The sequence below is a fragment of the Ptychodera flava genome, chromosome 2, assembly GCF_041260155.1.
Source record: "Ptychodera flava strain L36383 chromosome 2, AS_Pfla_20210202, whole genome shotgun sequence".
Lineage (NCBI taxonomy): Eukaryota > Metazoa > Hemichordata > Enteropneusta > Ptychoderidae > Ptychodera > Ptychodera flava.
In genome coordinates, this window is record NC_091929.1 from 11,213,990 (window position 1) to 11,358,168 (window position 144,179).

The 144,179-nt window shown below is 37.6% G+C and overlaps 10 protein-coding genes across 19 annotated transcripts in view; all 10 read left to right on the forward strand.

The window, feature by feature from the left end:
• Positions 1-6,715, forward strand: part of LOC139114383 (uncharacterized) — a 19,967-nt gene extending 13,252 nt beyond the window's left edge. The window contains exons 3-6 of one of the 3 annotated variants that reach the window (XM_070676097.1): positions 3,059-3,208; positions 3,812-3,964; positions 4,468-5,192; positions 5,490-6,715. In XM_070676097.1, the coding sequence (XP_070532198.1) occupies positions 3,059-3,208; positions 3,812-3,964; positions 4,468-5,192; positions 5,490-5,864 (1,403 nt within the window). In that variant the 3' untranslated portion in view covers positions 5,865-6,715. The remainder of the gene's footprint in view (positions 1-3,058; positions 3,209-3,811; positions 3,965-4,467; positions 5,193-5,489) is intronic. The other 2 variants (XM_070676105.1, XM_070676112.1) reach the window with 2 other exon arrangements.
• A 111-nt stretch (positions 6,716-6,826) lies between these two features.
• On the forward strand, positions 6,827-10,669 carry LOC139148958 (uncharacterized). The gene is made up of 4 exons (XM_070720435.1): positions 6,827-7,707; positions 8,774-8,966; positions 9,677-9,823; positions 10,545-10,669. The coding sequence occupies exons 1-4, from the start codon at positions 7,690-7,692 to the stop codon at positions 10,667-10,669; spliced, it is 483 nt and encodes a 160-aa protein (XP_070576536.1). The 5' UTR covers positions 6,827-7,689.
• A 4,885-nt stretch (positions 10,670-15,554) lies between these two features.
• On the forward strand, positions 15,555-67,260 carry LOC139114443 (uncharacterized). Of its 2 annotated transcripts, none has more exons than XM_070676188.1 (4): positions 15,555-16,046; positions 20,331-20,461; positions 63,743-64,467; positions 64,796-67,260. In XM_070676188.1, the coding sequence occupies exons 2-4, from the start codon at positions 20,344-20,346 to the stop codon at positions 65,105-65,107; spliced, it is 1,155 nt and encodes a 384-aa protein (XP_070532289.1). In that variant the 5' UTR covers positions 15,555-16,046; positions 20,331-20,343; the 3' UTR covers positions 65,108-67,260. The 2 variants fall into 2 exon arrangements, with proteins under 2 accessions (XP_070532289.1, XP_070532298.1); XM_070676197.1 differs by lacking the exons at positions 15,555-16,046; positions 20,331-20,461 and adding exons at positions 59,532-59,801; positions 60,969-61,099.
• LOC139114379 (uncharacterized) lies at positions 46,801-57,080 on the forward strand. Of its 2 annotated transcripts, none has more exons than XM_070676086.1 (6): positions 46,801-46,968; positions 47,814-47,944; positions 53,409-53,558; positions 54,162-54,318; positions 54,831-55,555; positions 55,853-57,080. In XM_070676086.1, exons 4-6 carry the CDS (start codon positions 54,303-54,305, stop codon positions 56,225-56,227), a joined length of 1,116 nt encoding a protein of 371 aa, XP_070532187.1. In that variant the 5' UTR covers positions 46,801-46,968; positions 47,814-47,944; positions 53,409-53,558; positions 54,162-54,302; the 3' UTR covers positions 56,228-57,080. The 2 variants fall into 2 exon arrangements, with proteins under 2 accessions (XP_070532187.1, XP_070532176.1); XM_070676075.1 differs by having other exon boundaries at positions 54,165-54,318.
• A 2,734-nt stretch (positions 67,261-69,994) lies between the features above and the next one.
• Positions 69,995-78,200, forward strand: LOC139114402 (uncharacterized). Of its 4 annotated transcripts, none has more exons than XM_070676124.1 (6): positions 69,996-70,235; positions 71,240-71,370; positions 73,582-73,737; positions 74,363-74,515; positions 75,052-75,776; positions 76,071-78,200. In XM_070676124.1, the coding sequence occupies exons 2-6, from the start codon at positions 71,253-71,255 to the stop codon at positions 76,443-76,445; spliced, it is 1,527 nt and encodes a 508-aa protein (XP_070532225.1). In that variant the 5' UTR covers positions 69,996-70,235; positions 71,240-71,252; the 3' UTR covers positions 76,446-78,200. The 4 variants fall into 4 exon arrangements, with proteins under 4 accessions (XP_070532240.1, XP_070532248.1, XP_070532225.1 ...); XM_070676132.1 differs by having other exon boundaries at positions 69,997-70,235; positions 74,366-74,515; XM_070676139.1 differs by lacking the exon at positions 73,582-73,737 and having other exon boundaries at positions 69,995-70,235.
• A 1,214-nt stretch (positions 78,201-79,414) lies between these two features.
• Positions 79,415-90,467, forward strand: LOC139114427 (uncharacterized). Of its 2 annotated transcripts, XR_011547872.1 has the most exons (5): positions 79,415-79,982; positions 84,955-85,085; positions 87,818-88,542; positions 88,852-89,553; positions 89,593-90,467. XR_011547872.1 is itself a non-coding variant. In XM_070676159.1 (4 exons), exons 2-4 carry the CDS (start codon positions 84,968-84,970, stop codon positions 89,194-89,196), a joined length of 1,188 nt encoding a protein of 395 aa, XP_070532260.1. In that variant the 5' UTR covers positions 79,415-79,982; positions 84,955-84,967; the 3' UTR covers positions 89,197-90,467. The 2 variants fall into 2 exon arrangements, 1 of the variants encoding a protein (XP_070532260.1); XM_070676159.1 differs by having other exon boundaries at positions 88,852-90,467.
• Positions 90,468-93,741: 3,274 nt separating this feature from the next.
• On the forward strand, positions 93,742-104,583 carry LOC139114433 (uncharacterized). Its single transcript, XM_070676177.1, has 4 exons — positions 93,742-93,935; positions 98,737-98,848; positions 102,521-103,239; positions 103,507-104,583. The coding sequence occupies exons 1-4, from the start codon at positions 93,900-93,902 to the stop codon at positions 103,813-103,815; spliced, it is 1,176 nt and encodes a 391-aa protein (XP_070532278.1). The 5' UTR covers positions 93,742-93,899; the 3' UTR covers positions 103,816-104,583.
• A 5,684-nt stretch (positions 104,584-110,267) lies between these two features.
• Positions 110,268-115,266, forward strand: LOC139114456 (uncharacterized). The gene is made up of 4 exons (XM_070676209.1): positions 110,268-110,499; positions 111,980-112,091; positions 113,213-113,914; positions 114,184-115,266. Exons 3-4 carry the CDS (start codon positions 113,348-113,350, stop codon positions 114,499-114,501), a joined length of 885 nt encoding a protein of 294 aa, XP_070532310.1. The 5' UTR covers positions 110,268-110,499; positions 111,980-112,091; positions 113,213-113,347; the 3' UTR covers positions 114,502-115,266.
• Positions 115,267-120,945: 5,679 nt separating this feature from the next.
• The window catches only part of LOC139114471 (uncharacterized), a 27,221-nt gene continuing 3,987 nt past the window's right edge, over positions 120,946-144,179 (forward strand). Inside the window, exons 1-4 of one of the 2 annotated variants that reach the window (XM_070676232.1) lie at positions 120,946-121,151; positions 122,469-122,580; positions 123,683-124,401; positions 124,739-125,183. In XM_070676232.1, coding sequence (XP_070532333.1) covers positions 121,116-121,151; positions 122,469-122,580; positions 123,683-124,401; positions 124,739-124,933 — 1,062 coding nt within the window. In that variant the 5' untranslated portion in view covers positions 120,946-121,115 and the 3' untranslated portion in view covers positions 124,934-125,183. Of the gene's footprint in view, positions 121,152-122,468; positions 122,581-123,682; positions 124,402-124,738; positions 125,184-144,179 lie in introns of those variants that run through there. The other variant, XM_070676241.1, reaches the window with a different exon arrangement.
• On the forward strand, positions 132,602-137,127 carry LOC139114464 (uncharacterized). The gene is made up of 4 exons (XM_070676219.1): positions 132,602-132,814; positions 134,318-134,429; positions 135,220-135,937; positions 136,206-137,127. The coding sequence occupies exons 3-4, from the start codon at positions 135,437-135,439 to the stop codon at positions 136,521-136,523; spliced, it is 819 nt and encodes a 272-aa protein (XP_070532320.1). The 5' UTR covers positions 132,602-132,814; positions 134,318-134,429; positions 135,220-135,436; the 3' UTR covers positions 136,524-137,127.

Sequence of the window (144,179 nt, forward strand, 5' to 3'; positions counted from 1 at the left end):
GTGTGCAAATGTTGCGTAACATCTCCTTGCTCGTTGTTTGTCAGTCACTTTAATGTAAGACAGGTCAAAGGCACAATTGTTTTACACAACTTCATAACAGTCAAAAAGTGTGCAGTTATTCATGTCATACTGTATTATTTCATGCGTCCAGTAGTGTCTGATAAATGTCACTATATGTCGATTCATCAGCAGTCAATTTCAATGCTTGATAACTAAGTTTGTAATTTTGTCAAACTCAAAGTCATTTCGTCCATTTAGGGGTCACATTAGTAGGTCAAGTTCATTTGCTGAGTACTTTTTAGTCTGTTTACTGGATATCCAACATTGTGTGAAGCAAACTACTATTAATGAACCTGTTGTAAAACACGTGAGCACCTTCAATTCATATCTGGTTCCAATGGCTTTGAAATTCTGTATGCATGTTTTTTTTGTTATTCTCTGACAGATCCATTAGAATTGTGGTGAAATTTTCATATTTGTATTTGTATGGCTATTTTCCCCAGTCTTTGTCAAAAAATCACCTTCTCTGTGAGCGCATGTCTTACTGCTTTGAAATTTGAAGTGCATATTTCTTGCAATGCATATTTCTTGGGACGACCATAGTTTAGTGTCTTCAACTTGTCGTGAAATTTTCGTACATGTATTTTTGGGAATTTTTTTCCCCCTTTTTATCTTCTCTGAGTGCTCTTCAGATTGCTTCGAAACGTGGTGTGTATGACCTTACTGGTTATAGCAGTCAAATGTTGTAAAATTGTGGTTAAATTTTTATATTTGTGCAGTGTTTTCTCGGCTGCGCAATAGCGCAAATTGCGCATTTCGCACGATTGTCTGCCATAAAAAGGTCACTGTCAGCATAGAAAAAGCGCACGAAACAAAGCAAGCAAAGACGTCCATATATACCGGTATGAGCGAGGGTGACTCAGTACCTAAGCGTATACCGTCGTGACCTGTGAATTTGCTGTTGTTTCTACCCATAATATTCCAATGGAAAAGACAAAATATCGCCTGTCATTTAACTTTTGTGACGTGCATGACGTGGAGTATATCCATGAAAGAACAGCCAATTAAGTAGTTGCGGTTCAATCTCCATGAATACTTGTATAATTTTATGTTCATGGAGAAATCCAACTTTGGTAGTAGTACCAATTCGTGTCCAAGGGAACAAATACGTCATATTCTGAGCTGGGGAAACTTGTGGGTGACAAACGACAGCAGATGGAGAGCAGCCGAGCACATCAAAAGCTGACAAACATCATGATGTCGATGATAGCATGGACACTGCATGCGACATAGACCAACGTAACTGAACCGGATGACGATCGAAATAATATCGGGGAAGCGCTTCCTAGGAAGGCAAAATCAACATCAACACTGCCCCGTAAATATAAAGTCTGACCCCTAGTTTTGATGAATATTGCGCTAAATGGCCCTTTGAATGAATAAGTGGAAAAAAATGCTGCTTGGATTTTAGGGGCAGTTTTTTAAAATTTTGGTCAAATTCTGCTTTGAAATCGCCTAGTCTGGTTGATTTCAAGAATATATATATATATATATATATATATATATATATATATATATATATATATATATATATATATATATATATATATATATATATATATATATATATATATAATATATATATATATGTCCTTGCGGGTTGAATTAGTTTAAATTGTTCAAATTGCGGTGAGCTTTGCGTTACTTTATTTTGGGGTGATTTTTCCTTTTTGGTCATAAAACCTCTGAAATTACTGGTCAGATTGCTTTGAAATTTGATGTGAAGGTTTTAAGGGATGAGGTATATCAGTTTTGTTTCAAGTTGTGACAAAAAAGGCAATATTATAGTTTTGGGACAATTTTTATTGTTGATGGTCCAAAAACATGTCAAACATCTCATTCTTCAATTCCCTGGTCGACTTGCAAAAACTCGACAATAACTATACAATTCAGCTGTGCATAAGATGGGACGATGCATGCTCAACTGGGAATTTGTTTGAATGAAGTTATCGTTTACTGGAAGTATGCTTATGAGCACCAAAAGTGTAAACTTGGTGAAAATTTCAATAACTGTAACTCAGAGCTTTATCGGTTGGTGACTCACCAAATGTGAGTAAAGTGTCCTTGACACTATTTTTCTTTTTCAAATAACAATATATGTATATCCAAAGTGTTATCACAAACGCCATATGCAATTCGAATATCGATTAATTTAGTTTATCTATTTCTGCAATATCAAAATTTGCAGGATCAGGACGGATATCAGTTTTTGATCATTATTTACAGGGATTGCTATTAACCTGCCCTGAGGAAATTGTGAGCGAAGATCAAAACTTAAGTTTGGAGGCATACGCTGCCTTAACATCATAGGCTATATGAGAATTATGGAGCTTTTCTTGTTGTACATTTATTCATAGACCCTCGAGAAAAACTTTCTCGAGGGTCTATGATTTATTACATGTAAAACTGTAAAATCAATAAGTATCAACAGCTGGAAAATGTGAATATTTGATGTAACTTTCTCAAGATAAGCCCACATCTCGTCTCTTTCTTGGCGTTTCTGTTGCGATAAATGCATATAAAGATCAATGTCACTTTCTTTGCCCCAGAGTCTGATTCAAATCGCCACCGATCAGTTGAAGTAGAACGTGGAGACTAACTGTCATTGCCCAAATGACAAATCTGCGAAATTGTGAGGGAAGATCAAAACTTAAGTTTGGAGGCATACGCTGCCTTAACATCATAGGCTATGTGAGAATTATTGAGCTTTTCTTGTTGTACATTTATTACATGTAAAACTGTAATATCCAATTAGTATCAACAGGTGAACAATTTGAATGTTTGATGTAACTTTCTCATAAAGTTTTTGTACGATAAGCTGAAGCCCAAATCTCGTCTCTTTCTTGGCGTTTCTTTAGGATAAATGCGTATAAAGATCAATGTCACTTTCTTTGCCCGATATGTGATTCAAATCTCCATCGTTCAGCTGAACTTGAACCAGGATATTAACTGAAATTACCCAAATGACAAATCTGCGAACAATCTTCTCTGTTAACAGCCTGCAAGTACGAAACTCATGAAATAAGTCAGTGTGACGAATCGACGGGCAGAAGAACTGCTCAGCTACGACTTAAGAAAGGTGATCCCGAAACCTGTGCCCCAGAAAAAACGATGACAAAGAAATGTAAAGGAATGAAAGGCAAAAAAGGTGAGAGTCGTCTGCTACTCTTGCGTACAAAATCTTGTGAATCAATTTAACAGATTGATCGCGCTTATAATTTTACAAGCATAAAGATCATAAGAAAACGCGTGTTTGTAATGTCGTTTGTTCTTGTTGCCAGTAAGAGGATACACAGGCCGTGTTTGAGTGAAAGACTATTAATTTAGTTTTGTTAGAAAACTGCTCCAGTCTCAGAAGAGTGTCTTTGTTGCTCGAAGTCATTTTGAAAATCATTGATACGAAAGTGACTCCATAGTACAATCTGTAGACCAAGCTGATAGTGGTGACGATTGAATACGTGATATGTTGAGCGAAAGGCATGTATGTACCTTTAAAACTGTAAAATTCAATTTATGTATGGATAATTTGAATATTTGATGTAACTTTCTCTTTGCGTATTTTGTAAGATAAGCTGTAAGCTGTGTCCAGTCTCTTTCTTGGCGTTTCTGTCGCGATAAATGCACATAAAGATCAATATCATTTTCTTTGCCCCAGAGTCTGATTGAAATTTCCACCGATCAGTTGAACTAGAACATGGAGATTAACTGTCATTGCCCAAATGACAAATCTGCGAACAATCTTTTCTGTTAGCAGCCTGCAAGTACGAAACTCATGAAGTAAGTCAGTGTGACGAATCAACGGGTACAAGGACTGCTCAGCTACGACTTAAGAAAGGTGATCCCGAAACGTGTGCCCCAGAAAAAACTGTGACAAGGATATGTAAAGGAATGGAAGGCAAGAAAGGTGAGAATTATCTGCTACGCATGCATACCGAATGTTGAGAATCAATTCAAAAAGAATGATACCGCTAAATTTACAGCTACTGTGTCTTTAACCAAGTGATAGTACGTGTCCATTTGACCTTGAAATTCAGACTTTCTTCCGGTCGGACTGTACTTATTTCTATCTTATGTACATCAAAATCAAAAGTCGCTCAAAATTGAAATTCAAATTAAAATAACATACTTTCCAATACGAATTTTCTGCCATTTGTTGACAATCTTATATTGATAATGCTTGATTAACCTTCAGGTAATTTACATCAAAGTTAAAAAATCAGCTTCCAGTTGTATACATTCAGTTATTGAGGCAATACTTATGTTTTGTCCACAAGCAAAAATGTTTCCGATGCAAGACAACTGCATGATATCAACAACATCAAACAGAAACACTCTTTGCAATTAGCTTAATGTTCAGTTGGCTACCAGACAACTTACAGTATATCAAATCATTTATTTCTGCTGTAGTGACCGCGGTGACCTTTGACGTAGCTGAAGTTCCTCCAGCTACTAAACCATTAAGAGCCACTTCAAGTAGGGAAAATCTAACAGTTCGCATCAAACAGAAGATTGAAAGCAGTTATCAAACCAATGCTAACATAGTCAGCTCTGGTGGTTTACACGGTCTAGTGCAGGCGGTACACATGGCCTATGGCAATCACTACCCATTGGTGTTGAGTCCAGACATGATATGGTTGTGTATCACCCAGGGTTTAGCAATCCACATTAACGAGAATTCAGAGCAGCTGAGAGAGAAGTTTGTCTCACACTCTGGGAAGAAGGAAATAAAAGTAAGAAGAGATGAGTTTGTGAAAGGCTTGGCAACCAATCCATGGCCAGAGGTTTTCGGCGAATTTTCAGAGAAAATCAAAAATGAAATAGGAGTAACAAATTATGATCTCATTACTCCTAATTTCACCACAACCGGTCCCATGGAAAAGGCAGTGGGTGATATCGCCTTAATGGACACGATGCAGTCTTACTTTACATATACGTTTATAACCCTTTGTGGAATTCCATCCATTACTCTCGAAGGCACTAAGGAAGACTGGGTAGCAGTCCGGGATAAAGCTGAACAACTGGAGCAGTATGATCTCAAACGTTGGACTAAGCAACTTCTACCTGTCTTGGATCAATTTGTTAACGCATCAAGTGGGAACATAGACAAGGAGTTCTGGTGCAATATTTACAAAGTAAGAATAACTGAATATTAATATAAATTCTGAAGCAGCTATCTATTTGTTTTTTAATGTTTTGTTCTCAAACCTGGGTTACAGTTCTGCGACGTCTTTATGCTTGTATTGATGTACCAATATTTCAGCAAGCTAAAATTACTTTTGATGCAGATTGTGTTTTCCCTTGAATAGCGATAGATTGCTCGCCACGAAACTGTAATTTGTCGCAGCATTGCAAATGCGTCTGTTGTTAAAATTGTCGTCTTCTGACATGACTCGTAAATATTGATATGCAACTCTGTTTCTGTGTTCCAGGTAGCTCGTGGTTCTGGCGGGCCATACATAACAGGCTGGATCATAACCCTCTTTCCGTATCTTCAGAATTATGGAAGCTTTGCACACAATCAATACCTCAACAAGTGGTCAGAGGGAGAGAGGTTTTTCTTTGGCGCAACAACTAAGGACTTTCCATCTGGCCTGTCTAAAGTACCATTTCAATGGCTTTATCATTTTCAGCAATTCGAGATGCAGTTCATCGGGGGATTCATGGCGGTGTCCCAAGATCATGAGACTTTGGCACTGAGACCTGAGCTGGGCTGGGCCGTTGTAGAAGATGGCGTCACATCTGAGGAGAGTGAATATGATCCTCGTTTCAGTGCCTTGTTGGAGCGGTTAGGTATAAAGCAGTAGGTCCTCAGAACATTTGTATTGTAGTTCTCACAACTGTGGAAATGTTACATTTACTCTTTGTATTCCATAATATCTGTCCAGTCAAACAACAAATGTATTGTACACATGATTATCACTACTTGGAAGTTAGACGTCAACCATGAGATCTCCAAAATGAAAGGGTGTTTACAAGTACGTATGGCTACAAGAAATTCGATTTTTGAATTTCACCGAAATGTTCATTCACTATACATTGTAACCTATAAAGAAACTGTGAACAATATTTTTTCCAATATAAAACTAGCTAAATTTGTGTATTTTAGACACTTGATAATTGATGTTAATTCCTTTGATTAGACTAGGGTGATTACATGTGCATGTGTGTGCAAGCACTTTGATTTTTGAATTTGACCAAAATGTACATTCTTTCTACAATGTAGTCGTTGAGGAAACTATTATATGAATATATCTTTACAACACGTGACCCCCAAAGTTAGAGCAAAACTTTGAAGTCCCCCTCGATTACCATCAGAGTTTTCGTATCCCCCTGAATTCCCCAAGCCCCCTCAATATTTGTTTGTGAATGCAGTTTTATGAAAAATGGTAGATGCATAGTCGAGTTCAAAGCCGGGGAGACGTCAGTGGTTTAACATCCTGCATCAACACCGATTGTAACATTTCCTATACAGGCTTTGTTAATAATTTTTTTGAAGAATTTGTCTGTGTTGTAAGGTAAATTTAACAGACAGACAGACAGGCACACATACAGAGAGTCAGTGCTTAGCTATAGTGAAGAAGAAATGTGTCCTTGCAATTATTTGCATTGCGTGATAAGGTCTAATATTCAATAAATATAGTACGTGTAATATGCATATTTCATCGTTTGTTATTATGAAGGAAAGCCTCAAAAGATTGACAAACGGTATACGTCAGGTGTGTTTAACCTATAATGCGAGGTCACAGAAGTAGTTAGAGATCATAAATATTGACAACGGTGATTTATTTGATCTCAACGAATGGAGATTGAAAGATCGAATAACCGTGCGAAGAAAAGGAACATGTGTTATCATGATTTTTGATTAGTACTTGGGACTGCCGGGGTTCACTGTTTCCTCATCTTTTCACAGTTCGTTTAAGCGTACTTCCGCTGAAATGGCATACGTCATTTTATCATTCGTTATGACCTATATAACCCTGTGCCGTCAGAAAGAAGGGTATCTTGGTTAGAACCTTTTAGGCTGACATATCTATCCACCATGTTTGCGTCGACCAGCTTGGCTAGACACCGCTTTGACCGTACGACAAATTTCAATAACAGTGATTGGTACTTTCATGACAAATGCAAATAGCGGTCAAATGGTTGTACAGAGAACACATTTTGAAACGGATACGTTTTCCGACAAAAAAATGATCTTCTTTTTTCAGTTTATTTTTGACTCAAGTTTAGTCGTTTTATATTTACAGACATCATATGTGAAATTCAGTGAAAATGAACGCCAGAAACATGACCAGATTGTAGGGTTATGGGACCAAACATGGCACGTTCGATCATTTTACATTTAACACGATTGGAACTCATTTGGAATAATTGGAGCTTCATATTTCTCAAATTTCTCAAAAGTGTTAGGCTAGGTGCCCAAAAGCAGAATGTTGCAATAAACACAATTGGAACTATTTTGTGATTATAAGATGAACAGTGCTCTTTGAAAAGTATAAAGGTGAAAATGTGTCAGCTAAATTTTCAAGAGATGGGATCCATGGCCATGCCATCCACACAGATACACTCAATATAACTTGCAACAAAATCAAGGAACACTGCCCTGGATTTTCTGGTGTGGACTTGACAATGGTGGATATGTCTGATGTAAGTACACTGTTCAGAGTTTGAAAATTTTAATTTTTTCTAAGTTGTCCTTGTAGCTGAAGACTATACTTTTTTATTGGTCCAAAGGTTAATTCACCGGTCAATATGAATGTAAATAAAACTGATAAAAGGGACAGAACCTGTAACTTCTGGTGTTTTTCTTCAAGATTTTGCTGTCTGTTTTATTTCATATTGATCAACTCAAATGTGCATTTTGAAATGCCCAGTGTACAGCTTGTAAATACAATGTCTTTGCGTGTAAGGGACATTGTTACTTTTTCCATTGGAATTCAAGTGTGTACTTGTTAACTTGTCATTGGCAACTGTAGGTAGCATAGTTCATTTTATTAAAAGACAAGCTTTGTTGATAAACACAGATCAAGAACACTTACAAAATCATCAAAGTTACAGCCTCTGTGCTTTTCAACCTTAGTCTAAAATAGCCGTTTTCAGTCTGTTATATACTTATTTTATATAATCAGACAAACATACTCAAGGTTTCTTATACTGTAGAAGAGTGTTTGTCAACATACAAATATTTTGACCCTACGGCATCTTATATTTATGCATGTGGTATTTCCCAGGTCTGGTGACCAGACGTATGCCTAGAAAGCAATGAAAAAATTACTGGGCCTTGACCTTACCTTACCATGCATATCAGGCCCAGATATTTCTACCAATCAGTGCATTATGGAAAGGAATAACGAAAAAAGAAAATAACTTTCTCCGACATTCTATAGCTCTAAAACCAGGTTTTAGACACAAGACATGAAACCATCGCGAAAATGAATTCATGGTCATGACCATTTATTCATTCTCGCGTTGGTTTCATGTCTTGTGTCTAAAATCAGAATCTAATATATGCATGGTCACCTATTTATTCAGTATCTTTCAACATGTCAAACAATATAAAAAGTATCTCATATCAAACAAAATTCATTAAAAAGGGTGACTCTGTCCCTTTAAGTTTTGTTAAAAAGAAACTCAGAACAAGTTATTTATGAATTTGTTTGAATTTAAAGTTGTTTCATTAATTAATTTTTCTATATAATCTGTTACACTACAGGAATGGTCTGCAGAGGAAATATCACGGCTTCTTGTTGCAGTCAAGGCAATTAATCATGATTGCCAAAAGAAAAACCACAATGTTGCTATCATCTGTACTGCATGGAACATGGGTGAAATTATGAAATGTATGAGGAAGGACAGGAACTGCTATGTACAGCCAGCTTTCTGCCACATAGAGAATAGCAGTAGGGGTAAGCATAGTCTTTTTTATCAATAAATGGAAACAAAACATATTTCATAACAAGGAATAAATGCCATACATTGCTACATACATACATGATTTGTAAGTCATAAAGCAACTTCTCCCAATTGTAGATTTCAATCACCATAATCTTCATTATCCAAGCATATGTAGGATTTCCATTCTACTTAATGGAAATTTAACATTCTATGTAAATTATGTTGTGATCTTGTAGAGTGTCAGCAGCATACTAGTGGTCTCTTTAATTTATAAATATTTAGAATACTGGTAATCAATAGTTATATGTCAATTAGCTGTAACTTTTAACTTTTTTCAGTATTTTTGTTCTGTGTTTCAACTACAGTTTCTGGTGAGAATCCTGAACCAAAATGAATACCAAATATATATTTGTCAATGCAACCTTTTTGTGTACAATCATGCATTGTTACTGTTGAAAATTGTCAACAATAACAATGGTCATGTCACACATACAGAGTATGTTGACAAGCAGAATACAGGACAGTTCAACATGACAGGGGAAAAAGGATTAGAAACTGCAGTAGATTTCTAGAACCAGAATGCTGAAAAAATAGCCAAAATTACAGCTACTGTCCCTTCAAACATATTTACATGCAATTTATCGCAAGTATTTATGTAGCTGTTCCATGTTTTATAGCGTCTTCAAGTATTAATTATCAATATTAATTTATTTACCAACAGGTAAAAGAGTTGGAATGGTTGATTCCGTGAAGTGTATAGCAGTAGGTTATTTTGGAGAGGAGAGGCACTTTTCTTTTAACCATGACAGATCAACGAAAAACATGTGGATGGTGAAAGCCGACTCTGATAACCAGGACAATCCTATTGGTCTGTATACCAGACTAGTAGAATGTTAAGTCACCCTGGAGAGTGGGTCTTGCATGGATCAGAAAATGAGAACGGTGAGAATGGTGTTTATTTTCTGACAATGTTTTTATTTTGCATTTTTTACAACTTGTGCCATCTTTCATTGTGCAGGTTTAATTTTTGTCAGCACTGTATATTGTTACAATTTATGTTGGTGCACAGCTTGTACAATCTAAATGAATAATGTAGCAATAAGAAAATGTACTTATTCATCAAGATTGTTTGATGCATCAGTGGCTTTGTTCAAAATATGTGAAAAATAATTTTTACAAAATGTTTTTCTCCACTTTCCTAAAATACCACTATCAAATACAAAATCCAGACTTAAATTTCCTATTCCATTTTAAAATCTTTTATTATCTTGCTACAGAAGTGAGATGAAACATATATATATGACTTCTATGTATTATTGCCTATTCCATGTTATATTTGTACAGAACTCATTCCTGGATTTGGTATTTAAATTTCAGTGGTTGTGTGGTGCCTTAGAGTGTCCAAAGGCTTAAGTAATATTCATGGCATCAGGTTTCTTCAGCCAAGGCAACAGATCTTGTTTTGTGTAATTATTTTTCTATAGCTCAAAATTTTTTTTACATCAATAAACAAGTGACAATCATCCGAACTTGTGTAATATAATACTTGGATTTGGACACTAACGCAAATCCTCATATTTACATGACAGGAACTGGAATTTTGGCTGCGGTAAATGTTGGCAGACACTGCGTCTACACTGACAGGAGTCTCCCGAGATTACACATTGTGTGCGACATTTTAAGTGCCGTAATGGACATCGACGCCGATGAATGAAGACCATCTTGTACAGCAATGACTATCCACTGGTCGGCCATTATATTATCCAATATGGCCATTTTGTCATGGTTTTTTCATGTTGAGAGCCATAACTCTGGCAAGTCTCAACCAATTTTATTCAAAGCTGGTACATGGACATTGACTTATGTTATACGTATGCATGTGGATTTTTTAGACAGTAAGATTGAATATGGCTGTTTTGCAGCCATTTTGTCACGATTTTTTCATTTACAGAGCCATAACTCTAACATATTTCCACCAGTATCATTCAAAGTTAGTACGAGGACATTGACCTATTCCATACATATGCTCATCAATTTCTTTCACGTCATGTAGCAGTATCATGTCAATTACTTAAGTTTCGTAATTAGGCTGATATGTCAAGAAATACTGCATCAAATTTCATGAAACTTGGTACAGATGCTGAGCTCACATTGCTTTAACAGTGAAAAAGATATTTATCAGTGTCATGTTAATTAATTTGTAATTGCTTATGTAATTAACTTTCCTAATTAGAGTGATATATCCACAAATACTGCATCAAATTTGATGAAAGTTGGTACAGATGTTGATCTCATAGTGTTGTAAATACTGCATCAAACTTTATGAATATGGTACCAACGATAATCTGTCAGTGTTATGATAGTATGCAAAAATGTTTGGCAGCACCCTGTCGATTAAGTACTAATTGATTCATTTTAATGACCTTTTGTAATAAGTGTGGCGGCTTACATTGGTTTTATTTTTTCACCACCATGGAACTCATTCTCCGCCATTGAGCGCCATCTGTATTGCAGTATTTTTATCAAAAACCTAAGTAATGAAGAGGACTCTATCCTGTCTGCGGACTTGTAATTAAAGTAGTTAGTACCCATTATCAATGATAACTTGTTTAGAATCATTTTAAATGTAGAAGGACAAACTGGAAATTCTTTGATATGGTTTGTTCAAAGTTTTTTTTGTTGGAATATTAATATCTCAGGAAATAAAGCTATCCATAGGATACCATTTACATGACCTTTTTGACTCTAATATTTCTCTGATGTCATATATATAAGTACACCCTGTTTGTTTTAAGGTCATTTCTTAATGGTTCTCGATGGCGAGTGTAACAACTGCATGTTCCTTACCGTTTCAAAGTCCGTCACACATTGATCCCTGAGAAAATCAAAATTTTACCTCAAAAGCCCTTGAAAGGTTCAAGGACTCAGCTGGGTGGTCACATCAGAATAGTCCTTTAAAGATTCAGGGTCATATCAAGGTGGTCCCTGAAAGTTTCAAGGACTCATCTGGGTGGTCCCTGAAAGTTTCAAGGACCCATCTGGGTGGTCCCTGAAAGTTTCGAGGACTCATCTCAGTGGTCCCTGAAAGTTTCAAGGACTCATCTGGGTGGTCCCTGAAAGTTTCAAGGACTCATCTGGGTGGTCTTTGGAAGTTTCAAGGGCACATCAGGATAGTCCTTGAAAGATTCAGGGGCACATCTGAGTGGTTCCTGAAAGTTTCAAGGACTCATCTGGGTGGTCCCTGAAAGTTTCAAGGACCCATCTGGGTGGTCCCTGAAAGTTTCAAGGACTCATCTCAGTGGTCCCTGAAAGTTTCAAGGACCCATCTGGGTGGTCCCTGAAAGTTTCAAGGACCCATCTGGGTGGTCTCTGAAAGTTTCAAGGTCACATCGGATAGTCCTTAAAAGATTCAGGGGCACATCTGAGTGGTCCCTGAAAGTTTCAAGGACTCATCTGGGTGGTCCCCGAAAGTTTCAAGGACCCATCTGGGTGGTCCCTGAAAGTTTCAAGGTCACATCGGGATAGTCCTTGAAAGATTCATGGGCATATCTGAGTGGTCCCTGAAAGTTTCAAGGACCCATCTGGGTGGTCCCCGAAAGTTTCAAGGACCCATCTGGGTGGTCCCTGAAAGTTTTGAGGTCACATCGGGATAATCCTTGAAAGATTCAGGGGCACATCTGAGTGGTCCCTGAATGTTTCAAGGACCCATCTGGGTGGCCCCTGAAAGTTTCCAGGTCTCATCGGGATAGTCCTTGAAAGATTCATTGGCATATCTGAGTGGTCCCTGAAAGTTTCAAGGACCCATCTTGGTGGTTCCCGAAAGTTTCAAGGACCCATCTGGGTGGTCCCTGAAAGTTTTGAGGTCACATCGGGATAGTCCTTGAAAGATTCAGGGGCACATCTGAGTGGTCCCTGAAAGTTTCAAGGACCCATCTGGGTGGTCCCCGAAAGTTTCAAGGACCCATCTGGGTGGTCTCTGAAAGTTTCAAGGTCACATCAGTGTGGTCTCTAAAAGATTTAGGGTCTCCCAGAGTGGTCCCTGAAAGCTTCAAAGACATCTCTGACCATCTCTAAAAATTCCAGACAACAACTGTTTGTTCCTAGCGTTAATATTTTAAGGTTTCAACAGATAGATGATATTGATTTAATTTCTTTGCATCTACCAACAAAAGTTAATTTTAAAAGAAGGACTGAAATATTTCAGTGATTTTTCAAAATTTTCCAGCATTAATTAGCACACTCACAAGATAAGGGTAATTTCATCAAATTTACCAGGTCTCATTTCCTTGTATATGCAATGAATACATGTACAAGACATTTTCTTAACATCTACCAAATCATTTGAAAGATAAATCACCAAAAAACCCAAACACCACTGCAGAACTGACACGGGTAAAGGTAGAAGGCCATTTTCCCATCAAAAATTTACAATTTTATCATACATCATTTGGTGAGAATAGCAAATGCCTACAAATCAACCTTGGAAAGGGAATTTGTATTTTCACTTAAACCTGAACAAAATTGACAAATCAGTTACATTTAATGGGTTCTCCTTTCCTGAGAGTGCGAGAAGCTAGACAAAATTGTAAAATGTGTAGGAGATGTATTTGATGATTGTGCAATGATCAATTATTTACGAAATTGGACCGCATCTTCACACAAAAGCACTGTTAGATTGATGATTTTTAAATAGATTATAACAAAATGCGCAAGATCTTATAATCACAAAATAGTTCCAATTGTGTTTATATTACAAATTACTCATAAAACAAGTGTGTGACTTAAAAAAGAAAAGCAGATGGGAGTGTTTTAACATTTGCAGATTAAAGAGACATTACTTCACCATCCAATTATCCTAAATTAGTTCCAATCGTGTTATTTGCATATATAGATTTAGATTATATCGGCCTTTTAGGGGAATTTCTAAGTATCAACTTCGCTGACTGTAATAAAGCAATATACTTCGGTACATTAAAAAAACTCATGAGTATTTACGCCTCTGGTGACGTTTTCCCCAAAACGGTGAATTATATAAATTATGTAAATCTGCCCAGTTGATACTTATCACCTAAATCTGAGGAGCGTGCCTGTATATATGGCTAGTGGAGATTCATAATCATCATAGAGAGAGACACATGAAACAGCTTTTGTGCAGTAGATCGAGTTGTCTGAACACGCACCTACATAGTACCTATCTCCCTATCTCTTCAAAGTATATTTTCTCCATCCGACATTGAATATGTTTAGGCTGTGGCAAGAAGACAGTGAACAAGAGGAAAGTTAAACACTTTGACATATTAGTTGAACATCAGGAGGGATTCTCAGTGTTGCTTGATTGCTTCATACAAGTGCTGACATTCCCAATACAGTACTTACACCTATTAACCAATTCGACAAACATTGATTGTGCATTATCTGACGCCAAGCAGTTATGCATTTATAAACAACTTGCAAAAAGACACCCAGTATACAAGTTTATTACTTACACCTATTAACCAATTCGACAAACATAGTGCATTATCTGACGCAAAGCAGTTATGCATTTATAAACAACTCGCAAAACAAACCCAAGTATACAAGTATACATCCCTGCATGCTGAGGTTTTCGCTTGTATATTCTACTACCTAATTTACAACATATATCTTATGCAGAAGTTTAAATATCAAACAATCTATGAATGCCCGGTAGTAATTAACCACTGCAGGCGGCAGCTCCAGGGATTACTGAAGACACAATATGTTATCTTTGGGTATATGGCAACAAATCACTTTTTACAACAATTTTCCGTGCCTACTGGGCAGACAACCTATTTACTTACAATGGCCAAGAAGATTTTTTTTCAAATTCTCAAGCCCCCCCCCCCATGAAATCAAATGCTCCACCCCTCCGTGGGACAAGTCGCTCTTACGTTCTGTAAAACGCCCGCTTGTAGACATACAAGTATTTTCTTCATGCAATCATGAACATGATGAAAGTTCGTACTGCAATCTAGTACTTCGACTTCTCAGATCATGGCGTCTAATACTTCCTTATTTTCGTATTAGATTAAACGCGGAGAAAAACAGAAGAACGTGTATGACTTTTGACAAAAGAGAGACAGTGGCGTAAACAATTAGAACGACCTTTGACCTGATAAATGCTGACACAGGAAGACGAAGGTTAGCGGGGCGACTTCTTTTCGCTATATTGTCATCCAGTATATTTTCAAAAAGGTGCGCTATGTTAAACGTTCGTCATGATGACGATTAAGAAAGTATCTGACTTCAGATTTATTGCGACACATGGATCTGCCCTAGATTAGGCCTAAGGCATTATGATTATGATACGCCGGCCGCTGACCTGGAGTTTGCCCTTCAAACCAGGAAGTCCGGGTGGCAAATGCAATCAGAGCCGAAATACTATTTGATTTGAAAGGTAAGAGGGCAGTTGTGCAATGCTTCATGTGTAACACTATGAATAAAATTTTATGTCTGAAAGTTGATCCACACATGTGGTCGGTCTATTCCGCTCGGCGTCTATGCCCCAATAGACGTGTGTACATATGCCTGAGAGTACTTCTCGGGCATATGTACACACGTCTATGGGGGCATAGACGCCGAGCGGAGTAGACCGACCACAGGTGACCGTGGTTGATCTTGATTGAAAGCACTAAAACTGTTTTTCCGTGAACATGATTCTCCTGTTGCAGACATCAGCCGGTTCAAACTGTTCAAAAGTGGACACCGCTCAAGTAATTACGCACATGCGCGGTGCGTTGTGAAACGTTGTCATCGCAGTATGGGGAATCCCCACTGCCATACGACCTATGTAAATCACTTTGACAGTTTGACATTGGTTAAACAGTTTCAGCCTGGTCAGCAGCATGCAGCAGTGCTTTTTTCCCGAAGACGTAGCTAGTGGCAAGTGAAGTCCCCGTACACCCTTTGTGAGAGACATTTAAATGACTGTAAGCAGATCGCGTATGCTGTGAAGTTAGGGGAAGGAGACGAGTTAGAGACTTCGAGATTACGAGCCTGGGCTTACAAGTCGTAATCTCAGATCGGTTGTTGAATTCTGGCCGCCATATTTTACAGGAACTACATCTATAAAGGTAAGTGGAAGTTCGAATCCTAAATACATCACAGACCAAATCTTCTGAACAGTCTCACATAGTGGTGTCACAGCCTGGTACGACACGTTGTTTCTCAGGTGATACCTTGCGAAGTTTCAACGAGACAACGTGCTCAGGAGGTAATAGACAGGTTTAGTTACACGTCATTCTAACGTGAACGCTGGGACTAGTATACCTAAGAGGTATACTAGTTCCAGGTAAACGTGATAGCGTAGAATCCGCCTAATCCACGTTGGCGTACACGTTCACGTGCTATACCCCGCTTGGCTACGCATTACGTCACCCTTCGTGTGGCAGACGCTAACAATATGATTCCGCTAGGCTCGTGTCTCCGTAGTCTGTTTCCGGTGATAGCTCAATGGTTACCCGGTATGCCGCTAATCGACGAAGAAATTTCACAGAACAATAACGAAAATACATAAATATCTTTGAGTATGTCACTATCACATATCCAGCTAACAACGTGAATGAATGATTCACAGTTTATATCATGTTCTGATGTTTTGATACCTAAAGATGAGAATAAATTTACACGTTTACAAATTACGTGAAAACAGGCTTAGGTGTGTCCACTTAAGGTAGCTTTCCGCCTTTGCGACGACCTATTTTCAAACGTGAATTTTGCCATCAAGATGTGTACTTTTACCCAAGTATTATATATCATCTGAAAGCTATTTCTATGAATTTTTTTGTTTTATCAAGAAAATTAGTGTGCGATGAATTTTTTTGAAGATCTTAGTGAAAGTGTAAAGAAAATGGGTGGTCTCACGTAAAAAAGTTTAAGTCTGAGCGGAGAGGGGCTATTGTTTAGGTGTTAACGGGCAATTGGTCTTCAGAATACTGGCTACAAAACCGTGTCTCAGATTTTTGAAAAAGGCCTTAGTTTTTTCACATCGTCGAGTCAAAGTTTATCCATCGATTAGTCTTACAATGCCGCCTAATTAAGCAGCAATAACTCGACTTTAAAAATCTTCATAAAAAAACTGAGACACGGTTTTGGAGACAACCTACTTGACAAACGTCTGTGAAAATCTGGTGAACTTCCGTTCACGCGTTCTCGAGTTAAACTCTTTTGAACGTGCTGCAATGTGACAAAATGCCGAACTGAGATAAAGGCGATTTAGTAAATTGGTTCGGGTTTTTCCTTTTGAATGGCAATAAACAATGTACTCAACCGACAAAACACTAAAACCAGATAGTGAAATCAAAGTGTTCAACTTCAACAGTATATTCACTCATTGAAATCAGTGTCAACGGTCGAAATGAGGCTAAAATGGGTGAATTTTGGGAGCGTTGTACTCTTTTTAGAGCGCAATCTACACAGTAGCTGATGAGTAAATAAACTTGGGGAGTGCCAGGGAAGGGATTATGCATAATCTGTTGACTGATTAGTTATAAGGTTTAAATAGAGTATTAACTGTTCGACCTAACTGTCGGAACTGCTACGGCACCTCGATGCCGTCTACACGAGCGTTTGGACTTATTACCTCCATGACAAGCGTACACTGTAGTGTAAGTTTATGACAGCATTCGATTCGACCTCGGAAACGACTCACGGCTGCGGAATGAAAGCGAGCCCGATGAGTGATATAGAGAAAACAATATTGGCTGACAACAAAAATATCTGCGTTTGTATGTGGATGTACATTTGCGGTGTCTGTGATCATGGAGATAAAAAAAGAAAGAACAGCTTCATGCTGTGATCCATTACGGTTAGAGTAACCGAGGATTATAGTGAGCAGCCATTTTTTAGATCTTCACGCGCCTTGAAAACCGATTAACACTAATCAAACTACGAGAATTTCTGAGACAATAGTTCGTCCTCACTCTGTACAGCATTTCTGTGGGTGAAGACCGTTTCTGGAGTAATTTATGCTAAAATGAGCCAATCGCCTGTCGCCGGCATAAAAGTCAAAGGAGAGAAGTTGAGAAAACATGAACATAGAGAAAAGTACGTCATGTCATCAAGCGCAAGTTGCATGCGATAGACCGCTCGTCAAGCGTCATACGTCACAGATAGATAACTCTCTGCTGTCGTTCGTATCCAACATGAGTACCATCGATTCCAGGCGAATATGATATCAGACCCGTCTTCATTACATGTAAATTTCAGGATTAGGATGGTGTTTTGCACTGTATTCAAGTAGTTAGCCCGTAAGCGTCTCATTCAATGGTTTACCGACCAATGATGACATGTTGATGAAAACTCAGGGCGATTACGTTTACGTTGTGACGGTCAAATTCATATTGAAATTTGTCTTCGGTCCTGCAGCATTTTGGCTACTGCCATGATAACTGATAACAATGTTGTCGTGTCCATTCCCATAAAATCATTTGATTCACATTCGTCCGGTGTACGATGAACATTTGTTAGTCGACGTATGTTTTTACCTTGTCAAGGTCGGTAACGAAATGGGACAAGGAAAAACGGGACCGCGGGATTGAAACGACTTCGACATTTCAGTTCACTGTCATTGTGCCAAAACGTCTGCAAACCAAAGCAGCTATTGTTTTGTGGCGCGTGATTTCTGCATTGCTACGTATTTTGCCTTGGGAAAATTTCCTGTCGATGTCTTGAAGCCAATGCAATTTGTTTCCACCTTGTATTTTCTAATCCTAAGTAGTTCAAGTGCCGCGGTTTCTGATATTTCATTTTATTCATAAATTGTTCAACTCACTCAATATTCTCATCGAACGGACAATGTCGGGTTCTAGACCTTTTGGCGCAAAGTCGTTTCGGCCGCACAATTTCCGACGCCAAGACGTTTAGGCAACGCGACCAAAGACGTTTCGGCACTACCTGGTTGGGGGAACTCGTGCCAAATGTTACAAATCAAAACACTGAGAAGTATAGTGTCAGCATTCACATGCTTTAAAGTTTGTGAGAACATGGTGAAAAACCGTGAGAAAAGAGTTTAATATCATTTTCAATAGCAATAGCCGCCGACACTGTCAAAGTTTGAAAAGCGGCGCCTAAACGGCACTGTAAAAGTCATACTGGTCAGAACGCAAAGGTCACTCTTATGAATATGACTGGTCTGTCAGTTACTTATAAGTTTGAAGGAAAAAAATAAATCGTAACGGGGGTGTCGAAATGTCTTGGGGCCAAAAGAAGCCGAAACTTCGGCCGAAAGAGGCCGAATGTTGCTTGAATGTTGAAGATGTGAAGGGTGTCTGTTGCGGTATTCAAGTGTTCCCGCTGTCACTGAGGCCGCCAGTGGAACGTACCATTTATGTATACGGGACAGCCTCTTCAAAGATGTTTAACATTACGAAACTTATCCACCACTCCTGGTGCTTTTACAAAAGCACAAAAATGTCCCAGATAAAACATTAGTGTGTGGGCCATTTTTGTAATCTGAAATTGTACCGTCAACAATGTCATAAGTCTGACCTTGTCCGATTGTGTCAATAAATTATGATCTTTTGGGAGCGGCCACCCCTATGAGAAAAACGGTAAGACCCACCTTTCGCCAGGTACACTCTATGGTCTTGACCCACGCAGTGAACGGTAGGTGTTAATGGGATTTTCACAGCGGATGTTGTCTAAGTGCATGTGAATACTGTGACGCTGCTTGCTTAGTGTAATCCCTTGTCAATCAAGACTTAACGGTAGTCTCAAACGCCAAACTGTACACCTGTGCCTCTCGTACATTTTTATTCCAAAATTTCACCCAAAAACAGGAACTTCACGACCAAGATATTCTACACACAAGGAAGATCAATTTATAGGAAAACTTTTCAGGGATAAAAGAAAAATCGTGTTTTTATCTCAAAATACCAAACAAAGGCAGAAAGCTACCTTAAATAAGCTCCGACTCTTACGATGTATATATATATATATATATATATATATATATATATATATATATATATATATATATATTATAATATATATATATATATATAGGGTCATCTTTCCCCGCTAATTCTGTATATATATATATATATATATATATATATATATATATATATCCACTGATCTCACAAGCTTCTTCTGTGACGGTGTGTGTCTGTCTGTCTGTCTGTCTGTCTCTATGTGTATTACCCTTTGCAGCTCAAAAGGGAGTGCAGTGTGCAGTTATAGTGGCTATTGTACCGCCTAATACGGACCAGTAATCACAAACGATCTGAAGAATGACATTTGGAGTATCATAGACAGTGGAGGGGAAATTACTTCGATGTTAAAATGCTTGACCGTTTCTAAAAAAATCGCACAGTTCGATTGTCATTCTTTGAACAGGGATCTGATCTTGATTGCAGGCACAACAGCAAGATGAGAATAACTGTTTTCCTGCACGGGGTCCTTGTCGTCTTCGCTGCTTTCACCGAAGCTGGCGAGAAAGACAAAATAAAGAGCGGAAAACATGGAGAAGGGAATTCAAATAAGAAAGGTAAGTAGAAACAGGTTATTGATTAACTTGTTATATTCATGATTGCTAACTGTCATCTCTGTTACCTTTTTAACACCAGTGTCCGTCGAGGGCGCTTTGTCGCCACGTCGGGAGGACATGCTGCAAGTACTACGAAAGTGATCAGGGCAAACAGAACTGTATCAATTATAGACAGAAGAGGAAAATCTTACCCCTTTATGGTCTGTTTTACCATAGGTACATGTATACGGCTTTCAAACAAATAATGGTTAACTACCTAGAGAATATCAGCCTCAATATTTGTCACTGAGACACATTGTATCATACAGCAAGAATATCGTCACTTCTAGTATAGACATGACTGCTTTGTTTTAAAAGAAGTATACCGCTGCATTTTCAGAAATAATTTCAGTAGGTGGCTATCAGACCTACTCTCATTCATGTTGACAGCCAACACGTAAGGGATGAACCATTGATCTTTGCAGGGGTGGTTAACATAACATTACCAAATTCCCGTTTTGCATCCCAAGATTTGACATAAAAATTAGCACTTCTATCTGCACAGACCATTGAATGGGCAGACTATACTTCATACCCTCGACCCCTTCTCGCACTTTACATTATGATTTTTACAAGCTAAGGCTGCCAGTAGCTATTTAATTATGTATGTACACTCACTTAGGTCTACCACATCTAACCAAATGTGAATAAAGTAGTATGACGCTATTTTTCTTTTACAAGTAAAATACAACGTTTTACCCAAAGAGTTAACGCAAGCGCCATATGCATTTCGAATATTGGTTAATTAGGTCACTTATTTCTGCAATGTCAAAATTTGCAGGATGACTACGCATATTTATTTTTGATGATGATAAAATTGATTGCTTTTAAGATGCCTTGAGGAAATTAAGCACGCTGATCAAAACTTAAGTTTAGAGGTGTGTGATACCTAAACATCTTAGGCTTTGTAAGTGTTGTCGAGTATTCCTTGTCATACATTTTCTACGCGTACTGTATGTATGTATGTATGTATGTATGTATGTATGTATGCATGCATGCATGTATGTATGTATGTATGTATGTATGTATGTATGTATGTATGTATGTATGTATGTATGTATGTATGTATGTATGTATGTATGTATGTATGTATGTGCGCTTACTGTCTGATTCATTCAATCTCGTCCAAGCAGAAGGTGACAAAACGGGACAGAGATTACACCTTCTTGGTCTGGGGTGATTGTATACCAACAGACGGTAAATGAGGTGTAGGTTGTAAAGATATCTGAAAAACTGAACAATGACAAATACAATGTGACGGCGATAGACGCAGGAAAGGTTAAATAACATGTTTGATATGTCTGACTTCACTTTGCTGCTCATTTTTCTCAAAATAAAGAGTGCAAGTACAAAACTCATGAAATTAGTGACTGAATGACGGGTACACGTAATGCTCAGCTGCAACTTTTGAAAGGTGATCCCAAACTGTGTGCACTAGACAAAATGTGGCAAAGAGATAGAAAGGATTGAAAGGCAAGATAGGTGAGAGTCGACTGATACTAATGCGTACCAACAATTGTAGATCAATTCAACAAAATGGCCGACTTACGAGCCAGTAATTTTACACGCATAACAGAGAACGCTATTTTGTTTATCTTGTTTGTTTATGTTCCCAATGGGAGGACATACAGGTCGCGTTTGACTGATGGTAAATTTTGTGTTGTCAGGAAACTGCTTCAGTCTCGATATATTGTCTTTGTTACTCTAAATTATTTTAAAAAATGATATTGGTATGAATTGACCCTGTCAATACGTGGATCGTCTTTACATACTGACCCTGTGGTGCAATTTGTTAACCAAGCTGATTGGCCAGGATTGAACATGTGACATGGTTAGCGAAAGGCAAAATATGTCATGGTGAGCATGAAACTTTAAACTGTAAAATTCAATAACTTTATAAAAGTATGGACAATTTGAACATTTGATGAAAATGTCTCATTTAGTATTTTGTAGGACAAGGTATTTCTTAATTGTTGAATGCATTAGAATTGGTATCTGAACACTAATATTGGTACACAGTACACAGTGCCGTGTATGTTTATATAATTGGTAAAATGAAGAAAGAGAAGTATTTGTTAAAATACACAGGATGTCTAAAATGTTATGAAAACTTACATCCACTGTCTCGATAGCGGGTGTTGGAACATGTCCATTGACTATTAAATTTTGACTTTCTTCCGGTCTGACTGTACATATTTCTATCGTATCTACATCGTGTGTATAATAATTCAATCAAATTCATTCAAAATTGAAAGAAATCTTATTAAATTAAAGCAAATTAATTCAAAAGTGAAAGAAATCTTATTAAAGCAAATTGATTCAAAATTAAAAGAAACCTTATTAAAGTGGCCAATTTTTATCCATACAAATAAGAGATGATACTTGACAATAACATTTTGTTTTTTTACATCAAAGTTGAATCATCTTCCAGTTGTATGCATCCGGTTATCAAGGCTATACTAATTTCACCATAAGGAATAATGCTGCGAGGGCACGACGGCTAAATGACATCAATGAATATTTCTTGATCAGACGATCAAACAGAAGCACTCTTTGCAATTACTTAAACTTCAGTTTGCTTCGACTACACTGTAAAAATAGCGGACGCCAGACGCGTCTTTACGCGTTCAAAATGTAGATGTCAGTGTTCAAATTGAACAGCTAGTGTTCATATTGTTAACACTAGTGTTCATATTATTAACAGTGATGTTCTTAACCCGAACACTTAGTGTTAATAACCATCTCCTTCAAGTGTTCAAAAACTCTGCATGACAGAAATTTTGCAATACTGTAAAACAATTAACAATCTTTAGTGTTTTTTACCTTACTATGGCCATATTAAATTTACTACTGCATCGCTGTTAGGCAAACGTACACGGATTTTGATGTAACGATTTTCCCATTAAGTGAAAAAATATCTCCGGTCTAAAATTACTGAAAGCATGTTCTTTCTAAAAAAGGAAGTATACAAAATAATTTTACACGTTTATTACGGGTTGAAAGTTTGAAATTTGGAAAAGAAAATCAGATAACCACCATGGACGTTTTAATTTAACATCGGCGTGCAAGAGGCGTTCTACTCCTTAACACTTGGTGTTCAAGTTTGGTGCCTCTTCTTATCCCGTCATGCATCAAAACGGAAGTTGCGACATTTTTCTTGTGAACGCACGCTGAAGTCGTGATCGTGCGGAAGAAAGACCAGAAAGGGTAAGTTTTCTCTCCAAAATAGTAAAAGGTGTTGAATTTTGAAGCATCTGTATTATTATCCTTTGAAATTATTTGTATAGTACTTTGGAATAGCTAAAATACGTGAGAAACCTTTTTTTACTTTCAGTGGCTTGTATACCATACACTAGCTGTAAATACGCAGCGGTGTTTTGGGCCATGGCGTATCGATCGATCGATCGGGTCAAGGGTCATCACCGCAAAACTGTGGCGATGACTCTTGACCCGAGCGTGATCGATATGCCACACACCGCTGCGTAATCACAGCTAACACGTCTTAGTTATCACGATCGCATATAAAACATTAGTTAAACATCGCAGAGTGTACACTCTATTGTTTCAGCATATGAGAGTTGGCCTTTCTTTTACTTTTCATCAGTTGATGACAAGAAGAAGCCAATATTTTGTAACAGTATCGCAAAGAGGCACTGTATACCAAAGTCACCCCTTAACTTAATAAGGCCACCTGTCTTTCATTTAAAGTCTCATGTCGCCATAATACCTATTGTTGCATTATTTTCAGGATGTGAAAAGTTGGATTTACCTGGTAATCGAAGAGTTATTACAGAAGCTGATGGTGCAGAAATTGAAGAAGATGAGTGTAGAGGTAGCTTTCTGGAAACAAGCTTGAGAACCTCAGTTCATCTCTAATGTAGATTTAAACTTCCGAGGGTCAGTAACTGAATTTTGATAAGTTTCTGTACTTTTGTTCTGAATTTATCTAAGCTTTGGTAGAACGCTATAATCAACTACATGTTACTGGAGAATAAGTTTTCAAATACGTGTAGTCTCCCTTATCAGATGCAAGGGTGGAATGAACAATTAAAGCAGAATGCGACAGAAAATTCAGAGTGAAAAATGTACACTCTGAATTTCTGAATTTTCTGAAATTTTCACTCTGAATTTTCTGTTGCTTTCTGCTTCAATTCTTCATTGCACCCTTGCATCTGATGAAGAAGACGTCACGTCTTTGAAGGCTTAAGCTCCAGTAACATTTAATTGATCATAGCTTGCAACCAAATCTTAGATTATTTTGTATTGTAGTTCAACACGTCTTTTGTTCTCGATTTGTTACTGTTTTTTAGCTTTGCTTTTAGCGACGCAGAGCTTATCTAATAGGTGAATGTGAGGCATCGTCCTCAAATTTTTACATCCCAAGCTTTTTCTTCAAAACGGCCAGTACGATTCCTTTAATATTTTGAGTACAGGTTCCCAGAGATTACCCTAATGATATGTTCAAGTTATGGTGAAATACGCAAATTTGTATTTTTGAGGCGAATTTTGCTATTTTTTGGCAAAAATCTTCTTCTCTCTTACTGGTGGTTCGACGTCTTCAATATTTAGTAAACATCTCCCTAAGAATGACATTCGTAAAATTTGTGCTAGTTGTGATGAAATGTTCAAATCTAATTTTTTCATGGCAATTTTTTTCGTTTTTGGTCAAAAATCTTTAAAATCTTCTTCAAAACTACTTAATGAACAGCTTTGATATTTTTGACATGAGTCTCTGCGGATAGTTTTTTCAGATTGTTCAAATTTATGCAGAAATATGCAAATTTTTATTTTTGAGAAATAAAAGACATTTCAGACATTTTTAAGACATAGGGAATTATCAGAATGTGATATATTCAAGTTATGATGAAATCTGCAAGTTTTTATTTGGGGTCAATTTTTACCATTTTTGGTCAAAAAATTTGTATCTTAAAAATTACCTGTCTGATAGCTTTGATATTTGCTACACATGTTTTTTGGGATGATCTCAATTTGATATGTCCAAATCATGGTGAAATCTTCAATTGTGTATTTTTTGCAGCTTTTTTCCCATTTTTGGTGAGGCCATCCCGAAGTGAGCTGTCAGAGATTCTTTACATAACACTGCGAGCTCTTTCGACGTCTAAGTCGCTTGTTGTATTGCTATATTGGTGTTGAAATGGCTAACATTCAGGTTCTTGCCATTGGTTTTAGACTGCAGTTTCCTTTTACAAGTGAACTTTAGTAAGGACTGAAATTTCCAGGTTCAACAGCACATGCTTATTGACATACAGAAAAAACTTATGAAACGAAGTCAAAATTAGTTGATGTGTTTTTAATTTCTGAGAAGTAGAGTTTGAAATGTCACTGATTTATTTCAGAGTTTATTTAAAGGTATTACAAACCAACAAATCTTTCGTTCATGAAGGACTTTGTTGGACAAGGAAATGGGTTTTACACCTCCAAGGACCCCTTTACCCACTTTCTGCATGTTATGTGTTACTGTGAAACTTTGTGACAACTTGACATGCTGTGCATTATGTTGTGTTTACTTTAGTGTGGACAACTATGTACCATGTGCATCAGAGAAGCCGTGACTAACCTTTTTCCAAGTTTGCAATTGTCTATACAAGAGGAAATGTCTCAAGCTATCTTACAAAACGGAGTAAACATTTCATACGAACACTGTTTTCAACACAATAAGTAAGACAAATTTTGAGCTTTTTCAAAACAGATATTTTTGTACGTTTTCACAAGTATGAACATATAACATAATCCACAATATTGAAGTTAAACCTGTTTTGTCATTACTTTGTTCATATATTTTGAAAACGATCGACAGTGTTTATAAAGATTTTCTTTTGTTGATGTTTTGATAGGAAGGTGTTTACATCGTTGGTGTTTTCCTCTGACAAACTTTACAAAGTGGCCATGTTTATTTTTCCATTTTACACTAAATAATTGTATTTTACTCAACTAATTTTTGTGTATTTTTAGAATAAAATAATTTTACTGAATATCAGTGGTCCGTTATGTCATTTCCAGGCTTGAACACCCCCTGAACGCCAAAAGTTCATGTGTTCAACAAGTGCATATTATGTGTTCAATACTTTAACACACTTATCGTTGAACGGCGTCCATGCGTTCAAAAAGTGTTACAGCCCTTTGAACGCGTAAATGCGTTCAAATTTTTGAACACATTTCATGTGCAACGTGTGTTCAGATATGGAACACCATGTGTTCAATATAATGTCTGATGAACACATAGTGTTCAAAATCGGCACACGTGTGTTCAAAAATTGAACGTTGGTTGAACACGTAGCGTTAAATTTCTGAACGTCTAGACGCGTTCAAAAAGTGTTACAAAAAGGCGTTTAATTGGTGTTCTATCCTTGAACACTTAACTTTACAGTGTAGGATCCGACATCTATCAGTGTGTCGAATAATAAAACATTATTTATCAATTTACTTTCTGTTGTAGTTACCGCTATGACATTTGACGTAGACAGAGTTTCACCTGCAACAAAGCCATTACGAGCCACCACACGCAGCGAAAATCTCACACATCGGATCAAACAGAAGATTGAAAGCAGCTATCAAACCAATGCTATCATAGTTAGCTCAAGTAGTTTACACGGTCTAGTGCAGGCGGTACACCTGGCCTATGACAATCACTACCCATTGGTGTTGAGTCCAGACATGATATGGTTGTGTATCACACAGGGTTTAGCAATCCACATTAACAAGAATTTCGAAGAGCTAAGAGAGAAATTTGTCTCACACTCTGGGAAGAAGAAAATAGAAGTGAGAATAGATGACTTTGTGAAAGGCTTGGCAACCAATCCATGGCCAGAGGTTTTCGGTGAATTTTCAGAGAAAATTAAAGATGAAATAGGAGTAACAAATTATGATCTCATTACTCCAAATTTCACCACAACCGGTCCCATTGAAAAGGCAGTGGGCGATATCGCCTTAATGGACACGATGCAGTCTTACTTTACATATTTGGTCATACTCAGTGCGGAATTCCATCCATTACTCTCGAAGGCACCAAGGAAGACTGGATAGCAGTCCGGGATAAAGCTGAACAACTGGAGCAGTATGATCTCAAATGGTGGACTAAGGAACTGCTACCTGTCTTGGATCAGTTTGTTAACGCATCAAGTGGGAACATAGACAAGAAATTCTGGTCCAATATTTACAAAGTGAGAATAACTGAATAACATAAATTCTAAACCAGCTATCTATTTATTATTTAATGCGCATGTTTTTTTCTCAGAACTTGGTTGCAGTACTGCGATATCCTTTTCCTTACATTAATGTATGAAGATTTCAGTGAGCTATTGTATGTACAGTTAATGCAGATAGTGTTTTTATTATGAATAGCGACAGATTATATATATAATCGACACAAATCTATGTTTTGCTGTTGCATTGTAAATATGCCCAGGGTAAAAATTGCTGTCTTTTGAGATGACTCGCAAATATTCATGTGACTAAACAAGTTAATTTGTTTTTGAAATTCTGTTTCTGTGCGACAGATAGCTGGTGGTTCTGGTGGCCCGTATATAACGGGCTGGATCATAAACCTCTTTCCGTATCTTCAGATGTATGGAAGCTTTGCACAGAATGAATTCCTTGACCACTGGTCTGCAGGCGGGATTTTCTATGGTGTAACAACCGACTGCTTTCCATCTGGCTTGTCTAGAGCACCATTTGTATGGGAATATTTTGAACAGGAATTCGACATGCAGTTCATTGGAGGATTCATGGCAGTGTCCCAAGATCATGAGACTTTGGCACTGAGACCGGAGCTGGGCTGGGCTGTTGTAGAGGATGTCACATCTTAGCTAATTGAACATTGTCCTGTAAAAGGTATACAATCACCTGTAATCTAAATATGCCCATATATGGTCAAAGGGGCGTTCCTTGGTATTCAAAATACCCATGCGAGGGCGCTGTTTTTAAAAAGCGGCCATCCGTTAAAAATCTGTGATTGGTTAGATTTTCTCTTTCCCTGGTAACTGTGGCAAAATTGGAACAGGTGACAGTATACCTTTAAAGTGCCTTATTAAAATGGCTAAATACACGAAATAATCTTTAAAAGAAGGACCTCAGAACAGTTCTTTTATTGTAGTTATTGTAGCTCTTCAATGTGTTAGATTAGCTCATTGTATTACATAATTTGTCCAATCAAAAATACGAATGAATTGTATACATGATTATCACCCCTAGGAAGATAGATATTAATCATGAAATCGTCAAAATTTTCATGAATGTTATTCACATTTTTTTTTGCTTTTCAGTAGGCTTCTGTCAGACTCCCCCAAGTAATTCCAGCCATTTTAAGCCCTGTCAGGAAGTGTTGATAACACATCTCATTTGCATTTGCCGATTGCATACATCATTCTGTGGTTATTGACCATTATGTCAATGATGTCTGCATACCTAATGCCAATTGTCAGTAAATTTCTCATCGATATCACGCAAGAGTGACTGCATGAAGGAGCATTAGTTTCTTTCCGGGAAGGGGACTCAGAGAAAACCAGGAGGTTGACGTTTACAAAACTGCATTTCGGGAGGGGGGGGTGTCAAATTTTGTAATAAATGATTGGGGCTGATTTTACGAAAGTTTGTATCGAGTTATGGCAACAACAAAAAAGTTATCAAAAAGTATATAAAACAGAAAACGATCATGGCTTTATTCTGTCTAAACAGGTGATAACAATAAGAAAAGAGCACTTTTGTTCACAAAAATAACAGGACTAGTATACCGGTATACTATACTACGTTTGCAGGAATTTTTCTCGTTAGCCTCTGAAGCTGCTTAAGCTTCATTTTCATGGATAATCTCGCAAACGAGGGAAAAATAATACACTTCCTATCGAGTAATATTTTGGCCTTACTATTCGTTAGTCTCCAACGACAAAATAGTTATGTCAGAGTCCTGTTCCATCTAGAAAGTTTGACCACAGTTTTTTAGCATTAATAAAAATTGTGTAACACAGTGCAGTAAAATATGATAAGAGAATTTAAAAATCAATTTGACTCTCAAAGGATGGACATGTTTTATTTTCAAGATTAGAATGATATCTTAAACAAAAATTCTGAATTATTCGTTTTAAAAGCATTTATTTCCCCGGAATTATTTTATTTTTCGCCGTGTTTTGACAAAATGCAGAATGTGAACGTTGGGAAAAAAAATCAACATTTACAAATGAATACAGGGTTATGTTATGTCGTTTTAAGTAACATTGGTGCAGTGGATTATGTCTTTCCTTTCTAGCAAATGAGTGTCAGACGATGAGGGCGCAATAAGCCATTTCCTTCGTAATGGTCATAAAAGATCTCTGTGTCTCCGTCTCGACTCGTGTCGTCTCGGGTGTTAATGTTTGCCGTGCACAGTCCGTCTCTAGAGTAAAGAGACTTCACAACATTATGACCTTTTAATGCTGTGTTTCGAAAGTTTGCCGGACTTTCGTCATCAGTTGACTAAAACCTCATCTTCTATCAGTGGATAAATTGTGAAGAAGCTAATTATCAAATTGTATGCATAATTATGTTACCCCACTTGAAGTTTGTTTTGAGTTTGGAAGCTACGATATCTAATTTGGTTATACTGTGTTCAAGGTAGTGATCGTATTGTTTTTTACTCAATCGAAATACAGACATAGGTGGTTGTCGACATGTTTTGCGCTTCTGTTGTAAGGTTTTACTTTTCTTTGTTGTTTTGTTATTAGTCGTGTTGTAAACGATGTGTGCTATCACTTTTTGACGGATTATTTTTGACGCTTCCTTATTATGTAATCATGAGAGTATGTAATTGCCGTTACCCTCCATAAGTAGTAGTAGTTGCAATACAACTTGCTGTTTGTCGGATTTATTTCCCTCCATATTTTCAGTTTATTTTTTCATTTCTCTGTTTCGTCATTTTACTGTTTCATCATGTCGCTGATTAACATTAGCCAATGGATGGTCTCCCTCTGCGTTGTGCATTTGGGGCATTTAGAAATTAAACAGCAATCAACGATATGTAAATCTATCAGTGTCAAGTTGTTTGCATACAGCTCACTTTTTTTCGTGATATGTAAAATTAGGTTGAATTTTATCCAGTTTTTGCTTTATTCCTAACAACACCGTAATGAAAATGTTTATTATGAACTGTTAAAAATGACAAATTCTGCAATGCTGCACTGTACAACGCAAAACAATTTCAACAAAGTTGTTGTCAATACAGATATCAATTTGTTTGATTACTTCTTGACTAGATTTAACGAGAGTTTGTCACCATCGCTGGTTACTATACTAGCAATATTTGGACAAGCATAGAGAGATTATGTAAACCATTACCGGCACAGAGCGCATGCGCCCGTCTTCAAGGCCAAGCAAAGCTTGAGGCCACGGTTTACCATTGCAAGCAGTCTTTGCAGGCATAAAGCGAAAGAATAAAACAAAATCAAAATGATGCAGAAAATACGATGGGCAAGAGCTTGAAAGCGACTTTGAAACTTTCCAACGATGATTCATACTATGGTTACGACCAAGAATGTTCTGAGGCCAAGAACATCGTTCAATATCATGAAGCTGTCACGTCGGGATTACATGTAAATTTCGGAAACTACGTAATTTCCTCGTAATTACCTCATGTCAGTCATTTCGTCGGATTGAATCCTATCAATGTTGGGAAGAGAAAAAAAAAACGCTTGTAATAATTTGGACTTTGTCAATGGAAGTAACTAAATTGAAGTTAATATAAAACTACGGAAACTACGTAATTTCTTCGTGATTACGTCATGTCTGTAAATATGATGCACATGAACAAAGAAATGAGAGTACCAGAGACCTGTCTGGTGAATGATGCCCATATTGGATTGGATTGTAAGCAACTAGAAAAGAGTATGAATTTCTTTTGGTTATGTCCTTTTGCAAAGTTGGACAGGATAAGGTGTGTCATGTTCTAGTTTTTAGTTCTTGAAATATCAAAATTCTATTAATCTGCAAGAAACTTTGCGATGGTCCAGGCATGTCTGAGTAGTGGATATTGACGTGAAAACGCCCGATATTAACCGAAAAGCCCCAATGTTCATTCCCTGATTACAGATGAGCCTTGCTAATAATATGAAACATTTAAAATCCATATAGGCCCTAATAATAGACATATTATGATATCAATAATAATAGAAACATCTTTGTTCGCTATTACAGCACTGGGAGATCAACTTCTTTACCATGTTTCATCAAATCTGATGCAGTTTTGAATGTAGCACACTAACTAAAAAGGTCATTAAATATGCAAATTGGCAATGAATTGTCATGATATTGCCACATTTCTTTGTGAATATGGCCCTCCCCAAAGGAATGCGTGGATTTCTTGATCTTTCAAAAAAGCTTGCTCGAAAAATGGCGACCAAGCCCAAAAAACACCGGCCCAACTCCCCTGTAATTTCTGTCCAGTCCCTAATGTCATTTTCCTTCAAAAGGAAGATCTCAAACGGGAAAAGGGGTCGCTGTACAAAGCCCCAAGTGTAATACTATTGATAAAATTTTATGTGTACAAGTTTATTTTGTCTAAGTTCACTGAAGCTGTATTTTCGCGAACATGCTTCTTTTCCTCTTGTAGGCGTAAGCCAGTTGAACAAACGGACAATGCTCAAGTAATCACGCACATGTGCAGTGCGTTTTGAAAGGATGCTACTGCAGCAAGGTGAAGACCAGCTGACCTGTGCCCTATGTAAATCACTTTGTCATCAGCAGTGCTGTTTTTGCTCACGTGTTAACACACGTGAGCATATGTCGCAGCGATGTCTGTCTGTCTGTCTGTCTGTCGTTGGTCCGATATCTCAAAAACGGCTGATCAGATCAGAATCAAATCTGGTACATAGTTAGCAAATGGCAAGAACTGATTAGTTTTTGGTGGCTGTGGCTTGCATACTTTTTGTTCATTTGCATAATTAATGATTTTAGAAAAAACTGATATACATTAAAAACAACTGCATGCAATTTGATGAGATTTGCTACAAATGTTGATCACACCACATCAGCTGTGGGAACCATTAAGGGGTGACATGAAAGATAGTTTTTAATTTGCATATTTAATGAACTTTCCTAATTAGGGATCTGATTTGACTTGATCAAAATTGGTATGTGTATTGAAGACACTATGATTTGACATTATTGAAAGTCATTAAGCATTTTAACTTCACCCTTTCTAATTTGCATATCTAATGAACTTTGCTAATCAGGGATAAATATTTGAATTGACTGGACCAAAGTTGATGAAACTTGCTACATGTATTGAAGCTACTATGATACAACATTCTTGAAAGTCATTAAGCATTTTTACTTCAGCAAATTCCGAATTTGCATATTTAATGAACCCTCGTAATTAGAGATAAATGTCTGAATTGACTTGATTTTAGTTGTTGAAACTTGCTATATACATCAAAGATACTGTGATATAACATTATTGAAAGTCAAAAGACATTTTTACTTCAGCCAATTCATAATTTGCATATTAAATGAATTTTCATAATCAGGGATATATTTGAATTGACTTGATCAAAATTGATGAAACGTACTATGAACATTAAAGACACTATAATACAATATTAGTGAAAGTCATTAAGCATTTTCTCATCAGCCAATTCCTATTTTGCATATTTAATGAATTTTTCTAATTAGGGATATATATCTGACTTGACTTGACCAAGGTTGACAAAACTTGCTATGTATATTGAAGATACTATGATACAACATTATTGAAAACCATTAAGCATTTTTACTTCAGCCAATTCCCAATTTGCATTTTCAATGATACTGGTTTCATTGATTTCAATGATGTATTTAATGAACTTTGCTAATTAGGTATATATATCTGAATTGACTGGACCAAAGTTGATGAAACTTGTTACATACATTAAAGATACTATGATACAACATTATTAAAAGTCATTAAGCATTTTTTCTTCAGGCAATTCCCAATTTGCATTTTCAATGATCTTTTCTAATTAGGGATATATACTGGGATTTACTTAATGATCAAAGTTGGCAAAACATGCTATCAACATTGATGATTATACCAGGTTAAAACAATATCGAAAGTGATTTCACATTTTCATGTCAGGTAATTTATAATTTGCATATCTAATGAGCTTTCACAGCTCGGCATATATGGCTTGAAGGACTTGGCCAAATGTTATTATACTTGCTATATAAATTGGTGATACAATGACAGCAGTCAAAGAACTTTAATATTTTTATTTCAGCTAATTACATATTTGTATACTTCATGCGGTGAACATTGTTCAGTATGTTCATCATAATACTTTCAATGAAGTTGCAAACGTGTGGCAAAGGCTCAATTTTACACATAAGTGTAATATATAATGAAACACGTGAGCATTTTCAGTTCATATCTGGTTCCCGAAGACGTAGCAGGTGGTAAACAAATTCTCAGTATACGAGAGACATTCAAATAGACTGTTAGCAGATTCTGTAAGCTTAGATTGCGTATGCTGTGAAGTTAGGGGGAGGCGACGATTTGGAAATCACGAGATTACGAGTTGGCGATTACCAGTCGTAACCTCAGACCGGTGGTTGAAATCTGGTCGCCAAATATTCACAGGAACGACATCGATAGAGGTAAGTCGTAAAAAGTCCAAATCCTAAATACGCCATAGACCATAGGTGCCACTCAGGCTCACATAGTAATGTCACAGCCAGGTAATTTACAAGTTTCTCAGGGATGCCGCGGGAATTTTCAACATGACAATGTGCCCAGGTGGTAATAACAGTAACTTAACGTCTGCAGAATCAACAAAATAGTAAAAAGTCAGCCATTCTTTGCATGACGAGGTGCGTCATTAGAATACAATGTGTATTACTGTGTATTAGGGAGCATTCGTTTTTACGGAGAGAGGGGGTCGGTGGAATGAACGACAAATGAAATGTAAAAAGCGACCCCCTCCAAATCAAATTTCTAAAATTTGCCCCCCTCCCCCAATTCAGAAATTGTAAAATTTGACCCCCCCCCCCAAAAAAAAATGATATTTTAAACATTAACCCTTCGCACCCTATGGCCCTGGGCTGAAAAATTAGGCCCTTTAAAAGTGTTTGCAAGAAAAGAGTTACCCACCCCAATGTTCATGCACAAAATCAGCGACGCTCCCCCAGATGTCACAGTCCGTATCAATAATATCTTAATTGTCTTATAATTTCCAATTTGACCTTTGAACTTTCAAAGAATCCTTTTTGAACTTTACAAATAATCACTGGGTGAAATTCCAATATCATAGTGGTTTTTCAGATCTGTTCCTTCAAATGTAATATTCTCTTCACGTACATTTATACCAATTATCAAACTTTTTTAAAGCACAGATTTTAATAGCAAGTTCCCTCATAGACAAGATAGTGAATCATCATTTCGGTGAAATTCCGAAATCAAATTTCTTGCCCACACATACACTGGCAACTATCCTAGTCTGATCAAGTACATTAATATAAATACTCAAGAGTCTATAAATATACAGATTTAGCTAGTTTTGTATTTAAAAGAAATTATTCATAGTTTCCTCATAGACTACCCATAGATTATGTATGGAGGATCAAACAACATATTGGTGAAATTCCAAAGTCATTTTTTTTCCATAACTCAATACAAACCTTTTTAAAATTTGACCCTTCCATTCATTGATTGTAAAATGTGACCCTCCCTAAAAACGGTTTCGTAAAAGTCAACCCCCCTGATTTCCACTGACCCCCTGCCTGTAAAAAACGAATGCTCCCTTAGAGCAAAGGTAAGTTGCGTACAAAAGTAAACTTGTGTTGTAATTCAGAGCGAGGAGCGATATCATAGAGTTTGGAGAACGATCACAGTTAACGGCAGGGAGCGGAAGAGAAAATATTTCGTCAATTTTTCAGTAACCCCAACAATAGCCAAAATTTCAGAGCCCTCTGTGGCAAGAACAATTAGGTAGCCCGTACACGCCAAAATGAAAATGTACAGCCGACTGATGCCATTTGCGATGTTTCTCTTTGAAAGTCAGTCACTCAAAATGATCTCGCTTGTGACATGTTCGGGCTGAACTAAAGTGTAATTATCACGAAGAAAACACCAGCCAGAGAACGTGTGCCATATTTGGGCACAATGAAACATCGAAACATCCATTTAATCATAGGCCAATCATGAGAGGATCATTTTGAGTAATTTACTTTCAAAGGAACTCCAATGACGTCATGTTTCTGCTGGAGCCTACTCTCGTTCAAATTGGCGGTTTCACCCATAAGTGTCATTTCACCATATACAGTAGTCTATGGCACACACTATGAGCAATATGTATATGTTTGACAAGTGATCTATATTTAATCCACTGGAACAATGTAACTAGAAGTGCTTATACGTGCAACAAATATAACATTAAAATATTCTTGGTGTCCTTTCTCCTTCCTACCCTTTAACAGTCAGCATAATGGTTTTCAAAAGCACAAATTGTTAAGGATCGTCAGACTTTCAAACACAGCTGTTTCATAGGATAACTGCAGAAAACTGCTTCATGAATAAATGTTTTTTTAAGATTGATTTATCGGTAGGATTTGCATTGAGTGAAAATGTTAGAGTCCCCTCCATTGTAACTTGAAGTTTCAAGGCTCGCCCTTGAGCACACAGGTTTTCTTCATGCCACTCCCCCTATTTCTCTTCCGATCCCCTCAAATAAAAAGTGCTCGCTCAGTAAACATAATAAATTAAATGTAAAAAGGTATGTGGGATGTACAGCTTAAACCATTATCTCAATATGCCAAGCCATGAAACAGGTATAAGCCCCCCCCCCCCCAATGTTCTGGTCCTTGACATTCAGCAAAAGTGATACAGCGACGCGGTTTTCTTTTTTCCATTTTTTTCTTAACAATCCTAGTTTCGCACTATTGATGCGACAGTTATTGTCTTTTATCACTGGCTGCATAATACTTCCGTTTTATGTTTAGCATTTTTGGACATGCAAACAGGGATATCAAAGATAAATGTACTGATTAGTATGTAATCCAAAATAATACCATGACGCACAGGTTCTGAAATGACGTACGCGGTGACAAGAAATGATCTTTTTGGCCTAATGGACAACGACGATACTCAAAAGTTGGTGATCTATTGACAACTTGTTTCATTCTCAGTGTTGTATGAAAATTTGATAGTCGTCAGACAACGACCACGACTCCTCATCGAGTCAAGACTAGACTTAGCAGTGCTAAAAATAGACCATGGGCTTTCTGTAGGGAGGAGGCATATTGCCCGTGATTGATACATTATGATCAAAATGCAATGAAAATGCGTTTTTATTGATCATTACCTCCAGTGCCTGTCATTTAAGTATGTCAGTTCACATATTGGACATTGCACGCCAAGTACTGACTGAATTTTATGTCCCCGTTTTTGGCAGTCCGTGTGGGCTACCTTTCATGGATTTTGGTAGCCCCAGGGAAAAGTTGGTAGTCTGTGGACGCGGGACTACCGCTAGTGTTGAGCACAGGTAAAATAGTTTTCCAGAAATGAAGTGTATTCTACGTTTTTCTGAATTAGGGACTAAAACGAGAGTTCAACGGTCAAAATAAAATAAAACAGCAGAAAAATGTTTTCATTCTGCATTAGTTACTTCCGGTATTATTCTTTGATATGTAGAGGTTCTTACTTTCTTTGGCTAATCAATATTTCAAGAATGTCATTTTAATTTGAAGAGATGACCTTCAATTCTGAACGACTTTTTAACTATGCACATGATGTACATAAGATAGAAATAAGTAGAGTCCGATCGGAAGAAAGTCAGAATTTCAAGGTCAAATGCACACGTACTATCACTCGGTTAAAGAGATATTAGCTGTAAATATTCGCAATCATACCAATCCATAATCCAATAACACTAGGTCAAAATTTGTAAGACAATAGTTGTAAACATAGACACAAAACAGCACAGAACAGACAGCAAACAGACGGCACACAAACAAAGTCACATTCATGAAAGAAAGATATATGGACCTCTGGCCAGAAGACCAAGAAGTGATGTCAGGTGTTTCGAAAATAGTAAGCGCATCCTGCCCCACATGTGGCACCCGCCATATATCAATCTGTAAGTCAGATAGGTAGTGGTCACTAACTAAGGCCCCATGTCACCGATGCCATCAGTGATCATTTGTCGAAGAGAGATATCGTATTTATCAACCAGCTTGCGATACCTGCCAAAAAAGCGTTTGAATGTAGAGACAAGTCTTGCTCTGGTGTAACCTTGATTTAACAGTTTGAAAGAGAGATGGCCATGTCTCTCTACAAAATCACCATATGAACTGCATGCTCTTGCATATCGAATAAGCTGGGAAATGTATACCCCATAAGCAGGTGAGAGTGGAATATTACTGATGAGGTGTGGAAAATTAATTATACTAAAGTTGAAATCATCTCTCTTGTCATATAGCCTAGTAGAAAGGTGACCATTAGAGTCAAATTCAAGTAAAATGTCCAGATATGTAACTTTAGCGGCATCATTCTTTTTGAATTGATTCTCAACATTCGGTGTGCATGCGTAGCAGATAATTCTCACCTTTCTTGCCTTCCATTCCTTTACATATCCTTGTCACAGTTTTTTCTGGGGCACAGGTTTCGGGATCACCTTTCTTAAGTCGTAGCTGAGCACTTGTACCCGTTGATTCGTCACACTGACTTATTTCATGAGTTTCGTACTTGCAGACTGCTAACAGAGAAGATCGTTCGCAGATTTTTCATTTGGGCAATGACAGTTAGTCTCCACGTTCTAGTTCAACTGATCGGTGGAGATTTGAATCAGACTCTGGGGCAAAGAAAGTGACATTGATCTTTATGTGCATTTGTCGCGACAGAAACGCCAAGAAAGAGACGAGACGTGGGCTTATCTTACAAAAACACTTAATGAGAAAGTTACATCAAATATTCACATTTTCCAGCTGTTGATACTAATTGGATTTTACAGTTTTACATGTAATAAATGTACAACAAGAAAAGCTCCATAATTCTAACAAAGCCTATGATGTTAAAGCAGCGCGAGCCTCCAAACTTAAGTTTTGATCTTCGCTCACAATTTCCTCAAGGCAGGTTAATCGCAATTCCTGTAAATAATGATCAAAAAGTGATATCCGTACTCATCCAGCAAATTTTAATATTGCAGAAATATGTAAACTAAATTAACCGATATTCGAAATGCATATGGCGTTTGTGATAACACTTTGGAAATAAATATATTTTTTTTGAAAAAGAAATATAGCGTCAAGGACACTTTACTCACATTTGGTCATTCACGAACAGATAAGTTCTGTTAGTGATTAAAAGTTGAGTTACAGTTATTGAAATTTTCACCAAGTTTACACTGTTGGTGCTCATAAGCATACTTCCAGTAAACGATAACTTCATTCAAACAATTTCCAGTTGAGCATGCATCGTCCCATCTTTTGCAAAGCTGAATTGTGTAGCTATTGTCGAGTTTTTCCAAGTCGACCAGGGAATTCAAGTATGAGATATTTGATATGTTTTTGGACCAAACACAACAAAAGTTGTCCAAACATTTTAATATTGGCTTTTTTGTTGATATATCTGATCTCTGAAACCTTCATATCAAATTTCAAAGCAATTTGACAGGTAATGTCAGAGGTTTTAAGACCAAAGAAGAAAAAAATGACCTGAAGTAAAGTAACGCAAAACTCACCGCAATTTGAATATATATATATATATATTATATATATATATATAATATATATATAATATATATATATAATATAAACCAGACAGGTGACGTCAGAGGAGAATTTGACCAAAATTTTAAAAGATTGACCATAAAATATAAACAGCGTTTTCTCCGCCTATTCATTCAAAGGTCCATTTAGCGTAATATTCATCAAAAGTAGGGAGTTAGACTTGACATTAGGGGGCAGTCACTGTTGACGTTGATTTTGCCTTCCAAGGAAGCGCTTCCCGATATTATTTCGAGCGTCACCCGGTTCAGTTGTGTTGGTCTATGTCGCATGCAGTGCATGCCCTTGCTATCATCGATATCATGATGTTTGTCAGCTTTTGATGTGCTCGGCTGCTTTCTATACCTGCTGTCGTTTGTCACCTATAGGTTTCCCCACCTCAAAATACGACGTATTAGTTCCCTTGGGCAGGAATTGGTACTAAATTTTGGGTTTAAATCCATGAAAATATGCGGTGATCAAACGATTGCGTTTCATTGCGATCAAGATCGTCACTGCAGCGTGCCTACACAAAGCCAAAGTTGGAATTCTCCATGAACATAAAATTACACAAGTATTCATGGAGATTGAACCGCAACTACTTCGTTGGCTGTTCTTTTATGGTTACACTCTACGTCATGCACGTCACCAAAGCTAAATGACAGGCGATATTTTGTTCTTTTCCATTGGAATATTATATATGGGTAGAAACAACAGCATACGCTTAGGTACTGAGTCATCCTCGCTCATATGTATGGACGTCTTCGCTTGATGAGTTTCATGCGCTACTTCCATGCTGACAGTAACCTATTTTATGGCAGACAATCGTGCGAAATGCGCAATTTGCGCTATTGCGCAGCCGAGAAAACACTGCACAGATATAAAAATGTCACCACAATTTTACATTTGACTGCTATAACCAGTAAGGTCATACACACCACGTTTCGAAGCAATCTGAAGAGCACTCAGAGAAGATAAAAAGGAAAAACATTGTCCCAAAAATACATGTACGAAAATTTCACGACAAGTTGAAGACACTAAACTAAGGTCGCCAAGAAATATGCATTGCAAGAAATAAGAAATATGCATTTCAAGTTTCAAAGCAATAAGACATGCGCTCACAGATCGGGAGAAGGTGATTTTTCGACAAAGACTGGGGTAAAATTGCCACACAACTACATATATGAAACTTTCACCACAATGCTAATGGATCTGTCAGAGATTAAACCAAAACACATGCATGCGGATTTAAAAGCAATTGGAAAAAGGGTTTCAGAGTGAAAAAAAATTGACCAGAAGTTGGAAAATTGACCCCGAATCATAAATATGAAATATTACTAGAATTTGAACAAAACTAATTCATGTCGCCTTAAAGAACTTGCATATCACGTTTCAACTTGCAGTTAGAGAACTTAAACGATTTGTATGATTTTGCCTTTTACTGTATGTATGCAAAGTTGACGTCGAAGTGAATGACCTATGAAACAATAATGTATGCTCCTCTAGTCGTACAGAACCCAATCATTTCGATTTGTAAGGCCTCAACCAAAGCACAATGTATTGTATGGGGTTGCAGTGATGGGCCATCGCACTTATTCAGCATCTTGCAAAAAGCAGATGCCGCCAACTGGTAAGTTTCATCAATTTCGCAAAATCATCACAAAACATGTTTTGAAGGCTGATATACTGATTTTAGTTATTTTTGACCTTTACCTAAAATTTAGAGGGAAAAGTAGAGCTGTTCGTAACTGCCCTCCCACTGGCATACACGGAAAATATGCCCTCCTACTGAATTTTATGCCCACTGCCCTTCAGTATCTATGGTCTGCCCGCTCCCCACTTCCCACAACAATTCAATCGCCCCACCGCCCACTCCCCACTACTGAAATTCCCTTTGCCAACTAGATGCAAACAAGGTAACCAAGTTTAACACAAAACCGTGCCAGCAGTTTAAGTGTACCTTCGAACATTGCTCCCTCTAAGTTAGGCGCTTAATCTCCCCTCAAGTTCTATCAACTATGGCTTTCATCTCCCTCTACGTCAACAATTGTCAAAAAGTTTCTCCCCTCCCAATGAAAAACATAGAATTTCTTCCCCGCCCACTGTAAATATTAACATTTTCTTCCCGCCCGCAAATTATTTTCAAATTTGCCCACCCGCTGAAAAAACTGCACACGAACACTTTTTTGCACGAACTGCTTAGTTGGCGGCACCTGAAAAAGGTTTGTCGATAAGATCTACTCTCTCATTAAGAATGTCCTACGGGAAATACATTTATACCAAAGCTATTGAAACACTTAGGAGAAAAATACGCATTCGGCCGATCCCATGACTAATGAAGTGTAAAGGGTGTTACTATAGTTTTTTTCTTTTTCATAGTAGTAACGTTCCGGCCATCCTATTACTAATCGTTCTTTCAAAGGGGAGTTTATGTGTTGAACTCGCCTTGGCTGCCGAGAGGTAACCTGGGGATCTTCAGTGTATTGACTACACGAGACGTTTAGAGTTCGTTGGTACTACATAGACTTTATTTCCCTGTAGACAAGCTTGACAGTTGCCATCGCCCAAGATACGCTTCTCCCATAGTCTAAATGTCTTGGGTCCGCCGTTTTCCTCTCTCAATGTTCCAATCTCCTTTAGCAACCCAGACTGTTCGTTGTATGTTTAAGGATGGGATTTTAAACGTTATCTTTAAGGCGTGGCTTCGATCATACGATAGACATGAATTAAAGATAAAATGATACATCCAATCATAAACATCAGTGTCACAATTAATATTCAAACGTCACTGTGACATATGTTCTTGCTTTCGTCCTGACTTCCGTAAACACCCTCGTAAAACGGAATTAGCGTATTGTGCGTTTGCCTAACATATGGTTTGTATGCATATCGACTTATAATTGAATTCTTGTTGTTTTAATTAACCATTTTACTGGTGTCGATGACCGCTAGGTTCATTAACCTTTGTCTGAGATAAAATATCTCTGTAACACTCTCCGTCTTTCAAGCAATGCGTCCCGCATTGTTATCCATAAACTATTTAAATTTTTAAAGTGTAAAGAAAGCAAACAGTCGTACATTTACAATAATTTGTAAAGTCTTAAGAAACGAAAAATTACATATCTAAGGTAATTCCTTGTTTACATCGAGTTTTAAATGGCATATACTTGGCCATCCTCGCAACTCTGGAGAAAACGTACACATTTGTTTCATTTTCCTTGAACTTCGTCATCATCACATCGTCTTCCAATTATTACAATATCATTGATTCCTTATATTCAACTTTGATATTTTCTTATAAGCTGATTGCGCATATTCGTCATTATTTGAGGTAGAGTGGGATAATCGCCGATTTCTCATATTAGTTTCAGAGATTGACAGCTTAAATATTCCCGTCCTTTTCACCTCGTGTGGCTCCCTTCAGGGGGCATAATAATCATAAATTCCTTTTTGTTGAACTTCTGAAGAAACAAAGAATAGAACAATATCACAAAATAATTTCGCGAGCTTAGTTATACAAAAAGAATAGGCTACTTGAATCACAGCATTGTAATATGCATTCACTTTGTGTATAAATAATGCTCAAATCTAAAAATATCTCTGTTTCGTTATACCGATGCTCCAACGAATGCATCGTCATTATAACTTACATAAAATCATCTCTAAGATATGAAGTTTCCCAATAACTTCATACGTAAAAAGTCACCTTTACTCATCGTGACTATATAAATTCTCGTAAAACTCTTAAAAACTCTTGAAAACTCGTCTTCTACATATACAAAAATAAAACAAGACATTTTTCCTATTTTCAAGTATTGTTTACACAGGCAGTGTATCAATTACCAAAGTGCGATTCAAATCTCAGAATAATTTCACAAACAAATAAGTAGCGTAAATGGTAAATAAAAGAAGTAGTTAACATGAAACGGAGCTTAATTTCTGTTCGTAATATCATATGACACCAGTCGGCTTGTACAAAAATGTATCTATATAATTCAACTGGTAGGATTACATCATACACACTCATTTACACTGGAGGCCTCATTTCATTCATACTCAGAATCAGTCATGTAAATCCATACCGTGATGAATTAGAATATGAATTTCTCAATTGTTTTGTCAGCGATTGTTGCTTATCCGCTAGTTGTATGATCAAAAGGAGTCTGAAGTCAACTCTTTCTTGATTGGATGTAAGATTTTGAGAAATATACCGTAAGAAAGACAATTCTTCATCGAGTTACAATTATCCCATTACAATGAGCTTAACGTCTAAAATAAAAATTCCTATCTTACATATCATTAATCTCTATACCATATTTCACCAAATAAGAACATTGACGTCGACGTCAAAATACAATATCACCGTAAAATAATTAAACAAAACATTTAAACATCGTAATAAGAACCAAATTGAATGTTCATTATTAGATCATATTTTGATTTCATCGAAAGTTCATTGGTAACTAGAGTTCGCAGAGTCCGTGATGCTTCAAACTTCATTACGATACTCACGGCTGCTTCACTATGGAAGTCTGTGATTTTCTAAGCTCGGATCGCTGCATTGTTCTTCGTTGTTCGGTGTATGTTGATTGCTTCAGTTGATTTTCTGCAGTAGATTTCTTCATAGATATTTCGCATTAGTTCATATTACAATGTTACTCAGCCAGTCGAATTCCAAAGATCATTTCGTCGTATTCAGTCTTCTTGTCGTCATCGTTGTTGGTTACCAGTTCTCCGTCTTCGTGTAGTTTGCTCTGTACCCGGATTCTCCACCATGTTACAATCTCTCCGAGCAACTCTCTCTGTATTCAATCTAATCTTACTTGTATTGTTTTAGAATGGGATTTTAAACGTTATCTTTAAGGCGTGGCTTTGATCATACGATAGACATGAATTAAAGATAAAATGATACATCCAATCATAAACGTCACTGTCACAATTAACATATTATACTATTAATATTCAAACATCTCTGTGACATATGTTCTTGCTTTCGTCCTGACTTCCGTAAACACCCTCGTAAAACGGAATTAGCGTATTGTGCGTTTGCCTAACATATGGTTTGTATGCATATCGACTTATAAATAAATTCTTGTTGTTTTAATTAACCATTTTACTGGTGTCGATGACCGCTAGGTTCATTAACCTTGTCTGAGATAAAATATCTCTGTAACAAGGGCTTTATAAGTGCTTTGGTCTAAGATTTCGTTTTTTCTTTTGTAGTGCGTGGTTGGATTCGACAATGTACCAGACTCTATTGTGAGAACCGTCCCCGCTACCGGCAACGTGTAACAGTCACAGCTGAAGGCTTCTCATATGCAAAACTTGTCATGTTTTCTCACCGGACATGCAAACGTCAATAACCTTTATAAAAATGCCAACTCATAAGTGAAAAGTGAGATTTTCAAAAACATCCGCAAGCTAATTCACAACATCTTAGTCTTTCGACCATTGTTTACGTCATTTCTGTATGCTCAGAAGTTTGTATCCATAGACAGTCGATTTATGGGTCAAGGGACTTTGAGAAAATGCTCCCTATTCGACTGGTTTTGTTGTTTGCTTGACCTCACAGTTCACAGCGGTTCTTTGACTTTTGTGTACATCACAGCCATTCCAGCTGTCAGAATCCCATACTTTGCCTTATTTTGTCAGGATGGTACAATCTATCTGACTGAAATGGGTCCAAAGTTTTTAATTTGAATTATCCAAAGCTCTGGTCCTCATAGAATCACAACGCTATTTGTCTGGAATAAGAAATTTTAAATAATCTGGGGAAATACCACAATGAGGTATTCCCGATCGGCATCTCGCGTTTATTCAAAGAACATCGGCACTATAGCGTGCCTAACAACGATGGGTTTAGCCGCCATTCAATGATGTGCCAAAGATGTTCTTTTTCAGGCGAACTGTACTTTCAATGTACTCATTGTTTCTTTGTCTTTCGTGCTTTGCTAATCTTTATTATTAATGCTTAAACATAAATGGCCTCTTTTCTGTAGTTTTGGCAAAGGATTCTTTGGGTAGTTCACCGACGTTATTTGTTCGAATGCAATGGACTTGTAACCATGTTAACATACACTATAAAGAGGGCATTATTTCCCCTACTGTCTATGTTTGTAATAGTGCTATTTCCCCTGATCACTTCGATTGTACGTTTTTTTTTTAAAAAAAGATAAATTTATTGCATCATAAAGGCAAATAAAACATATGTAAAGAAGTGAGAACCCTCGACGAACACAGGTGTTGCAAACAAACATGACAGGTAGCAATATAATAAGTTATAGAGCAACCTTTCTACTTACCTTCTTATTCGAATTCCCTTCTCCATTTTCGCCGCACTCTATTTGTTTTTTCTTGCCAGCTTCGGTGAAAGCAGCGAAGATGACAAGGACCACGAGTAAGAAAATAGTTATTCTCATATTTGTGTTGTGACTGTAGTCAAGAACAGATCCCTGTTAAAGCAATGCTGATCGAACTATGCTATTTGTTTAGGAAATGGTCGATCATTTTGTCATCGAAGTTATTGTATCGGTAGCAAGCTCGATTGTTTGCAATTACTGGATCGTATTAGCAAGTAGAATAGCAACAATAACTACACTGTGAATCCCTCCTTCGGCTGCAAACAGTAATATGCCCTCTTTCCAAGCAGCCAGTCAGAAACGGGATAAAATCCGTCAGAATTCCACACATCTTCAATACATGTAAATTCTGCTTGACGACGTGGCGACACAGAAAACACAACTGAGGCCAATGTCGCTGAAGGACGACTGACGGCGATTGAAAGACTGGTACATTTACGGTGTTAGAGTTTATAGTCATTTGTGGCATTTCAAAGGAAACATGTTTTCGTTAGTTTTTCAAAGCCATTAGCCATTTTGGCGAACAGTCATCAAAATTCAATCAGCCGACCTGAAAACTGATTAAGCATAAGTTTTCCAATGGTTATCAAATGTTTGTTGGTGTAGTACTGAATAAAGACCTCGGTAAAGGTAATGAAAGAAGGCAATAATTTTGGGTTGGTCGGCATCCTTCAGTGACAAAATGAACAGCGCGGTTTTAATGAAAACGTTTTGTAGAGGGGCAGGGAGATGGGCAAGCAGTGACATAAAAATCACCAAATGTCTGTCATTTAAGTCCATGTTTATTTTGTAATACGTTTGGAACCAAGTTGCGAAAATCGGATATTGAAGTTAGGTCGTTTTAATCTGCAAATGTAAACTCATCTGCTTTCTTTTTAATTTAAATACTTATTTTATGAATAATTTGTAATATTGCAACATTCAGCTATTTGGCACGTAACACTTTTCAGAAATTTGAAAAATATCTAGATCCAATTATCCGAAATTAGTTCCAATCATGTTTTTTGTAAAAAATCATACTCAACAATATACAAGTATACTCAACAAGGGACAATGCCCATGTAATCACGCACATGTGCAGTGCGTTTTGAAAGAGTACTATTGCAGCAGGGTGAATACCCGCTGCCCTGTGCCCTATGTAAATCACTTTGACATCAGCAGTGCTTGTTTTTCCCGAAGACATAGTAAGTGGTAAACAAAGTCTCAGTATACGACAGACATTCAAATAGACTGTTAGCAGATTCCGTATGCTTAGATTGCGTATGCTGTGAAGTTAGGGGGAGGCGACGATTTGGAGATCACGAGATTACAAGTTGCAGATTACTAGTAATCTCAGACCGGTGGTTGAAATCTGGTCGCCAAATATTCACAGGAACTACATCGATAGAGGTAAGTCGTAAAAAGTCAAAATCCTAAATACGTCATAGACCAAAGGTTCCACTCAGGCTCACATAGTAATGTCACAGTCAGGTAAAATGCAAGTTTCTCAGGGGATGTCGCCTGAAGTTTCAACGTGACAACGTGCCCAGATGGTAATGACAGTAACTTAACATCTGCAGAATCAACAAAATAGTGAAAAGTCAGCCATTTTGAGCATGACGAAGTGCGTCATTAGAATACAATGTGTATTAGAGCAAAGGTAAATTGCGTACAAAAGTATACTTGAATTGTAATTCAGAGCGAGGAATGATATCATAGAGCTTAGAGAAAGATCACAAAATGCCAGGGGGCGGAAGAGAGAAAACATTTCGACCATGTTTTCATTTGCCTCAACGATGGAGGAACGATATCATAGAGCTTAGAGAACGATCACAGTTAACAGCAGGGAGAGGAAGAGATTTTGTCGATCAGTAGCCCAAACGATAGCCAAAATTTCAAAGCTCTCTATTAGAAAGAACATTTTGGTGGCCCCACTCACACACGCCGAAATGGAAATGTACAGCCGACTGATGCCACATGCGATACGTCCCTTTGAAAGTCAATCACAGGAAATGATTATCCCGTTTCTGACTGGCTGCTGGGAAAGAGGGCATATTACTGTTTGCAGCCGAAGGAGGGATTCACAGTGTAGTTATTGTTGCTATTCTACTGGCTAATACGACTCAGAAATTGCAAATTATAAGAGCTTGCTACCGATACAACAACTTCGATGACAAAAATGCTCGACCATTTCCAGAACAAATGGTATAGTTCGACCAGAATTTCCTTTGACAGGGATCTATTCTTGATTACAGTCACAACACCAATATGAGAATTACTGTTTTCTTACTCGTGGTCCTTGTCATCTTCGCTGCTTTCACCGAAGCTGGCAAGAAAAACAAAATCGAGGGCGGCGAAAATGGAGAAGGGAATTCGAATAAGAAAGGTAAGTAGAAGGTTGCTCTATAACTTACTTTTTGCTACCTGTCATGTTTGTTTGCAACACCTGTGTCCGTCGAGGGTTCTCACTTCTTTACATATGTTTTATTTGCCACTTTGATGCAAGAAATTTATCTTTTCAAAACAAAACAAAAAAAAACCCCAGAACAAACCAAAAACAAACAAAAATCGTAACATCGAAGTGATCAAGGCAAATCGAACTATTACAAACATAGACAGTATGGGCAATATTCTTTAAAGTGAATGTTACCATAGGTACAGGTCCACTGCTTAAGAACAGATAACGTCGGTGAACTACCTGAAGAATCCTGTGCTATAACTACAGAAAAGAGGCCATTTATGTTTAAGCATTAATAATAAATATTAGCAAAGCAAGACTGACAAAGAACAATAAGTACATTGAAAGTACAGTTCGCCTGAAAAAGAACATCTTCGGCTCATCATTGAATGGCGGCCAAACCCATCGTTGTTAGGCACGCTATAGTGCCGATGTTCTTTGAATAAACGCGAGACGCCAATCTGGAATACCTCAATGCGGTATTTCCCAAGACTATCTAAAATTTCTTATTCCGGAATACAAAATAGCGTTGTGATTCAGAGGACCAGAGCTTTGGATAGTTCTAAGGGACTGGACATAAATTACAGGGGGGGGGCGGTGTTTTTCGAAACACCGCTGCGTCAAAAATAATGACCCTTCAAAAGTTCATGCACAAAAATTAGTGACCCTCCCCCTTATCCGTGCATGAAAATAAGTGACCCTCCCCTGTTACTCAATACCCCCCAAAACAAACCCGCAATGTGTTCAAGCCCTCCTTCTGACTTGCTATACTTTTGAAGTCCCCTCCCAAAAGCCTCAGGAAGGCAAAATGCGGCCGATATAACGCTTTGTCCAAAAAATATCAAATCATATGTGTGTGATAATTCATGTAAATGTACTTTGCTTGAAGTGGCAGATAAAAAGTGCATGCATGTACAAACAATGTAATTTTTAGATTTCATCGATAATGTCGATGTATTTTGCATGGCAGCCTATGATGAAACTATGAATATTTTTTTCCCAATACAAAACTAGGTAAATCTGTGCATTTATGTACACCTAATTATTAGTATTAATGTTCATGACTAGACTACAGTGGTTTCAAGTCTATGGTTGTGCAAGAAATTTGTTTTTGGAATTTCACTGAAATGTCCATTCACTATGCATGGCAGCCTATGATGAAACTATGAATATTTTTTTAAATACAAAACTAAGTAAATCTGTGCATTTATGTACACCTAATTATTAGTATTAATGTTCATGATTAGACTAGAGTGGTTTCAAGTCTATGGTTGTGCAAGAAATTTGATTTTGGAATTTCACTGAAATGTCCATTCACTATGCATGGCAGCCTATGATGAAACTATGAATATTTTTTTAAAATACAAAACTAGGTAAATCTGTGCATTTATGTACACCTAATATTAGTATTAATGTTCATGACTAGACTACAGTGGTTCAAGTCTATGGTTGTGCAAGAAATTTGTTTTTTGAATTTCACTGAAATGTCCATTCACTATGCATGGCAGCCTATGATGAAACTATGAATTTTTTTTTTAAATACAAAACTAAGTAAATCTGTGCATTTATGTACACCTAATTATTAGTATTAATGTTCATGATTAGACTAGAGTGGTTTCAAGTCTATGGTTGTGCAAGAAATTTGTTTTTGGAATTTCACTGAAATGTCCATTCACTATGCATGGCAGCCTATGATGAAACTATGAATATTTTTATTCCAATACAAAACTAGTTAAATCTGTGCATTTATGTACACCTAATTATTAGTATTAATGTTCATGATTAGACTAGAGTGGTTTCAAGTCCATGGTTGTGCAAGAAATTTGATTTTGGAATTTCACCGAAATGTTGATTCACTATTGTAGGCTAAGAGGAAACTACAAATAACTCATAGGTTATCTGATCCTAAATTGTTATTCAAAAGTTGTTAGACCTGAAGCTTCCAGTTGTTATTGATGACATTTTGCACTATTCTGAATAGTTTGTATTCTGTCAATGTCCTCAAAAAATAAAAAATGTACATACAGCTTCATGAACATTTGACACCAACCTATACCCAATGTATTGTCAATGGGAGAATGATATCAAATAAGTGATCTCCCAAATTGTTATTTAAAGCGTCATTATAGGGGACAGTTTATATGTACAATAGAGGAGTTGGATAAGTAGAAATCATGACAACTTAAATCAATGTGGCTGCTTGGATCATCAATACATTGCTTATTATACCCTTAAACTTGCGCCCCAAGGGCGCCGAAAATGGAAATGACAGAAAATGAAAGTGCCAGGAGGTATGTTTTCTTTTTTCAGTATTCCATATTCTTTAATACGTGCACATGCAATTTCAGCTTTGATGCATAAAAAAGGTGACCCTCCCCCATAGGCTTGCACAAAATTTTATGACCCTTCAAAAATGTTTGCGCAAAAGATGGCGACCCACCCCCAAAAAACACCGGCCCACCCCCCCTTGTAATTTGTGTCCAGTCCCTAATTGAAAACATTGAACCCGTTTCAGTCAGATAGATTGTACCATCCCGACAAAATAAGGCAAAGTCTGGGATTCTAAGACAGCTGGAATGGCTTGGATGTACACAAAAGGCCAAGAAACGCTGGGAACTGTGAGGTCAAGCAAACAACAAAACCAGTCAAATACGGACCATACATCGACTGACCGGATAAACAGGAAACGCTTTGGGTGGGACGATTCAAATTTTCCAAACTTCTGAGCACATAGAAATGACGTAAACAAGGGTCGAAAGACACTGATGTTGTGAATTAGGTCCCGGATGTTTTCGAAAATCTCACGTTCGACTTACGAGTAGGCGTTTTTATAAAGGTCACGGACGTTTTTTCGGTGAGAAAACGTGACAAGTTTTGCATAAGCCTTCAGCTGTGCGTGTTACACGTTGCCTATAGCGTGGACGGTTCTCACAATGGAGTCCATTGTCGAACCCAACCACGTACTACAAAATGCAAACGACTTCTTACACCAAAGCATTAATAAAGCGCTTTACACTTCATTACTCATGGGATCGGCCGAATGCGTATTTTTCTCCTAAGTGTTTCAATAGCGTTGGTATAAGTGTATTTCCCGTAGGAAATTCTTAATGACAGAGTAGATCTTATCATCATGCTGAATAAGTGCGATGACCCATCACTGCAATCCCATACAATACAGTGTGCTTTGGTGGACTCCGGAGGCCTTACAAAACAAAACGATCCCGTTTGGTAAGACGAGACAAGCATATATTATTGTTTCAGAGGTCATTCACTTCGACGTCAACTTTGCATACATACAGTAAAAGGCAAAATCATACAAATCGTTTAAGTTCTCTAACTGCAAGTTGAAACGTGATATGCAAGTTCTTTAAGGCGACATGAATTAGTTTTGTTCAAATTCTAGTAATATTTTCATATTTGTGATTCGGGGTCAATTTTACAACATTTGGTCAATTTATTTTTCATTCTGAAACCCTTTTTAGCTCACGTGTTTACACGTGGGCTAATGTCATGGCGATGTCTGTCTGTCTGTCCGTGTGTGTGTGTGTGAGTGTGTGTGTGTGTGTGTGTGTGTGTGAGAGTGTGTGGTGTGTGTGTGTGTGTGTGTGTGTGTGTGTGTGTGTGTCTGTCTGTCTGTCTGTCTGTTTACATGATAACTCAAAAACGCCTTAACAGATTCAAGTCAAATTTGGTACACTGGTACCATATCTAATTAGATTTTAAGCACTGTGGCTTGCATATTCATGAAGTTATGTAATATCATTTTTTTCCGTACAATACTACAATTGTTTCCCTATGGAGACGGTAATGACAGTGTAGACATATATCAAGAAATACTGCACAAAATTTCATGAAACTTTTCACAGATGACAATCTCAGAACATTATGATGTTACTGTGAGTGCCATGTCAATTATCTGCTCATTTGCATATTTAATGAACATTTGTTATTAGTGACATAACTCTGAAATTCCTGCACGAAACTTGATGATACGTGCAACAATTATTCATCTGATATATATCTAATTACACTTAGAAGCATTGGGCAGTTTCAAGTTAATAAATAGCTCATTTGCATATTTTATGATTTTTTATAATTTGTCATATAACTCCAATATAACTGAACCAAATTTGATTAATTCTGCTGCAGATACTAATCTGACTGACATCTAACTGTGGTGTAGAGCACTTAGTAGTGTCAAGTTAATAAAGGGTTCATTTGCATATTTAATGAAGTTTGCAATTAAGTATATCAATCTGAAATTACGGCACCCAAGTCAGTGTAATCTGGTATAGATATTTATCTGATAAATATCTAATTGTACTGACAAGCATTTGGCAGTGTCAAGTTACGAAGTAGCTCATTTGCATATTTTATGAAGTTTTATAATTAGTCATACAACTCAACTCTGAAATCAGTGCACCAAATGTGATGAAATCTGCTGAAGATACTGATCCGACAGATATCTAATTGTGATGTAAAGCATTTAGTTTTTGTGGAGTTAATTAAGGGTTCATTTGCATATTTAATGCAATTTGTAATCAGTGATATTACTAAAAAATTACAGCATTACATTTGATGAAACTTGCTACAGATATTGATCTGATAAATATTTAATTGTACTGAGAAGCTTTGGGCGTGTCAAGTTAATAATTAGCTCATTTACATATTAAATATTCAATAAAGTTTCGTACTGTGCGAAAGTTGATGAAACCTGCAACATATAATGTTATAAAAGATATCTGATTGTTCTCACCGCCTAACACGAGTGTATTACATGTAAAACTGTAAATCCAATAAGTATCAACAGCTGGAAATGTGAATATTTGATGTAACTTTCTCATTAAGTGTTTTTGTAAGATAAGCCCACATCTCGTCTCTTTCTTGGCGTTTCTGTCGCGATAAATGCACATAAAGATAAATGTCACTTTCTTTGCCCCAGAGTCTGTTTCAAATCGCCACCGATCAGTTGAAGTAGAACGTGGAGACTAACTGTCATTGCCCAAATGACAAATCTGCGAAATTGTGAGGGAAGATCAAAACTTAAGTTTGGAGGCTTACGCTGCCTTAACATCATAGGCTATGTGAGAATTATTGAGCTTTTCTTGTTGTACATTTATTACATGTAAAACTGTAATATCCAATTAGTATCAACAGGTGAACAATTTGAATGTTTGATGTAACTTTCTCATAAAGTTTTTGTACGATAAGCTGAAGCCCACATCTCGTCTCTTTCTTGGCGTTTCTTTTGGATAAATGCGTATAAAGATCATTGTCACTTTCTTTGCCCCGATATGTGATTCAAATCTCCATCGTTCAGCTGAACTTGAACCAGGATATTAACTGAAATTACCCAAATGACAAATCTGCGAACAATCTTCTCTGTTAACAGCCTGCAAGTACGAAACTCATGAAATAAGTCAGTGTGACGAATCGACGGGCAGAAGAACTGCTCAGCTACGACTTAAGAAAGGTGATCCCGAAACCTGTGCCCCAGAAAAAACGATGACAAAGAAATGTAAAGGAATGAAAGGCAAAAAAGGTGAGAGTCGTCTGCTACTCTTGCGTACAAAATCTTGTGAATCAATTTAACAGATTGATCGCGCTTATAATTTTACAAGCATAAAGATCATAAGAAAACGCGTGTTTGTAATGTCGTTTGTTCTTGTCGCCAGTAAGAGGATACACAGGCCGTGTTTGAGTGAAAGACTATTAATTTTGTTTTGTTAGAACACTGCTCCAGTCTCAGAAGAGTGTCTTTGTTGCTCGAAGTGATTTTAAAAATCATTGATACGAAAGTGACTCCATAGTACAATCTGTAGACCAAGCTGATAGTGGTGACCATTGAATACGTGATATGTTGAGCGAAAGGCATGTATGTACCTTTAAAACTGTAAAATTCAATTTATGTATGGATAATTTGAATATTTGATGTAACTTTCTCTTTGCGTATTTTGTAAGATAAGCTGTAAGCTGTGTCCAGTCTCTTTCTTGGCGTTTCTGTCGCGATAAATGCACATAAAGATCAATATCATTTTCTTTGCCCCAGAGTCTGATTGAAATTTCCACCGATCAGTTGAACTAGAACATGGAGATTAACTGTCATTGCCCAAATGAACAATCTGCGAACAATCTTTTCTGTTAGCAGCCTGCAAGTACGAAACTCATGAAGTAAGTCAAGTCAGTGTGACGAATCAACGGGTACAGAACTGCTCAGCTACGACTTAAGAAAGGTGATCCCGAAACCTGTGCCCCAGAAAAAACTGTGACAAGGATATGTAAAGGAATGGAAGGCAAGAAAGGTGAGAATTATCTGCTACGCATGCATACCGAATGTTGAGAATCAATTCAAAAAGAATGATACCGCTAAATTTACAGCTACTGTGTCTTTAACCAAGTGATAGTACGTGTCCTTTTGACCTTGAAATTCAGACTTTCTTCCGGTCGGACTGTACTTATTTCTATCTTATGTACATCAAAATCAAAAGTCGCTCAAAATTGAAATTCAAATTAAAATAACATACTTTCCAATACGTATTTTCTGCCATTTGTTGACAATCTTATATTGATAATGCTTCATTAACCTTCAGGTAATTTACATTAAAATTAAAAAATCAGCTTCCAGTTGTATACATTCAGTTATTGAGGAATACTTATGTTTTGTCCACAAGCAAAACTGTTTCCGATGCAAGACAACTGCATGATATCAACAACATCAAACAGAAACACTCTTGGCAATTAGCTTAATGTTCAGTTGGCTACCAGTCTAACGTGACAACTTACAGTATATCAAATCATTTATTTTCTGCTGTAGTGACCGCTGTGACCTTTGACGTAGCCGAAGTTCCTCCAGCTACTAAACCATTAAGAGCCACTTCAAGTTGGGAAAATCTAACAGTTCGCATCAAACAGAAGATTGAAAGCAGTTATCAAACCAATGCTAACATAGTCAGCTCTGGTGGTTTACACGGTCTAGTGCAGGCGGTACACATGGCCTATGACAATCACTATCCATTGGTGTTGAGTCCAGACATGATATGGTTGTGTATCACACAGGGTTTAGCAATCCACATCAACGAGAATTCCGAACAGCTGAGAGAGAAGTTTGTCTCACACTCTGAGAAGAAGGAAATAAAAGTAAGAAGAGATGAGTTTGTGAAAGGCTTGGCAACCAATCCATGGCCAGAGGTTTTCGGCGAATTTTCAGAGAAAATCAAAAATGAAATAGGAGTAACAAATTATGATCTCATTACTCCTAATTTCACCACAACCGGTCCCATGGAAAAGGCAGTGGGTGATATCGCCTTAATGGACACGATGCAGTCTTACTTTACATATACATTTATAACCCTTTGTGGAATTCCATCTATTACTCTCGAAGGCACTAAGGAAGACTGGATAGCAGTCCGGCATAAAGCTGAACAACTGGAGCAGTACGATCTCAAACGTTGGACTAAGCAACTTCTACCTGTCTTGGATCAATTTGTTAACGCATCAAGTGGGAACATAGACAAGGAATTCTGGTGCAATATTTACAAAGTAAGAATAACTGAATATTAATATAAATTCTGTAGCAGCTATCTATTTGTTTTTTAATGTTTTGTTCTCAAACCTGGGTTACAGTTCTGCGACGTCTTTATTCTTGTATTGATGTACCAATATTTCAGCAAGCTAAAATTACTTTTGATGCAGATTGTGTTTTCCCTTGAATAGCGATAGATTGCTCGCCACGAAACTGTAATTTGTCGCAGCATTGCAAATGCGTCTGTTGTTAAAATTGTCGTCTTCTGACATGACTCGTAAATATTGATATGCAACTCTGTTTCTGTGTTCCAGGTAGCTCGTGGTTCTGGCGGGCCATACATAACAGGCTGGATCATAACCCTCTTTCCGTATCTTCAGAATTATGGAAGCTTTGCACACAATCAATACCTCAACAAGTGGTCAGAGGGAGAGAGGTTTTTCTTTGGCGCAACAACTAAGGACTTTCCATCTGGCCTGTCTAAAGTACCATTTCAATGGCTTTATCATTTTCAGCGATTCGAGATGCAGTTCATTGGGGGATTCATGGCGGTGTCCCAAGATCATGAGACTTTGGCACTGAGACCTGAGCTGGGCTGGGCCGTTGCAGAAGATGGCGTCACATCTGAGGAGAGTGAACATGATCCTCGTTTCAGTGCCTTGTTGGAGCGGTTAGGTATAAAGCAGTAGGTCCTCAGAACATTTGTACTGTAGTTCTCACAACTGAAGAAATGTTACATTTACTCTTTGTATTCCATAATATCTGTCCAGTCAAACAACAAATGTATTGTACACATGATTATCACTACTTGGAAGTTAGACGTCAACCATGAGATCTCCAAAATGAAAGGGTGTTTACAAGTACGTATGGCTACAAGAAATTCGATTTTTGAATTTCACCGAAATGTTAATTCACTATACATTGTAACTTTTAAGAAACTGTGAACAATATTTTTCCAATATAAAACAAGCTAAATTTGTGTATTTTAGACACTTGATAATTGATGTTAATTCATTTGATTAGACTAGGGTGATTACAAGTGCATGTGTGTGCAAGCACTTTGATTTGTGAATTTGACCAAAATGTACATTCTTTCTGCAATGTAGTCGTTGAGGAAACTATTATATGAATATATCTTTACAACACGTGACCCCAAAAGTTAGAGCAAAACTTTGAAGTCCCCCTCGATCACCCCCAGAGTTTTCGTATCCCCCTGAATTCCCCCAGCGCCCTCAATTTAATATTTGTTTGTGAATGCAGTCTTATGAAAAATGTTAGATGCATAGTCGAGTTCAAAGCCGGAGAGTTCAGTGGTTTAACATCCTGCATCAACACCGATTGTAACATTTCCGATACAGGCTTTGTTAATAATTTTTTTGAAGAATTTGTCTGTGTTGTAAGGTAAATTTAACAGACAGACAAAAAGGCACACATACAGAGGGTCAGTGCTTAGCTATAGTGAAGAAGAAATGTGTCCTTGCAATTATTTGCATTGCGCGATAAGGTCTTATATTCAATAAAGTATAGTACGTGTAATATGCATATTTCATCGTTTGTTATTATGAAGGAAAGCCTCAAAAGATTGACAAACGGTATACGTCAGGTGTGTTTAACCTATAATGCGAGGTCACAGAAGTAGTTAGAGATCATAAATATTGACAACGGTGATTTATTTGATCTCAACGAATGGAGATTGAAAGATCGAATAACCGTGCGAAGAAAAGGAACATGTGTTATCATGATTTTTGATTAGTACTTGGGACTGCCGGGGTTCACTGTTTCCTCATCTTTTCACAGTTCGTTTAAGCGTACTTCCGCTGAAATGGCATACGTCATTTTATCATTCGTTACGACTTAAATAACCCTGTGAAATGAACGCCAGAAACATGACCAGATTGTAGGATTATGGGACCAAACATGGCACGTTCGATCATTTTACGTTTAACACGATTGGAACTCATTTGGAATAATTGGAGCTTCATATCTCAAATTTCTCAAAAGTGTTAGGCTAGGTGCCCAATAGCAGAATGTTGCAATATTACAAATTACTCACAAAACAAGTGTGTGACTTAAAAAAAGAAAAGCAGATGGGAGTGTTTTAACATTTGCAGATTAAAGAGACATTACTTCACCATCCAATTATCCTAAATTAGTTCCCATCGTGTTATTTGCATATATAGATTTAGATTATATCGGCCTTTTAGGGGAATTTCTAAGTATCAACTTCGCTGACTGTAATAAAGCAATATACTTCGGTACATTAAAAAAACTCATGAGTATTTACGCCTCTGGTGACGTTTTCCCCAAAACGGTGAATTATATAAATTATGTAAATCTGCCCAGTTGATACTTATCACCTAAATCTGAGGAGCGTGCCTGTATATATGGCTAGTGGAGATTCATAATCATCATAGAGAGAGACACATGAAACAGCTTTTGTGCAGTAGATCGAGTTGTCTGAACACACATCTACATAGTACCTATCTCCCTATCTCTTCAAAGTATATTTTCTCCATCCGACATTGAATATGTTTAGGCTGTGGCAAGAAGACAGTGAACAAGAGGAAAGTTAAACACTTTGACATATTAGTTGAACATCAGGAGGGATTCTCAGTGTTGCTTGATTGCTTCATACAAGTGCTGGCATTCCCAATACATTACTTACACCTATTAACCAATTCGACAAACATTGATAGTGCATTATCTGACGCAAAGCAGTAATGCATTTAGGAACAACTTGCAAAAAAACCAGTATGCAAGTATACATCCGTGCATGCTGAGGTTTCCGCTCGTATATTTCTACTAATAATTTACAACATATATCTTATGCAGAAGTTTAAATATCAAACAATCTATGAATGCCCGGTAGTAATTAACCACTGCAGGCGGCAGCTCCAGGGATTACTGAAGACACAATTTGTTATCTTTGGGTACATGGCAATTAATCACTTTTTACAACAATTTTCCGTGCCTACTGGGCAGACAACCTATCTACTTACAATGGCCAAGAAGATTTTTTTTCAAAATTCTCAAGCCCCCCCCCCACGAAATCAAATGCTCCACCCGCAGTCGGACAAGTCGCTCTTACGTTCTGTAAAACGCCCTCTTGTAGACATACAAGTATTTTCTTCATGCAATCATGAACATGATGAAGGTTCGTACTGCAATCTTGTACTTCGACTTCTCAGTTCATGGCGTCTAATACTTCCTTATTTTCGTATTAGATTAAATGCGGAGAAAACAGAAGAACGAGTATGACTTTTGACAAAAGAGAGACAGCGGCGTAAACAATAAGAACGACCTTTGACCTGATAAATGCTGACACAGGAACACGAAGGTTAGCGGGCGACTTGTTTTCGCGACATTGTCATCCAGTATATTTTCAAAAAGGTGCGCTATGTTAAACGTTCGTCATGATGACGATTAAGAAAGTATCTGACTTCGATTTATTGCGACACAAGGATCTACGCCGGGATCTGCCCTAGATTAAGGCATTATGACACGCCGGCCGCTGACATGGAGTTTGCCCTTCAAACCAGGAAGTCCGGGTGGCAAACGCAATCAGAGCCGAAATACTATTTGATTTGAAAGGTAAGAGGGCAGTTGTGCAATGCTTCATGTGTAACACTATGAATAAAATTTTATGTCTGAAAGTTGATCCACACCTGTGTCGGTCTATTCCGCTCGGCGTCTATGCCCCATAGACGTGTGAACCATTGCCTTAGAAGTACTTCTCATGCATATGTACACACGTCTGTGGGGGCATAGACGCCGAGCGGAGTAGACCGACCACAGATGACTGTGGTTAATCTTGATTGAAAGCACTAAAACTGTTTTTTCCGTGAACATGATTCTTCTCCTGCCGACAGCCGGTTCAAACTGTTCAAAAGTGCACACCGCTCAAGTAATTACGCACATGCGCGGTGCGTTGTGAAACGTTGTCATCGCAGTATGGGGAATCCCCACTGCCATACGACCTATGTAAATAACTTTAACAGTTTGAAGTTTGACATTGGTTAAACAGTTTCAGCCTGGTCAGCAGCAGTGCATTTTTCCCGAAGTCGTAGCTAGTGGCAAGTGAAGTCCCCGTACACCTGTGTGAGAGACATTTAAATGACTGTAAGCAGATCGCGTATTCTGTGAAGTTAGGGGAAGGAAACGAGTTAGAGACTTCATGATTACGAGCCTGGGATTACAAGTCGTAATCTCAGATCGGTTGTTGAATTCTGGCAGCCATATTTTACAGGAACTACATCTATAAAGGTAAGGGACTGGACATAAATGACAGGGGGGGGGGTGTTTTCGAAACACCGCTGCATCAAAAATAATGACCCTTCAAAAGTTCATGCACAAAAATTAGTGACCCTCCCCTTTATCCGTGCATGAAAATAAGTGACCCTCCCCTGTTACTCAATACCCCCCAAACAAACCCGCAATGCGTTCAAGACCTCCTTCTGACTTGCTATACTTTTGAAGTCCCCTCCCAAAAGGAAGGCAAAATGCGGCCGATATAACGCTTTGTCCAAAAATTATCAAATCATATGTGTGTGATAATTCATGTAAATGTATTTTGCTTGAAGTGGCAGATAAAAAGTGCATGCATTTACAAAAAATGTAATTTTTAGATTTCATCGATAATGTTGATTCACTATGCATGGCAGCCTATGATGAAACTATGAATATTTTTTTCCCAATACAAAACTAGGTAAATCTGTGCATTTATGTACACCTAATTATTAGTATTAATGTTCATGACTAGACTACAGTGGTTTCAAGTCTATGGTTGTGCAAGAAATTTGTTTTTGGAATTTCACTGAAATGTCCATTCACTATGCATTGCAGCCTATGATGAAACTATGAATATTTTTTTTAAATACAAAACTAGGTAAATCTGTGCATTTATGTACACATAATTATTAGTATTAATGTTCATGACTAGACTACAGTGGTTTCAAGTCTATGGTTGTGCAAGAAATTTGTTTTTGGAATTTCACTGAAATGTCCATTCACTATGCATGGCAGCCCGAAGGGCGTGCCGAAAATGGAAATGACAGAAAATGAAAGTGCCAGGAGGTATGTTTTCTTTTTTCAGTATTCCATATTCTTACGTGCACATGCAATTTCAGCTTTGATGCATAAAAAAAGGTGACCCTCCCCCATAGGCTTGCACAAAATCTTATGACCCTTCAAAAATGCTTGCGTGAAAAATGGCGACCCACCCCCAAAAACACCGGCCACCCCCCCTGCAGTTATAGTGGCTATTGTACCGCCTAATACGGACCAGTAATCACAAACGATCTAAAGAATGACATTTGAGTATCATAGACAGTGGAGGGGAAACTACTTCGATGTTAAAAATGCTTGACCGTTTCTAAAACTATCGCATAGTTCGATTGGTATTCTTTGAATAGGGTCTGTTCTTGATTGCAGGCACAACACCAATATGAGAATAACTGTTTTCCTACTCGGGTTTCTTGTCGTCTTCGCTGCTTTCACCGAAGCTGGCGAGAAAGACAAAATAAAGAGCGGAAAAAATGGAGAAGGGAATTCAAATAAGAAAGGTAAGTAGAAACAGGTTATTGATTAACTTGTTATATTCATGATTGCTAACTGTCATCTCTGTTACCTTTTTAACACCAGTGTCCGTCGAGGGCGCTTTGTCGCCACGTCGGAAGGACATGCTGCAAGTACTACGGAAGTGATCAGGGCAAACAGAACTGTATCAATCATAGACAGAAGAGGAAAATCTTACCTCTTTATGGTCTGTTTTACCATAGTACAATATATACGGCTTTCAAACAAATAATGGTTATTTACCTAGAGAATTTCAGCCTCAATATTTGTCACTGAGACACATTCTACCATACACCAAGAATATCGTCACTTCTAATATTGATATGCCTGCTTTGTTTTATACGGAAGTATACCGCTGCATTTTCCGAAATGATTTCAGTAGGTGGCCATCAGACCTACTCTCATTCATGTTGACAGCCAACACGTGAGGGATGAACCATTTGATCTTTGCAGGGGTGGTTAACATAACATCACCAAATTCCCGTTTTGTATCCCAAGATTTGACATAAAAATTAGCACTTCTATCTGCACAGACCATTGAATGGGCAGACTATACTTCATCCCCTCGACTCCTGCTCGCACTTCACATTATGATTATTCGAAGCTAAGGCTGACAGTAAATACTTAATTATATATGTACACTCACTTAGGTCTACCACATCTAACCAAATGTGAATAAAGTAGTATGACGCTATTTTTCTTTTACAAGTAAAATACAACGTTTTACCCAAAGAGTTAACGCAAGCGCCATATGCATTTCGAATATTGGTTAATTAGGTCACTTATTTCTGCAATGTCAAAATTTGCAGGATGGCTACGCATATTTATTTTTGATGATGATAAAATTGATTGCTTTTAAGATGCCTTGAGGAAATTAAGCACGCTGATCAAAACTTAAGTTTAGAGGTGTGTGATACCTAAACATCTTAGGCTTTGTAAGTGTTGTCGAGTATTCCTTGTCATACATTTTCTACGCGTACTGTATGTATGTATGTATGTATGTATGTATGTATGTATGTATGTATGTATGTAGGTAGGTAGGTATGTATGTATGTATGTATGTGCGCGTACTGTCTGATTCATTCAATCCCGTCCAAGCAGAAGGTGACAAAACGGTCAGAGATCACACCTCCTTGGTCTGGGGTGATTGTACACAAACAGACGGTAAATGAGGCATAGGTTGTAAAGATATCTCAAAAACTGAACAATGACAAATACAATGTGACGGCGATAGACGCAGGAAAGGTTAAATAACATGTTTGATATGTCTGACTTCACTTTGCTGCTCATTTTTCTCGAAATAAAGAGTGCAAGTACAAAACTCATAAAATTAGTGACTGAATGACGGGTACACGTAATGCTCAGCTGCAACTTTTGAAAGGTGATCCCAAACTCTGTGCACTAGACAAAATGTTGCAAAGAGATAGAAAGGATTGAAAGGCAAGATAGGTGAGAGTCGACTGATACTAATGTGTACCGACAATTGTAGGTCAATTCAACAAAATGGCCGACTTACGAGCCAGTAATTTTACACGCATAACAGAGAACGCTGTTTTGTCTATCTTGTTTGTTTATGTTCCCAATGGGAGGACATACAGGTCGTGTTTGACTGATGGTAAATTTTGTGTTGTCAGGAAACTGATTCAGTCTCGACATATTGTCTTTGTTACTCAAAATTATTTTAAAAATGATATTGGTACGAATTGACCCTGTCAATACGTGGATCGTGTTTACATACTGACCCTGTGGTACAATTTTTAACCAAGCTGATTGGCCAGGATTGAACATGTGACATGGTTAGCGAAAGGCAAAATATGTCATGGTGAGCATGAAACTTTAAACTGTAAAATTCAATAACTTTATAAAAGTATGGACAATTTGAACATTTGATGAAAATGTTTCATTTAGTGTTTTGTAGGACAAGGTGTTTCTTAATTGTTGCTTGCATTAGAATTGGTTTTTGAACACTAATATTGGTACACAGTACATAGTGCCGTGTATGTTTATATAATCTGGTAAAAAGAAGAAAGAGAAGTATTTGTTAAAATACACTGGATGTCTAAAATGTTATGAAAACTTACATCCACTGTCTCGATAGCCGGGTGTTGGAACGTACCCATTGACTATTAAATTTTGACTTTCTTCCGGTCTGACTGTACATATTTCTATCGTATCTACATCGTATGTATAATAATTCAATCAAATTAATTCAAAATTGAAAGAAATCTTATTAAATTAAAGCAACTTAATTCAAAATTGAAAGAAATCTTATTAAAGCAAATTCATTCAAAAACCTTATTAAAGTGGCCCAATTTTTTCCATACAAATACTTTTCCGTGTGTTTACCCTGTTATAGAGATGATACTTGACAATAACATTTCGTTACTTTACATCAAAGTTGAATCATCTTCCAGTTGTATGCATGCGGTTATCAAGGCTATGCTAATTTGAGGAATAATGCTGCGGAGGCACGACAGCTACATGACATCAATGAATATTTCTTGATCACACAATCAAACGGAAACATTCTTTTCAATTAGCTTAAAATTCAGTTTGCTACGAGTAGGATTCGACATCTATCAGTATGTCGAACAATAAAACATTATTTATCAATTTATTTTCTGTTGTAGTTACCGCTATGACATTTGATGTAGCCAGAGTTTCACCAGCTACGAAACCATTGCGAGCCACTGCACGCATTGAAAATCTCACAGATCGGATCAAACAGAAGATTGAAAGCAGTTATCAAACCGATGCTAACATAGTCAGCAGTGATGGACTACATGGTCTAGTGCAGGCGGTAGACCTGGCCTATGACAATCACTACCCATTGGTGTTGAGTCCAGACATGATATGGTTGTGTATCACACAGGGTTTAGCAATCCACATTAACGAAAATTCCGAAGAGCTGAGAGAGAAGTTTGTCTCACACTCTGGGAAGAAGAAAATAAAAGTAAGAAGAGATGACTTTGCGAAAGGCTTGGCAACCAATCCGTGGCCAGAGGTTTTCGGTGAATTTTCAGAGAAAATTAAAGATGAAATAGGAGTGACAAATTATGATCTCATTACTCCAAATTTCACCACAACCGGTCCCATTGAAAAGGCAGTTGGTGATATCGCCTTAATGGACACGATGCAGTCTTACTTTACATATATGGTTGAGACTATGTGTGGAATTCCATCTATTACTCTCGAAGGCACCGAGGAAGACTGGATAGCAATACGGGATAAAGCTGAACAACTGGAGCAGTATAAACTCAAATGGTGGACCAAGCAACTTCTACCTGTCTTGGATCAGTTTGTGAACGCATCAAGGGGCACAATCAACAGGGAATTCTGGTCCGGTATTTACAAAGTGAGAATAACTGAATAACATAAATTCTAAACCAGCAGTCTATTTATTATTAAATGCGCATGTTTTGTTCGCAGAACTTGGTTGCAGTACTGCGATATCCTTTTCCTTACATTAATGTATGAAGATTTCAGTGAGCTATTGTATGTACAGTTGATGCAGATAGTGTTTTTATTATGAATAGCGACAGATTAATCGACACAAATCTATGTTTTGCTGTTGCATTGTAAATATGCCCAGGGTAAAAATTGCTGTCTTTTGAGATGACTCGCAAATATTAATGTGACTAAACAAGTTAATTTGTTTTTGAAATTCTGTTTCTGTGCGACAGATAGCTGGTGGTTCTGGTGGACCGTATATAACGGGCTGGATCATAACCCTCTTTCCATATCTTCAGAATCATGGAAGCTTTGCACAGAATGAATACCTTGACCACTGGTCTGCAGGAGGGATTTTCTATGCTGTAACAACCGACTGCTTTCCATCTGGCTTGTCTAAAGCACCATTTGTATGGGAATATTTTGCACAGAAATTCGACATGCAGTTCATTGGAGGATTCATGGCAGTGTCCCAAGATAATGAGACTTTGGCACTGAGACCGGAGCTGGGCTGGGCTGTTGTAGAATATGATGTCACATCTTAGCTTATTGAACATTGTCCTGTTAAAGTGTCTTATTGAAGCGGCTAAATACACGACATAACCCTTGAAAGAGGGACCTCAGAACAGTTATTTTATTGTAGTTATTGTAGCTGTTCAAATTGTTAGATTAACTCATTGCATTTCATAATTTATGTCCAATCAAAATACACAAATGCATTGTATACATGATTATCACCCCTTGGAAGTTAGACATCAATCATGAAATCTTTAAAATTTTCATGAATTTTATTCACATTTTTTTGCTTTTCAGGAGACTTGTGTCAGGCTCCTCTCAAGTAATTTCAGCCAATTTCAGCAGTATCCTGAAGTGTTGATAAGACATCTGATTTGCATTTGTCGATTGACTACACCATTCAGCGGTTATTGACCATTATGTCAATGATGTCTGCATACCTAATGAATGCCAATTGTCAGTCCACTCCTCATTGATATCACGCAACAGTGACTGGTTGAAGGAGCATTAATTTTTCTCCGGAGAGGGGGCTCAGTGGAAATCGGGGGGGGGGGGGGTTGACGTTTACAAAACTGCATTTAAGGGGGTCAAATTTTACAAGAAATGATTTGGGGGTCAGATAATACAAAAATTTTAATCGAGTTATGGCATGAAAAACAAAATTTATCAAAAAGTATATAAACTAGAATACTAACATGGCTTTATTCTGTCTGAAGAGGCAATAACAATAAGAAAAGAGCACTTTTATTCACAAAAATAAGGAGACTAGTATGTACCATACTACGTTTGCAGGTATTTTTCTCGGTAGTCTTTGAAGCTGCTTAAGGTTCATTTGCGAGGATAATCTTTCAAAAGAAGGAAAAAATGATACAGTTCATATTGATTAATAATTTGGCCGTACTATACATTAGTCCCCAAAATAATTATGTCAGAGTCCTGTCACATCTAGAAAGTTTGACCACAGTTTTTCATCGTTAATGAAAATTGTTAGCATTGTAGTTAAAAAACGATAAGTGAATTTGAAAATCGTGAAAAGCGTGAAAACTTTGCAGTTCGATTGATTTTGAAAATTACCCTTAGCAACCGTTGTTTAGCAATTTTAATCCTTCAGTATCGCCTCAATGTTTGCCATGCACAGTCTCTACTCTAGAGTTACGAGACTTCACAACATTATGACACTTTAATGCTGTGTTTTGAAAGTTTGCCGGACTTTCCATCAGTTGACACTACAACCTCATCTTCTATCAGTAAATGAATTGTGAAGAATGATTATCAATTGTATGCATAATTATATTACCTCCACTTGAAGTTTGTTTTGAGTTGGGAAGCTACGATATCTAATTTTGTTATACTTACTCGATCGAAATACAAACGTAGGTGGTTGTCGACATTTTTTGCGTTTCTGTTGTAATGTTTTACTTTTCTTTGTTGTTTTGATCTTAGTCGTGTTGTAAACGATGTGTGCTATCACTTGTTGACAGGTTATTTTTGACGCTTCCTTATTATGTAATCATGAGAGTACCGTATATAATTGCCGGTCCCCTCCATAAGTAGTAGTGGTAATACAACTTACTGTTTGTCGGATTTATTTCCCTCTATATTTTCAGTTTATTTTTTCTTTTCTCTATTTCGTCATTTTGCTGTTTCATAATCTTGCTGATTAACATTAGCCCATGGATGGTCTCCCTCTGTTTTGTGCATTTGAGGAATTTAGAAATTAAACTGCAATCAACGATATGTAAATCTATCGGCGTCACGGTTGTTTGCATACAGCTCAGTTTTTCGTGATATATAAAATTAGGTTGAATTATAACCAGTTTTGCTTTAATCCTGACCACACCTCAATCAAAATGCTTATAATGAACTGTCAAAAATGACAAATTCTGCAATGCTGCACTGTACAACGCAAAACAATTTGAACAAAGTTGTTGTCACATACAGATATCAATTTTTTGATTACTTCTTGACTAGATTTAACGAGAGTTTGTCACCATCACTGGTTACTATACCAGCAATATTTGGACAAGCATAGAGACTTATGTAAATCATTCCCGACAAAGAGCGCATGCGCCTGTCTTCAAAACCAAGCAAACCGAGGCCACGCTTTACGATCACCTGTAGTCTTCGAAAGCATAAAGCGAAATAATAAAACAAAGTGAAAATGGTGTAGAAAATACGATGATACAGAGCGTGAGAGTGAGTTTGAAACTTTCCAACGACGATTCATACTATGGTTACGATCAAGAATGTTCTGAGGCCAAAAACATCGTTCAATATCAGGAAGCTGTCACCTCGGGATTAGCTGTAAATTTCGGAATCTACGTAATTTCCTCGTAATTACGTCATGTCTGTCATTTCGTCGGATTCAATCTTATCATTGTTGCGAAGAGAAAAAAAACGCTTGTAATAATTGGGACTTTGTCAATGAAAGTAACTAAATTAAAGTCAATATGATGCACATGAACAAAAAAATGAGAGTACCAGAGACCTGTCTGGTGAATGATGCCCATATTGGATTGGATTGTAAGCAACTAGAAAAGAGTATGCATTTCGTAGGGTTATGTCCTTTAACAACGTTGGACATAATCAGGTGTGTCATGTTCTAGTTCTTAGTGCTTGAAATATCAAAAGTCTATTAACCTCCAAGAAACTGGGCGATGGTCCAGGCATGTCTGAGTAGTAGATATTGACGTGAAAACGCCCGATATTAACCGAAAAGCCCTCATGTTCATTCCCTGATTACAGATGAGCCTTGCTAATAATATGAAACATTTAAATTCCATATAGGCCCTAGTAATAGACATATAATAATATCGATTATTACAGAAACATCTATGTTCGCTAATACAGCACTGGGAGATCAACTTGTGTACCATGTTTCATCAAATCTGATGCAGTTGTGAATGTAGCACACTAATAAAAAAGGCTATTAAATATGCAAATTGGCAGTGAGTTGTCATGATATTGCTACGCTTCTTTGTGAACCATTTCAGCACAACGTGTTCAACAACTGTGCTGAGCTTTATCAAAGTTGATGCAATATTGCTTAAAAAAGCCTCCTGAGTACGAAAATTCATTTAATATACAAATTAACACTCTATTGACAAGAAAGTGCAAGGAAAATGCCTTTTTACACTATTAAAGTATTTTGTGCTCAACATCTGTGCAACGTTTCATCAAATTTGATGCAGTATTACTGGACATATCACCATACTAACTTACGGAGATTCTTCAGACTTCTTATTTCTTACTTCATCACGTCTAAAACTTCCCCTATTTTCGTAGTAGATCACAAGCGAATAAATCATAGATATAGTGTATGACGTACAAAAAATAAGATACTGTCTTAAACGAATATATTACATGTACTTTGACCCGGTAAATGCTGTAACAAGAACACGAGGGTAGGCCGGGTGACTTTTTGTTTACTACATTTTCATCTATTATCAAAGTGTGCACGCGGTAATTAAGGCATTTACAGATTACCCCACGCCGGCCGCTGAGCTGAATTTTGCTCTTCAAACCAGTAAGTGCGCATGCAAAATGCATTGATGAATGGAGAAATACTATCTTAAAGGTGTTCCATTTGACGATAAACTTTTAAACTTCTATGTGGACGTTTTGGTCTGCAAAAGTGTCCTATCCGATATGTGTATGTAGAGGCAGCAAGGGGACGTGTATTGTTGACGTCATTTCCATGTATGCGCACATTTGACTTGAAATTATTTTAATGTACACTCTCAAATGTAGATTTTGTATTTCAATTGAAACTGTAGAAATGTTTGGAACTAACATTGCTACACATCCATCATAAGGGACTAGACAGAAATTCCAGGCGGGAGGGCCGGTGTTTTTCAAAATACTGTTTCGCAAAAATAGCGACCCTTCAGAAGTGTTTGCGAGAAAGAATTTTTTGTACACTCATGTACTTGTGACTACCCTATTCTAATAAAGTTCATTCACATCACTCATCAAACGTCTATGATGCACTGATTTAGCTAGTTTTCTATTGGAAAAAATGCCTATAGTTTTTTTTTCAAATACAACCATTTATAGTTAATCGACATTTGATGAAATCCAAAAATGAAATTCTTTGTACATACATGCACATTTTATCGCCACTTTAAGAAAAACACATTTAAATAAATTATCAAACACTGCATCAAAACACAACAATACAGATAAAGTCACATCATTGAATTGCCTGTATTATAAAATAATACAAGTGAATTCACACGAATCCACATGAATACAGGCTTGCTGAATACAAGCAATGGATTTTTGACTGTATTCATCTGTATATGCACTATTCAGCTACAATAGAGGCAATAATACATGCTACTAGGAGTAATAAAATTAGTATTATTGGGTTTTCATGCCATCAAACATATAAAAACGTAAAGATATACCTTGTTTTGTAGAGGAAAACTGTTAATGTTTACCCAATGCAATCCAATGTATTATGGTTTGATATTTTTGGCTGAAGCACTACGTCTGCAACATCTTAGCTTCGCAAAAATATGACCCTCCAACGGCATGCGCGGAATTTCTTGACCTTTTGCGAGGAAAAGTGGCGATCAACCCCTAAAAACACCGGCCCAACCCCTGTAATTTCTGTCCAGGCCCTAATGTCATTTTTCTTCAAAGGGGAAATCTCAAACGGGAAAAGGGGCCGCTTTACAAAGCCTCAAGTGTAACACTGGTGATAAAATGTTATATGTACAAGTTTATTTAGTCCAAATTCACTGAAACTGTATTTTCGCGAACATGCTTCTATTCCTCTTGTAGGCGTCAGCCAGTTCAACAAGCGGACAATGCTCGAGTAATAATCACGCACATGTGCAGTGCGTTTTGAAAGAGTGCTATTGCGACTAGGTGAAGACCCACTGCCCCTGTGCCCTATGTAAATAACTCTGTCGTCAGCAGTGATGTTTTTCCGGAAGACGCAGCAAGCGGTAAACAAAGTCTCCGTATACGACAGACATTCAATTAGACTGCTAGTAGATTCCGTAAGCTTAGATTACGTATACTGTGAAGTTAGGTGGCGGCGACGATTTGGAGATCACGAAATTACGAGTTTGAGATTACGAGTCGTCATTTCAGATCGGCGGTTCATTGGTTGGACACCATATATTCTTAGGAACTAAATTTATAAAGGTAAGTCGTATAAAGTCCAAATCCTGAATACGTCAAAGACCAAAGTTCCACTCAGCCTCACAAAGTAATGTAACAGCCAGGTACAATGCAAGTTTCTCAGGGGATGCTGCGTGCCCTGGTGGTAATGACAGTAACTTTACGTCTCCACAATCAACAAAATAGTAAAAAGTCAGCCATTCTTTGCATGACGAGTGCATCATTAGAATACTGTGTGTATTAGAACAATGGTAAATTGCAAGTAAACTTGAATTGTAATTCAGAGCGAGGAATGATATCATAGAGCTTAGAGAAAGATCACAATTTACAAAATGGCAGAGGACCGAAGAGAAAACGTTTCGACCATGTTTTCATTAGCCCCAACGATGGAGGAATGATATCGAAGAGCTTAGAGAACGATCACAGTTAACAGCAGAGAGGGGAAGAGAAAACATTTCGTCTATCAGTAGCCCCAACGATAGCCAATATTTCAGAGCCCTCTGTTGGCAAGAACATTTTGGTGGCCCCACTCACACACGCCGAAATGAAAATGTACAACCGATGATGCCACTTGCGATGCGTCCCTTTGAAAGTCAATCCATGAAAATGATCCTCCATTATGGCACGTCCGGGCGGAGCTGCAGTGTGATTACCACTAGCCAGAGAACGTGTGACATAATTGGGCACAAATAAACAACCATTAAATCATAGGCTAACCATGAGAGGATCATTGTTAGTGATTGACTTTCAAAGGAACTCTAATGACGTCATGTTTTCTGGTGGAGCCTATTCGCATTCAAATTGGATTTTATGGCGGAAATTGGGCATATTACCGTTTGCAGCCGAAGGAGGGATTCACACTGCAGTTATAATTGCTATTCTACTGGCTAATACGACCAAGAAACTGCAAACAATCGGAGCTTGCTACCGATGCAATAACTTCGGTGACAAAAATGCTTGACCATTTCCAAAACAAATCGCATAGTTCGATCAGGATTCCTTTAACAGGGATCTGTTCTTGATTACAGTCACAACACCAATATGAGAATAACTGTTTTCTTACTCGTGGTCCTTGTCGTCTTTGCCGCCTTCACCGAAGCTGGCAAGAAAGACAAAATAGAGGGCGGCGAAAATGGAGAAGGGAATTCGAATAAGAAAGGTAAGTAGAAAGGTTGCTCTTAACTTATTATATTGCTACCTGTCATCTTTGTTTGTAACACCTGTGTTCGTCGAGGGTTCTCACTTCTTTACATATGGTTTATTTGCCACTTTGGTGCAATAAAGTTATCTTTAAAAAACAAAAAAACAAAAACAAAAACCTACCATCGAGGCTATCAGGGCAAATCGAACTATAACAAAAATAGAAGGAATATTGTCCTCTTTATAGTGTATGTTACCATAGGTACACGTCCACTGCTTTCGAACAAATAACGTCGGTGAACTACCCAAAGAATCCTCTGCTATAACTACAGAAAAGAGGCCATTTATGTTTAAGCATTAATAAGAAGGATTAGCATAGCAAGACTGACAAAGAAACAATGAGTACATTGAAAGTACAGTTCGCCTGAAAAAGAACATCTTCAGCTTATCATTGAATGGTGGCCAAACCCATCGTTGTTAGGCACGCTATAGTGCCGATGTTCTTTGAATAAACGCGAGATGCCGATCGGGAATACCTCAATGCGGTATTTCCTCAGATTAGTTAATTTTTTTCTTATTCCGGAAAACAAAATAGCGTTGTGGTTCTAAAACGACCAGAGCTATGGATAATTCAAATTAAAAACTTTGAACCCGTTTCAGTCAGATAGATTGTACCATCCTGACAAAATAAGGCAAAGCATGGAATTGCAAGACAGCTGGAATGGCTGGGATGTACACAAAAGGCCAAGAAACGCTGGGAACTGTGAGGTCAAGCAAACAACAAACCAGTCAAATACGGAGCATTTTCTGAAAGTCCCTTGACCCGTAATCGACTGTCTATGGATACAAACTTCTGAGCATACAGAAATGACGTAAACAATGGTCGAAGAATAAAGTTGTGAACAAGGTCTTTGCTGATGTTGTGAATTAGCTCCCGGATGTTTTCGAAAATCTTACGTCCAAAAGCTCATTGCATGTCCGGTGAGAAAACGTGACAGGTTTTGCATATGAGAAGCCTTCGGGTGTGTGTGTCACGTTGCCGGTAGCGTGGACGGTTCTCACAATGATTTTATATGGGAGATGTCTTTAAGAATACAAGCGTAGATGTGACAGCAGCTGACGTAGAAATAAACGGTGGTATATATGTAGACCATGGGGCAATGCTCTGTTTATGTGTCCTAACGACCTCTCGCTGGCTAATTCTCGGTGATTTGAGACGGTAAACTGTAACATCTCAAACGTTTCAATCAAACGCTACACGCTGCTGATGCAGGGGGTATATATATATATATATATATTATATATATATATATATATATATATATATATATATATATATATATATATATATATATATAATACGATATCCATAATTTGTTTTGGCTAGCTTGTTCTCGTTTGAATAGCTATTGAGAAAATGTGCGCCTTGAAATTGAAAAACATAACTTTTGCTCAACTTTCCGTAAGTAAACTTTAAAATAATCAGTCAAGCCTGATATTCAGGGGACGCCTTGTAAACTTTGTTACTAGAAAAATACAAAACCCAATGTTTACATACTCAAGAAATTCAAAATGATCCCCATCCCTGTGTTAACTCCATGGGGGAAATTTTAATTTTTGATTTTCACAGAAATAAACCGGTGAAACTTCAGTAACTCCATGAGCTTCAAAATGAGCCCCAACAAGTGGTAGACCAGAACAATTGTCAGTATGCTTATGAGCACCAAAAGTGTAAACTTGATGGAAATTTCAATGACTGCAGTTCAGAATTTTACCTGTTGGTGACTAACCAAAGATCAGTACGGATATTCGTTTTCGATTATTATTTACAGGGAATGCTATTAAGCTTCCTCGAGGAAATTGTGAACGAAGATCAAAACTTAAGTTTGTAGGCATGCGCTGCCTTAACATCATAGGCTATGTTAGAATTATGGAGCTTTTCTTGTTGTACATTTATTACATGTAAAAACTGTAAAATTCAGTATGAATCAACAGTAGAGAATTTTGAATATTTGATGTAACTTTCTCATATAGTTTTTGAGAGATAAACTGTAGCCCACATCCTGTCTCTTTCTTGGCGTTTCTTTAGGATAAATGCGTATGAAGATCATTGTCACTTTCTTTGTCCCGATATGTGATTCAGATCTCCATCGTTCAGTTGAACTTGAACCAGCATATTAACTGAAATTGCCCAAATGACAAATCTGCGTACAAACGTCTCTGTTAACAGCCTGCAAGTACGAAACTCATGAAATAAGTCATTGTGACAAATCGACGGGTACAAGGACTGCTCAGCTGCGACTTAAGAAAGGTGATCCTGAAACCTGTGCCCCAGAAAAAACAATGACAAAGAAATGTAGAGGAATGAAAGGAAAGAAAGTTAAAGGTGAGAGTCGTTTGCTACGCATGCGTACCAAATGTTGTGGATCAATTTAACAAATTGATCGCTTTAGTTATTTTACAAGCATAATAATTTTACAAGTATAAAGAACATAAGAGAAAGCGTGTTAGTAATTTCGTTTGTTCTTGTCCTCAGTAAGAGGATACACAGGCCGTGTTTGACTGAAAGACTATTAATTTTGTATTGTTAGAAAACTGCTCCAGTCTCAGCATAGTGTCTTTGTTGCTCGAAGTCATTTTAAAAATCATTGATACGATATTGACGCCATGGTACAATTTGTAGACCTAGCTGATACTGGTGAGGATAGAACACGTGGTATGGTGAGCAAAGGCATGTATGTGCCTTTAAAACTGTAAAATTCAATAAATATTTACGTATGGATAATTTGAATATTTGATGTAACTTTCTCATTGCGTATTTCGTAAGATAAGCTGTAGTCTATGCCCTGTCTCTTTCTTGGCGTTTCTGTCACGATAAATGTACATGAAGATCAATGTCACTTCCTTTGCTCCAGAGTCTGGCTCAACTCTCCACCGATCAGTAGAACTAGAAAATAGAGACTAACTGTCATTGCCAAAATGACAAATCTACCGACATTCTTTTCTGTTAGCAGCCTGCAAGTACGAAACTCATGAAATAAGTCAGTGTGACGAATCAACGGGTACAAGAACTTCTCAGCTACGACTTAAGAAAGGTGATTCCAAAACCTGTGCCCCAGAAAAAAATGTGACAAGGAAATGTAAAGGAATGAAAGGCAAGAAAGGTGAGAGTTGTCTGCTACGCATGCATACCGAATGTTTGGATCATTTCAAAAAGAATGATACCGCTAAAGTTAGAGCTACTGTCTCTTTAACTGAGTGATAGTACGTGTCCATTTGACCTTGGAATTCCGAGTTTCTTCCGATTGGACTGTACTTATTTCTATCTTATGTACATCATGTGCATAACTAAATCAAAAGTCGCTCAAAGTGGAAATTCAAATTAAAATAACATATTTTTTCCAATACTAATTTTCTGCCATTTGTGGACCCTCTTATATTGATGTTTGATTAACATTCAGGTAATTTACATCAATTTCAAAGTTTAAAAAAAATCAGCTTCAAGTTGTATACATTCAGTTATTGAGGCAATACTTATGTTTTGTCAACAAGCAACAATGTTTGCCAGGCACGAAAACTGCATGATATCAACAACATTAAACAGAAACACTCTTTGCAATTAGCTTAATGTTCAGTAGGCTACCAGTGAGACGTGACAACTTCGCATTCCAGTATGCTAAATCATTATTTTCTGCTGTAGTGACCGCTGTGACCTTTGACGTAGCCGAAGTTCCTGCAGCTACGAAACCATTAAAAGCCACTTCAAGTACGGAAAATCTAACAGTTCGCATCAAACAGAAGATTGAAAGCAACTATCAAACCAATGCTATCATAGTTAGCTCTAGTAGATTACACGGTCTAGTGCAGGCGGTACACATGGCCTATGGCAATCACTACCCATTGGTGTTGAGTCCAGACATGATATGGTTGTGTATCACACAGGGTTTAGCAATCCACATTAACGAGAATTCAGAGCAGCTGAGAGAGAAGTTTGTCTCACACTCTGGGAAGAAGAAAATAAAAGTAAGAAGAGATGACTTTGTGAAAGGCTTGGCAACCAATCCATGGCCAGAGGTTTTCGGTGAATTTTCAGAGAAAATTAAAGATGAGATAGGAGTAACAAATTATGATCTCATTACTCCAAATTTCACCACAACTGGTCCCATGGAAAAGGCAGTGGGTGATATCGCCTTAATGGATACGATGCCGTCTTACTCTACATATACGTTTATGACTCTGTATGGAATTCCATCCATTACTCTCGAAGGCACTAAGGAAGACTGGATAGCAATACGGGATAAAGCTGAACAACTGGAGCAGTATGATCTCAAACGGTGGACTAAAGAACTGCTACCTGTCTTGGATCAATTTGTTAACGCATCAAGTGGGAACATAGACAAGGAATTCTGGTGCAATATTTACAAAGTAAGAATAACTGAATAATATAGATTCTGAAGCAGCTACCTATTTATTTTTTAATGTTTTGTTCTTAAAGCTAGGTTGCAGTTCTGCGATGTCTTTTTTCTTATATCGATGTATCAATATTTCAGCAAGCTATAATTACTTTTGATGCAGATTGTGTTTTCCCTTGAATAGCGATAGATTGCTCGCCACGAAACTGTAATTTGTCGCAGTATTACAAATGCGCCTGTTGTTAAAATCGTTGTCTTCTGACATGACTCGCAAATATTGATATGCAATTCTGTTTCTGTCTTGCAGGAAATTCATGGTATTGGCGGGCCATATATAACAGGCTGGATCATAACCCTCTTTCCGTATCTTCAGGATTATCGAAGCTTTGCACACAATCAAAACCTCAACAAGTGGACAGCGAGAGGGATGTTTTTCTTTGGCGCAAGAACGGAAGAATTTCCATCTGGCCTGTCTAAAGCACCATTTCAATGGCTTTATCATCAGCAGCAATTCGAGATGCAGTTCATTGGAGGATTCATGGCAGTGTCCCAAGATCATGAGACTTTGGCACTGAGACCTGAGCTGGGCTGGGCCGTTGCAGAAGATGGCGTCACATCTGAGGAGAGTGAACATGATCCTCGTTTAAGTGCCTTGTTGGAGTTGTTAGGTATAAAGCAGTAGGACCTCAGAACATTTGTATTGTAGTTCTCACAACTATGGAAATGTTACTTTTACTCTTTGTATTCCATAATTTCTTTGCAGAAACAGCAAATGTATTGTACACATGATTATCACCACTTGGAAGTTAGACGTCAACCAGTAGATCTCCAAAACGAAAGGATGGTTACAAGTACGTATTGCTACAAGAAATTTGATTTTTGAATTTCACCGAAAAGCTCATTCACTATACATTGTAATCAATAAAGAAACTGTGAACAATATTTTTTCAATATAAAACTAGCTAAATTTGTGTATTTATCGACAGTTGATAATTTATGTTAATTCATTTGATTAGACTAGGGTAGTTACAAGTGCATGTGTGTGCAAGAACTTTGATTTTGGAATTTGATCGAAATGTACATCCTTAAAGGGAAGTTCACCAAGGATGATTTTTACATATGTGCTAGCTTTGTGGTCACTTACCCCGGAAAAGCTATTTTCGCCATTTATAACTCGCACGAATTTTTACAAAAATTGATAGAAATAGTACAGGAAGTTATCTATGTAATTTGAATCATGGGAAAAAAGCTCCAAGCTTGGAGCTTGCATCATGTGATATGGAAGGGACCATCTTCGGAAGGGTATGGCATTGTCAACTCACCCACGCTCGAACCAGACTGTGCGTATTTACATAACTTTTGTTTATACTGAGTATCCTTGCGTAAACGTTGAATCACACAATAAACTCTCCACTGTCAGATTTCGTGTTGCTGTTTAATACTGTGCTACTGTGATCGGACGATGCTCGATTGTAGACGTTGAAGAAACTATGAATATATTCTTACAACACAAAACTAGCTAAATCTGTGTGTTTATAGACGCTTGATAATTGATATTAATGTTCTTAATTAACTTACGATGGTTACAATTGCACGTGTGTGCAAGAACTTTGATTTTGGAATTTCAACAAAATTTTGATTCACTGTACATTGTAGTTTTTGAGGAAAATATGGATTTTCATATCGTCACGTAATTATTAGTGATGTACGCAGGGTAAAAATAAACGTGTATTGCGTAGTTCTGCTCGCAGATGATCAACACTACCTCTTATCAGCAGATTGTAGCCATATTCTTAAGGCAAGGCCTTGAAGTGATCCAACTTTAAATGCATCAGTGAACATTTTGGATTTATCAGTCTAAGCCCACTTGAATTTATCCAACTCAATGCGCCTGCTAAAGAGCACACAAAATGACGATCATGAGAGATAGCGAAAATTGTGAATTTCTGCCTTTGTGCCAAATTGTAAAAAAACGGAGCACAGTAGCCTACCGTATTTTTTTTCAAAAGTACAAGACATATGTGACTTAGATGCTACTTTTAAATGCTTTACAAAATTAAAAATGCCGGAAGGTGCGGTAAAATATTCCATCAGATAACATTTTAATTCCAGAAATTATTGGTATAATTATGGCAAATTCGGTAACCAATAATCGATTCCATTTAGTCACATATTTTTTTTAAAATTTAAATTAGAGTCTTTACTTTTTAAAGTTTTACTTTTGTGTTATTTTACAATCAGATGTGTAAATGTCATTCACTGCATGAACCTAAAATGAATTGTTTTATATAATTATTGATTTTAAGTGATTTTCAAGAAAATCTCTGATTTTTCATCGTGCATTTGTAGAAAAGCAAACATGGTGACGACATGTTTTTTTCTCAAATATTTGACTGTTCTCAAATGCCAGAATTAAAAAATCCCTTGTTACTGTTAAGTCTCATAGTCTTTCATATGTTGCTCTCTGGCAAAATCTTGTGTACAAGTATGTTTAACTGCAACTGATCAGAGCATCCAATAACCAAAACTCTTCTTCATCTACATCAGAGCTAGCGCTGTCAGTCTAACTCTGATGTAGCAAGAAATTTGATTTTTGGAATTTGACCAAGGATGTTGATTCTCAATATGTTGTGGTATGTGAGGAAACTTTGAACTTATTTTTACAATAAAAAACTAGCTATCAAAATCTGTGCTTTAAAACAGTTTGACAATTGATATAAATGTACGTAACGAGAATATTATATTTGAAAGAGCAGATCTGAAAAACCACACTGGTATTGGACTTTCACCCAGGTGATTATTTTGTAAAGTTCAAAAGGATTCCCTGAAAGTTAAAAGGTCAAATGTGAAATTATAAGTCAATTAAGATGTTGTTGATACAGACTGTGGCATCAGGGGGAGGGTCGCTGTTTTTTGAGCATGGAAATGGGGGTGGGTAACTCTTTTTCTTGCAAACACTTTTGAAGGGCCTAATTTTTCAGTCCAGGGCCATAGGGTGCGAAGGTCTTATAATGAATAAACTCTGATGATTTTTTTTTTGGGGGGGAGGGGGGAGGAGGGGGGGGCGTCACATTTTACGATTGATGAATTAGTGGGGATCAAATTTTAGAAATTTGATTTGGAGGGGGTCGCTTTTTACATTTCATTTGTTGATCAAGTTCCACGGACTCCCCCCCCCCGTAAAAACGAATGCTCTATTACGTACTGTAAAACGCCCTCTCGTAGACACAGGCTACATGTATTTTCTTCGTGCAATGATGAACATCAGGAACATGACGAAGGTTCTCACTGCAATCTTGTACTTCGACTTCTCAGTTCATGGCGTCTAATACTTCCTTATTTTCGTATTAGATTAAACGCGGTAAAAACAGAAGAATGTGTATGACTTTTGACAAAAGAGAGATAGCAGCGTAAATAAGAATGACCTTTGACCCGATTAATGCTAACACAGGACTACGAAGCTCAGCAGGGCGAGTTAGCTATATTTTCATCCAGTATTTCCTCTAAAAGGTGCGTTATGTTTAACGCTCGTCATGATGAGGATTAAGAAAGTATCTGACTTCCAATTTATTCCGGCACACGGATGTATGCCGGGATCAGTCCTGAATTATGGCATTATGACACGTTGGACGATGACCTGAAGTTTGCCCTTCAAACCAGAAGTCCGGGTGGCAAATGCAATCTGAGACGAAATACTATTTTATTTGAACGGGAAGAGCGCAGTTGTGCAATGCTTCATGTGTAACACAGTGGATAAAATTTTATGTCTGAAAGTTGATCTTGACCAAAGGCACTGAAATTGCTTTTCCGTGAACATGATTCTCCTCCTGCAGGCAGAAGTGGACACCGCTCAGGTAATCACGCACATGCGCAGTGCGTTTTAAAGCGGTGATATTATACGGGGAATCCCCGCAGCCATACGTTCTATGTAAATCACTTTGACAGTTTGATATTGGTTAAACAGCTCTAGCCTGGGTAGCAGTAATGCTATTTTTCCCGAAGACGTTGCTAGTGGCAAGTGAAGTCCCCGTATGCCGTGTCCGAGAGACATTTAGGCCTAAAAGACTGTTAGCAGATTTATTATATCGCGTATGCTACGGAGTTAGGGGAAGGCGGCGAGTTATGACTTCGAGATTACGAGCCTGGGATTGCGAGTGGTAATCTCAGATCGGCCGTTGAATTCTGGCCGCCATATTTTACAGGAACTACATCTATAAAGGTAAGTCGAAGTTCAAATCCTAAATACATCACAGACCAAATCTTCCAAACAGTCTCACATAGTGGTGTCACAGCCTGGTGCGCGTAATACCTTGCGAAGTTTCAACAAAACAACGTGCTCAGGAGGTAATAGCCAGATTTAGCTACACGTCATTCTTACTTGAACGCTTGGACCAGTATACCTGTAAGGCATACTAGTCCCAGGTGAACGTGATAGCGTAGAATCCATCTGATCCACGTTGGCGTTGGCGTACACGTTCACGTACAAAACCCCGCTTGGCTACGCATTACGTCACCCGTTCGTGTGGCAGACGCAAACGTATGTAGCTGTGGAAACGCAGCTATCTGTTGGCGGGGCCCGGTAGCGTGCGTCGCTATGCGGGTCATCAAAAGATCCACGGGCTGCATTTCCACAGCTAACGCAAACGATATGATTCGGCTAGGCTGGGGTCTCCGTAGTTTGTTTCCGCATCACAGGGATAGCTCAATCGTTACCGGTATGCCGCGAATCGACGAAGAAATTTCACATAAAAACAACGAAAATACATAAATATCTTTGAGTATGTCACTATCACATATCCAGCTAACAACTGCATGAATGATTCACAGTTTATATCATGTTCTGATGTTCCTGAAGGTGAGAATAAATTTACATGTTTACAAATTACGTGAAAACAGGCTTGGTTGTCTCCACATTACTACGCGACGTCTGCTCCGTGTACGTCGAGAGCCTACGCATATAAGTCGATGACATCATGGCAGAAATTCGTGACGTTACGCATTCACGTTCATTTAAAATGTGTAGCCAAACCTGTCGAATGACAGTAACATGCACGTTTGCATGCGCAGAATCAAACAATATTGAATAGTCAGCCATTCTTCGTATCATGATTTGTGTGTCATTTGAATAGAAAGAGTATTACATGATGTAGAGTAAAAGTAGATTGTAAAAGAAAGTAAAGTAGAATTGTAATATATATATATATATATATATATATATATATATATAAACAGATTACTTCAACTACAAAGTAATGAAATCTATTACTTAAGTTTCATGCATCTTGCAATCCTCAGATAGAGTGAAAGGATTACTAGCTCGACACTCTTACATATATGACTGGACGAACCATTCTATTTGTAGGTAGTGTTAAAATTCGATAAATAATATTTGTTTTGGTGGCGACATTTTGAAACCAACTCAGAGCGTTTGTTTAACAGTGTAGATTTGTCAGCATTGATAATGTGCAGCTTTTCTGATATACAAAGATTACATCGCTTGTTCATGTTAAAGTAGCTCAATGCTTTATCAATGATTGACCATGAAATGTCAAAGTCTTGCCCCTTATATCTCAAGTTCCATATATATTTTGATAACTCGGTGTCGTTTTTGTATTCTCGTTGCGGAACGACTTCATGTGATTAGTGTAGCACACTGTTAAACAAACGCTCTGAGTTAGTTTCAAAATGTCGCCACCAAAACAAATATTATTTATCGAATTTTAACACTACCTACAAATAGAATGGTTCGTCCCAATCATATATGTAAGAGTGTCGAGCTAGTAATCCTTTCACTCTATCTGAGGATTGCAAGATGCATGAAACTTAAGTAATAGATTTCATTACTTTGTACTTGAAGTAATCTGTTTATTTATAACGGTCTGCTTTTTGCATTGAGCACTGTAATTTCCCTCGAGGACATCTGTATACTTCGAGATATATATATATATATATATATATATATATATATATATATATATATATATATATATATATATATATATATATATATAATATAAGCGTGATATATGTATATGATAAAGCCCGAGTCGAGGGCTCTTCTGGTATATAAAGTCCAACCCAACGATAAAATGTCGAGGCCGCAGGCCGAGACATTTTATCGTAGGGTTGGACTTTATATACCAGAAGAGCCAGAGTACGAGGGTTTTATCAGACTTAAAAACTATCGCCCCTAACTGATATATTTTCGTTTTCAATGTGTTTACGTCAACCGTCCCCTTTGTCAATGTAACATGTTTAGGATATGAATTAAACTTTCATTTGTGAAATAGCCTTCCAATGAAATGGAACATCCTATAAATGCCCTAGGGCACATTATATAAATGCCCTAGGGCACAGCAGATTTTGTGTGCAGCTGGTTTCCGCTTTGTTACCAAATTTGAATATTAAAACTTACCAGATGTCTACAGAATATGACATGTTCACTTTTAATTGGACAGTATTTACTACGGCGCTGTCATTCGTTTCTGGAATTTGGTGACCAAGGCTTTACGAGTAAATAAAACACCCTGAATTGAGCACTCTGATTGGTCAATCAACAGTAGATAGTTTTTAAATATATATATATATATATATATATATATATATATATATATATATATATATATATATATATATATATATATATATATATATATATATATATATATATATATATATATGATAATGGACCTCGAGTGACATACAGACTAGTTAAACCTATTCGTAATAACATCTTCAACTACAAACAAACAGTTGAAAGTATAAACATCTCAGAAGACGAATGCCTATCTGACACTGAAAGTTGTGACTGTCAACATTCTCAGTTCTGTGATCCGAATCACAGACATATTGTAACAGGGGATCTCAGGATTGCTGAAAATGCCAGGTTAAGGAAATTGCTATCCAAGGGACCTAATTTTAGGGAGCCAAGGACAGTCAATTATTCTCAGTGTGTTAGGTTTATTGAGTCATCTCTCAAGGACTTCATTCCATCCATGGCCGCCAAATATGATGTTGACATCACAACTTTCGATGAATGGAAAAGTAAGGTGATGGATGCGGTAAATGCAAATGTTCAAAAATTGAAGAAACGTAAAAAACCAAGGAAAACATCTCCAGTACTTAAAGACCCTACGGCAGTCTCGAAACCTACACCGTAAATATGTTGTGGTACCAATAGATAAAGCTGCAAACAATATTGCATTTGTGTGAAAATCATTCTATATATAAAGCGTCTCCTTACTGAAGTGGGTATCATGAACGGAGGGTCAGACACATACACAATATCAACAAAAGATGTGACATGTTATCACGAACAACATTGCAGTATGTGACAGATTTGGACTTACAGTATCAGAGAAAGAACAAAAACTACCACTAATGTACTGGATGCCCAAGATGCATAAGAACCCGTCCGGAGCTCGCTTTATTGTAGCATCAAGCACTTGCAGCACTAAACCACTCAGTAAAAGCGGTTTCTAGTGTCTTTAATTTTTGAACAAGTACACAGATTCCGTCTAAAAAGTAAATTTTACTGCAACAAAAAAACTTTCTGGGTTGTGAAAAATTCTTTTCCAGTAATTGAAAAGTTGAACGTCATCAACACTAGGAAAAAGGCCAAATGCATCTCAACATTCGATTTCAGTACACTATGCACCAAAATTGAACATAAGGATCTACTGAAAGAATTGTACAACGTAGTTGACTTTGTATTCGAGGGTGGAACTAAACGAAATATTGATTTCTCTTCTTCTAAGGCATTTTGGCGCAAAGAGAAACAAAGCCTTTGTTTTTCTCAGGCATCACTAAAGTCTGCTAGAAAACATCTAATAGTTGAAAGCTATTTCCAGATAGGTTACATACTCCTTTTACAAAACACAGGCATTCCTATGAGTATTGATCCAGCACAAATTTGGGCAAATTTATATCTACACAGGCATGAGTATAGATTCATGTCAAAACTCATTCATACCGATATAGCTCGTGCTCGGAAATTTCATTGATGCGCACGATTCATCGATGACATATGTCTTCTAAATGATGGTGGAGAGTTTTGTAGATTATACGAGCAAATATATCCTGCAGAGCTCACGTTGAAGTGTGAGCATAATGGACAACATGCTACATTTCTCGAATTGGACATATCTATAGTAGATGGAATATTGGTCTATAAACTCTTTGACAAGCGCGATGATTTCAAGTTTACTATAGTGCAAATGCCAGATCTCGAAAGTAACATCCCTTCGTATATTTTTTATGGCACTGTATTGTCAGAATATCTTCGCATTGCTCGCGCAACACTTCTAATAGAAGATTTTGTTCCAAGAGTTGCCAGCCTGTACAACAGGATGTTGTCTCAAGGAGGACAACAACCTAAAATTGTCAGACAGTTTCATAAAGCTATGTCAAGACATCCTCAACTTTTTGAAAAATTCAATGTAACACCGAAAGACATATATAACATAAGACTCGGAATAACTTAAGGTTTGGTGGTACCTGATCAGTACTGCTTGGGGAGTCAAGGAAGTTGACTGTATTGTTTTCAAATCCCCGAAACAGTCGCCATGGTAAATAACTGATGAACATCTAGGAGATTTCGATTATGTTATTTCTTTGCTGTATATTAATTGTTATAAACTAATCCTGCTTATTTCATATATTCATCATTCATATGACACAATCATAGAGAACCCATGATGATCTATTGCTTGCACTTGCATGACATTACTTTACATCATTGTTGTATTTATTTCCATCCGAGTGAATTTAAACTGTTTAACTACTTTTGAATATATATATATATATATATATATATATATATATATATATATATATATATATATATATATATATATATATATATATATATATATATATATATATATATATATATAAAGTTACATTTTGTTGAAATGTGTGGGATTCTCGCGTATCGTTTATCCTGTTTCTCGTTGTATGCTGTGCTAGAGGGCGTAATACCGTTTTCAGCTCAAATAGGAGTGTAGTGCGTATAGTGGCTATGGTACTGCCTAATACGGACCAGTAATCACAAACGATCTTAAGAATGACATTTAGAGTACCATAGACAGTGGAGGGGGAAATTACGACAATGTTAAAATGCTTGACCGTTTCTAAAACTATTGCGTAGTTCGATTGGTATTCTTTGAACAGGGATCTGTTCTTGATTGCAGGCACAACAGCAATATGAGAATAACTGTTTTCCTACTCGGGGTCCTTGTCGTCTTCGCTGCTTTCACCGAAGCTGGCGAGAAAGACAAAATAAAAGGCGGCAAAAACGGAGAAGGGAATTCAAATAAGAAAGGTAAGTAGAAAGGTTATTCATTAACTTGTTATATTGCTAACTGTCATCTCTGTTAACTTTTTAACACCTGTGTCTGTCAAGGGCCTTTTGTCGCCACGTCGGAAGGACATGCTGCAAGTACTATGGAAGTGATCAGGGCAAACAGAACTGTATCAATCATAAACAGAAGAGGGAATCTTACGCCTCTATGGTCTGTTTTACCATAGGTACATGTCCACGGCTTTCAAACAAATAATGGTTAACTACCTATAGAATATCAGTCTCAATATTTGTCACTGAGACCCATTCTACCATACATCAAGAATATCGTCACTTATAATATTGGCATGCCTGCTTTGTTTTATACGAAAGTACACCGCTGCATTTTCCGAAACGAATTCAGTAGGTGGCCATCAGACCTACTCTCATTCATGTTGACAGCCAACACGTAAGGGATGAACCATTTGATCTTTGCAGGGTTAACATAATATTACCAAATTCCGCATCCAAAGATTTGACTTACACATTAGTACTTCTATCTGCACAGACCATGGAAATTGTAGACCATGCTTCATCCCCTCGACCCCTTCCCGCACTTTACAGCTAAGGGTGTATGTTCACTCACTTATGTACACTCACTTAGGTCTACCACATCTAACCAAATGTGAGTAACGTATCATGACGCTATTTTTCTTTTACAAGTAAAATACAAAGTTTTACCCCAAGAGTTAACGCAAGCGCCATATGCATTTCGAATATTGGTTAATTTAGGTCACTTATTTCTGCAATGTCAAAATTTGCAGGATGGCTACGCATATTTATTTTTGATGATGATAAAATTGATTGCTTTTAAGCTGCCTTGAGGAAATTAAGGACGCAGATCACAACTTAAGTTTAGAGGCGTGCGCTGCCTAAACATCTCATCCTTTGTGAGAGTTGTTGAGTATTCCTTGTCAAACATTTTCTACGCGTACTGTATGTATGTATGTATGTATGTATGTATGTATGTATGTATGTATGTATGTATGTATGTATGTATGTATGTATGTATGTATGGATGGATGGATGGATGGATGGATGGATGGATGGATGGATGGATTAATGTATGTGTGGATGGATGGATGGATAGATGGAGGATGGATGGATGGATGGATGGATGGATGGATGGATGGATTGAAGGATGAATGTATGTATGTGTGCATGTGTGTGTGCGCGCATGCGCGCTCGCGCACGTGATCACCGTAAACCCTGTCTTCTATTCATCTATATGACTGTATGATTCATTCAATCTCGTCTGAGCAGAAGATGACAAAACGGACAGAGATTACACCTCCGTGGTCTCGGATGATGATATACCAACAGACGGTGAATGAGGTGTAGTTTGTACAGATATCTCAATAACTGAACAATGACATAAACCATGTGAGGGCGATAGACGCAGGAAAGGTTAACATGTTCGATATGCCTGACTTTACCTTGCTGTTCAATTTCAAAAGAGTGCAAGTACAAAACTCATGAAATTAGCGAGTGAATGACGGGTACAAGAAATGCTCAGCTGCAACTTTTGAAAGGTGATCCCAAACTCTGTGCACCAGACAAAATGTGACAAAGAGATAAAAAGGACTGAAAGGCAAGATAGATGAGAGTTGACTGATACTAATGCGTACTGACAATTGTAGATCAATTCAACAATGGCCGGCTGGCGAGCCAGTAATTTTACATGCATAACAGAAAACACTCTTTCGTTTATCTTGTTTGTTTATGTTCCCAATGGGAGACATACAGGTCGTGTTTGACTGATGGTACATTTTGTGTTGTCAGGAAACTGCTTCAGTCTCGACATATTGCCTTTGTTACTCTAAATTATTTAAAAAAAATGACATGGTATGAATTGACCCTGTGGTACATATTGTTAACCAAGCTGATTGGCCAGGATTGAACACGTGACATTGTTAGCAAAAGGCAAGTGTGTCATGGTGAGAATGTAACTTTAAACTGTAAAATTCAATAACTATAAAAGTTTGGACGATTTGAAGATTTGATGAAGTTGTCTCGGTTAGTGTTTTGTAGGACAAGGTGTTTCTTAATTGTTACTTGCATTAGAATTGGTTACACAGTACATAGTTTTGGCAAGATTAGTGCCGTATATGTTTATATAATCTGGGTAAGAGAAGAATAAGAAGTTTTTGTTAAATTGCACTGGATGTCTAAAATGTTATGAAAACTTACATCCACTGTCTAGATGGCCGGGTGTTGGAACGTGCCCATTGACTATTAAATTTTGACTTTCTTCCAGTCTGAATGTACATATTTCTATCGTATGTACATCGTACGTTTCAATCAAATTCATTCAAAATTGAAAGAAATCTTATTAAATTAAAGCAAACTGATTCAAAATTTAAAGAAATCTTATTAAAGTGACCCAATTTTTTTCCATGCCAATAATTTGCCGTGTGTTTTCTCTGTTATAGAGATGATACTTGACTATAATATTCCGTTACTTTACATCAAAGTTAAATCATCTTCCATTTGTATGCATTCCGTTATCAAGGCATTGCTAATTTGTCCACAAGGAATAATGCTGCTAAGGCACAACATCTACATGAAATCAATGAATATTTCTTGATCACACAATCAAACAGAAACACTCTTTGCAATTAGTTTAAAATTCAGTTTGCTACCAGTAACACATGACATCTATATCAGTATGTCGAATAATAAAAAATTACTTATCAATGTACTTTTTATTGTAGTTGCCGCAATGACTTTCGACGTAGCCGAAGTTCCTCCAGGTACAAAACCATTACGAGCCACTACACGCAGTGAAAATCTCACAGCTCGGATCAAACAGAAGATTGAAAGCAGTTATCAAACCAACGTGAACATAGTCAGCTCTGGCGGTTTACACGGGCTAGTGCAGGCGGTAGACCTAGCCTATGATAATCACTACCCATTGGTGTTGAGTCCAGACATGATATGGTTGTGTATCACACAGGGTTTAGCAATCCACATCAACGAAAACTCCGAACGGCTGAGAGAGAAATTTGTCTCACACTCTGGGAAGAAGGAAATAAAAGTAAGAAGAGATGACTTTGTGAAAGGCTTGGCAACCAATCCATGGCCAGAGGTTTTCGGTGAATTTTCAGAGAAGATTAAAGATGAAATAGGAGCAACAATTTATGATCTCATTACTCCAAATTTCAGCACAACCGGTCCTATGGAAAAGGCAGTGGGTGATATCGCCTTAATAGACGCGATGCAGTCTTATTTTACATATACGTTTATAACCCTTTGTGGAATTCCATCCATTACTCTCGAAGGCACTAAGGAAGACTGGATAGCAGTCCGGGATAAAGTTGAACAACTGGAGCAGTACGATCTCAAATGGTGGACTAAGGAACTGCTACCTGTCTTAGATCAGTTTGTGAACGCATCAAGTGGGACAATTAACAGGGAATTCTGGTCCGATATTTACAAAGTAAGAATAACTGAATAATATAAATTCTAAACTAGCAGTATATTTATGTTTTAATTCACATGTTTTGTTATCAGAACTTGGTTACAATAATGCTATATCCTTTTTCCTTACATGAAGATATAAAACTTCAAGCAAGCTATTGTATATATGTTTGATGCAGATTGTGTTTTCAATTGAATAGCGACACCAATTTATGGCTGCATTATAAATACGTTCATGGCAAAAATTGCTGTCTATTGAGATTACTCGCAAATATTAATGTGAGTAAAAACGTTACTTTACTTTTGAAATTCTGTTTCTGTGCGACAGATAGATGACAATTCTGGTGGCCCGTATATAACGGGCTGGATCATAACCCTCTTTCCATATCTTCAGAAGTATGGAAGCTTTGCACAGAATGAATACGTCGACAAGTGGTCCGTGAGAGAGATTTTCTTTGGCGTAACAACCGACCGTTTTCCATCTGGCTTGTCCAAAGCACCATTTGTATGGGAATATTTTGAACAGAAATTCGAGATGCAGTTCATTGGAGGATTCATGGCAGTGTCCCAAGATCATGAGACTTTGGCGCTGAGACCGGAGCTTGGTTGGGCTGTTGTAGAAGATGATGTCACATCTGAGCCGGTTGAACATGATCCTGCACAATTGCTCTAGTGAAGTTGATAAATACATCACGTAATCTTTGAAAGAGAGACCTCATTCAATTCTTTTAGCGGGTGGACAGAATTGTCCCCGAGGCTGTCTTTCGCCCATTTTAAAGCGATGTATTCATTGCTTCGCTTCGATAAAGTTTGTGTGCGATGTGTGATAGTGAGCGTACAAGCGTGAGAGCTACACGAACTCTACAACGTGTGGAGGGGTCGCAGTCAGAAAAATTGTAACAACTTTATAGTTCGGTTATTGAACTGATCTTTTTGAGATTGGGGACTTGGCCGAGCGGTTTTGTTTGTGGCTTCTCCGCTAGGTGACTGGGTACCGTACGTTGTGAGTTCGAACCCGATCGAAAACACCGTATTATATTGTACTTCTCACAGCTGCTCAGATTGTTAGATTAATTCATTGTTTTTCATAATTTCTGCCCAGGCAAAATACAAATGTATTGTACACATGATTATCATCTCTTTGAAGTTCGACATCAGTAATCAAATCTTCCAAATTTTCATGAATTTAATCACGTATTTTTGCTTTTCAGAAGACTTCTGTCACGTCCCCCCCTAATTCCTTCGTCCATTTTCGAGCCTGTCCGGAAGTGTCGATAACACATCTTATTTGCAATTGCCGATCGCCTTCACCATACAGTGTAGTCTGGGCCCCTGACCAATTTCTACCCCTGACTATGCTGCTAACAAAATAGGGTCAATTATAGGCTATTGTGAGCATAACTATCATAGTACGAGTGCTGTGATTACGTTGAATTTATTTCCAACTCGGAGCTGCCTTAGAATTTAGATTTCGTATGCCCATGGAGTAATTTTAACTCCATAATTTCCCGAACCAAACATACTATATTGAATTAACAACGAAATATCATTTATTTTGAGTCATTGCCGTACATGTGAAAGGTCACCGGGGGCACAAGGTCAAGTCTGAAAAAAAAAACAGAGACAATAATCGTCATTTCACCACTATATACCATAATAGAAGAACAGAGTCGGAGACTTAAAAGTGAAGCCGTGCAAACAACTTCAACGTTCGCTGTTTTGTCATGTAATTTTCGACCTTGCCACTGTACAGATAGCCTATTTTCCATAGCGGCGCAACCAGCGGTAGAAATAGGTCAGGGAGCCAGACAACATACAGTGGTTTTGACCATTAGGTCAAAGACGTCTGCATACGTTATGAGTGCCAATTGTAAACCCACAGGGGCACATAATTGGCCCATTAAATTATAAGAAAGAATAAAGAATACTGCTATTAAACCATGATTTGTGAACCTTTTTCCTTGCTCTCTGCTCTCGCCCAGTTTTTCCTCGCTTTGTACATTGAGTCATGACGGCTTCAGTATAATTATGTATGCATGATGTAGTGCGCTCTCTCTTGGTGACCATTTGACACGCTATACAATAGCCGTATAGCTTTATTTGGCACAAAAGTATTAAGTCAATGCAGAAATCTAGTACGAAAAGTTCACCAAGGGAGGGCGCTCTACATACTATGAATAATTTTTTCCAATACAAAACTAGCTAAATCTTTGCTTTTCTAAATGCTTGACAGTTGATATAAATGAACGTGGTGAGAATAGGGTCTTTGAAAGAGCAGATGTGAACAACAAGTATGATATTGGAATTTCACCAAAATGATTATTTGTAAAGGTTAAAAGGTATTCTTAAAAGAGAAAAAGTCAAATGAGAAATCATATGTCAATTAGGATATTATTGATGCGGACCGAGGGTCAATGTTTTACGCGCATGACAATTGGGGAGGGGTCACTCATTTTCTCTCAAACACTTTTGAAGGGTCACTATTTTTAACCCCATAGCCTTAGGGTGCAATGGGTTAATCAATCAAATCAGCTCATTTGGGTGGGGGTGTCAGATTTTAGAAATTTAATTGGGGGTTTCTCTGTTTGCTTTCATTTGTAGCGTAAGGTCCACTGACCCCCTTCCCGTAGAAAACGAATGCTCTCAAATTTTTGAATCTTTAAAGTAGCACTCCTACTTGGTAACATTTTTAAAGCGCATTTTTTTAATGCCAACGGTCGATATTTGACGTGGCGACTGCGCGCGGATCACGAGATATCGATAAAAACATGTCCTCAAAAAAGTAAAAGTTTGAATTCCGGTGGCCCACCTAAATTTAGCTTCCGAACATCGAACGTTCGGCACTGGGGACATTGTCAACTAAGCTATGGAGTACGGGCTACGCTAACGCTGCTGTATGCCACAGTACCACTAGCGTCGGTGATCGGTCATGCCCCCTGGGGGAAAGCCGAGTCTTACTGACTCTGAGAAAAAACGGAAAACAAAGTTTGCTGTTCAACCAGAATTCGCATAGGTGACTAGCACAGTTACGTGCGATTGATACATGGCGGCCGCCGAGTGGTATGCATAGACGCATACCACGCGTGCGGCGTTCTGTGTGGCAGACGACAAAATGTAGTCATCGGAGGCGGCTAATATTTGACACGTAAAAACTGATGTTTATGTGGTATTGGTTAAAAATATAGTACAACTGATTTAGAATAATGAAAACGACAAAACTTAGGAGAAGTTTTACAAAACTTTACCTGATGTAAAGGCATAATGCTGTATATAAAGTCTTTGCAGTGGGAAGTAAATTAATTGCATCGTCCGAACTTATTGTAGACTCCCTAGAATATCGTCAATCAGCACAACAACAAACCTTCGGGGGATTTCGGGTCAAAATAAGAAACGATCGTAAAACGCTTGGGAAATGACATGTTTTTATCGATATCTCGCGATCCGCGCGCAGTCGCCTCGTCAAATATCGACCGTTGGCATTAAAAAAATTTGTTTTAAAAATGTTACCAAGTGGGAGTGCCTCTTTAATAGTTAATGCAAAGAACTCTTAGCAACGCATCATGTATCAATGGCCCAGGCCTTACATGTCGCATGGCTGAGGACATAAAACCAGGTCCCAGTTGGGTAGAAATTTTGGAAATCGCAAAGCAGCATTGAAGAAAACGTGAGCTACCTGTGCACCGCCTTCATGCTTAAGTTGACACCTTATTATTTACTACTTAGTTAGGCTAACGAAGCAATTCATAATCGTACATAGCTGTGCAATGATACATCTGTAACTACAGACTATTTCTGATGGTCAGTACTACAACTGCGTGAATTTGGCTTAAATGCTGATTATCATTCAAGATTGTAGTGCAGATGGGTACTGTTGTAAGTGTACAATAATGACAGGAACATATTTTTATCAGCAGTATCCTAGTCATAAAGTTATTAATACTATAAACATTTTTTTACACTTTTTGAACTAATAATGCCTTATGGCCCTGTGGTACTTGTAATCAGTATAATTTTGGGAGTTATCCAATAAGGAACATCGAATGCAATCTTGAATGGGGTATATTTACGTAAAACGTTAGAGTTGGTTTATGGTTAGTGGTATCCACAAATAGAAAATAGGGTGGCGAACGGGAAGTCTCTCCTTATTTTGGCGTTTAGGCATATATACAGCGGGTCCTTGCGTATCTACAGAGAGAAGAAATTTGTCTTGGCAATTTATTTGGATGGCGTAATATGTGGAACTTATTTAAGAAAAGATAATACATGGAATATAATATTTTATCGTTTGTTATTGTTAAGGAAAGATGAAACTTAACCCTCGAAAGTTGAACTAACGATACACGTCAGGCGTGTTGAACCTTGAAGACGAGGTCACAGAAATCATTGGGGATCATAAATATTGACACTGGTGATTTATTTGATCCTAACGGATGTAGATTGAAAGATCAAACAACAGTGTAAAAAACGGAACATGTGTTTCTATAACTTTTAGTAAAACTGTCTTCATTTTCCCATGTCAGAAATTTTCATGTGTTGTTTCCACTTACCCCGAATACTACAACAATACTACAACACCTGAAGTGCTCATAACTGCTAGTACCTGAGCGTGTAAGAAACCACACAAGCAAATAACCACCCAAAATAATTACTCTGGGCTGCGGCCATGGTTTCCCGATAGACATCAGATTGTTGGTAAACCAAACGCAAATGTTTCACCATGTGTGCTAAAGATATTAAATCGTACCAAGGTGGCGTGAAAATTAAAAGAACGTTTTGATTTATTCGGGTCACACCCGGTGGCGATTGTTTGCAAATTAGTGTATGCAGTAAAAATAACGCTCCTTTTATTTTTTAAAACAAGTCGTTAAAATTATTTGCTAAAACTTGCCAACGGTTAGCATTAGAAGGGCACAAGGGCACAAGGAGATCCAGTAATACTTAATTACGTATAAAAATAAATTGTATTCTTTCGTTGAACATATAAGAACTTTATAGATTGCAAAAGCACTAGTGGCTGCCGGCGCGTCTTGCATTTCCCATGGTGCTTAATCTTTTATCACCTAACCTCGCTGGCTTTAATAAAGCAAATATACTTAAGTACACTTGACTCATGAGAATTTATGTATCGCATGAGGTTTTCCCAATAAACGGTGAATTATGTAACTTTTATGTAAATCCGCCCTGTTGACACGTATCACATAAATATGAGAAGCGTGCCTCTGTATCTCGACAGTCGTGCCTTGGTATCGTCAGAGTGAGAGACACACACAAGACATTTTTGTGTGGTAGGTCGAGTTGTCTGAACACGCAGCTCATCGTCGCTCACACGTGTCTTCCTATCTCTTCAAGTAATCTTCCCTTTACTGGACATTTAATATGTTTAGGCTGTGGCAAGGAGACAGTGAAAAACAGGCAAGTTAAACACTTTGACATATTAGTTGAAAACGGACTGGGAAGCTAAATTTGCTTTATTACTTCATACATCGAGCTAGAAACGAATCCATTTATAGCTAAATGCTTCATATAAGCCTTGACATTCTCAATACATTACTCGAACGGACCCTGTAATCGCCGATTTTCATTCAGCGGTCAGTGGCTACAATGTTCACCACCAGTCTCGCTCAAGTCGAAGAGGCGGCGGTGTCGCTGTGATCGCTCGCTCCAATTTGCGTGTTACAGAAAAACATTCTGGTTCATTCAATTCTTTTGAATCTCTGGACATCAAACTTCAATCATCAAGTCAGACAGTGCGTATCATCACCATCTACCGCCCGCCGAAATCAAAGAAAAACAGTTCGACTACAAATGATTTTCTCACCGAGTTCTCCACACTACTTGAATCTGCTGTACCGTCACCAGGCTATCTTGTCATTGCTGGTGACTTCAACTTTCATCTTGATGACGGCAACTTGCCCGATACAGTGAAGTTCACCACCCTACTGCACTCTATGGGATTGCGTCAACACATTCTCTCGCCTACACATAACAAGGGACACATCCTAGACCTAGTTATTACACGTTCAGCAGACCAGATTCTCCACTCCGTCAATATCACTAATTCAATGAACTCTGATCACAGTCTTGTACGGTTCGGTTTGACCGTTCAGCGTCCGGCAAACAGTAAGGTGAGGATCTCGAGGCGAAATTTCCGTAACATGAGCACCGATGACTTGCGAGACGAAATCGCTGCCAAGTTCTACACCTATCCACGTGATATCGACATTGAGCGTCTATCAAAATTCTACATCGACTCAGTCACGGACATATTAGACACTCTCGCCCCCATCAAGCAGAAAGTGGTGACTGATAAAGTAAGAGCTCCATGGTATTGTGAAGAGTTACTATTGCTACGGAAAACTGTGCGACGACTTGAGACAAAATATCGCGCCACAAACCTTGAGATTGATCGTCAGATTTTCCTGACAAGGCGGAATGAATACTTTCGCCGCTGTGATGATTTGAAAGCTGACTACCATAGGACTCGCATTGAAGAGGCAGATAGCAAGAGGCTGTTCAAGATCATCGCTGAGTTGACTGATGCGAAGGCAATTCACGCCAAAGAGCTACCTTGGCAAATTCCATCGAAGGAAATTCCATCTGAATTCATGAACTACTTCAACACAAAAGTCTCTAAACTTCGCGAAAGTTTACCCAATGTCAGTGTTGACAGTGACTGCGTTTTACCATCCCACACATTTCCAGCTTTCAGCGATGTGTCTGCAGACCAAGTTAACACCCTAATTAAACGAGCAGCGCCAAAATCATGTGATCTTGATGTACTGCCAGCGAACTATATCAAGAAATTTGCCAGTGTTCTATCGCCATTCGTGGCTCATCTTTTCAATGAATCGCTGTCATCTGGAAGTGTGCCCAGTAACTTTAAATCTGCCGTCATCCGACCACTGCTAAAAAAACCGGACCTCAACCCAAACATCCTGAAGAGTTATCGACCGATATCAAATCTACCATTCTTATCTAAAGTTCTTGAGTGCATCGTTGCATCGCAGTTGAGCAGTTACCTCAGTGATCACTCTCTGTTTTCCAAGTTCCAGAGCGCATATCGCGCTCATCAAGTACAGAGACTGCCCTTCTGCGTGTCCATAATGACATCATGCTTGCTCTCGATGACAAAAACGACGTTCTCCTCATCATGCTAGACTTGTCGGCGGCTTTTGACACAGTTGATCATGAGGTACTACTTCATAGACTTCAATTTCGGTTTGGTGTCACAGGTACAGCTCTATCGTGGTTCAAGTCGTATCTCACCCATCGCAATCAGTGCGTCAAAGTTGGCTCTGCAGCATCAGCTAGTACACACATGAAGTATGGTGTTCCTCAGGGCTCAGTCCTGGGCCCGATTCTTTTTACTCTGTACACATCACCATTTGAAGACATCATCGTCCAGCATGGTTTTAATCCTATGATGTATGCGGATGATACACAGATTTATGTTGTGTGTAGCAGACCTGATGAAGTTCGAGTTTCTGTCGAGGTATGCGCCAACGAAATCCGCTGCTGGATGAAATCCAATATGCTAATACTTAATGATGAGAAGACAGAGGTTGTTCAGTTTTCGTCTCGTCTCAGATCCGATGCAGTGAAACTTTCAAGTTTAAGGATTGGGGAGTCAGATATTGCCCCTTCTGCTACAGTTCGCAATCTCGGTGTGAAACTTACCCATGACGGCTCGATGTCAGACCATATCAGCCACATCTGTAAGAATGGATTTTATGCATTGCGTAGAATTGGCAAGATCCGTCAATTGTTGGACAGACCCACCACAGAAAAGATGGTCCATGCATTTGTTACTTCTCAGCTGGATTACTGCAACAGTCTTTTGTATGGTGTGGGAAATTTCAGCTCGGACGCCTTCAATCACTTCAGAATGCTGCAGCTCGCCTTGTCTCGCGTACTCGTAAATTTGATAATATCACACCTGTTTTCATTGATCTACACTGGCTGCCCGTAGAAGCTAGAATTAAATTCAAAATCTTGTTGACGACCTTTAAAATAGTTCATCATGTTGCTCCACTTTATCTCATGGATCTGATCGAGATATACACCCCTGCCAGAGATCTCAGATCGAGTGATTCCTTACGCGTAGTGCCACCGCGTGGAATGTTCAACAAGGCATATGGGCAGAGAGCTTTCTCTGTCTGCGCACCTTCTCTATGGAACTCATTGCCCCCTGAAATTCGTAATGCCAAGTCCGTTGACTGTTTTAAACGCGTTTTAAAGACTCACCTTTTTTGTAAAGCACTATTACTAATGTTTTGGAAGGGTCACCATTTTACCGTAACCGCTGATGCTTGTTTTATTTTAACGTTTTCTGGTACTTTGTAGAATTTTAATAATGTTTTTTGTAGTTTGACTGTTTTTACTCTGCAGAAATTTTCATCATTTTTAACCATGTACGTTTTTAGCCTAATTTGATTGTTTTTTACATTTTAGTTTGTTATGCTTTGCTGGTATTTTATCAATTTTAAATGTGTAAAGCGCACTGAGACGTATGTGTAGTGCGCTTTAAAGAAATAAATATTATTATTATTATTACTTACACCTATTAATTAACAGTCACGCTGACTAAAAGGCACTGTTCGCGATCCCTGTAAGAGGATTATGGAGGTGTGATAGCCTTTTGTTTTCCATCGAAATTGTCATATGATTGGTAAATTTTCTGATCAGTCAATCTGGTGCCAACACAGACCTTTGTCTGAGTATAATGCCAGGCAAACAGATGAGTATGATTGCGACATAAAAAAACTACTGCTTTTTGTAGGCCATGCGCATAGATATGGCAATATTTATGCCAATATATTTAATACGAAACTTTTCGACGTCAATCTGTACTCAAACACTCTGAGAAGAGAGTCCTTAATGGACAGTCACACGAAGCAGTTGCCGGTTACATAGGCAATTACTATATATCCATTTGCAAAATATTACCCTACCTAGGCCTCCAGGTTTAGATATAGGGATAATAAATGCATCATAGGAAGGGGCGGCTTTGTTCGTAGTTACTGAGTGGCAAAGTCAAGAGGCGACGTTGACGCTATGCCTATTTTCACGCTACACGCTTGCCTTCTTAGCGTTGTGAAACTTAGGGTCACGGTCTTTCAAACATTTGCAAGTTCTTCCAGTGTAATACGCATCGACTTCAAAAGAAATCGTGTCGAGCAATAATACGATTCATTAGTGTTTATCATGCAGAAGTACAAAACATCCCTTTTCTTCGAAGCTCTTCGATCTTCGATAGTTCAAAAAGTAGTACGGGCGCTATCCACGACAGTACTGTTTCTAGAGTAATTTGCATATAGGTCCATTGTAAGCTCATATACGTGCATGTACGTTCATTGTATGAAATATGGTGCTCAATAGTGGCAATAGTGTTAGGTCAAAGGAAATTTAAGTTGTCACTGTACATGTTATAAATGCTAACGTCAGGTGTGCACTTTTACCATATAAGATTGGATGCTTTGTTTTGTGCTTGTTGGTATTGAAAATTGACCTCATGATGAAAAAGAATGGGGTTTAAAGTAGTATGCACCTCGAAAGTGAAAGACTTAAACTTTTGCTCTAACTTTCCTCAAGGAATCTTTCAATCATTCTCTTTCAAAATCAAGAATAAAAATAGGGGGTCACCATGCAAATTTTGGTACTAGAGAAACAAATTATTTACCGAATTATTTACAAATTATTTACCAAAGATTTACCGATATTAGAAATTCAAAATGGCCGCCATCCCTGTGTTAACTCTATGGAGAAAAATAAAAAATTTTGAATTTCGAAAAACTAAGCCGGTGAAAAGTTTTCTTTCACCAAGAGCTTTAAAATGAACCCCCACATGTGGTATATCAGAAGAGAATTGTAAAAGTTTGAGAGTCCGAATGTCTGTCCCCGAGGTGCGTTCTACCTTAAAAGGGCTTCTAGCAAAAGTAGTATTACCGTAGACTCAATAAAGCAGTCTTGCTTGATAAAAGCAGTACCGGTATTGTCTGTACAGCCGCATATTATGAGGACATTTCGGACGTACAAGGGGGCTAAATTCAGCATAAGACACAATCGATGTGCCATGACGCGAAAATCGCATGAAATGTTGTTGGCCTGGTATGGAAAAACATAGGTTTACTGCACTGATTATTTTGAAATTCGATCGCTCATAAGCCTCATGAATTTACCTTTCCGTTCAATAAGTTCATGCTTTTCCTTTTAGCGTGAGATGTGGAAATGGGGAGTTGCGGACGAAGAGATCATTACACGAGGAAAAGAAGTTGAAAAACAATTACAATCTGTGAAAGGAACCGATGAATCAGCACATCGAAAAGGTAGGTAGTTTCGGGGATAAACGATTAGATATCTAAGCAAGCGTTGTCTGAAAGAGATTCTATACTTCTGTTGCTTTCCATAATGTGACACAATGTTATTTTTCAAAAAAAAGCAAAGAACGAAGACTTCTCTGATTTTCGTAACTAAGTCCTAGTCGAGTGAATAATTTTCCAAAATTTCCCTTGTGGAATGCGACAGACAAATGTATTCATTTATGTAGGATATTTATGTAAAGGACATCGGTCGTAAGAAAAATCTATGATACAATAATTATGAAAACCTTCCCCTGCAGGAAACTCTCGTAATAACACGCATTCGTCTACTCCATGCAAACATTAATTGACCCTTTTCCTGCAAGACAGTATCACTTCCCCGTCTTCCAAGTCAGTAAAATGCGGTATTGAGCTAAAACCAGGTGTATTTTCACCCACTTGGCTTGGTCTGTTATAGCATCTTTAGTCCATAAAACCAAGTTTACAGTATTTGTGTTTTCAGCAGCCTTCAAATGTTCAGTGTTTGCTTGCTTAGGTGTTAGTCATAAACACATGAATAAGCATATCATTGACTCTTTGGATCATGTCCTTTCCAAGCACCCGACCAGTGGTATTATTGTACTCGGAGACTTTAACAAACTGCCAGAAAGTACTATCAAACGGGCTCACCAACTCAAACAAATTGTTGCTCACCCAACCAGAGAACAAGCAATACTTGATAAAATTTTCACAAATATGGAAATGTTGTATAAGTGCCCAGTAATTCTCCCTCCTCTTGGTAAGTCTGACCACAACACAGTCATATGTCTACCTGAACCTCAAGTAAATTTCAAACCTGGGAAGGTGGTTCGAATGATGGTAGGATCCAACGATCCCAATGGTAAAGCTATATTTGCACATAAATTACAACAAGTGAATTGGACTCCTCTTTATCATTTAGAAACATGTCAACAACAGTTTGATTTTTTTTACCACACTATTAACTCCCTTATGGATGCGCGTCTGCCTAACCGACATGTTAAGAGATGCACTACCGATAAGCCATGGATCACTGATAAATACAGAGATCTCATTTTACAGAGACAAGCAGCATGGAAAGTAAACGATAGCATCAGATTTAAACAATGTAGAAACAAAATTAACCGTTTATCAAGATATCTGAAATCGAAATACTATCATAACCAGGTAGAAGATCTCCACATGACTAATCCTAGCCAGTGGTGGAGAAAGACAAAAGAAATCATCGAAAAGGAAAAGAGGGACAACAATTTGCAGTCCCTGGCAAATGATATATGTAATGGAGATACTAAACAACTAGCAACAAAGATCAACTCATTCTTCCAAACCGTGAGTGCACATCTCTCACCACTAAGCTTTTCAAAGGTGGCTAAACATGAAGGTCAAATCCCAAATAAATTCATTATTTCAGTGTATGAAGTTGAGAAAAAATTGCCAGAGATCAAAGTTAACAAATCTATGGGACCAGATATGATTCCAAATTGGATATTGAGAGACTTTGTTGTTTCCCTTGCCAAGCCCATATGTGCCATTTTCAATAGTTCAATTTGTGAGGGATATGTACCAACGGTGTGGAAGTCTGCAAATGTCTGTCCCATCCCTAAAGTTAATCCACCACATACCCTTTCTAAAGACTTACGTCCCATAGCTTTGACACCTGTATTGTGTAAAGTACTTGAGTCATTTATTGGTAGATGGTACTTGAGTCATTTATTGGTAGATGGCTTCTTGAAGTGGTTGAAGACAAAATTGACCCAAAGCAATTTTGTGCAGTTAAGGGCACTTCAACAACACATTGCTTGATAGATATGTTCCATCAGTGGTACCTAGCTGCTGAACAAGGCAAAACAACACATGTTGTTCTCTTAGACTACTTAAAATCTTTCGATCTTATCGATCACAATATCTTGATCAAAAAAATAGAAGATATGCATGTCCCTGCAATTTTGGTTCAGTGGATCGCTGCTTTCCTTTGTGATAGGCAACAGCGTGTTATACTTGGAAGGGAGGTCTCTGACTGGATAAAAATTCACGGAGCTGTACCACAGGGGTCGTGGCTGGGTCCCTTATTATTTATCATAATGATAAGCGATTTAAAACCACAAGCCCTGACTTACAAATTTATGGATGATACTAGTATGTCAGAGTCATTTCTTTATCAAAGCTCCATGCAGGAGGCTGTAAATTATACAACTAAATGGTCTAAGGAAAACAACATGAAACTGAACCCTGATAAAACAAAAGATTTGTTAATCTGCTTTAAGAAGAACAAACCAGACATTCCCCAAATTCTAATAAATGATACAATCATTGAAAGAGTAAGGGTCCAAAAACTTCTTGGGGTTATGATAAATAATACACTTTCATGGTCTGACCACATTGATTACATCTACAGCAAAGCGTCCAAACGCTTGTACTTTCTCACCCTTCTTAAAAGATCTGGGTTGAGCACCAAACACCTGTTAACATACTATACCTCAATTATACGTCCTGTAGTTGAATATGCATGTCCATTATGGCACAATGGTCTTACATTAGACCAGTCAAATGTTCTTGAATCAATACAAAAGAGAGCACTTAGAATTATATTTCCACAGAAGTCTTATCAAGAATCTGTTCAAACTAGTGTCAACACTCTTCAGCACAGAAGAGACATGTTATGTAAATCTTTCTTTCAGAAAATTTGTACTGATGGTGATAGATTGAACTACTTGATGAACCCTGGTACTACCAGAAGGACTCGCCACTCAAAACAATATGCTACTTTTAGATGCCGCACACAAAGATTTCAAAATAGTTTTATTCCATATGCTCTCAGTAACTATCAGAAATAATTTTTTTTGTCAGCTCGTAGTTTTGGTTTACCACTTTCTTCCTCATCACACATATTTGCAAAGTGTTGCAATTTTTAATTAACCATGAGTAAATGACCAACAAGTGATTTTTTATGCTTATGGTTCGCTAGTTTTACAATTTTTATAATGCTCACATATTTTAACTTTCTTACTCCAGTTTTATAGTGTAGTTTTTTGTGATTTTATGATTTATTTTATATCATTGTAACAATTCAACCTGTCTGTACTTGTTATGGTATTTTGGTTGCAAAGTCAAATAAATAATAATAATAATAAATGCATCATATGGAATATGTTGTGCTTCACTGATTTTAACCATCTTGACCAGATGGTGAAATATGAACTAGGGAGGAAAAGGATTGAGATGCGATTTATCAAACATTATTCCATGAACTATCTGTAGCATTTGTAGAATTTTTAATTTTTTATAAATTGAAAATAACCCAACTGTTCCCATTCATTAGTGGGGGGGGGGGGGAATTGCAAAATATGAAGTCCATCGACATGACTGGAAAATTACAGAAAGACATTAATGGTTTATCAATGAAACAAAAGCAGTTATACTGCAATGTTATGCCTTTTGCAGGTTTGGACCCAATATTGATAAACAACAAAATAATTTCATCAATATGTTTAGCTGATGTTAACTTGCACAGATTTGCTTTACGAATTTGTCCCTGTTCCTATATTACTATTAAGCTATTGTATCCCACATACTACAAACTGTTTTTATGTTTGCGTCACAAGTGGTCTGTACAAATAGACGAAAACACGTTTGTTTACTTTCCTTATGTTACAATCATAGGTACTACCTTTGAAGTGGCTAAGGTATCTCCATGCCATGAACCGTTACCCCTGGCAACACATGTGCAAAGTACAACAGCTCGAATCAAAAAAGAGATCGAAAGTTGTTTTCATACGGATGTCAACATAGTCGAAAATGGAACTTTGCATGGTCTGTTAGAGGCTGTCCATCTAGCCTTCGACAGACACTACCCATTGGTGTTGAGTCCAGATATGATATGGTTGTGTATTACACAAGGCCTTGGAATCCACATCAACCAGAATTCAGATCAGGTGAGGAGCAAGTTTGTCACATTCTCTGGAAAGAAAGAGATAACAGTCAGAAGAGATGACTTTGTGAAGGGCTTGGCAACCAATCCATGGCCAGAAGTATTTGACGAATTTTCACAGAAGATCAAAGATGAAATAGGCGAGAAAAATTATAAACTGATAACTCCGAATTTCAGCACAACTGGGCCGATGGAAAGGGCAGTTGGTGATATTGCCTTAATGGATGCTATGCAGACATTTCTTGGTTATGGGTTTCACACATGGTGTGGTATTCCCTCTATTACACTGGAAGGCACAAAGGAAGACTGGATGGCGATCAAGGAGAAAGCAATACAGCTGAAACAGTATGACCTGAAATGGTGGACTGATGAGTTACTACCTGTATTAGATCAATTTGTGAACGCTGCAAGTGGGAGTGTCAACAAGGAATTCTGGTCGAGTATCTATAAGGTAAGTACAACTGAATGGAATAAATGTGAGGCATTCAATTTCATATAATAATGTTTTAAAATTATTATATAATCATAGTACTGTCTTGAACTTGATAATTATTATTTATGACCTTAAACAATAACGTATTGTTGTTTTCAAGTTTATGCGTTGATGTTTCAATATGTTATTGAGTCAGTAATCGAAATTGCGATTTTTCCACATTTTCTTGAAAATCTTCATTTATCTAAAATTGCCCTATTCCTGTTTATCTTCACCTATTCCCAGAGAAATAATGGTTCTGGTGGACCATATATAACAGGATGGATAATAACGCTCTTTCCGTACTTTTGGAAATATACGGGCTTTACAAAAAATGGATATTTAGACCAATGGTCTGCAAGAGGTGGCGTAAAAACCAACTGCTTCACATCTGGCTTGTCAAGAGCGCCATTTGTATGGGAATACATTGGCGAACCGTTAAAGATGCAGTTCATAGGAGGATTCATGGCAGTTTCTCAAGATCAAAGTACACTGGCCTTAAGACCTGAGTTGGGCTGGGCAGTTGTAGAAGATGTAGACGCTAAATCAGGATAAACATAGTGCCAGTAAAGGTACTTGTTGTCCAGTGCGTATCTGCTTGACATTACCTTGAAACCAGAGACCTAAACCTTTTCTGTGATTGTAGTTTTGATAAGTGTATCCGGTTAAACCAGGCCTACCTTAATCTTCTATATGGATTGTCAACTTTCGTTGCAGTTAGTGGCCCTTCCTGAAATCTAAAATGCTGATTGAATTTGTCATTCTTTGATTTGTTTTCCTCATACAAATATTGTTTTACATAAATACATCACAAGATTTTTACTCAAAATGAGTTGTTCAGTTTATTTTAAATCCAAGGCCAATTACACAGAAAACTGTCACATGGTTGAAGTAAAGTGAGCCCATTTCACTGTAGTTGTTGTATTTGTATACGGGAAGTAGCATTTTCTCGATGATTTATAGACAAAACTGATACCAGATTGACGAATTATACAATTCTTCCATTTTAACAGACCACAACAATTTTCCTAATGCACATGTATTGCCTATTGAACAACTGTTACGGCCCTTGTATTTAGATATACCACTTCATTTCACCGATCTCAAGTAAGCTGACAAAGTTTACATTTGCTAGCGCCGTGCAATTCCTTACAGCTTGTTTGCGGAAGAGTTTGTTTGCTTGCACCTGTGTGTTGCTGGGCGATGTAGACATAGAGACTGAGTGATCGCTGAATAGAGAAGTAGGATTGGTTGATACAAATATTTATACGCTGTCATGTGTTTATCTTCTGAAATAAAATATTGTGCACTTTGATAAAACTCCATCGTTTGTGCTGCATGAACAAAGAAATCATTCAACATCGAAAGCTAAATAAACAATAATGGGCAGGTGTGTTTGGTATGTTAGCGACTCGAAGGTCCAAAACGTAGTACAACAGGAACGGACATTTCAGAAACAGAGGGAAGTACAAAATAAACAACCGTTCAAAGAATCTGAACATATTTTTTGAAAATTTAAGGTGAATTTGTTAAAATTATATCTCCACAGGCCTTAAAAAGTAGAACTCATTAACCATCTCTGAGATAACTTCAAGAACATCTCAAGTTTTGACAGATGGTTATATCTCATGTCTTTCCATTTAAAACCACGAATGCAAACTGCAAGCCTTGCATTTTATTTGATGATTTAATGGCAAATGAATGTAATGTGTGGCCTTTGCCTTAAAACGTTTGAAAAGAGGGCAAGATAAGTTGTCATTTATTGGGAGACACCTGGTAGCCATGGTTGGTCTACAGTGGCAGTACCACGCAATGCCTACATCGACGGGCTATACCATTTCAAACTTTAGTTGGAAGATCAAAACATTATCTAAAATAATGTTGCCAAATACGAAAAGTGCTTATGTCAATGTCTATTATTGAATTAACAAGGGAAAATGAGACCTTGATTTACCAAAATATTTTAATAATTATTATTTAATAGTAATTATCACATTCCTTGTGTAATACGATTCGTGTTTTCACAAGTCGTACAAGCAGTCTGAGCTGCAACAGTAGGTCATAGGGGCATTTCCTATAAAATCTTGTTCAGATTTTCATAATTTGCACAACCACTCTAAACTGCCACGGTAGGTCTTAGAACAGTTCCTCATTTGGTCATGTTCGTGTTTTCACAATTTGCACAAGCACTCTAAACTGTCACGGTCGGTAGTGATACATTTTCTCATGGTCCATTTGCAGAAGCTGCCAAAATTTCTGTTCATCTGACCTATCTGGTTTTTACAAAAGCAAACATGCTTAAGTAGGATCCGGTTTTATCAAACTCATGGGAATTTACTCTTTGAGTGACGTTTCATCAACGAACAGTGTTTTGTGTAAATTCTCCGTTCTTTCATTTGACAGTATCTCGAATTATGCAATCTGTCCTGGTGACGCACAGCACATAAATCTGAGTAGCCGGCCTCTATACATACCAAGGCTTGCTTGGACATTAAACTTTGCTACCGCCAGAGACGCGTACACGAAAATATTTGTTGTGTGCATTGATTCCCCTGGTCTCTAAACTGCTCTCACAGTAGCTCAGGTAATTCAAAAATCCCCATCTTTCAAGGTGTATTGTCACGTCTCTTCCTTTACAGTCTCTGAGATGAGGTACCGGTCTTGAATGAGGAAGGCATTGCACTCTGCAACCCTTTTAATAAACAGCGTCCTCGCTGGTCAAAACGAATGACGCTGTATGAGAAAGCGGGACGTTTTGATCCACGTTAAAGCTCTAAGTTCTATAATATACTGTCATGAAAGTGAGTGGAAATACTAACTTATCCTATAGTCGAAAATACATAAGAATCTCTGTAATAAACTTAAAATGATATACGTTCGTCACATCAGGTCAAAACTTTCTCAAATCATTTTAAATTACTATTTACAACAGCCGTAATATGATGTGTGTATGTTGAGAACCGGAAGGTGGGTAATATCTATATAAGGGTTTAATACTCTTCACCATGAAAAAAGGTGTAAAAAGCATCATTATCCCTTCCCATGATCTCAGATGTTTCAGATTGACCTATAGTAATCAACTTGACCGATAGCAAGCTCAAAGACTGCATTTCTATGCCTATTTCCTTGACGATTGCCAGCAGACGTAGCTTAATGGAATATGACTGTTTACATTCCCAATCTTGAAGTAACCGATTATCTTGCGTTGAGTTAGTTATTATTTTAATAGATGTTAAACTGATATAAAATGAACGGAAGTTGACGTTGACCAAAGTATTAAGTTGAAATATCAAGTCATCCCTTTTTAACAACATTTCCTGTCTGTAAATATTTTCCGAGTTGCAGTATTTCATTGCATAACTCAATTTAAAGTCATTCATTCGATATAATACGCGGGAAACGATTTAGGTTACACACTTTCTAGCCAAGGAAGAACAGGATTGACAGAGAGATCAGACAGCAGATTTTGAGTTATCGCAGTTTCTGTTCAGTAATATAAATCTGAAATGGTGCTTGCAACCGATAACTTGGTGTGTGTCAGCTTCAGTTACTGAAAGCACTGCGATTCAAAACCGTTACCTCAACTCAGAGACGGTTAAGAAATCAATGTGTCAAGGGGAAAGGATGGCATACATTGAATAGAGCAAGGCGATGGTAAGCAATTCTACGCTATCCTGTCACGGAAAAAGAAAATCGAAATCAGGTAAGTTCAAAATTTAAACTTGCCAGACAAGGAAACCGTTGGTTGCATTGTTGTTTCATGCTATGGTGGTGGCATTTTGTGTACGACACTTTACCTGGTCAAAATTAGGCAAATGACAGGCGAGGAAGCGGGTATAGGTTCAGCATGGAAACAATTATTAGGCCAAAAAAGTTTATTTGTTTCTGGTCACCGCCCGCATCTCTTTAAATTGTGCGCATCAACTCTTGCTTTCCTTCCCCTATGAAAATAAGGGAAAATGTATCGAATTCCACCCAAAAAATTGAAAAACAATCGCGTCGCCGCATCATTTTTGCCACATGTCAATAACCAGAAACCAACCGATTATTTGTTTGGCCTCACTGTAGTTCTGCCATGCGAAATATTTACGTCAGCATACTGCATATACTTAAACATCTACAATATCAAGTCAACCGAAATACATCAACAATCCTATCTCAGTATTCAGTGAGGTATAATATCCTAATGCCTCGAAGTCCTTCAAATCCAGATGTCAGCAACAGCGTTTGCGGAAAAAGGTAACCACTTTGTTTGTTCACTTTGAAAATGTGAATTAAAGTTCGCAAAAACTCTGTGAATAATGACGGACAATGTTAAATATCAGGACATTTACCATAAAATGTTAATACTGAAATTACACTGTAAACATTACTTTAATCATATGTCTGAGTTCGGATGTATCGTTCGGTAACTGTTATGTTTGAATAGTCAACAAGAAGGAAGCGGCCGTTTGAAAGGGCTGCTAAAACAGTCGGGGACTGCAAGTCACTTACTGTTGCTTGTCTTGCAATGTGAATGAAGTCATTTTGTTGACAGCGATTCTGGTAGTATTGTTCCAAATGCCATGGTACTATTAAAAATGTACTATTAACTGATTATTTAGAAACTATATCGAATTGATTGGAACATGCTACTATGTCTTCATCATACTGTGTCCTACCTCTTAATATCTATCAGATTAATATGAGTAGCAGGTTTCTCTATATTTGGTGCCATAATTTCAGAGTTATATCACTAATTACAAAGTTCATTATACATGCAAATGAACCTTTAATTAACTTCACTCTACTAAATGCTTGACAGGACAGTCAGATAATTGTCGGATCAGTACCTGCAGCAGATTTCATCAAATTTGGTGCAGTTATTTCGGAGCTGTATGACCAATTACAGATCTTCATTAAATATGCAAATGAGCTAAATATATTTCCTTGACAGTGTTCAGTAGTCACATGACAATTAGATATTTATCAGATCAATATCTGTAGCAGGTTTTTACCAAATTTGGTGCAATAATTTTGGAGTCATAGCACTAATTACAAAGTTTATTGTATATGCACATAAATCCTCAATTAACTTCACACTTCTAAATGCTTTAAAAAACAGTCAGATATCTGTCGGATCAATGTCTGCCGTATATTTCATCAAATTTGGTTCAGTTATTTTGGAGTTATATCTTATTCAAAACTTCATCAAATATGTAAGTGAGCCATTTCTTCATTTGACACTGTCATGTGCACTTAGATATCTATCAGATCAATATCTGTAGCAGATATCATCAAATTTCGTGTAGGAATTTCAGAGTTATATCACTAATTACGAAAGTTCATTAAATATGCAAATTAGCATATAATTAACATGACACACAGTATCACCAAAATGTTCTGATATTGTCACCTGTGAAAAGTTTCATGAAATTTTGTGGAGTATTTCTTGATATATGTCGACACTGTCATTACTGTCTCCGTAGGAAATAATTATATGAAACATGATAATTCATAACCTCTTTAATATGCAAGCCACTCTAACCAAATTCTAATCAGTTTTTGCAATTATCACACAATACATATCTACAAAATCTCACTTGAATCCATTCAGCAATTTTTGAGTAATCGTGTAAGAAGACAGACAGACAGGCAGACAGACTGACACACACACGGACAGACAGACAGACATCGCTACGACATTAGCTCACGTGTGTGAACACGTGAGCTAAAATGGTACTTACGAATCAGGACATACTTCTGAAAATTTAGGCAAATAATTCCCGAGATAATCTAGCATAGGAAACGATCAGGCTATTTTATCCGTATCGAGTAAACGTGAAGTGTTTATGTAAAATGATAGAGATATAGTTTAGATACATAGTCGGGTGCAAAGCTGGTATGACGTCAGTGTTTTGACATTCTGCATTAAACCCGATTGTAATTTTTACTATGCTCGCCCTGTAAATAATTAAAAAAAAAAAGAATTTTCCAGTGTTGTTGAGTAGATTTAACAGACAGATAGACAGGCACACATACAGAGGGTCATTGCGTAGCTATAGTGAAGAATAAATTTGTCCTTGCAACTATTTGCAAGGCGTAATATAAGGGTCATAAAAAATAAAATATGGTACATGTAATATACATATTTCATCATTTGTTATTACGAAGGAAAGATGAACCTTAACCTTCGTAAGCTGAACTAACGATATACGTCAGGCCTGTTGAACCTTTAAGACGAGGTCACATAAGTCGTTAAAGATCATAAACATTGACAACGGTGATTTATTTGGTCAGAGCGGATGTAACTTGAAAGATCAAACAACAGTGTAAAAACGGAAAATGTGTTTTTTATGACTTTTGGTAAAAACTGCTTTCATTTCCCCTCGTCATAAATTTTCATATGTTGTATTCACGTACCCCCAATACCCAAACACCTGAAGTTCTGACAGCTGCTAGTACACGTGCGTGTACAAAACCGTACAAGAAAATAACCAGCCAAGATGAATTACTCTTGATTGCAGCCATGATTTCCCACTTGACATTAGACTGTTGGTCCAACAAATGCCAATGTTTCTCCATGTGTACTCAAGATATTGAATCGTATCAAGGTGGCGTGAAAATTAAAAGAACGTTTCGATTTATTCATAACTCATGACATAAAAATAACGCTCATTTTCTGTTTAGAACAAGACGTGAAATTAATTCCAAAACTTGCAGAAAGTTAGCATTAACAGAAGAGCATAATGATTTTCAGCAATACTTTACTACGTACGCAAATTAATTTTGTTCTTTCGTTGGATGAGTATTTTCATAGATTGCAAAAGTACATGTGACTGCCGGCGCGTACTGTAGTTCCCTATATGGTGCTTAATCTTTTATCATCAAACCTCGCTGACTTCAATAAAGTAAATATACTTTGGTACACTTCAAATAAACTCATGAGAATTTATGACCGTGTGAGGTTTTCCCAATGAACGGTGAGTTATGTAAATTGTATGTAAATCCGCCCTGTTGACGCTTATCATATAAATCTGAGAAGCGTGCCTCTATATAGCGCCAGCCGAGCTTCGGTATCGTCAGAGAGGGAGAGACACTCACACAATAAATTTGTGTGCAGTAGGTCGAGTTGTTTAAACACGCAGCTCATCGTCGCCCTCACCTGCATAGTACCTATCTCCCTATCTCTTCAAGGTATATTTTCTTCATCCGACATTGAATATGTTTATGTTGTGGCACGAAGACAGTGAAAAACAGGCAAGTTAAACACCTTTACATATTGGTTGAACACCTGGAGCGATTCTAAGTGTTGCCTTTTGACTTCATACAAATGCTGGCATTCTCAGTACATTACTTACACCAATTAATCAACAGTCACGCTGACTAAACTTTACATAATGCCAAGCAAACAGATGAATGCGATTTCGACATGAAAAAACTACCGCTTTTTGTAGGCCATGCGCATAGAAAGGGCAATATAATATCCCGATACGCTTCGATACGAAACTCATCGACGTCATTCGGGTAAACAGTCCCTGATAAACAATCACACGAAGCAGTTGACGGTTAGATACGTTATTACCTTATATCTTTAAGCAAAATGTAACCCTTCCAATTCCTCCAGGTGAAGATGTGCGGATAATAAATGCATTATAGCAAGGGGCGACTTTTTGTTCTTATATATTGAGTGGCAAAGTCAAGAGGCGACGTTGACGCTTAGCCATTTTTTCAAGCAACATGTTTGCCATCTTAGCGCTGTGAAACTTCGCTTCACGGCCTTTGAAATATCTGCAGGTTCTTCCAGTGTAACACACATAGACTCCAAAAGAAATCGTGTTCGACAATAATACGATCCGTTAGAGTATTTGTGAAGCAGAATCTCAAAACATCACTTTCCTTCGAAGCTCTTCAAATCTCTATGCGAGCAAAGTATTTCTATAGTTCAAAACGTAGTACGACTGTACTGTTTCTCAAGTTATTTGCATTTAGGTTCATCGTAAGTTCATATGCCTGCATATGTACGTTCATCGTACTACATAGGGTGCTCAATAGTTGCAATAGCAGTTAAGTCAGAGGAAAGTTTAATTTGTTACCGTAACAGTGGTTGATAGGATATAATTGTTAAGAGATAAGATGCTCTGTGCTGTGCTTGTTGATATTGAAAAATGGTCACATAATTAGAAAGTAGGGGGTTTAAAATGGCTTCTGGCAAAAGTAGTATTACCATAGACTCAATTGTATTGTCTGTACAGTCTCATATTGTGAGCAAATTTCGGGTGTACAAGGGTGCTAAAAGTGATGATCTATACGTGTGCAGATGTGACCTTACCTGTAAAATTCAGATTAGGTACTCTTTCTATGTTCCTGCAAGAGACTTCATTGACTGTTTATTCAGAAACAATTCTGGCTAATAGACCAAAGACAATGATTCATTCGGTAAATGGGGATTTTTGTTCAATTAAAAGTATAGAATTGACATTTGGGATTTTGTAGAGTTGTCATTGGATTTTAAAACACATTTCCAAAAGAGAGATGAAAAGAATGGAAAGAAACATGCCTAAGTTTTGTAAAATTCAGCATAAAGTACAATCGATGTGGCAATGACGCAAAAATCGCATAAAATATTGCTAGTCTGGGATGGATACGCGAAAGTTGCACTGATTATTTGGAAATTAGATGGCTCATAACCCTTTTGAATTTAGTCTTCCTTTCACTCAGTTTATGCTTTTCTGTTTAGCGTGAGATGTGGAAATGGGGAGTTGCGAACGAAGAGATCATTACACGAGGAAAAGAAGTGGAAAAACAATTAAAGTCTGTGAAAGGAACGGATGAATCAGCACATCGAAAAGGTTAGTATAACATTTTGTAATTCTGCTGTTCTTTTACAGTTTCGGGGATACACGATTAGATATCTAAGCACGCGTTGTCTGAAAGAGATTCTATACTTTTGTTGCTTTCCATAATGTGACACAATGTTATTTTTAAAAAAGGCAAAGAACGAAGACTTCTCTGATTTTCGTAACTAAGTCCTAGTCGAGTGAATAATTTTCCAAAATCTCCCTTGTGGAATGCGACAGACAAATGTATTCATTTATGTAGGATATTTATGTAAAGGGCATCGGTCGTAAGAAAAATCTATGATACCATAATTATGAAAACCTTCCCCTGCAGGAAACCACTCGCAATAACACACATTCGTCTACTCCATGCAAACATTAATTGACCCTTTTCCTGCCAGACAGTATCACTTCCCCATCTCCCGAGTCAGTAAAAGGCGGTATTGATCTAAAACCAGGTGTATTTTCATCCACTTGGCTTGGTCTGTCATAGCATCTTTAGTCCATAAAACCAAGTTTACTGTATTTGTGTCTTCAACAGCCTTCAAATGTTCAGTGCTATGTTAAAATACATCATATCGAATGTGTTATGCTTCACTAATTTTAACCATCTTGACCAAATGGTGAAATATGAACTTAGCAGGAAAAGGATTGAAATGCGATTTATCAAACATTATGTCTGTAGCATTTGTAGCATTTGGAATAATGTCTGTAGCATTTGTAGCATTTGTAGAATTTTCAATTTTTCATAACTTGTTAATTACCCAACTGTTTCCATTCAGGAGGGGGAGGGGGCGGAAGAATTGCAAAATATGAAATCCATCGACATGACTGGAAAATTACAGAAATACATTAATGATTTATCAATGAAGCAAAAACAGTTATACTGCAATGTTATTCCTTTTGCAGGTTTGGACCCAAAATTGATAAACAACAAAATAATTCATCAATATGTTTAGCTGATGTAAACTTGCACAGATTTGCTTTACGAATTTGTTCCTGTTCCTATATTACTATTAAGCTATTGTATCCCACATACTACAAACTATTTTTATCTAGATGTCTTCATCACAAGTGGTCTGTACAAATAGACGAAAAGTCGTTTGTTTACTTTCCTTATGTTACAATCACAGGTACTACCTTTGAAGTGGCCAATGTATCTCCATGCCATGAACCGTTACCCATGGCATCACATGTGAAAAGTACAACAGCTCGAATCAAAAAAGGCATCGAAAGTTGTTTTCATACAGATGTCAACATAGTCGAAAATGGAACTTTGCATGGTCTGTTCCTACGACAGACACTACCCATTGGTGTTGAGTCCAGATATGATATGGTTATCTATTACACAAGGCCTTGGAATCCACATCAACCAGAATTCAGATCAGCTAAGGAGCAAGTTTGTCACATTCTCTGGGAAGAAAGAGATAACGGTCAGAAGAGATGACTTTGTGAAGGGCTTGGCAACCAATCCATGGCCACAAGTATTTGACGAATTTTCACAGAAGATCAAAGATGAAATAGGCGAGAAAAATTATGAACTGATAACTCCGAATTTCAGCACAACTGGGCCGATGGAAAAGGCAGTTGGTGATATTGCCTTAATGGATGCCATTCAGACATTTCTTGATTACGGGTTCATGACGGAATGTGGCATTCCCTCTATTACACTGGAAGGCACAAGGGAAGACTGGATGGCGATCCGGGAGAAAGCAATACAGCTGGAACAGTATGACCTCAAATGGTGGACTGATGAGTTACTACCAATCTTGGATCAATTTGTGAACGCTGCAAGTGGGAGTGTCGACAAAAATTTCTGGTCCAGTATTTATAAGGTTAGTACAACTGAATAGAGTGAATGTGGAGAATTCAATTTGTATGGTAATACTTTACTAACGACGCTAGATTCTAACACTATAGTACTGTATTTGAACTTGATAAGGATTATCCATGTCTCTGAACATTAGCATATTGGTGTCTTCCAGATTATACGGTGATGTTTTTAGTATGGCAGTAGTTTAAATTGCAATCATTTCAAAGTGTTTTGATAACTTTCATCTATCTAAAAGTTATCCTGTTCCTGATTATCTTATTTCTTTCCCAGAGAGATGATAGTTCTGGTGGGCCATATATTACGGGATGGATCATAACACTCTTTCCGTACTTATTGAAGTACAGTGGCATTGCAAGAAATGAATATTTAGACAAATGGTCAGCACAACGAGTGTTCTTTGGCGTTACCACCGACTGCTTCACATCTGGCCTGTCAAGAGCGCCATATGTCTGGGAATACATGGAAAAACCGTTCAAGATGCAGTTTATAGGAGGATTCATGGCAGTCTCTCAAGATCAAAAGACATTTGCTATACGACCTGAGCTTGGCTGGGCAGTTGTAGAAGATGCAGACGCTAAATCAGGATAAACATAGTGCTAGTTAAGGTACTTATAGTCCAGTGCGTATCTGCTTGACATAACCTTGGAAAGAGAGACCTAAACATTTTCTATAATTGTAGTGTTAATAAGTGTATCCGGTTAAATTAGTCCTACCTTAATCTTCTGTATGTGATTGTCAACTTTCGTTACAGGTAGTGGCCCTTGCTGAAATCTACAATGATGATTAAATTTATACGTCATTCATTGATTTGTTTTCTGCATACAAATATTGCTTTACACAAACTCATACAGAACAAGATTTTCACTCAAAATGATTTGTTTATTTTAAATCCGAAGGCTAATCAAACAGAAAACTGTGTGATATCGGTGAAGTAAAGTGAACCCGTTTCACTGTAGTTGCTGTATTCATAGCGCAAAATAGCTTTTTCCTCGATGATTTAATGACACAAACTGGTACCAGATTGACGAATTATATAATTCTTCGATTTTAACAGACCAAAACAATTTTCATAATGTGCATGTATTGCCTATTGAGAAATTGTTGTAACAGTATTTGAATATACTACTTCATTTTTTCTGTCTCAAGTAAGCTGACAAAGTTTGCATTTGCTAGCTCAGTGCAAATCCTTAGAGCTTTTTTGCGGAAGAGTTTGTTTGCTTACACCTGTGTGTTGCTGGGCGATGTAGACATAAATACTGACTGATTGCTGGATAGAAAAGTATGATTTGTTGATAGAAATATTTGCACGGTTTCATATAGTTATCTTCATAAATAAAATATTTTCTACTTTGATACGATTTCCGTTGTCTGTGCTGTATAAACAACCAACACTTCTACCAAGCCTTCAATGTCAAAAGCTAATCAATGTTGGACAGGGGTGTTTAGCATGTAAGCGACTCGGAGATCCAAAATGTAGTACAAAATTGCCATCCACAGGAGTAGACGTTGCAAAAGCATAGGGAAGTACAAAACAAACAACTATGCATAAAATCTGAACATTTGTTTTGATAACTTGAGGTGCATTTGTTGAGAACATCTAAAGTTTTCTCAGATGGTTTTATCTCATGTCTTTCCCTTTAAAACCACGAAATCAAAATGCAAGCCTTGAATTTTTAAATCATCATATAATGGCAAATGAATTTAGTGTGTAGCCTTTGCCTTAAAACGTTTGAAAAGAGGGCAAGATAAGTTGTCATTTATTTGGGAGATACCTTGTAGCCATGGTTGGTCTACAGTGGCAGTACCATGCAATGCCTAGATCGACGAGCTATAGCTTTTCCAAATTTAGTTGGAAGATCAAACAATTATCTAAAATAATATTGCCAAATACAAAAAGTGCATCGAATGGCTGATGTCTATTATTGAATAAACAAGGAAAAATCAGACCTTGACTTACCAAAATATTTTAATAATTATTATTTAATAGTAATTATCACATTCCTTGTGTAATACGATTCGTGTTTTCACAAGTCGTACAATCAGTCTGAGCTGCAACAGTAGGTCATAGGGACATTTCCTATAAAATCATGTTCAGATTTTCATAATTTGCACAATCACTCTAAACTGCCACGGTAGGTCTTAGTACAGTTCCTCATTTGGTCATGTTCGTGTTTTCAAAATTTGCACAAGCACTCTAAACTGTCACGGTCGGTAGTGATACATTTTCTCTTGGTCAATTTACAGAAGTTGCCAAAATTTCTGTTCATCTGTCCTCTCTGGTTTTACGAAAGCAAACATACTTAAGTAGGATCCGGTTTTATCAAACTCATGGGAATTTACTCTTTGAGTGACGTTTCCTTAACGAACAGTATTTTGTATAAATTCTCAATTCTTTCATTTGAAAGTATCTCGAATTATGCAATATGTCCTGGTGACGCAGAGCATATAAATCTGAGTGGCCGGCCTCTATACATACCCAGGCTTGCTTGGACATTAAACTTTGCTACCGCCAGAGAAGCGTACACGAAAATATTTGTTGTGTGCATTGATTCCCCAGGTCTCTAAACTGCTCTCACAGTAGCTCAGGTAATTCAAAAATCCCCATCTTTAAAGGTGTATTGTTACGTCTCTTCCTTTACAGTCTCTGAGTTTAGGTACCGGTCTTGAATGAGGAAGGCATTGCACTCTGCAACCCTTTTAATAAACAGCGTCCTCGCTGGTCAAAACGAATGACGCTGTATTCATTGAGAAAGCGGAACGTTTTGATCCACGTTAAAGCTCTTAGTTCTATAATATACTGTCATGAAAGTGAGTGGAAATACTAACTTATCCTATAGTCGAAAATACATAAGAATCTCTGTAATAAACTTAAACTAATATACGTTCGTCACATCAGGTCAAAACTTTCTCAAATCATTTTAAATCACTATTCACAACAGCCGTAGTATGATGAGTGTATGTTGAGAACTGGAAGGTGAGTAATATCTATATAAGGGTTTCATACTCTTCACCATGGAAAAAGGTGGAAGGAGCATCATTATCCCTTCCCATGATTTCAGATGTTTAAGATTTACCTATAGTAATCAACTTGGCCGATAGTAAGCTCAAAGACTAGACTGCATTTCTATGCCTATTTCCTTAACGATTGCCAGCAGACGTAGCTTAATTGAATATGACTCTTTACATTCCCAATCTTGAAGTAACCGATTGTCTTGCGTTGAGTGAAATATTATTTTAATAGATGTTAAACTGATCAGAAATGAACGGAGGTTGACGTTGACCCAAATTTTAAGTTGAAATATTAACTCATCCCTTTTAAAGAATATTTACTGTCTGTAAATATTCTCCGAGTTGCAGTATTTCATTGCATAACTCAATTTAAAGTCATTCATTCGATATAATATGCGGGAAACGATTTAAGTTGCACACATTCTAGCCAAGGAAGAACAGGATTGATAGAGAGATCAGACAGCAGATTTTGAGTTATCACAGTTTCTGTTCAGTAATAAAAATGTGAAATGGTGCTTGCAACCGATAACTTGGTGTGTGTCAGCTTCAGTTACTGAAAGCACTGCGATCCAAAACCGTTACCTCAACTCATAGACAGTAAAGAAAGCAATGCGTCAAGGGGAAAGGATGACATACATTGAATAAAGCAAGGCGATGGTATGCAATTCTACGCTATCCTGTCACGGAAAAAGAAAGTCAATATCAGGTGAGTTCAAAATTTAAACTTGTCAGACAAGGAAACCGTTGGTTGCTTTGCTGTTTCATGCTATGGTGGTGGCATTTTGTGTACGGCACTTTACCTTGTCAAAATTAGGCAAATGACAGGCGAGGAAGCGGGTATAGGTTCAGCATAGAAACAATTATTAGGCCAAAAAAGTTGATTTGTTTCTGGTCACCCCCACATCACTTCAAATTGTGCGCGTCAACTCTTGCTTTCCTGTTTTTCATTTGCCCCTATGAAAATAAGGGAAAATGTCTCGAATTCCACCCAAAAAATTGAAAAAACAATCGCGTTGCCGCATCATTTTTGCCACATGTCAATGACCAGAAACAAACCGATTATTTTTTTGGCCTTACTTTAGTTCTGCCATGCGAAATATTTACGTCAGCATGCTACATATACTTAAACATCAACAATATCAAGTCAACCGAAATACATCAACAATCCATCTCAGTATTCAGTGAGGTATAATATCCTAATGCCTCGAAGTCCTTCAAATCCAGATGTCAGCAACAGCGTTTTGCGGAGAAAGGTAACCATTTTGTTTGTTCACTTTGAAATTGTGAATTAAGGTTCGTGTGAATAATGACGGCCAATGTTAAATATCCGGACATTTACCATAAAATGTTAATACTGAAATTACACTGTAAACATTACTTTAATCATATGTCTGAGTTCAGATGTATCGTTCGGTAACTGTTATGTTGGAATAGTCAACAAGAAGGAAGCGGCCGTTTGAAAGGGCTGCTAAAACAGTCGGGAACTACATTTCACTTACCGTTGCTTTTCTTGCAATGTGAATGAAGTCATTTTATTGACAGCGATTCTGGTAGTATTGTTCAAAATGCCATGGTACTAATAAAAATGTACTATTAATTGATTATTTAGAAAATATATCGAATTGATTGGAACATGCTGCTTTGTCTTCATCATACTTCGTCCTACCTCTAAATATTTATCAGATTAATATGAGTAGCAGGTTTCTCTATATTTGGTGCCATAATTTCAGAGTTATATCACCAATTAGAAAGTTCATTATACATGCAAATGAACCTTTAATTAACTTAACACTACTAAATGCTTCACAGGACAGTCAGATAATTTTCGGATCAGTACCTGCAGCAGATTTCATCAAATTTGGTGCAGTTATTTCGGAAATGTATGACTAATTACATATCTTCATTAAATATGCAAACGAGCTAAATATTTCCTTGACAGGGCTCAGTATTTCACATGACAATTAAATATTTGTCAGATCAATATTTGTAGCAGGCTTTTACCAAATTTGGTGCAATAATTTTGGAGTCATAGCACTAATTACAAAGTTTATTGTATATGCACATAAATCCTCAATTTACTTCACACTTCTAAATGCTTTAAAACACAGTCAGATATCTGTCGGAACTGTATCTGCAGCAGATTTCATCACATTTGGTTCAGTTATTTTGGAGTTATATCTTATTCAAAACTTCATTAAATATGCAAGTGAGCTATTTCTTAATTTGACACTGTCAAATGCACTTAGATATCTATCAGATCAATATCTGTAGCAGATATCATCAAATTTTGTGTAAGAATTTCAGAGTTATATCACTAATTACGAAAGTTCATTAAATATGCAAATTAGCATACAATTAACATTACACACAGTATCACCAAAATGTTCTGATATTGTCATCTGTGAAAAGTTTCATGAAATTTTGTGCAGTTTTTCTTGATATATGACGACACTGTCGTTACTGTCTCCATTGGAAATAATTATATGAAAAAATGATAATTCATGACTTCTTTAATATGTAAGCCACTCTAACAGACATCTAATCAGTTTTTGCAATTATCACACAATACATATCTACAAAATCTCACCTGAATCCTTTCAGCCATTTTTGAGTAATCATGTAAGAAGACAGACAGGCAGACAGACTGACACACACACGGACAGACAGACAGATATCGCTACGACATTAGCTCACGTGTGTGAACACGTGAGCTAAAATGGTACTTTCGAATCAGGACACACTTCTGAAAATTTAGGCAAGTAATTCCCGAGATAATCTAGCATAGGAAACGATCAGGCTATTTTATCCGTATCGAGTAAACGTGAAGTGTTTATGTAAAATGATAGAGACATGGTTTAGATACATAGTCGAGTGCAAAGCTGGTATGACGTCAGTATTTTGACATTCTGCATTAAACCCGATTGTAAAATTTTCTATGCTCGCCCTGTAAATAATTTTTAAAAAGAATTTTCCAGTGTTGTTGAGTAGATTTAACAGACAGATGGACAGGCACACATGCAGAGGGTCATTGCGTAGCTACAGTAAAGAATAAATTTGTCCTTGCATCTATTTGCAAGGTGTAATTTAAGGGTCATAAAAAATAAAATATGGTACATGTAATATACATATTTCATCATTTGTTATTGCGAAGGAAAGATGAACCTTAACCCTCGTAAGTTGAACTAACGATATACGTCAGGCGTATTGAGCCTTTAAGACGAGGTCACATAAGTCGTTAAAGATCATAAACATTGACAACGGTGATTTATTTGGTCAGAGCGGATGTAACTTGAAAGATCAAACAACAGTGTAAAAACGGAAATGTGTTTTTATGACGTTTGGTAAAAACTGCTTTCATTTCCCCTCGTCATAAATTTTCATATGTTGAATTCACGTACCCCCAATACCCAAACACCTTAAGTTCTGACAGCTGCTAGTACGCGCGCGTGTACAAAACCGTACAAGCAAATAACCAGCCAAGATAAATTACTCTTGATTGCAGCCATGATTTCCCACTTGACATTAGACTGTTGGTCCAACAAATGCCAATGTTTCTCCATGTGTACTCAAGGTGTATCAAGGTGGCGTGAAAATTAAAAGAACGTTTCGATTTATTCATAACTCATGACATAAAAATAACGCTAATTTTCTGTTTAGAACAAGACGTGAAATTAATTCCAAAACTTGCAGAAAGTTAGCATTAACAGAAGGGCATAATGATTTTCAGCAATACTTTACTACGTACGTAAATTAATTTTGTTCTTTCGTTGTATAGATAAGTATTTTCATAGATTGCAAAAATACATGTCACTGCCGGCGCGTACTGTATTTCCCTATGGTGCTTAATCTTTTATCATCAAACCTCGCTGACTTCAATAAAGTAAATATACTTTAGTACACTTCAAAGAAACTCATGAGAATTTATGATCGTGTGAGGTTTTCCCAATGAACGGTGAGTTATGTAAATTGTATGTAAATCCGCCCTGTTGACGCTTATCACATAAATCTGAGAAGCGTGCCTCTATATAGCACCAATCGAGCTTCGGTATCGTCAGAGAGGGAGAGACACCCACACAATAAATTTGTGTGCAGTAAATCGAGTTGTTTAAACACGCAGCTCATCGTCGCCCTCACCTACATAGTACCTATCTCCCTATCTCTTCAAGGTATATTTTCTTCATCCGACGTTGAATATGTTTATGTTGCGGCACGAAGACAGTGAAAAACAGGCAAGTTAAACACCTTTACATATTGGTTGAACACCTGGAGGGATTCTAAGTGTTGCTGTTTGACTTCATACAAACGCTGGCCTTCTCAGTACACTACTTACACCAATTAACCAACAGTCACGCTGACTAAACTTGACATAATGCCAGGCAAACAGATGAATGCGATTTCGACATGAAAAAAACTACCGCTTTTTGTAGGCCATGCGCATAGAAAGGGCAATATAATATCCCGATATGCTTTGATACGAAACTCATCGACGTCCATCTATAACCTAACTGCCACCGGGTATAGAGTCCCTAATAAACAATCACACGAAGCAGTTGACGGTTAGATACGTGATTACCTTATATCTTTAAGCAAAATGTAACCCTTCCAATTCCTCCAGGTGAAGATGTGCGGATAATAAATGCATTATAGCAAGGGGCGACTTTTTGTTCTTATATATTGAGCTCTTCAAATCTCTATGTGAGCAAAGTATTTCTATAGTTCAAAACGTAGTACGACTGTACTGTTTCTCAAGTTATTTGCATATAGGTTCATCATAAGTTCATATGCCTGCATATATACGTTCATCGTACAACATAGGGTGCTCAATTGTTGCAATAGCAGTTAAGTCAGAGGAAAGTTTAATTTGTTACTGTAACAGTGGTTGATAGAATATAATTGTTAACGTCAGCTGTGCAATCAAGCCATGTGAGATCAGATGCTCTGTGATGTGCATGTTGATATTGAAAAATGGTCACATGATTAGAAAGTATGGGGTTTGAAATGGCTTCTGGCAAAAGTAGTATTACCATAGACTCAATTGTATTGTCTCTACAGTCTCATATTGTTAGGAAATTTCCGGTGTACAAGGGTGCTAAACGTGATGATCTATACGTGTGCAGATGTGACCTTACCTGAAAATTCAAATTAAGTGCTCTTTCTTTGTAATGTTCCTGCAACAGACTTGTTTTGTCGACTGTTTATTCAGAAACAATTCTGGCTAATACACCAAAGACAATGATTTCTTGTGATAAATGGAGATTTGTGTTTGATTAAAAGTGTAGAATTGACATTTGGGATTTTGTAGAGTTGTCATTCGATTTTGAAACACATTTACAAAAGAGAAATGAAAAGAATGGAAAGAAACGTGCCTAAGTTTTGTAAAATTCAGCATAAGATACAATCGATGTGGCAATGACGCGAAAATCGCATGAAATATTGCTAGTCCGGTATGGATACGCGAAAGTTGCACTGATTATTTGGAAATTAGATGGCTCATAACCCTTTTGAATTTAGCCTTCCTTTCACTCAGTTTATGCTTTTCCGTTTAGCGTGAGATGTGGAAATGGGGAGTTGCGGACGAAGAGATCATTACACGAGGAAAAGAAGTGGAAAAACAATTAAAATCTGTGAAAGGAACGGATGAATCAGCACATCGAAAAGGTCAGTATAACATTTTGTAATTCTGCTGTTGTTTTACAGTTTCGGGGATACACGATTAGATATCTAAGCAAGCGTTGTCTGAAAGAGATTCTATACTTTTGTTGCTTTCCATAATGTGACACAATGTTATTTTTCAAAAAAAGGCAAAGAACGAAGACTTCTCTGATTTTCGTAACTAAGTCCTAGTCGAGTGAATAATTTTCCAAAATTTCCCTTGTGGAATGCGACAGACAAATGTATTCATTTATGTAGGATATTTATGTAAAGGGCATCGGTCGTAAGAAAAATCTATGATACCATAATTATGAAAACCTTCCCCTGCAGGAAACCACTCGCAATAACACGCATTCGTCTACTCCATGCAAACATTAATTGACCCTTTTCCTGCCAGAAAGTATCACTTCCCTATCTCCCAAGTCACTAAAAGGCGGTATTGATCTAAAACCAGGTGTATTTTCATCCACTTGGCTTGGTCTGTCATAGCATCTTTAGTCCATAAAACCAAGTTTACTGTATTTGTGTCTTCAACAGCCTTCAAATGTTCAGTGCTATGTTAAAATACATCATATGGAATGTGTTATGCTTCACTAATTTTAACCATTTTGACCAAATGGTGAAATATGAACTTAGCAGGAAAAGGGTTGAGATGCGATTTATCAAACATTATTCCATGAACTATCTGTAGCATTTGTAGCATTTGTAGAATTTTCAATTTTTCATAACTTGTTAATTACCCAACTGTTTCCATTTAGGAGGGGGGGGGGCGGAAGAATTGCAAAATATGAAGTCCATCGGCATGACTGGAAAATTACAGAAAGACATTAATGGTTTATCAATGAAACAAAAACAGTTATACTGCAATATTATGCCTTTTGCAGGTTTGGACCCAAAATTGATAAACAACAAAATAATTCATCAATATGTTTAGCTGATGTTAACTTGCACAGATTTGCTTTACGAATTTGTTCCTGTTCCTATATTACTATTAAGCTATTGTATCCCACATACTACAAACTATTTTTATCTAGATGTCTTCATCACAAGTAATCTGTACAAATAGACGAAAAGTCGTTTGTTTACTTTCCTTATGTTACAATCACAGGTACTACCTTTGAAGTGGCCAATGTATCTCCATGCCATGAACCGTTACCCCTGGCAACACATGCGCAAAGTACAACATCTCGAATCAAAAAAGGCATCGAAAGTTGTTTTCATACAGATGTCAACATAGTCAAAAATGGAACTTTGCATGCTCTGTTAAAGGCTGTACACCTAGCCTACGACAGACACTACCCATTGGTATTGAGTCCAGATATGATATGGTTGTGTATCACACAAGGCCTTGGAATCCACATCAACCAGAATTCAGATCAGCTACGGAGCAAGTTTGTCACATTCTCTGGGAAGAAAGAGATAACCGTCAGAAGAGATGACTTTGTGAAGGGCTTGGCAACCAATCCATGGCCAGAAGTATTTGACGAATTTTCACAGAAGATCAAAGATGAAATAGGCGAGAAAAATTATGAACTGATAACTCCGAATTTCAGCACAACTGGGCCGATGGAAAAGGCAGTTGGTGATATTGCTTTAATGGATGCTATGCAGTCATTTCTTAATTACGGGTTTATGACGGAATGTGGCATTCCCTCTATTACACTGGAAGGCACAAGGGAAGACTGGATGGCGATCCGGGAGAAAGCAATACAGCTGGAACAGTATGACCTAAAATGGTGGACTGATGAGTTACTACCAATCTTGGATCAATTTGTGAACGCTGCAAGTGGGAGTGTCGACAAAAATTTCTGGTCCAGTATTTATAAGGTTAGTACAACTGAATAGAGGGAATGTGGAGAATTCAATTTATATGGTAATACTTTACTCACGACGCTAGGTTCTAACACTATAGTACTGTATTTGAACTTGATAAGGATTATCCATGTCTCTGAACATTAGCATATTGGTGTCTTCCAGATGATACGGTGATGTTTTTAGTATGGCAGTTGTTGAAATTTCAATCATTTCAAAGTCGTTTGATAATCTTCATTTATCTAAAAGTTATCCTGTTCCTGATTATCTTGTTTCTTTCCAAAGAGATGATAGTTCTGGTGGGCCATATATTACGGGATGGATCATAACACTCTTTCCGTACTTATTGAAGTACAGTGGCATTGCAAGAAATGAATATTTAGACAAATGGTCAGCGCAACGAGTGTTCTTTGGCGTTACCACCGACTGCTTCACATCTGGCCTGTCAAGAGCGCCATATGTCTGGGAATACATGGAAAAACCATTCAAGATGCAGTTTATGGGAGGATTCATGGCAGTCTCTCAGATCAAAAGACATTTGCTATAAGACCTGAGCTGGGCTGGGCAGTTGTAGAAGATGCAGACGCTAAATCAGGATAAACATAGTGCCAGTAAAGGTACTTATAGTCCAGTGCGTATCTGCTTGACATAACCTTGAAAAGAGAGACCTAAACATTTTCTATAATTGTAGTGTTAATGAGTGTATCCGGTTAAATCAGTCCTACCTTAATCTTCTATGTGTGATTATCAACTGTCGTTGTAGGTAGTGGCCCTTGCTGAAATCTAAAATGTGTATTAAATTTATACGTCAATCATTGATTTATTTTCTCAATACAAGTATTGTTTTACACAAACTCATAGAGAACAAGATTTTCACTCCAAATGAGTTGTTTATTTTAAAACCAAAGGCCAACCACACAGAAAAGTGTGATATGGTTGAAGTAAAGTGAACCCATTTCACTGTAGTTGCTGTATTCGTAGCGGGAAGTAATATTTTCTTGATGATTTAATGACAAAAACTGATATCAGATTGACGAATTATATTATTCTTCGATTTCAACAGACAAAAACAATTTTCATAATGTGCATATATTGCCTACTGAACAATTGTTGCAAGACTTGGATATACTACTTCATTTCTTCTGTCGCAAGCAAGCTGACAAAGTTTGCATTTGCTAGCTCTGTGCAATTCCTTACAGTTTTTTGCGGAAGAGTTTGTTTGCTTACACCTGTGTGTTGCTGGGCGATGTAGACATAAATACTGACTGATTGCTGGATAGAAAAGTATGATTTGTTGATAGAAATATTTGCACTGTTTCATATGGTTATCTTCATAAATAAAATATTTTCTACTTTGATACGATTTCCGTTGTCTGTGCTGTATAAACAACCAACACTTCAACCAAGCCTCAATGTCAAAAGCTAATCAATGTTGGACAGGGTGTTTAGCATGTAAGCGACTCGGAGATCCAAAATGTAGTACAAAATCGCCATCCACAGGAGTACACGTTTCAAAAGCAGAAGGAAGTACAAAACAAACAACTATGCAAAGAATCAGAACATTTTTTTGATATCTTGAGGTGCATTTGTTGAGAACATCTCAAGTTTTCTCAGATGGTTTTATCTCATGTCTTTCCCTTTAAAACCACGAAATCAAAATGCAAGCCTTGAATTTTTAAATCATCATATAATGGCAAATGAATTTAGTGTGTAGCCTTTGCCTTAAAACGTTTGAAAAGAGGGCAAGATAAGTTGTCATTTATTTGGGAGATACCTTGTAGCCATGGTTGGTCTACAGTGGCAGTACCATGCAATGCCTAGATCGACGAGCTATAGCTTTTCCAAATTTAGTTGGAAGATCAAACAATTATCTAAAATAATATTGCCAAATACGAAAAGTGCTGACGTCAATGTCTATTATTGAATAAACAAGGAAAAATCAGACCTTGACTTACCAAAATATTTTAATAATTATTATTTAATAGTAATTATCACATTCCTTGTGTAATACGATTCGTGTTTTCACAAGTCGTACAATCAGTCTGAGCTGCAACAGTAGGTCATAGGGACATTTCCTATAAAATCATGTTCAGATTTTCATAATTTGCACAATCACTCTAAACTGCCACGGTAGGTCTTAGTACAGTTCCTCATTTGGTCATGTTCGTGTTTTCAAAATTTGCACAAGCACTCTAAACTGTCACGGTCGGTAGTGATACATTTTCTCATGGTCCATTTGCAGAAGCTGCCAAAATTTCTGTTCATCTGTCCTCTCTGGTTTTACGAAAGCAAACATACTTAAGTAGGATCCGGTTTTATCAAACTCATGGGAATTTACTCTTTGAGTGACGTTTCATCAACGAACAGTGTTTTGTGTAAATTCTCCATTCTTTCATTTGACAGTATCTCGAATTATGCAATCTGTCCTGGTGACGCACAGCACATAAATCTGAGTAGCCGGCCTCTATACATACCAAGGCTTGCTTGGACATTAAACTTTGCTACCGCCAGAGACGCGTACACGAAAATATTTGTTGTGTGCATTGATTCCCCTGGTCTCTAAACTGCGCTCACAGTAGCTCAGGTAATTCAAAAATCCCCATCTTTCAAGGTGTATTGTCACGTCTCTTCCTTTACAGTCTCTGAGTTGAGGTACCGGTCTTGAATGAGGAAGGCATTGCACTCTGCAACCCTTTTAATAAACAGCGTCCTCGCTGGTCAAAACGAATGACGCTGTATGAGAAAGCGGTACGTTTTGATCCACGTTAAAGCTCTAAGTTCTATAATATACTGTCATGAAAGTGAGTGGAAATACTAACTTATCCTATAGTCGAAAATACATAAGAATCTCTGTAATAAACTTAAACTAATATACGTTCGTCACATCAGGTCAAAACTTTCTCAAATCATTTTAAATCACTATTCACAACAGCCGTAATATGATGAGTGTATGTTGAGAACTGGAAGGTGGGTAATATCTATATAAGGGTTTAATACTCTTCACCATGGAAAAAGGTGTAAAAAGCATCGTTATCCCTTCCCATGATTTCAGATGTTTAAGATTGACCTATAGTAATCAACTTGACCGATAGTAATTTCAAAGACTACACTGCATTTCTATGCCTATTTCCTTGACGATTGCCTGCAGACGTAGCTTAATTGAATATGACTTTTTACATTCCCAATCTTGAAGTAACCGATTATCTTGCGTTGAGTGAGTTATTATTTTAATAGATGTTAAACTTATCAGAAATGACCAGAGGTTGACGTTGACCCAAGTTTTAAGTTGAAATATCAACTCATCCTGTTTTAACAATATTTCCTGTCTTTAAATATTTTCCGAGTTGCAGTATTTCATTGCATAAAGTTATTCAATCGATATAATATGCGGGAAACGATTTAAGTTGCACATTTTCTGGACAAAGTAGAACATGATTGATAGAGAGATCAGACAGCAGATTTTGAGTTATCACAGTTTCTGTTCAGTAATAAACATCTGAAATGGTGCTTGCAACCGATTACTTGGTGTGTGTCAGCTTCAGTTACTGAAAGCGCTGCGATCCAAAACCGTTACCTCAACTCAGAGACAGTAAAGAAAGCAATGTGTCAAGGGGAAAGGATGGCATACATTGAATAGAGCAAGGCAATGGTAAGCAATTCTACGCTATCCAGTCACGGAAAAAGAAAGTAAAAATCAGGTAAGTTCAAAATTTAAACTTGTCAGACAAGGAAACCGTTGGTTGCTTTGTTGTTTCATGCTATGGTGGTGGCATTTTGTGTACGACACTTTACCTCGTCAAAATTAGGCAAATGACAGGCGAGGAAGCGGGTATAGGTTCAGCATGGGAACAATTATTAGGCCAAAAAAGTTGATTTGTTTCTGGTCAAGCCTGCATCACTTCAAATTGTGCGCATCAACTCTTGCTTTCCTGTTTTTCATTTGCCCCTACGAAAAAAGGGGAAATGTATCGAATTCCACCCATAAAATTGAAAAACAATCGCGTCGCCGCATCATTTTTGCCACATGTCAATGACCAGAAACGAACCGATTATTTTTTGGCCTTACTTTAGTTCTGCCATGCAAAATATTTACGTCAGCATGCTACATATACTTAAACATCTACAACATCAAGTCAACCGAAATACATCAACAATCTATCTCAGTATTCAGTGAGGTATCATATCCTAATGCCTCGAAGTCCTTCAAATCCAGATGTCAGCACAGCGTTTGCGGAAAAAGGTAACCACTTTGTTTGTTCACTTTGAAAGTGCGAATCAAGGTTCGCAAAAATTATGTGAATAATAACGGACAATGTTAAATATCCGGACATTTACCATAAAAGTTAATACTGAAATTACACTGTAATCATTTCTTTAATCATATGTCTGAGTTCGGATGTATCGTTCGGTAACTGTTATGTTTGAATAGTCAACAAGAAGGAAGCGGCCGTTTGAAAGGGCTGCTAAAACAGTCGGGGACTGCAAGTCACTTACCGTTGCTTCTCTTGCAATGTGAATGCAGTCATTTTATTGACAGCGATTCTGGTAGTATTGTTCAAAATGCCATGGTACTAATACAAATGTACTATTAACTGATTATTTAGAAACTATATCGAATTGATTGGAACATGCTGCTATGTCTTCATCATACTGCGTCTTACCTCTTAATATTTATCAGATTAATATGAGTAGCAGGTTTCTCTATATTTGGTGCCATAATTTCAGAGTTATATCACTAATTACAAAGTTCATTATACATGCAAATGAACCTTTAATTAACTTCACACTACTAAATGCTTCACAACACAGTCAGATATTTGTCGGATCAGTATCTGCAGCAGATTTCATCAAATTTGGTGCAGTTATTTCGGAGTTGTATGACTCATTACAAATCTTCATTAAATATGCAAATGAGCTAATTATTTCCTTGACAGTGCTCAGTGCTTAGATATCTATCAGATCAATATCTTTAGCAGGTTTTTATCAATTTTAGTGCAATAAGTTTGGAGTCATAGCACTAATTACAAAGTTTATTATAATATGCACATAAATCCTCAATCCACACTTCCAAATGCTTTAAACACAGTCAGATATATGTCGGATCAGTGTCTGCCGTATATTTCATCGAACTTGGTGCAGTTATTTCGGAGTTATATCTTATTCAAACTTCATTAAATATGCAAGTGAGCTATTTCTTAATTTGACACTGTCAATGGCACTTAGATATCTATCAGATCAATATCTGTAGCAGATATCATCAAATTTCGTGTAAGAATTTCAGAGTTATATCACTAATTACGAAAGTTCATTAAATATGCAAATTAGCATATAATTAACATGACACACAGTATCACCAAAATGTTCTTATATTGTCATCTGTGAAAAGTTTCATGAAATTTTGTGCAGTATTTCTTGATATATGTCGACACTGTCATTACTGTCTCCATAGGAAATAATTATATGAAAAAAATGATAATTCATAACTTCTTTAATATGTAAGCCACTCTAACCAACATCTAATCAGTTTTTGCAATTATCACAAAATACATATCTACAAAATCTCACTTGAATCCATTCAGCCATTTTTGAGTAATCGTGTAAGAAGACAGACAGACAGACTGACACACACAAGGATGGACAGACATACATCGCTACGACATTAGCTCACGTGTGTGAACACGTGAGCTAAAATGGTACTTTCGAATCAGGACACACTTCTGGAAATTTAGGCAAATAATTCCCGAGATAATCTAGCATAGGAAACGATCAGGCTATTTTATCCGTATCGAGTAAACGTGAAGTGTTTATGTAAAATGGTAGAGACATAGTTTAGATACATAGTCGAGTGCAAAGCTGGTATGACGCCAGTATTTTGACATTGTACATTAAAGCCGATTGAAAAATTTTCTTGAGTAAATGTAACAGACATTTAGACAGGCACATATACAGAGGGTGATAGCATAGCTATAGTGAAGAAGAAATTTGTCCTTGCAATTATTTGCATGGCGTAATATGAGGGTCATAATAAATAAAATATGGTACATGTAATATACATATTTCATCATTTGTTATTACGAAGGAAAGATGAACCTTAACCCTCGTAAGCTGAACTAACGATATACGTCAGGCGTGTTGAAGCTATTAGACGAGGTCACATAAGTTGTTGTTCCCCTCCAAATTTTATTCCAAAAATCAATTTGTCTTGGTCAGTTTCCTTCTCATTTAAACAGGCCAATGTTGTCCCCGTGTTTAAATCTGGTGGTCAATCAGCAGTTGAAAATTACCGCCCAATCTCCTTGTTGCCTCTTTTTGCTAAGATCTTCGAGGCAGTTATTGTTCCTCATATCTATCAACATATTAAACCAAATATTTCCATCGACCAGCACGGATTTGTCAAAACAGATCCACTACAACTAACTTAGTGGATTATACAGATTTCATCTCTGTTTCACTGAACAATAAACAACAGGTAGATTCAATTTACACGGACTTCAGCAAGGCTTTTGACAGTGTCTGTCACACACTTCTCCTGTACAAAGCCGCCAAATTCGGTATGTAATCTGCACAGTTGGCTGGCTTCTTATCTTCATCTTAGACGACAGAGGGTAGTGTTTGTTAGTTGCTCGTCAAAATGGTACATTGCTTCGTCAGGTGTGCCCCAGGGTTCACTCTTGGGGCCACTACTTTTTGTTATGTTTATTAACGATATTTCACTGTTAGATATTTCTGCAAAGCTCAGCTTGTATGCCGACGATGCCAAGATCTATCGCACCATCACATCCCTCGCTGACTGTGTCATGTTACAGCAAGATCTTGACAAATTTGCACAATGGTGTAACAACGGGAAACTGTCACCTAATATCAGTAAATGTAAATTTATCAGTTTTACACTTAAGAAAAAAGTCATTTCCTCTCTTGATTACTCAATCAATGTTACTCCTCTTCAACTGGTCTCTGTTGTCAAGGATCTGGGCATTTTACTTCAAACCTTAATTATTCTTTTCACATCAATAACATTGTTTCTAGAGCCTTCAAATCTCTTGGATTTATTAAGCGTCTCTGCCAGCCATTCAATGACATTTCAGCAATTATTTCTCTGTATTGTGTTTATGTAAGATCTATTCTAGAGTACGGCTCTGTTGTGTGGTCACCCCACCAGCAGGGCCGGTCAGAAAAAATCGAAAGAGTACAAATTAAATTTGTGAAATCATTTGTCGCAAACTCAATGTTCACTGCAGTAAATCCAGCTACCCATTTTATTGCAGAATTCTGAACATTCCTAAGTTACACAATAGAAGACTAACCCTTGACATGTGCTTTTTGTACAAAATAATTCATTCACATTATGATGCTCCAGATATTCTAAATCAATCTGCTTTTATGCCCCAGTAGAAATTTACGCAGGAAACCCCTTTTTAAACCAGACTTGTGTTCTGTTAATTGCAGAAAATTCTCGACAGTGCCCAGATGCATGTCTGTTTTTAATGATATCTCTTTTAAATGTAATATAGATATTTTTTCTACGCTGTGTAGTTTTAAAACTATTTTATTCAGTCATTTTAACAGTTCTCCTGTGTTGTATTCACATACCCCCAATACCCTTACACCTGAAGTTCTGACAGCTGCTAGTACACGCGCGTGTACAAAACCGTACAAGCAAATAACCAGCCAAGATAAATTACTCTTGATTGCAGCCATGATTTCCCACTTGACATTAGACTGTTGGTCCAACAAATGCCAACGTTTTCTCCATGTGTCATCAAGATATGAATCGTATCAAGGTGGCGTGAAAATTAAAAGAGCGTTTCGATTTATTCAGAACTCATGACATAAATAACGCTCATTTTCTGTTTAGAACAAGACGTGAAATTACTTCCAAAAACTTGCAGCAAGTTAGCATTACCAGAAGAGCATAATGATTTTCAGCAATACTTTACTACGTATGTAAATTAATTTTGTTCTTTCGTTGTATAGATAAGTATTTTCATAGATTGCAAAAGTACATGTGACTGCCGGCGCGTACTGTATTTCCCTATGGTGCTTAATCTTTTATCATCAAACCTCGCTGACTTCAATAAAGTAAATATACTTTGGTACACTTCAAATAAACTCATGAGAATTTATGATCGTGTGAGGTTTTCCCAATGAACGGTGAGTTATGTAAATTGTATGTAAATCCGCCCTGTTGACGCTTATCACATAAATCTGAGAAGCGTGCCTCTATATAGCACCAATCGAGCTTCGGTATCGTCAGAGAGGGAGAGACACCCACACAATAAATTTGTGTGCAGTAGATCGAGTTGTTTAAACACGCAGCTCATCGTCGCCCTCACCTACATAGTACCTATCTCCCTATCTCTTCAAGGTATATTTTCTTCATCCGACGTTGAATATGTTTATGTTGTGGCACGAAGACAGTGAAAAACAGGCAAGTTAAACACCTTTACATATTGGTTGAACACCTGGAGGGATTCTAAGTGTTGCTTTTTGACTTCATACAAACGCTGGCATTGTCAGTACATTACTTACGCCAATTTACCAACAGTCACGCTGACTAAACTTGACATAATGCCAGGCAAACAGATGAATGCGATTTCGACATGAAAATAACTACCGCTTTTTGTAGGCCATGCGCATAGAAAGGGCAATATAATATCCCGACATGCTTCGATACGAAACTCATCGACGTCAATCTATAACCTAACTGCCACCGGGTAAAGAGTCCCTAATAAACAATCACACGAAGCAGTTGACGGTTAGATACGTGATTACCTTATATATTTAAGCAAAATGTAACCCTTCCAAGCCCTTCAGGTAAAGATGTACGGATAATAAATGCATCATAGGAAGGGACGGCTTTTTGTTCTTATATATTGAGTGGCAAAGTCAAGAGGCGACGTTGAAGCTTAGCCATTTTTTCAAGCAACATGTTTGCCATCTTAGCGCTGTGAAACTTCGCTGCACGGCCTTTGAAATATCTGCAGGTTCAGAAATCGAGTTGGACAATAATACGATCCGTTAGAGTATTTGTGAAGCAGAATCTCAAAACATCACTTTTCTTCGAAGCTCTTCAAATCTCAATGTGAGCAAAGTATTTCTATAGTTCAAAACGTTGTACGACTGTACTGTTTCTCAAGTTATTCGCATATAGGTTCATCGTAAGTTCATATGCCTGCGTATATACGTTCATCGTACTACATAGGGTGCTCAATAGTTGCAATAGCAGTTAAGTCAGAGGAAAGTTTAATTTGTTACCGTAACAGTGGTTGATAGAATATAATTGTTAACGTCAGCTGTGCAATCAAGCCATGTGAGATAAGATGCTCTGTGCTGTGCTTGTTGTTGATATTGAAAAAATGTCACATGATTAGAAAGTATGGGGTTTGAAATGGCTTCTGGCAAAAGCAGTATTACCATAGACTCAATTGTACTGTCTGTACAGTCTCATATTGTGAGCAAATTTCCGGTGCACAAGGGTGCTAAAAGTGATGATCTATACGTGTGCAGATGTGACCTCACCTGTAAAATTCAGATTAGGTACTCTTTCTTTGTAAAGTTCCTGCAAGAGACTCCATTGACTGTTTATTCAGAAACAATTCTGGCTAATAGACCAAAGACAATGATTCCTTCGGTAAATGCTGATTTTGTTCCATTAAAAGTTTAGAATTGACATTTGGTATTTTGTAGAGTTGTCATTGGATTTTAAAACACATTTACAAAAGAGAGATGAAAAGAATGGAAAGAAACATGCCTAAGTTTTGTAAAATTCAGCATAAGATACAATCGATGTGGCAATGACGCAAAAATCGCGTGAAATTTTGCTAGTCCGGTATGGATATGCGAAAGTTGCACTGATTATTTGGAAATTCGATGGCTCATAACCCTTTTGAATTTAGCCTTCCTTTCACTCAGTTTACGCTTTTCCGTTTAGCGTGAGATGTGGAAATGGGGAGTTGCGGACGAAGAGATCATTACACGAGGAAAAGAAGTGGAAAAACAATTAAAATCTGTGAAAGGAACGGATGAATCAGCACATCGAAAAGGTTAGTATAACATTTTTGTAATTCTGCTTTTATTTTACAGTTTCGGGGATACACGATTAGAAGCAAGCGTGGTCTGAAAGAGATTCTGTTCTTCTGTTGACTCCCGTGATGTGACACAATTTTCTTTTTCCATGTAGGCAAAGAATGAAGAGTCCTCTGATTTTCCAAACTAAGTCCTACTCGAATGAGTAATTTTTGCAAAATCTTCCTGGTGGAATGCGAGAGACAAATGTAGGATATTTATATAAGGATAGCGGTCGTACGAAAAATCTTTAATACAGTAATTATGAAAACCTTCCCCAGCAGGAAAACCGCCCGCAATAACACACATCCATGTTCTCAATTCAAACACTATTTAAGATGCGCTTTATCATAACTTATGCCATGAAAATCTGTTGCATTTGTTGAATTTGTAATTTTTCATAAATTATAATAACCCAACTGTTTCATTCAGGAGAGGGAGAATAACGCTTGCAAAACATGAAGTCCATCGACATGACTGGAAAGTTAGAGAAAGGCATTAATGGTTTATCAATGAAACAAAAACAGTAAACTGCAATATTATCCTTTGAACCCAATCTTGGTAATAACGAAATAACTTCACCAATATGTTAAGCTGATGTTTACTTGCACTGATTTGCATTACGAATTTGTTCCTGTTCCTATATTACTATTTACCTACTGTATACCACATACTACAAACTGTTTTTATCTAGATGTCTTCATCACAAGAAGTCTGTACAAACAGACGAAAAGTCGTTTGTTTACTTTCCTTATGTTACAATCACAGGTACTACCTTTGAAGTGGCCAATGTATCTCCATGCCATGAACCGTTACCCATGGCATCACATGTGCAAAGTACAACAGCTCGAATCAAAAAAGGCATCGAAAGTTGTTTTCATACAGATGTCAACATAGTCGAAAATGGAACTTTGCATGGTCTGTTAGAGGCTGTCCATCTAGCCTACGACAGACACTACCCATTGGTGTTGAGTCCAGATATGATATGGTTATCTATTACACAAGGCCTTGGAATCCACATCAACCAGAATTCAGATCAGCTAAGGAGCAAGTTTGTCACATTCTCTGGGAAGAAAGAGATAATGGTCAAAGAGATGACTTTGTGAAGGGCTTGGCAACCAATCCATGGCCAGAAGTATTTGACGAATTTTCACAGAAGATCAAAGATGAAATAGGCGAGAAAAATTATGAACTGATAACTCCGAATTTCAGCACAACTGGGCCGATGGAAAAGGCAGTTGGTGATATTGCCTTAATGGATGCCATGCAGAGATTTTTTGGTTACAGGTTTATGACGGAATGTGGCATTCCCTCTATTACACTGGAAGGCACAAGGGAAGACTGGATGGCGATCAAGGAGAAAGCAATACAGCTGAAACAGTATGACCTGAAATGGTGGACTGACGAGTTACTACCAATCTTAGATCAATTTGTGAACGCTGCAAGTGGGAGTGTCGACAAGGAATTCTGGTCGAGTATCTATAAGGTAAGTATAACTTAAAGAAGTGAATGTGGAGCAATTAATACCATATGATAATGCCTAACTCACGATGCTAGGTTTTAATGCTATAGTACTGTATTTGACCTTGATAAGATTATCCATGCCCCTTGACATTAACATTTTGCTGTCTTCCAGTTAATACGGTGATATTTTAGTATGTCAGTAGTTGCAATTGCAATCTTTTCAAATTTTATTGATAATCTTTATTTATCAAAAGGTTTTCCTGTACCTGATTATCTTATTTCTTTCCCAGAGTAATGATAGTTCTGGTGGGCCATATATTACAGGATGGATCATAACACTCTTTCCGTACTTATTGAAGTACAGTGGCATTGCAAGAAATGAATATTTAGACAAATGGTCAGCGCAAAGAGTGTTCTTTGGCGTAACCACCGACTGCTTCACATCTGGCCTGTCAAGAGCGCCATATGTATGGGAATACATGGACAAACCGTTCAAGATGCAGTTTATAGGAGGATTCATGGCAGTTTCTCAAGATCACAAGACATATGCTGTAAGACCTGAGTTGGGCTGGGCAGTTGTAGAAGATGCAGACACAAAATCAGGATAATCATAGTGCCAGTAAAGGTACTTGTAGTCCAGTGCGTATCTGCTTGACATAACCTTGAAAAGAGAGACCTAAACATTTTCTATAATTGTAGTGTTAATGAGTGTATCCGGTTAAATCAGTCCTACCTTAATCTTCTATGTGTGATTATCAACTTTCGTTGTAGGTAGTGGCCCTTGCTGAAATCGACAACGATGATTAAATTTATACGTCATTCATTTATTTATTTTCTCAATACAAGTATTGTTTTACACAAACTCATAGAGAACAAGATTTTCACTCCAAATGAGTTGTTTATTTTAAATCCAAAGGCCAACCACACAGAAAAGTGTGATATGGTTGAAGTAAAGTGAACCCGTTTCACTGTAGTTGCTGTATTCATAGCGCAAAATAGCTTTTCCTCGATGATTCAATGACACAAACTGATACCAGATTGACGAATTATATTAGTCCTCGATTTTAACAGACCAAAACAATTTTCATAATGTGTATGTATTGCCTATTGAGAAATTGTTGCACGAGTATTGGGATATACTACTTCATTTTTTCTGTCTCAAGCAAGCTGACAATGTTTGCATTTACTAGCTCAGTGTAGACTTGGTTCAAGTCGGTGAATTTTAAACAATAAAATCATTTATAAAAGTTTCTCTTGTGCCTCTTCTATATGATACGAACCTATTTGGAACTAGGCAGCCCAGGCCAGGTTTCCTTGCGATTGAATGCGTTACCTTTGAGTCTGCGCAGTAGTGAGTTAGTTTCTGCCGGATTCACCGACTTGGGCTTCTTGCACAGTACAGGCGGCTAAACGGACTGTGTACACAGTGACGTGAGGCAACTACAAAATGATTGGCAGCTCCCGCCAAGAAGAAGAACGCATGCTAATAAACCTCTGCATATATTAATTACTTTGTTGTCATCTCCATGTTGTGCAAGGCCACGCTGACATCGAGTACATTGAGCGCTGGGCCAATAATGGCATCAAGTTCGTACACCGACCGCGTTTTACAACTGATCGGTCGACCATCGCTAATCATGCGAGATTAGCAAAGAAAGGTCGTTGAGAGTTACATTGAGGGAAAAGATGTGTTCGTCTGCGCACCAACCGGCAGCGGAAAATCACTGACATAGGATGTCGCCCCTCATTCAGAGAACAGGCTACAGCTGTAATAATTGTAGTCTCCCCTCTCATTGCTCTGATGAAAGAGCAAGTTCAGAAGCTGAATGAAAGAGGACTGAAAGTTGTTTCACGGGACAGTGTCTTTTTCCCATCCTTGAATAACCGGCGACGATTATCGCATCTTGCACGATGGCCCATATGGGCCCAGAAACAACACAGATATTTTCACGCGTTTCGGTGAAAGGTAACTCCTCCAAATATGTATAATTTAGTCATGTCATCTTATGAATAATATATAAGTAAATAAAAACGTCATGTCATGAATAATTTATAGCAACGCAAAACCTTCAAGAGATCCAAGACTGTGATTCCGGTGAAACTCCCCTGTATAGCGTTCACCCCAATTATCATGTCCACTCAACTCACGCGCGCGTTTCACATGAAAACAAAATACAAATCATTGCTTCATTCCATTCAAACATTCACAAATCACAGACTTGAACCAAGTCTAAGCTCAGTGCAAATCGTTAGAGCTCTTTTGCGGAAGAGATTGTTTGCTTACACCTGTGTGTTGCTGGGCGATGTAGACATAAATACTGACTGATTGCTGGATAGAGAAGTATGATTTGTTGATAGAAATATTTGCACGGTTTCATATGGTTATCTTCATATAAATAAAAAATTTTCCACTTTGATAATATTCTATCGTCTGTGCTGTACAAACAACCAACACTTCAACAGAGCCTTCAATATCGAAAGCTAATCAAACAATGTTGGACAGGTGTGTTTAGTATGACTCGGAGATCCAACATGTAGTTCAAAATTGCCAGCAACAGGAACAGACGATTCATAGGCAGAGAGAAGTTATTCTATAACTATGCAAAGAATCTGAACATTGTTTTGATAATTTGAGGCGCATTTGTTAAAAACATTTCATGTTTTCACAGATGGTTATAAAACTTTCACTTAAAACCACTAAAACAAACTACAAGCCTTGATTTTTTTAAATAATGATTTAACGGCAAACGAATGTCGTGTGTGGCCTGTGCCTTAAAACGTTTGAAAAGATTAGAAGATAAGTTGTCAGTTATATGGGAAACACCTGAATGAATGGCACAATTCGGCCAACCAATAAACCAATTTGCATTTTCAAAAAATAAAATCGAAATGGAGCTAATTTTCAATTTTCAAATGGTTTTATCATCTTGATTATTAACTTTTAGGCCCATGTCTAAATTTAAAATCTTTGGTCTGAGATTGAAAAATAGGAAAACAGGTGTATACTGCTGTGAGGATGGCACTTTACGGCATTCAAATTTCCCTCTGAGTAACTCTATTTCCCACAATACGTATTTCCGTTTTTTCAATTTCCAATATACCAAGTGTCCGATTTTCCCGTTTCATTTGGGACGTGGTTCAGTATCTTTTCATACTCTGGCGGAAATAACTGTATCGAATTGGAATTAAGGTGCAACATTTATCTCAGTGTGACCAAATGTACTGGGGCGGGGCTTGGTTACGATAATTGGCATAAGATACTTTTAAAAATTAGCGGAATGAGGGACTGGCCAGTTTCTTCGGCCTTAGAGGCCGGTGGATTCATGGGGGTCACCCTGTTTTTCATTTTGGTGATGGTGTCACCTATTTTGAAATGCCCAATTAGGGGTCAGTGTGTTTATAAGTTTGGACACGGGCCTCATACTTGCCTGAAATGCATCAAATGCATCGTGCTAGCCATGAATTTCATCATTCAGTTTCATTTTTCGGCGCGCCCTTCGGGCGCGTAACTTTACTAATATGAGTTTTCTTCTACGAAAATACCGCAAAGGAAACACGAGGACATTGGCGCAGCGTACCGCTCGGTGCGAAGTTGAGGGTGATGCACGGCGCCAATATCCTAGTGCATCGTTTGCGGTATTTTCGTGATAACCTTATTATTATAAATCTTACATTCTTCACCGGGACATCAAATTTTCTAGCGGTGGCAACGCAGCTATCTGTTGGAGGGGTAGGGTGCATGGCTATGCAGGTCATCAAAAGGTCAACCCCGCCTTTTGATGACCCACATACACCTAGGCCTACCCCGCCAACAATAGCTGCGTTTCCACTGCTACAAATTGTCGGACGTAGTGACCGTTTTAGTGCAATGTCAACATTTTTTTCTTTAGATTTATAGTGCAAATGTAGAACACTATCTCAGACGGCTTCTGCAAGCTCTGGAGTGTGTGTACTTTACACGTACATACAGAGAGCGCGAGGCTGAACAAACAAAACAAACTGGCCAGTCCCTAACATCGTCTCACATACTAGAAGACAAGATAAAAAACTGTTATTTGGTTGGTAGAGTGCGCGTGCACTTCAGGCACTGAATTTAAGTTGGTGCGTTCAGCGCAAGAAATTCAAGAAATGGGTGATAAAGGAAGAAGTCACCGCGAAATAGGTGTTCATCTCCAAAATGTTTTGCCCAGGGCAAGTGGTATCTCTGAACGAACTGTTAGACGATGATGTCTCAAACATGATATCAAACGCCTTCAAGGTCAAGATTTGGATCGGGTTGTTAAGGGTGCAATTTATAAGTGAGCTGGCCTACGGATTAAAACTATGATGGGGTACTTTATAGATCATTATTAGGAGAACGTCATTGCGTACAAAGATTGACAGCTGAATAAATTGATCAGATAAAATTAAATGTGGATGCCGCACTCTGATTGGGCTGATGGCTGTCATAATTTTACACCACGTTCCAGTTTGCGACGTTGACGGGAAGCGCGCAAAACTTCAGCAGGTCAGGTCAAACTGATTATATCGGACTTTCCTACTATTGTTCTTTGTATGTTCGTTACTCGATCCATTGAACGAGTTGCCCGCGCAAATAACTGTCACAATTTGATGCATTCCTAGGCCAAAGATAGATACTATCAGCTGCCACGCCCAAAATAAAATAGAAGAATAAGATATTTGGTGAATTGAAAATTGGAAAAACGGAAATACGTATTGTGGGAAATAGCGTTTGTTACAGGAAAAATTTAAATGGCCGCAAAGTGCCATCCTCGCGGCAGTATACACCTGTTTCCTATATATCAATCTCAGACCAAAGATTTTAAATTTAAAAATAGGCCTAAAAGTTAATAATCAAGATGGTGAAAACTTTGAAAATTGAAAATTAGCACCATTTCGATTTTCTTTTTTGAATGTGCAAATTGGTTTATTGCCAGTGGTTGGCCGAAATGTGCTACGGATTCACCTGGTAGCCATGGTTAAACTACAGTGGCAGTACCAAGCAATGCCTATATCGACGAGCTATACCATTTCAAACTTTTGTCGGAAGGTTCAAAAATTATCTTCAATAATATTGGCAAATACGAAAAGTACTGATGTCTATGTCTATTATTGAATCAAGAAGTGAAAAGGAGACCTTGATTTATCAAAATATTTTAATAATTACTATTTAACTACAGGTAAGCGGACGAGTAGGAGGCGGTTTACTGAATTTAACGGTACAGTTTGCCAGTAAAACTCCGAGGCCCGCAGGGCCGAGGAGTTTTATGGCAAACTGTACCGTTAAATTCCGTAAACCGCCGACTACGAGTTCGCTTACCGTGTTATACCACGAATTTGCCGAGTTTTAGAGCCTTGTTTGCACGCCGAAAGTTTTTATTTGTAATTTTAGTGCAGTGCACGTTGAAACTTTGGCAGGAAAACATTGACGCGTTTTGACACCTTGTTGAACGAAAGTATAAAAAAATAACCCATGATTGGATAAAACAAGTTGACATGTGTTGCTATTGTAGTGCGATGACGTGGTTGAGCACCTGGTTTTATTTGAATTGTATGAATTTGCTTGATTGGTTGGTTGGTTGAATGAAGTGAAAAGGTGTTTGCAGATCGACGTTAGAGTCACGCTTTGCTCATTTGGGTCGAAAACTTTGAGCACCATACATGCAATTGCCGAGTCGCTCTACGTATTTCGATATGACGGATGAAGTACAAATGAAAGCTGTATCCGGTGCACTTCAACTACCAAAGCCAAAGATGGAAAAGAACAGTCCTCTGTCACGCCAGTGCTAACGGCCACAATCGGAAGACCAAGCTACACAGCCACGTCAGAGAAAGGCGCAACAGAAACTGCAAGTACAAAAAAACAATATGTCTAGATCCACAATGACTGTGGTACTGCGCGACGCCGTGTGTTTCCTATAGCTAGATTTAACTTTACCAAAGGCGACTGAAATCTCCACATTCAGTGTTTGACAACTGACTTTGAAGTCTTAAATTTCAGTTTCGAATGATCATGATAACAATAACCCTAACACAGAAGCGATATTTGCAATCAATACCGTTATTTCACGGTGACCTGTAATTGATTTTGAGATGTACAGTCACGCAAAATTAATTCAGTCCGGTGATTCTTTTAAAGTGTCTTTACTCTGTACTTGATGGTGAAATAAATTCCTTCTGGTTAATGTCTCGCATTTGTTTTTTTTACTCGTCGCCACGTGATTTTCTTTTGTTTAAAAAGTGTCCATTTTACAATTTCTTTTGTTTAAAAGTGTCCGATTTACTAGTAAATCGGACAGTTTTTAACAAAAGAACTGTCCGATTTACTAGTAAATCGGACACTTTTAAACAAAGAACTTGTAAATCGGACACTTTTTAAACAAAAGAAAGCCAGGTGGTAATAATAAAATATTCGGTTATGGAAATTAGAAAGCATGGTTAGAACAATGGGCACGAGGCGGAGAGTGGTATAACAGTAATTATCACATTCCTAATATAATACGATTCTTGTTTTCACAACTCGTACAAGCAGTCTGAGTTGCAACAGTAGGTCATAGGGGCATTTCCTGAAAAATCATGTTCGTGTTTTCATAATTTGCTCAAGCAGTCTAAAGTGCCACGGTAGGTCGTAGATCATTTCTTCATTTTATCATGTTCGTGTTTTCACAATTTGCACATGCACTCTAAACTGCCACGGTCGGGAATGGGACATTTTCTCATGGTCCATTTGCAGAAGCTGCCAAAATTTCTGTTCATCTGACCTATCTGGTTTTTACAAAAGCAAACATGCTTAAGTAGGATCCGGTTTTATCTAACTCATGGGAATTTACTCTTTGAGTGACGTTTCCTCAACGAACAAAGTTGTGTGTAAATTCTCCGTTCTTTCATTTGACAGTATCAAATCATGCAATCTGTCCTGGTGACACAGAGCACATAAATCTGAGTGGCCGGCCTCTATACATACCCAGGCTTGCTTGGACATTAAACTTTGGTACCGCCAAAGACGCGCACATGAAAATATTAGGTGAGTGCATTGATTCCCCTGTCTCTAAACTGCGCTCACAGTAGCTTACGTAATTCAAAAATCCCCATCTTTCAAGGTGTAATGTCAAGTCTCTTCCTTTACAGAGTCTCTGAGTTCAAAACGAATGACGCTGTATGAGAAGGCGGAACGTCGTGATCCAATTAAAAGCTCTAAGTTCTATAATATACTTACATGAAAGTGAGTGAAAATATTAACTTATCCTATAGTCGAAAATACATAAGAATCTCTGTAATATAGTTTATTAAAGTGTATGTCCCGCATAAATTCAAAGTTAATTTTGCTTAAAATGAGCCATGCTATATGATTTTGCCATCCCTACTTTGTCAAATAAATGCATCACCCCAAGGAAACGACGCGGTTAAATATTATAAAAATGCAATATGTTGTGCGACTTTGAAGTTGGCTGCCATTCGGGTCGTTTCGGAATTCGCGGGCATTGCCACCGGAAATGACGTAACTAATTGAACGTACGAGTGAGTGTGTTCACCTCGGCCATAGCCAATGCTTACTACTGAGGCTTCAACATGGTGAGAAGTTACGCTTTTGGTGGCTGAAGTAACAGCAGCCATTGCCAGTCTATTTCATTTTAGGATGCTGTATTAGCCGCATATGCCAAAATTACAAGAAAGGGTCGGAAAAGAGGCACTCAGACAAGCGTTTTCTGCGGTGCACATTTTCGGGTGCCGTGACTTCGCGTCGAATAAGCTTAAACACGGTTCGGAAGCCAGATGTACGGTAAGATAGACTTTAATTCCTGGACTTACTACATCAATTATGTAATCGCAATGCCGTACCAGTACGACTATTGTCACCAGAAAGCGTTCGCGTGTATCATCATCAACTGTGGACAAGAGCGAGAACAGCAGCAAGACTGCGACAGGTTGCCCAAAACATGTCAAGGGGATGCGGGGGCCCGCGGAGAAGTATGGCCGTGTTTACATCCACCAGGACTGAACGCCGATTCAGCTGCTTTACGAAAGTGATTGTAAATAAATAAATAAATAAATAAATAAATACAAGTACTACATCTCATGTATGTGTGACTCTATAATTAGTAACGTTAGGAGATATCTAATTTATTCCTAAAAAGTTTACGTAGTGATTGACTGACTCTTTGCGAGACTGAACGATAGGTTGTGTATAATACAGCACGGCGCTGCCAGTAACAGTGACACAACGTGTAGCAAAGAAGTTTCATACTGTTGACGAAGCAGTCGCG

Coding starts and splice junctions, on each gene's coding strand:
- LOC139148958 (XM_070720435.1), top strand. Junction 8,967..9,676: donor CATAGAGAATAGCAGTAGGG/GTAAGCATAGTC, acceptor ATTTACCAACAG/GTAAAAGAGTTGGAATGGTT. Junction 9,824..10,544: donor TAACCAGGACAATCCTATTG/GTCTGTATACCA, acceptor TTTACATGACAG/GAACTGGAATTTTGGCTGCG.
- LOC139114443 (XM_070676188.1), top strand. CDS start 20,344: ATGAGAATAACTGTTTTCCTGCACGGGGTCCTTGTCGTCTTCGCTGCT. Junction 20,462..63,742: donor AGGGAATTCAAATAAGAAAG/GTAAGTAGAAAC, acceptor TTTCTGTTGTAG/TTACCGCTATGACATTTGAT. Junction 64,468..64,795: donor TCTGGTCCGGTATTTACAAA/GTGAGAATAACT, acceptor TCTGTGCGACAG/ATAGCTGGTGGTTCTGGTGG.
- LOC139114379 (XM_070676086.1), top strand. Junction 55,556..55,852: donor TCTGGTGCAATATTTACAAA/GTAAGAATAACT, acceptor TCTGTGTTCCAG/GTAGCTCGTGGTTCTGGCGG.
- LOC139114402 (XM_070676124.1), top strand. CDS start 71,253: ATGAGAATAACTGTTTTCTTACTCGTGGTCCTTGTCGTCTTTGCCGCC. Junction 74,516..75,051: donor AGGAATGAAAGGCAAGAAAG/GTGAGAGTTGTC, acceptor TTTCTGCTGTAG/TGACCGCTGTGACCTTTGAC. Junction 75,777..76,070: donor TCTGGTGCAATATTTACAAA/GTAAGAATAACT, acceptor TCTGTCTTGCAG/GAAATTCATGGTATTGGCGG.
- LOC139114427 (XM_070676159.1), top strand. CDS start 84,968: ATGAGAATAACTGTTTTCCTACTCGGGGTCCTTGTCGTCTTCGCTGCT. Junction 85,086..87,817: donor AGGGAATTCAAATAAGAAAG/GTAAGTAGAAAG, acceptor TTTTTATTGTAG/TTGCCGCAATGACTTTCGAC. Junction 88,543..88,851: donor TCTGGTCCGATATTTACAAA/GTAAGAATAACT, acceptor TCTGTGCGACAG/ATAGATGACAATTCTGGTGG.
- LOC139114433 (XM_070676177.1), top strand. CDS start 93,900: ATGTTTAGGCTGTGGCAAGGAGACAGTGAAAAACAG. Junction 93,936..98,736: donor AAGGAGACAGTGAAAAACAG/GCAAGTTAAACA, acceptor TTTTCCTTTTAG/CGTGAGATGTGGAAATGGGG. Junction 103,240..103,506: donor TCTGGTCGAGTATCTATAAG/GTAAGTACAACT, acceptor ACCTATTCCCAG/AGAAATAATGGTTCTGGTGG.
- LOC139114456 (XM_070676209.1), top strand. CDS start 113,348: ATGGAACTTTGCATGGTCTGTTCCTACGACAGACACTACCCATTGGTG. Junction 113,915..114,183: donor TCTGGTCCAGTATTTATAAG/GTTAGTACAACT, acceptor TTTCTTTCCCAG/AGAGATGATAGTTCTGGTGG.
- LOC139114464 (XM_070676219.1), top strand. CDS start 135,437: ATGGTTATCTATTACACAAGGCCTTGGAATCCACATCAACCAGAATTC. Junction 135,938..136,205: donor TCTGGTCGAGTATCTATAAG/GTAAGTATAACT, acceptor TTTCTTTCCCAG/AGTAATGATAGTTCTGGTGG.